At 39.5% G+C, this 144,179-nt stretch overlaps 2 protein-coding genes across 5 annotated transcripts in view; both read right to left on the bottom strand.

The window, feature by feature from the left end:
- Nucleotides 1-18,634, bottom strand: part of LOC146369272 (hepatocyte growth factor-like) — a 23,837-nt gene extending 5,203 nt beyond the window's left edge. Inside the window, exons 1-11 of one of the 3 annotated variants that reach the window (XM_084910420.1) lie at nt 18,359-18,634; nt 14,285-14,444; nt 14,016-14,128; nt 13,325-13,439; nt 8,082-8,224; nt 7,796-7,916; nt 7,539-7,657; nt 4,274-4,445; nt 3,997-4,148; nt 2,974-3,067; nt 1,732-1,871 (exon numbers count right to left, since the gene is read on the bottom strand). In XM_084910420.1, the coding sequence (XP_084766546.1) occupies nt 1,732-1,871; nt 2,974-3,067; nt 3,997-4,148; nt 4,274-4,445; nt 7,539-7,657; nt 7,796-7,916; nt 8,082-8,224; nt 13,325-13,439; nt 14,016-14,128; nt 14,285-14,444; nt 18,359-18,422 (1,393 nt within the window). In that variant the 5' untranslated portion in view covers nt 18,423-18,634. Of the gene's footprint in view, nt 1-1,731; nt 1,872-2,973; nt 3,068-3,996; nt 4,149-4,273; nt 4,446-7,538; nt 7,658-7,795; nt 7,917-8,081; nt 8,225-13,324; nt 13,440-14,015; nt 14,129-14,284; nt 15,007-18,358 lie in introns of those variants that run through there. The other 2 variants (XM_084910418.1, XM_084910419.1) reach the window with 2 other exon arrangements.
- Nucleotides 18,635-37,000: 18,366 nt separating this feature from the next.
- Nucleotides 37,001-143,717, bottom strand: cacna2d1a (calcium channel, voltage-dependent, alpha 2/delta subunit 1a). Of its 2 annotated transcripts, XM_084909529.1 has the most exons (39): nt 143,231-143,717; nt 120,222-120,303; nt 118,187-118,303; nt 97,342-97,401; nt 93,558-93,593; nt 92,581-92,746; nt 84,162-84,293; nt 82,349-82,418; nt 81,569-81,619; nt 79,114-79,213; nt 73,530-73,688; nt 72,819-72,923; nt 72,615-72,693; nt 71,198-71,247; nt 70,947-71,036; nt 69,841-69,903; nt 69,052-69,135; nt 68,853-68,927; nt 68,191-68,262; nt 67,922-67,993; nt 67,770-67,831; nt 67,345-67,421; nt 62,219-62,279; nt 62,034-62,131; nt 60,155-60,239; nt 59,942-60,004; nt 57,884-57,993; nt 56,369-56,443; nt 55,914-55,981; nt 55,773-55,811; nt 55,616-55,687; nt 52,204-52,356; nt 51,104-51,156; nt 49,631-49,686; nt 48,412-48,529; nt 47,669-47,778; nt 46,921-47,003; nt 44,481-44,569; nt 37,001-42,021 (listed from the first exon to the last, which is right to left on the bottom strand). In XM_084909529.1, the coding sequence occupies exons 1-39, from the start codon at nt 143,308-143,310 to the stop codon at nt 41,985-41,987; spliced, it is 3,252 nt and encodes a 1,083-aa protein (XP_084765655.1). In that variant the 5' UTR covers nt 143,311-143,717; the 3' UTR covers nt 37,001-41,984. The 2 variants fall into 2 exon arrangements, with proteins under 2 accessions (XP_084765655.1, XP_084765657.1); XM_084909531.1 differs by lacking the exon at nt 44,481-44,569 and having other exon boundaries at nt 143,231-143,716.
- Between the last annotated feature and the right edge of the window lie 462 nt (nt 143,718-144,179).

The raw sequence follows: 144,179 nt of genomic DNA, 5'->3' as shown, positions 1-144,179 counted from the left end.
ACAGCCTTTTATACTTTATAAAGGCTTATCTCTGGATCGAAATAATTGCTGGAGGCTATATTAGTCAGCAACCGCAACAAATAGATTTGCTCGAGACCTTAAAACTTCACGGAAGACGTGTTTTACATTATGGAAAATATTCAATGCAGCTTTACTGAAACCAGCCAAAGAACATGCAGGGTCCAGTGGCCCAAGTGTGTGTTTCCTCAAATGAAATGGCAACAGACTTTCGCATCTGTTTGCTGTTTGAGCATTGTGTATTCTCTGCCAATTGGACTAAACCACAGCGAACAGATTACGTAAGCCGCCCAGAAAGCTGTGCAAGAAAACAATTATGATATTTTGGTTGAAGTCAGTAAAGGCTACGAAGCTAAATCACTTGTGTTATTTCAATGTACTACACCCACACATCAGCACTTCTTCTGTTCTAAATGTCATTACATGTTCTTTCAGATGTCCCATTTAAACAGTCCCAAAGGCTCTGAAAACGTCTTCTTTGTTTGATAAAAAGGAAGCACATTTAGTACCCCTCAGTTTCATAACAAGCTTCTCTGCCTTTAAAGACAGCCATGTTTTTGATTTGCGAGCAATGCTTCTCTCCTGGGTGTTACAGACTACCTAACACAGCCTTGCTGGTTAGCTTAGCACAAAATTAAATAGGGACATATATTCCTAAGCAGCCTTTAAAGCTTTTAAAAGAAGGTAATGCCCAAGTGCCAAAAACTGCAGTTGCTCTAATGGACACTTAAGACAGGTTCAGAAAGCCAATCGATCCGCAAAGGCCAAAGAGGGTACAAAACATGGATGTAGCTTCTGGGTATGAAAAATGAACCCAGTACAGAAAGTCATTAGCTAAAGATTTTTAGCCAATAAGCTTGTGGTTTAAGTCAGACCCACCCTTTATAATCACATCTTTTTTCATAACCAAGATGGTGATCATTCATCTTGAGGTTTCAAAAGTGATCCATCTATTACACTGTGCATGCATACACTCCCATGTTAAATGCCCAACTTTGAAGCAAAAATAAACACGTTTACAGCAAAGAATGAAAATGATTTGATGGCTAATAGCTAACATTTACACTGACTGTATGGCGGTGTTTCTTTTTATATATTACCTAAGTTATAAACATCGAATTTATGACTTAAATGTAAGCATTAGGAAGGAGTTGGCTGCCAGAAATGATGCTGTTTTGCTTTGTTTGGGTTTGGCTGCAGTTAAAGTCACTCGGGTACATAGTTTTTACTTTAAGCTTTTTGTCATTAGCCAAATAATAGCATCTCATTTAATATAGTGAATTACAGAACCAATTACAAACCAAGCTAGTGTTAGCTGGCAGCTCTGCAGGTTTGCCTTCTCTCAAATATCATCACATCCAACATCAAAAAGCCCAAAATGACTATGGCAAAATTAAATATTTGTGGCTTCAAAGCTGTGGCCTCCAAACCACCGGATGATATAATAAACATCCATCTGTTCTGGAAAGTCAACAGTTATATCACACTTGTTTAGTATGTGTGGGTATTTAGTATTAGTATGGATGAGTTGTGGTCCTGTTGGTCTTTGGCTCTTAAGCATGCATAATCAAAGCTTATCAGATATTGGCACTGACTACACATTTACATACACACATACACAGATATATTTCATTCTCATTCTACTTGGGTAAACACAGATATTATCTACTTACCGAAACTTACATAGGGTAAATGTTTATTTAAGGAACTCACAGTGTTTTAGTTTACAGTAATCCCAGGCCAGGCGGTTATTTGGACTGGTGTAACACCAGGGGCCGTGTCTGTCGCGATCTGGGTTCCTGCAGTAGTTCTTCTCCAGCCCTACATGGGACACCGTAGAGTGAGAATCCCCACTGTAAAACACACAAATACAGATTATCATATCCCATGTGTTATTTTGCAGAAAGACAAAAACTAATACTGGGTCATATCTCATAAAGGTGGGCACATGTGTACACGGAGTTGCACAAACGCTGTCAGGCACATATATTACATACACACGAAAGTAACCGTGGAATGCCTAGAAAATTCTGACTCTGGCTCTCCTATAATGCAATGAATCCTCAACATTTGCTGCTTAGCCTGTAGAAGGAAACGCAGAGTTTTGCGAAGAGTGCTCATGGGAGTTCAAAAGTATGCAGTCTAAGCGTTCAGCAGGGTTCAGACCAGCAGGAGCCACATCCTCTATGGAATGATGCAGTTTTGCTTCTGATTTGTAGGAATTTATATCTAATTGTGTGTCATCTAAGCCATCCACAAGACCCGTAAAAAAACAGTTACTTGGTAAGAGTTCAGACACGCGCACACAAAAATGATTCTAATCAACTGATAATTTGTAAGGGGGTGAAGACAATTCTACTTCCCAGGAGAATGTTAAACAAGTTGTAGCTCTGAGCATGTTTCGTGGTATGACCCTGAGCCTTGAACAGAGTAGACTCGCTGGCTGCATTCTACGGGAGGGAGCTGATTGGCTTTGATCTACTTTCCTAAGAAAGCACTTCCTGGGGTCAAGGGTCGGCTCTGGAACATGTCCATCTGTCTGTGCCATTTTGGCTTTTAAAATTCCTGTAAATTAAGTAATTCCAACAGGCTGACTTCAGCGTGAAGTAACGGCCTTGGAGCGGGCAGTCTTTCCCCCAGTATGGGTCACTTTGAGAGCACCCTCGGGTTTCCTCTCGTCAGCTAGATGAATAATAATTGGACCTGGTATTGACCCCTGTGGAACCCCTGATTTCCTCTTGCTGTTTGTTTTCAGTGCTTAGCCTCATTCATTTGAAAGGGATTTTCACAAGGCAATGGGAGCTAAGTTGTCAACAAACACTCATCAAGTGAGCTGAAAAGAATGTCAATCTCTCTAGGAAACAGTTGCAGGGTTGCTCGGTACAGCTGGAGTTGCACTGGGAGCCAACAACAGAAATGCAACAAAAGTCTTTGCAGAACAAATTATTTCATTACCTGTTTATGTGATGTGACCAGTCTGCACAGGGAATCCCCGATCGAGTTATGGATAAAGTGCCCCGATAAGTCTCTCCATTCTCTTCATAACACTCTGAGATAGAACAGGATAAAATTATTCAGATGACTTTGTTAAAGCGCTAAAGCTTAGTGAGCCCAACAGCTGGTTAAACACCTCTTCATGTTGTTGGAATACTCACAAACACAAATTCATGTACTTGCAGAGACAGAGAAAGAATTTGGGTCTATGCTTGTCTTTGTGGTTTGGACCATTTAATATTATGGGCCTCTGTGTAAACGGTGTCTCCCAAATCTCATTATTTCTGGTCTTAAATAGAATCAGAGAAGGGTCTTTAGTTGCAAACTGACTGGCTGCTTTGAGACGTGTGTGTTCTACAAAATGCAAAGCAGAGAAACATGGGAAATGACAACGAGCAGCTATTGCCAAAGTCTGGTGTTGTTATTCTTGCATGAAATGGAATTCGTTGGGCAGCCCGTTGCCAAGTGGCTCAGTCTTATGAGAGCAGTATTCTTCTACTTTACAAAAGCATGACATCTCTTTTAAAACATCTGTAGTTTGGAATTCAACATGGAAATTTCCTAGTAATTGATTGAATGTACTTTGTTATTTACTTTTAAAATATTCTAGTAATTTTAGAAGAAAAGATTGACACTTTTGCAAATATATATTCTCAAAATTAAAGACTGAAGAAAGCAATCTGGCCCTGTCTGAAAGCAACAACATTTAACACTTTAGAATGTGTTTCTTTAAACTGATATAACAAAAAAAAAAGATTTAACAAAGCCGATTTTGGCTTTATGTCAAATGAACCTGGCTTTGAGCCATAACCTTTACTCAAAAGTGATGACAAGACTCTAAGTTGTTTTTACAATACATTTTTTTAAAAACTAGATAAACATGATTGGCTATGCTTGCTGTTACTCCCTTTTTTATACAAAGCAAACAACTGCATTCCCAAAAACATTGAGCAATTCTCAGAAATTAATTTTCATAGAATTTACCTGCTTTTTGTGTAGCCTCTGCACCACATCTGGGGATGTGGGTGCAATTGGCTATCCTCTGATTAGGGTTTGTAGTGAAGCACCATGGGTAATCTGCACCATCAGGATTGCGACAGTAATTCTCTCTGAGGTCTCTATAACACACACACAAACTACAATTTAAATGATGATGCCGATGATGGTGTTAAATGCACAAAATACTCTCGCGTACTCTTCTTGACATTCCTGTTAGAAGTGAATCCATGCTGTCAGCAGCTATGAAGCAGCCGTTACTCACTTGCATTTGTAGTTCTGCGGAAGAAATGAGTGGCTATGTGGGAACTGGGAATCCCAGCGCTGACATGTCACACCTTCCGGGGTGACATTCATTGTGCCTTGGTAGTCTGTGCCCTTTCCCTGGACACAGGAAGTTGTTACTTCAACATCGGAGTCCTCGGTAGGGTCTGAACCTGAAACAGATAAATGTCATTGTAAGGTGGAAGCATGCAAAAAAAGAGAAAGTCACTGAAAAAGCAAACTGTAGTCAGGAATGAGGGAGGAAGAGAAGGAGGGGAATATTAATCCCTACAAGAATGTGTCATGTTTAACCTAGAGGCAGATGATCAAAAACAGTAGCCCTTTCCCCTGCTTGTATAGTAATAGAAACTTACTGTGTGTTCATACCAGTGGTGCCTGACATTCTTTCACGTATGGTCATCCACAACAATGAGAAGTTGGTTAACTTGCTGACAGAACAAGTCGCAGAGCTCGAAGCCTGATCTTATTTATACCTTTGCTTCAAAATTAAACACTGACATTATGATTCTTGTGAATTTCTCTATTGCAGGCCAACTAAAGAAAATGGCAACAAACCCAGTCTGATTTGGTCGATATTATCCACTGGCAGACTATTCCAAACATCTTTAGATGGAATTCTGGTGTTCCGCATAGCAGCGCAGGGGTAGCACTACACAGTGAGCAATTTCCAGATTTCTGTCTTTGTTTCTTTAGCCTTTGACAAATGGGATGGGAGAAGATGGAGGAGGCGAGGGAATGTTTTGAGGTTGAAACGAGAAGGCGGGTGGAAAAGGATTCTTTGGCTTGATGTAATGCATGCCAGTATCTGTGTGCACAGTGTAGCACAGGTCAGTGGTTTTTATCTTTCTAAGGGCAGGCATTGAGGGATACACACATCTGGACAAATGCAGATGCTCGCTGTAAATCATAACCTGTACAGTAAAGTCAATGCGTGTATGTGTCTGACAGAGACAAAGAGATATGCTCTGTGAGGTTGTGGGTGTGCATATGGGAATATTTCAATGCAAATTCTCCAATTTCGCAACATCTTTTCTAATTTCCATTGATTTCCTTTTCCCTCTGTCTTTTCAATTATATATAAAGGCAACATGTTATATATATATATAAACTAAAAAAAAAAAAAAAAGTTTAACTAACATCCAGAATACAACAGTGTATAACAGACACATACTTTAATTACTGAATTTTATATATATATATTTATAGGGAGAGAGAGTGGGTGGAACAACATGCAATAAAGGGCCCAGCGTGGACTATAACCCAGGCCCCTGGAGAAGACTTTGGGCAAATGGTTCATCTGCACAACCCAGTTAGCTATACCTGTCTGTGATAAAATGCACATTCATACCTAGTATCACTCAGATTTCCACCTTCTCCATCTTCAAGGACAGTCATTTTTGATCAGTGAATGACCCTTTAACAGAAGGGTTTCCTTAGTGCAAAACCTGGAATCAGTAGGAACTGTCAAAGCAAATATCTCTACTAGCACCTCTTAAGCTCACTGTTTAACATTTTAGATCCAAGAGCCAACTTCTGGAGGCAACGCAAAGATGCCAAAAACTGCAATTCCTGGGTCCAAAAATGAATCAGTCAAAGGCACACATGTTAAAATGCTTAACTTCATGTTTACTGCCTGGTGTAAAAAAACAAAAACAAATTTTATATATATCATTTTCCCCTTTGTGACATATATATGGGTCTTTTTAAAAAAAATATAACTCCATTCATCCATCCATTCTCTTTGGCTCGCCGGGGGGATGGGGGGGAGCCTGTCCCACCTGTCTTAGGGCGAGAGGCAGTGTACACCCTGGACAGGTCGCCAGTGCTGCAGGGCTAACACATAGAGACAGACAACCATTTGCACTCACATTCACACCTATGGGCTATTTAGAGTTACTAATTAACCTAACCCCACTAACTGCATGTCGTTGGACTGAGGCAGGAAGCCAGAGTACCCGGAGAGAAGACCATGCAAACATGAGAAAAACATGCAAACTCCACACAGAAAGACCCCGGGCTGACGGTGGAAGGACCTTCTTGCTGTGAGGCAACGATTCCACCTCATTCCTCATCTGTTTAAATTGTATAAAGGCTCAAGGTTATGCATTACAAGGGGCTTGGCCGATGTGAGCCACAAACAGGTGCCAAGTACACTTCTATCTGTCTGCTAGAGTTTGGGAAGACCTTTTTTTTTTTTTAACATAATCTTTATGCAAATATCTGACAACAAATATGTTTCGGAGTGTGCTTACTTGTACTAAAAGACTGTACAAGAAGTCTGTTCTAAGTATATTGTATTTACCACCAAGAACAAAGATACTACTGTGTCTGTTAGATGCACTCATACGAATGTGCTTTGCTAGCGTAAAACTACGATCTCTTGTCTAATCTTGGTTAGCTGTGGGAAATCATGGCAGATGGCAACAGCCATAATGTGAAAGTTAAGGCATCAAAACAAGAGCCCACCAAAAAAGTGTTACTTTTATGGCCACACAATATAATTCACATCCATCATTCTCCTGTTCAACAAATCATCCCTTTACCCAACATGCCCTGTAAGGAAGCATATGCAACTGTTTTGCTCTTTGTGCATTATTTCAGGTCTTTTCTCTAATTTCTCTATAAAATTGCATCATTTTGCAATCAATGTTCACACCACTGAAACAACTTTTAGACTTTCCGATTGCAATGTGCGGTATTTTGGCATAACAGCCTCTATTGTAGTCCTCCACTTTATAGCCCCAAATGGCTTCAGTAAAACACTTCAAGCTTTGTGAAGTTATAACTGCCCTCTTGCAAACAGCCTATTTAATGTCCCTTGCTGAGGTAGAATGACTTGGAGCAAACGCCCACATGAAAAAACCATCCGGATAAACAAAAGTCTTCTGAGACTTTGCTGGGGAGAAGGGGACCTTTTTTTTTTCTTTTAGCTCAGTTGACCACAACTGCTCCAAAGACACCAAAACTTGTATGTATCGATTCCCTGTTGAACATTTAAACAACTTGCTTGTGGTAAAAACCAAATCCAAAAACCAAAGCTTGCTCAATCATATGTTCACTTCTGAATCCTGTATTACATTCTTACATGTGTGACACATAAATGCTGCAAGGGTAATGCATTTTGAACCAATATAAAGTCATAAATCTGAGTAAAACAATAATTTGTTGCTCTCAGTTTGTTTGAAGACTTTGTCCTCAAAGCCCTAGCCTCAGATTTGGAGTATATACAGTGCACAGTCTCTTACCACACACAGTGATGTTACAGTACTCCCATGGAGTTTTGGGATCCATGGTGTAACACCAAGGACGGAGGCGGTTATTCGGGTTCCTACAGTAGTTGTCCTTTAAATCTTTGTCCCGATACCTGAAAAGAGGGACAGAGAATGTTAAAAAAAGAAGGTGGATTTAAATAAGCCATAACAAATCATGAGATCTACCTCTGTGTCATGGATGTTTGCTGTTGTTATCTGTGAGAAAGATTACTATGTGATCTGCAGCTTACTTCTTGGGCTGGAAGGGGTGTTTGTGAGGCCTTGCCGAGTCCCATCTCTGGCACTCTTTGCCACTCTCTGTATGGTCCATTTTGCCCCGGTAATCCTCCCCGTTACATGTCATGCAGACATCTGTCAACAAAGAAGCAACAGTTATCAAAATGTTCTTTTGCCTATGAAGGAAATCGAAAAAGAATCGTGTCTTTTAGAAAAAAATGAACCACGCAACGGATGAATCGCCTTTGGTTTTATTTGTCTAAATCTTATTTTCTAGTGCTAATACTTCATGGGTCTCACCTTCTGAACACTGTGGTATGCCACACTCCTCAGCTCGTACATTGGGATCTGTGGTGTAGCACCACGGACCACCGGGATCGTTGTTAGGATTCCGACAGAAGTTGTGCCTCAGGTCTTGCGTCGGGTACCTATCTGGATAAAACCTACAGGGGTGTAGACACACATAACTGAAAGTGTTACCTGATACTGTAAGCTGTATAAATACATTTCTGGGAGTACTTGCACACTTGACTGCTCTGGTTTTGTTTACGGTACCACACCTGCACGCTAGTGCTCTCAGTAACAACCCAAATAAATTCAAAAGGCATTTACATTACGACGTATGCCTCCGCTCTGTGAAATACGATAGCAAGACCGGGTTACATTTTACATCCTCTCGCAGCAATCTTATGCAAATAAGGCATCAATATGCTTCCTTTAGCCAGATTTGCACCTCCTGCACAATCGCCTTAGTGACTCCAACCACATCTCCCCTCCTTCAAGTATGAAGCAGCGAGACTGTCACAGCACAGCAATCTCCAATAGCACAGAACACCGTTATGCACCACTTGGAGCATCCCATGCAGGTCTTTTGCTGGCTGCCCTGTGAACATGTTTAAACCTAATCCCCAATGGCTCCACGTAGTGAACAAGACTTTAAGAAACAGAACCTGGACCGTCCAAGCAAGTCTGTACAGTCCGGGGATTCCCATACTGAATGGACAGTGTGGGAAATTTGTCTTCTTTCGTGGCAAGACGACCAAAAGCCGGTATGTCAGCAACTCCCTGATACATGCCGACCACTATCCCCCCTCCCACCCAGGGAGACATTGAAACAAGGCAGAAGAAAAAGTGAAAAGAAACAAGTGAAGAGACTGATTCCAGTACACACAAAAATCTTAATGGAGTGAGCAAAAGGGATTAAGTTCATTGTTTAACTAATGACGTAAGAAACAACTTGCAGGAACAATTAAAAAAAGTAAAAGAGGTAGAGGCCACCCTCCCTTTAGCAGCTTGTCTAAAAACTACCTCAGGCAATGACTCTTAAGGGAGTCTGCTCTGCTTTCCCCTTTATGCCCAGAGGCTTATGCAAGATTTCTCTAATAATGTACAACATCAGTCAGCCCAGAGGTGGGAGAAATCACAGGCATCTGACTTGGTCAAGAGAAGCAGAGTGCAAACAAGAACGAAAGGGAGGACCATTAAAACGCATAGTTTTACCTACATGTGTCAAAATATAACAGGCCATACACCAAGTTCTCACTTATGCATGTAGCCCAAACTAAAACAAAAACACTTGTTCCCCTCCAAAGCAGCAGTTTCCACGGGCCAAAACTCACATCTGCTGAGTGTAAATCAAAAGCTCAATAGACTGTATCTCGATCATAATACAGTATCCTTAATTTATAAATGGAATTACAAGGTTACTCACTTTGCAAAAAGAAAGAAAAGTCTGCATGTGCTAAAGCTCCGTAAAAAGGACCCGGCATGGGAGCAAGTTAGTCATAATGATGTTGTGCTAACAGATGTTGACCAGCTATTCATCTCCTTGCCAAAATCTGTTCCCAGCGGAGCACAGGCAGACACTATGTGCACATGCTTCATTCTCGGGGACGACTAAACATATTGGCTGGATTTGGGATAACACTCAAGATGAAATCTAGACCTGAAGTAACTGCTGCAAAATGTCTATCAATACCCACACCTGGTGGAACAATGCTGTGATTTAGTACTAGAGCATCCGAAGAATAAAGCAGTCGGAGATTAAAGCAAGCAGACCAAGACACAATTTATCTTTGTGCATAAATAATTACTTCTGGAAGCAAGGTGCAACGGGAAACTCTGTGCCGAAAGGAAATGATATAAAATTAAAGAAATTTGCTACTTCAGAGAGGGTATGAGAACTCAGTCTCATCTTTTAAATATGGCTACAGCTTAGTCTGGCTTGGCCTGACGCTATCCAAATGTGACAACATCTGTGAACCAGCACATCTACGCCTACAGCATTGCTCATTAATTAATAATTAAATCAACCATGCACAGCTGTATTTTTCTGTTTCCAATTTTTATGGTAAGCAAACTTACTGGTTTCATTTTTTCTTTTTATGGAAGCGCTGTAGAAACTTTTCACTGGCTCTGCCTCCATGTAGTCACAAGAATCTATGCAGTCTTGTGAAAAACTAACTACACTCCACCATTAAGTAGCTTGCAGAACCACCTTTAGCAACAACAACTCTGTATAACTTTATCAGTCTCTCACATTGTTGTGGAGGAATTCTGGCTCACCCTTCTTTACAGTGTTGCTTCACTTCATTGAGGTTTGCGGTTTAAGTACAGCTCTCTTAAGGACTCGCCACAGCATTTCAATCAGGTTGAGATCTGGACTTTGACTGGGCCATGGTAACACCTTGATTTTTTTTTTTCTTTTTCAGCTTTTCTGTTGTAGATTTGCTGCTATGCTTCAGATTGTTGCAGTTTCAGACAAGCATTGGCTCATATTTGACTCTTGAATTCTTTGATATACTGAGAAGTTCATAGTTGAGTCGCAGCCTTCAAGGTGCCTAGGTGCTGTGGCTTCAAGAGCCCCCATCATCACCACCATTTTGCTTGACAATCGGTATGAGGTTTTGTTGCTAGTTTCTTGCTAGTTTGCCAAATGTGGCACTGGGCATTTTGGACAAAGTCTCCTCTTTGGTCTCATCTGTTCAACAGATGCCTTTTAAGAAGCCTTGTTGTTTGTTCAGATGCCCCTTTGCAAAACCACAGTGGTTTCCATATGATTAGCTAACAATTTTAGCTGCTAGCCCTACTTGTTCACTCTTTCTGTAATAGCACTATCATGAAATGTATCATTTAACATTCTAACTGAGACCTATTAATTTTTACTTTGTGGATAGGTCTACTGTTAGACAACTGCTAATGCATACTTGTATCCATTTCAACCAAAGACTATTTTGTACTCTCACTGGTTTAATTGGTTTCTATATTATTAGCTAACAATTTTAGCTGCTAGCCATACTTGTTCAGTCTTTCTATAATAGCACTATCATGACATTTATCATTTAGCATTCTAACTGAGGCCTATTAATTTTTACTTTGTGGATAGGTCTACTGTTAGCCAACTACTAATGCATACTTTTATCTATTTCAGCCAAAGACTATTTTTTACACTCACTGGTTTTATCAGTTTCCATATGATTAGCTAACAATTTTAGCTGCCAAATGATTAGCTAACAATTTTAGCTACCGCACTGTTAACCTCCTAAGACCTGAACTCTTCCATGGCATGCATTTTTAATTTGTCTTTGATATTTGGACATATTGGGACCCAATGAATGTAAAAACAAAGAATTACCAGATTTTTTTTTCTTTTTACCCGATTTTTGTTTCTGAGAAAAATGAGATCCACATATGAGGATATTTGTTTAAAATTTCAGTAGAACAGTGGCAGTATAATGTCCTCGTAAGTGGCTATGAGGCCCTTGTAGAGCAAAATTTTGTATTTTGGTCTAGACAACCCAAAATGTGATGTCCACATATATGGACGCCAGATCCTAGGAGGTTAAATAAATGTTTTCGAAAACAGAAAAATAGTTCCCTGTTTTTTAGAATAATTTATCTCTGTGCAGTTCTAAGCGTGTTGCTAATCTCTTTTTCCCTATGTTTTGAAAGGTTAAACTTTCAAAGGTTAAACTACTAAGATGCTAAATATTTTCCATTCAAGAAAATCATAAATCAAAGCTGTAACTGTGCATGTGCCTGTAGCTGAGAGCATTCACTGACATCCCATTGGAAAAATTGGTAGAAAAACAAAAGAAAGTCCCTAGGGGTACAGATAAATGATTGCAATGTTATCTATTATTATTAATACGAAGAAAAATATTCCATTCTCCACGCTTGGCTGGACATCAGTGCACATTTCTTTCGGAGCCTTGGTTCAAACACTAAATATAGATAACAGGTGGAAGTCCCTTTCTGGGAAGGGAACCTCCTGAGAAATCACCCCTGCCCCACACTGATCAGTCAAGCGTGAAAATAATAGTTACCTGAAACTCAAATGGTGCGTGGTTCATTATGGTGGTAATTCTCACACAGCGGGATAGTCCCATGTTAGGTAACCCACTAAATCTTCCTTAAGTAAGCTCCCTGTGACCCTCCGAAAGTCAAAACGGTAGAAGTCCCCTTCTAACTGAGAAGGAGACTGGGACCATGTGCCAAATAAACAATGACAAAGGATTCAGAATGTGAATAACTGCTTCTTGAAATGAAAATAGGACTTAAGGGGAATGTGGAAGAAGGGGGGTAAAAATGGATCAACATTTAATTCTCTTGATTGTATTACTGACCTTGTATTTTCTCTCAGTAATATTGTGGCTTTGTGAGCTCAGCTGGACATCAGACAGAACATGACTTCAGTCTTTAAGTCTTTGCACCTTTTTTCTTTCATTTTTACCTCCATTCTACTTTTTTTCACACTGCACTTCTTCAAACGGTTATTATTACCCCCACCCCGCCGCCTTAGCTGCAGTTAAAATATCTTATAACTAACGAGCACCACTAATGAGGCCCTGGCACAGAACCATCTTTGCAAATTCACTGATTTTGCCTTGCTGTGCCTGGGAGAAAACATCTTCGGGGATACACCTGATGGTCTGGAGTGCTCCAAAAAAAATAAACAGCCCCACCGGGGAGGAGGTGGCTACATGTGTTGAAAGAAATCTGACTTAACTCTGGATAAACGTTCAACTGTCTCTGAGCCTCCGCCTTCCCTTAACCCCAGAGGTGCAAGGGGATGAACTGAACATCAATAAATCAGCTGCCGAGGCCTGTTCAGTGTCAGACACAGAGAAGGAGCATCCAGGAAGGTGGTGGAAGCATGGAGATTAGAGACGCAAGCTTTGAAGCCTGTTGTTTCAAATCTACAAGAATCTGGTAAGGGGAAGTGAATGATTAACATGTTCTCTTCCTTAAAAAAAAACCCCTCTGGGGTACAGCTGAGTAAGGCATCACAAGTAACTCTTCTTCCTCGAACACGATCTGAATGGAAAAATGCACTTGCTATTGACTTTCCTGTGTAAAAGACGGGACTCGGAGCATCCCAATTATAGCGTAAATCACATCAGCCGAAATGGCGCTTATAGCGAGTTACCAGGTAGGTTCCAGATGGGGCTGCGCTGCTCCCTTTCCCTTGCATTTCCTTCTCTGTATCTGTGATTGCTCACCAATAAAGGCATAAATTTTTAAAAAAGAGAGAGATGACTTACGTGTGCTCATTGATGTTATTATCTGACCAAGCTTGGCAAGTGATATTTGACTTTGTCCATGACCTCCTTCCTCTGTAGTTGTCCATGGTGCCAGTGATACACTCCCTTATGTAATCTAAATAACAGCAAAGGCATAAAAAAGTATATGTGTTAATTCAGATATAATTCCTGCAATTAAAAGTTAATTTGCCTTTACAGCCTTGACCTCCTGGAATTTATTTTCCCATATATGGTACATTTTGTATTTTTGTTTTTTCACAGCCAGCATTTAGTAGGTCCCAGCTTGTGTGTTATTCCCTAAACAGACGACTCCCTAAAGTTCATTAAATGTCACCGGGGGGAGCTTTTGTAAATTCTGTAGCACAGTCTAAAGTGCTAGATTCCATAGCTGACTCTTGAGAGAGCTTTGCGCTCTGACTGTAAGCAATGATTTTTTGTTGTTTATATTCCACTTAAGTCTTCGACGTGCTTTTGCATGCGACTTTCCCCGCTGGGGTGATTAAACAGCGGGGGGTGAGGTGGCTCGGTTCTTTTTATTGCATCAACAGAGAAACCAAAGACTTAAAAAACTGAGGAGCAATCAGCAATTACATATTTTGCCCGTGTAAATACCTCCCCGCACCTGAATGTTCTCATGAGAAAAAAACAAAAGCGAATTACATCGAGTTATTTTTGGGGCTTTGCCATTTACCTTTTTTTTCGTATAAAGTAAAGTTGATGTTGGCCTGCTTCTGCACATTGTTGGTGAAACGGTCAAAAGGAAGCAAGTGGCATTTCTTGCTGTGCCGCTGAAAGTTAAAGGCTCTGAAAAACACCCAGGAAGTAGTTGAGAGATAAACAACTGATAAAACAAGAAAAATGTGTAAATACCAGTAGGACAACAAGAGGACTGAGGAAACCTGGTTATAAAGAAACCATGTGCGGGAAATCAGATAAACACAGGAACTAAATATAATTCACCTGCAGTTGAAGTTTTTCTTCACTTTGCATTTCCGGGCACAGCGTTCCTCTGAGTTGCTGGTTCGTATCAATGGGAGCTGAGGACAGTCTGTGCAAACCAGCATGTGGCTTTCAGTCTTTTCATACCTCTGTAATAACTGACGAGACTTTCTGCAGCAACCTGCAAAACACAAGGACACAACATGAGATCTGCACATGTTAAAACATCCATTAGATCGGATAATAAGCCTGTTTACGCCAAGGATCACCTCATATGGGAGTTGTTCTCTGGTTTTTAACGTCTTTTTAACCTGTTTGAAGCATCCTCGTTTAAAAGCCAAGGCTTTTAATTTACAATGACAACATTTCATAGTTTAGCATCTGGCTGAAACCTTATCCTTAACCCTAGATGAAATCACTGCTTATCTTTTGGATTTTAAGAGGTTAAATATCATTAATATCGCCATAAAAGTTGCATATCTAACTTGTAAACCAATTTTGTTTTATTGTTGGACTTTGATAATATATAGCTGGCAACTACTTTTGCCCCAGAGATTTTTTTCAGGGTCTTCTGATATGACTGCACGTAAGCCTTAAACATTGCCGTCCTTGTGAACACTGTATAAGTGCTGGCTGGCGAGGACTGATTTAATCAGTGGTCAGTCTGGGAACCCATCAGCCCATCATCAGGAGTGATCAGTCCGATGACCCCTGGGGACAATACTATTTTAGGGCTCGCAGTATAGTCATTGTATAAGACTTGTTATTGTGTGTGTGTGTGTGTGTGTGTGTGTGTGTGTGTGTGTGTGTGTGTGTGTGTGTGTGTGTGTGTGTGTGTGTTTTGTGAAGGTAAATTATAAATAAATAAATATCTAGTTTGTGATTCTGGCAAATGTAATCCCTCTTTTGTTGTCTACATTGAATATTTACCTGCCTGTAACCAAGGTCCACTTAAAGGTGATGCTCAGTACTGCTTGGACTACAAGCAGAAAACACAAAGCTTCTAGCACCACATATTTTGTTCTGCACCTGAAGACTGGTCACAGATATCTTCGTATGAGAATGCACAATGTTCAGCTCTGTGAAGGCTGCTTATAAGACATTGAGGTGGCATTGCTCTTTGAAGCCATTAGCATTTAAAGCCTCACTCCACTCAGGGGTATTAATAGCATTTGGGCCGTCCTGGTAATCGGATAGATCACAAATTGTGCATGCCAATTTGTAACCACTGTTTTTGATGTGGGCCAGGGATCTTGGTTTCTATACTGCATCTTCATTAACAAAGTATAAAACCTTAGTCATGCACTGCTCTAATATTAGTGCTGTTATTAAGGAGCTACTGCCAAGAACTAAAGTTTTCTCATGGTGTCACCATTGAGGTTATCAGGCAGCGTGACTGCTGGTTTCAGCGAGTTGGCATCAAACAGGGAGAAAAGATGAAATTATTTCCCCATCATCCAGTAAACTGGGTGGCCAGCTGATGATGAAAACATCCTTCAAATATAGTTTGCTTCAAGCCTTGTGTTTGCTGGCACGTCAGCATCCACACACTGAAGTGTTTTGTGCAAATCTGGAGCTGTTCCAAGCTCAGCTGTTCTGCAATTCTTTAGATACAATGCGCAGCCTCAGCTGAAGTAACAGGTAAAGCAGGTTATGTTTCAGGATAAAAAATCAGTACGAAAAGTGGCCGGAAGCAAAGCCCTGCATCAGTCTGAGGTGCTTTAAATGAGCAGATTGGGCAGCCAAAAAAACAAAACCAACGGGGGGTGGGGCAGATCTTGTTTCATAGGAAAACTTTAACATCACTCATAATTTCTACAATATAGTAAAATTTTATGTATCAAATTTTATGCATAGTCTCTCAGCTATTGGCAATTGGCTGGATGCTCATGTGGAAAAATGGAAACGTTTCAAATACATAATTCATTCTTGCTTTATTTATAGGCATTTGTTGAGAGCTTTTTCCTAGAAAGAAGTACATCAAAAGGAAATTCTACCATCGGAACAATGTGGCATGATGCATATGAGCTCCAACTGGGTTCAAAAGCAGGACAAAACCATATTTTAAAGCCTAAATCCCCCTAGTGATGCAAATCATTCATTTTTACGGACTGGAAAAAGTTAAGATCCCGTCTTTCAGCAGTATGAAACCTTTCGGTAAAAGACGCTTCTGAACATCTTTAGATGGGTTGTGTGTCTGCTCACAATAGTTTCGAGTTTACAATTAAGAGCAAGTGCAACATAAATCACACCGGAAGATCTTATGCTACTGAATTACAGCTACACGCTCCTGTGCCAAGATCCGACACATGACGCTGTGTGTGTACTTAGGATATTGTAAACTGTGGAGCGTTTAGAGGCTCCTCGTGGTTGAAAATGGTTTTCGGGGAGGATGTGTTATTAATGTTTTTGGGCTCCACTGGACCACATCTGGCACGCATCACAGTGTTGTTTCAGCCCTGATGTCTGGCCAAGCTGCTCAATTAGATTTCACTTAGTCTCTTCCTCTCCTTGCACTCAGCTTTCTGCTATCTCCAAATCCTAAACATTTGCTGAGGTTGAAGATTATAATAAAAGGTGCTCAGTGAGTGAAAGACATCAGGTTTAATAAGAAGAGGCAGCCACAGGTTAGAGGAACAGCTCGGAGTATCTAGCTGAGCTTGAAAAATGCAGATAGCTAAGGTGAAATGCCAACACTCTGACCTCAGAAACTTCCACTTAGGTGCCCTTGAGCAAAGAATTTAACTCTCAGCTGGATAAGCGTTTTAGTCACGCTTTCCTATGTAACAATACCTCACTTTGTAATAATAATAATCATTATAAAGAACATAAATGTTAGGACAGTGCAGACGAAAATCTGTATTACATGAACAACAGGAAAGTAACAGGTTAAAGGTGCGCCTCTGTCTGGGAATTACGCAGACATTACATCTGCTTCAGAGAGCGCAAAATGTGGTAGTGGGCTCAGCAGCCAGATGTTAAACCCTCCACACACACACACACACACACACACACACACACACACACACACACACACACACACACACACACACACACCTCCCCTCCCTCACACGTATACGCACACACACCTTTTCCATCTCTCTATCGGGAGAAACGCACGAAAGGGCCAGCCAAAGTCCGGGCCGCGCATTACTTTCCCCTCACCTCCGGGCCGGTCAGATGTCAGGGTCGGCACCCCTGGAGGTGGTAACTACGGATTCAGTGGTCAGATGTCAGCGGGGCGGATGTGACTCTGGACAGCCACCAGATAATCAGCGCTTGGTGAATATAGGAGCAGCCCGCACGGTGCTCGTTTACAAGACCGGTTGTCGTGTGTGAACCCCAGGCTGTCTGGCATCCTCTCTATAGCTGGCATAAGCCCAACAGACACAGGAGTGTCTATTACTAAAAGGACCACGACCCATGAAAGATTTTCATGACAAAGAAGCAGATTCATTCCAAAAAAGTGCGCTGGAACGGGTTTGGAGCTGGAATTTAGAACCGTGCACGTCCTCAATGTGGAGGCAGAAACTTGTAGATCCCGTCTTAATTACAGAAACTTTAATCACACCAGTGTGAACTCTTGAGCTATTTGCTGTTAGAGCAGCAGGTAAAGTGAAAAGAGTGATGATTTCATTCAAAGTCTTAAAGAGCGCAAAGGTTATAAAAAGTTGATTCCTTCTAAAAAACAACAACAACAAATAAACAAACCAAAAAACAACAACGTAAGACATTATTATTTTCTCAGGAACTTTTCTGAAGGAGGTCTGTGATCAAGGTCATTCAATAGCACGAAGTATCATGGTGTGCAATTAAAAACTGATTATTTGTACAAAACGAAGTGCAGCTACAAACTTCAAGCAAAAATCACGACTGTCAGAATCCCCCTTAAAAAAAAATTAACATAGAATTTCTCCACCTTTCCCATTTCCAACTTTTCATTTTTCCCTGCAAGTTTCTTCACTCTCTCTAATTAATTCTCAATTTCTCTATTTATTTCTCACTTGAAAGCATGAAAAGCAGAGACGGAAAACAATCAGATTTCGGACAGTTCGTGCAGATATTTATCATCCACTGGAACCGTTCAAGTCCTACCTGTATCCACAATAGTGAGCAGAACACAGAGCAAAGCCTGATAAATCCAAACGTATGTCCTCATGGTTAAAGATTTGGGTGCAGGTTAGAATCCGGATTAAGAGAGCGACGCACTCGGAGCTTGTTTGAAGTTCTGAATGGCTGATGGTGAGCAGAAGACTTATCTTCCTCACACAGATGTCACCTTCCCAAAAACCCACACGTCCTCGGGTCAACCCCCTTTTTCTCAAGTTTGTACTATCAGCGTCTCTCTGCTGTCAAGCGCAGCAGGGCAAATAGCACGACTTCCGGTTAATCATTTCAAATTAAAACCAGATGCCGTTCTTTTTTTTTTTTTTTTTCAATTTTAAACGGAAGCAATGGATTACATTCATTCTACTGTTAACCAATAAATAAGGAAAAGAAAAACAAATTCATGTTACATATAATCCGTTTTTGGCAACTCATTTGGTGGTTGCTGTGTAGAATTTAACTTTTAACTTTAAAAAGAAGTTTATAAATTGTAAAGAAATAACTTAATATTGATTTATAGATTTGCTGTTAATCTGCCATCGACATGCAGGATGCAGTCTATTTTTATTTATTTCTAAGTTCATATAAACTACTTATTACTCGACTACATTAAACTCATTTATTAACATTTTTTTAGTAGTTACATTTAAAAATACTTTATGCATCATTTCCAAAAACAGACAGCTCACTAACTTTTGCACGTGGACCATCTGCTGCTGAGAAATCCGTGACTGCAACTAATTATGATCTAGCACTACTCTGCATAGCCAAGGTGAGGACCTTTATTCATGACCTATGGCCAAAATTGTTGTGATTAAGGTAAAAGATAAAATGATACTTGGCAGAAGCTGTTCACCCTTTTACATCAGTGGAGCACTGAGGCTGAAGTGGCCATAGTGTGTTGTCTTGAGGCCATGCAAAATAATTAAAGGACCTTTATTGGTCTGGTGATCGTGAGGCAAGAGCTTTTTCTTGAAAGATCCCCTTTTCTGTCCCTCCTCACTTGCCTCAGTGTGGCTCAGCCAAAAAGGCAGATGGGATTCTTTACATGTTGCGCCAAAGAGATCTTGGCACAAGGTATTGATTGCATCCTCTGTGGATTAGCCAGTTGCAAAATACCTAATGTAGTACCAGACACAGTGCACAGACATAAAAGAATACATAAAACAAGGAAGAAATAGTTCACTTAAATTCCCTGAAGCAAGACACTGAAACTGCAGCAAATACTTTTTCTCTGAACTCCAGCCAATTGATACAAAAACACTGAGTTTCTTCAGTCATTCAGCGTGTCAGTGCATGTCCGTATCATAACTGTCTCTATGATGAATGTGCTCCTCACAGTGACAAACATGCCACCAAATTTGCATGGACTCGCCATCACGGGAGAGCATCTTCTTTCAAAGGCACACAGGGTCAATTGTTCTCAGGGAAGTCAAATGACAAAAATGAAAAAATATCTGTCAGGGACTGAGCGAATCAGACGGGATAAAAATATATATGAGGTGAAAACAGTTCCAAGAGTCATGGCGTATGGTAATGGCACATTGTAAAGTGACCTTACACAGTCCTAACAACTATATTATTTGCTTTATAAAGGGATACGATTGGCTGGAGCACAATGCAGCATAGAACTTTCTAATGTTCTCTATCTTTATTATTGTTGCACTGATCACTGGAGTTTAAAAGTGCCATAAAGGTACAATAAGGTCACTATAAAGACAACACTGAGCACCACAGGAACAGTATAAATCCCTATAGGGACGTTATAAGACATGAAATGTGTGTGTTTAGGTGGGGCAGCTGGAAGTGATCCTATTTAGGTACTAGAGTACAGAACTTTTGTTGGGCTCTAACCCTTATTTGACAGGAAATCCACACTTCAGCCGTTAACAGGCGGCAGACTTAAAGCCCTCCAGAGAGAGCAGGAGGGGGAAGAAATGGTTTGAGGTAAATGCCAGACGCCCAGCCCTCCCTCATTAAGACGCGTGCAGGTCATTTTATTTCTCTTTGGTCCCTTTGCTTGCCTTTCGTATGCGTATGTGGTACAAAAGTGTACCAGCAGGTGTAGAGGTGTGTGTATGCGTGTGCTCAGGGGGCTGCAAACTGGAACTCTGTAGGCCCTGGCAGCAGGCGTGTAGGTGCGCTGTTCAGCATGCACACAACCTGTCAATCAGTGGTAGAGCAAAGAAGAAATCCAGACACTCAAAATCTGTCTTGGAGGAAATTTCTGTGGATTGGTACCTTTTGAATTACAGCGCGCCCTGTCCCATGTGCTTCACAAGCCTTGCGTAAATAAGTTAGGTTTGACAGCTGATTATGCATCGAGGGAGGAGATGTTGGAAGTTGGAGTGCGCTTTCATAACAGACCAAAGCAATGGGAGTATTGCCTTCCACAATTTATTTTTTTCACTCCAGGCCTGGTGCTGAGGAATCCAAGATGTCAGTCATTCTGCAGCACTGTTAATGAGAGCAGGAGATGTTATGTATGATGTATATGATCGTTTTATTTAAATACAAGCTTAAGACGCAATCAGTGTAACTGACATAAACTTCACAACTGCCAGAAACTACATGGCCCAGTTCATGACAGCGCGTTCACAAGCTACTTTTTTTTATCTGATAGCAAGATAATTCTCAGATGACTTCAAGCTGATGTGCGATCACCCTTAAATTCCAGCAGGCCAATGTCATCCAGGGGAGATAACGATAATAATTGCAACCTTGATCTTTCTCGGGTCCTTTGGTTCTGCCACATTAAGAAAATACTCTTCCAGGCAGAAAAGAAACAAATGTGATTATTGATTGAAACAATTTTCTTCTTCCTGTTAGATCTCAATCTCTACTTTTGTTTAAAAAAAAACCAAACACCAAATGGGCTTATTTTCCTGATCAAACGCTGAGGTTGAAATGGTAAAATTTTAATTTTATTTTCCTATATGGAGGATTGAAAGTGTCAAATCAAAAAAGGGGGGAAAGTTAGAAAATTACTTAATAAATAAAATCATCTTTCATTAAACTGAGCGTAATTGAAATTAACATTTATTTAGGCACAGATGCCTTTATATAATGTGACAGAAATTGATTCATTTTTGTCTTTTCATTTGTTAATTCTAATTTTTGCAGAGTTAGACAACGCCATACACATAGATGCATATAGTGAAAATTATACCACTTAGGTATCAAAGACGTAGTTTTCTTACATGTTACATATTATTTACATATCATGTATGAGTATATACGCTGTCTTTTTTGTTTTTTACTCTTGCTCTCTCCATTTATGCCTACATAAACACACATCCATTTAATGGCCTGCTGAGTCAAGTAAAGAGGTGTGGACAGGGGAAGCGCAGAGCAGAGAGACCTTCAGAGATTGGTAGCGTTGCTCATCAAGTGGATTCAGGGAGGAAAGGTGCTTTTTTAAATTGTCTGCTCACACTGCATTTGTTAAAAGGAGACTCATTCGACTGCTTACAGCAGGATGCCAGCACACTGGTGTCTAAGATAAATGCTTTTTAAACACAGCTAATTTGCTTATCCAGCTGGAAGCTCTAGGTCTCTGATTACTGATATTCTGAGCATTTGGGAGGAAGTAGTTCAAAGGGCTACAATAGCAATATTAATAACCCTTTTTCAGTGAACTGCTACATGAAATCTCACAGTGTTAAAGTTTTTAGTGGGAATAAAGTGCTCAGTGATGCACACTTTGATCATATGTGTACATATGCATGCAAATATTTGGTGTTCATAGTTTGGCTTGGATTATTCTTGCTTTTATCTGTACCTGGACTCACCTTATCAGCGTTGAGCCTCATCAGCCATCACCTCTGTTATTTACAACCCCGTGCCCTGAACCAGGGCGGTATCATTTGCTGCACTGGCCATGCTTAATGCAGGGCTTTACCCATTTCTCTCTAATTACTTTACACCCCAGCTGCTCAACAAACACTCCCCCTGTCCATGCTTCCCTCCATTCCTGCACATGAAGGAGGCTAATCACCGGTGTGATCACCCCCTTTTCACCTCTGACCCCGCCAACACTAGAATAACAACCTCCATACCAGCCCCACAACCCCTCAACGCTTTTCCCCAATTAGGAGGGTGCTTTTCCCCTTGCAGATGACAGATGAGGGGTCAGGGGGCTGTCAGACCCCCTTGCTAGTTTCTCCTCATGCCCACCATGGGATTAAACAGAAGGACGTCCTTGCCCTGGGGAGAGACAAGAAGAAAGAGATGGAAGTCATGTCGACATAGATAAATAGCTATCGAAAAACTAGACACTGAAGCTCACAGAGTTGGGAAGCGGGTGTGGGAAATAAGAGCTGTTTGATGAAAATAGAAAGACAATATAGGTGTGAAAAGTTGATGGTTGAGACTCGCAAAATGGGTAGACTCTCAAAGAGGATTGGCTGCACCTGAGGAGAAAAGACTGGTGCAGGAACTCTAATTTCAAGATAAAGAGAGCAAGATGTTGATCATGGGAATAGCAAATAGATAGAAAGATTAAATGTCCAAAATAAAAATGAATAAATAAATGAACAAAAAAACAGATGAAATAGAGAACTGCGGAGGAAGAAATAGAGATGGGTAATGCAGCATTTGTTGTGTTGCAGCGAGCCTTTTTTTTTCTCTGCTGCAATAAAAGTCGGGCTGCGGTCCAATGAATCAATGGGTTGGGGGCTTTCCTCTCTCTGTTGTGTGTTATGTCCACCGCTAATGGGCAGCAGATGTGGAGGTATTTCACAAGTGTGGCTTTGGAAAACATTCCCGCACATAAACCCAATTAGGTCGGACCCTGAACACAAGCTAGCTGGTGAGCAGGCGAGCGTGCTCACGACCGCCCAAACACTCCACAGACTCAGTTGACTTAAATAATCAGATAAATAGCTTTAAGCGCTCGCAATATAAATGATGAATACCTTGCTTGTTTGCATGCTGCAGGCATTATTTCAAACTGTCACTCAGACATCAGCACAAGTATTTCCCACTGACTCAGTGTTCCCTCGAGTTCATTCTTTCCATTCCAGCACAAGACAGTGAAATTCAAACTGAAAATAGTTGCAAATTTACCAGTGAATATCTATCTAATGAACTACATGCTTATTGTATATATCATGCTACCTATGTAGAGATTTCCCAAAGAAGAAGAGGCAGTAACAGGTGCCCTTGAGCAAAAAATCAAAAGTGCCTCACAGCAAGAGGATCCTGTGTTCCTTTGAAATGTTGTGTTTTAACATAAAGGGATTCTCATTCAGATGAGGTCTAATCAGGGTTAGGGCTGTGTTTGTAAGGATACCTAGTTTTGCCTGTGGACTACCAACATCGTCCCAGCAGCTTCAGCAGGACACATTATCTGATCTGGAGTCAGCATTTAGCAACAGAGAAAGAAGATTTACGAGGAAAATATCAGCAATTGCATTTAACAAAAACATTTTGAAAGCACACCCAAACTGTAAGGCCCATTGTCACAAGTTGTATCAGCAGTTGGAAACACCACCCAGATTACTTGCCCCAGGATAAAATGCACAATTATAATGGGATCTCTATGCCAAAATATCTTAAGGCAGAAAAATCTTTTTCATTTTACCCTCATCTGAGGCTTCATCTTAGAAAAAGTTATGAGCCATGTGAGTACAAAGTGACAAACACATACCTTCGTGATTACAATAAGTGAAACAGTTTTGAGTGACTGGCATTCGGTATAACTGAAAAGATAACTTTAATTGGTGTTAACTCACAAATGCCTTGTTTATGTATTTAAGCGAGGTGTGCTTGCTTATTGGCTTGTTGCAGGTGCAAAGTCTGACTCAGACACGAGCACAAACATTTCCCAATGGATGACTCAGCCTTCCCTAGTTTTCAAGCATTCCATTTTAACACGTGACAATGCAGTTCATACTGAAAACAGTTGAAAATTTACTAGTGAAAATGTATTTAATGAACCGTGCACTCATTATTTACACTATGTGATGTATGTTGAGTGTTTCCCCCCCAAAAGAAATTGATTTTCAGGTAATGAAGGGTCCGGAGTGCCTTTCTGTGTGGAGTGTGCATGTTCTGCCCAACATGCATGTTAAGTTAAATGGTGCCTGGGTACTCTGACTTCCTCCCACAGTCCAGAGAAATAAATAAAAAGTGCGAACGGGTATTTGTCTCTGGAGTGGATCGTGAAATGGATGGAAATGCGTTGCATGGCTCTGATCATTAGGATGAGGTCTAACCAATGGGTTTGTAAGAATATCTAACAAGTTCTGTTGGAGTTGCTTGAGTGCAGAAGAAGATTTGGCATGAGTATCATAAATATTTCCATATTTTCTCATCTAAATGTTTAATGTGAAATCCAGTTATTATGAAAAAACAGTGTGACATTTTTTTCTCCTCCTTTGAGCATCTAGCTGTAGATTTGTGGTGAAGCTGACCATAATTCTCTTTCCCCGGACACTACGAACATCGTCCCACCAGGTTTAGCAGGACATCTTATCTGACCTAGACTCAGCATTCAGCAGTGACAGCAACCTACTGTGCCTGCATCATGAGCTATTGTTTCTCATGTGGCAGCTGCTGCATGCTTGTCTGGCACCTCATTCCCTGCTAACTGGCTCCACGTGTGTAAAAAAGACAGGTCCAGATACATTACATGCTCTTTCTGAGGTCCACATATTACAGGCATTAAATGCATGCTTTGCCACACGCCACAGACAGACACATGTGCACAAGCACACACTCACTAATCCCCTGGCTTTAGTGGCACAGCAGGAGTGTGGTGGTCTTGTGTGGCTTTATTAACTAGGGTGGAGAGTGGAGAGGTGAGGCGGCAGAGTAAGGGATAGAAGGAGGTACGGAGGGGGAGCGGGGATGGAGTAGGGTGTGTGGAGAGTCCCACCAGGTGCTAATAGATTTCCTGCAGCTTTGAAACGTTTACTTGCACTCGTCCCCTGGACTGGAATCGAGTTTCATCTGTGGCAAATTACCCGGACCGAGGTTTGACCTCCCTTCAACACAGATCCCCAGACGCATGCCTGTGATACACACTTACCAAGAGGGGACAGACATGTGTGCACACACCCACTGTTACATCTGCTAACATACATCCTCAGTGTTGACGTGGCCTTACAAATTCATATTTATGTTCATTTATAAAGTCAAAATAGTTCAAAAGCTTTGAGAAATGCACTCATTTGGTATTGTTCCAAACGTTAGACACGAGAATTAATGTCACTGTCGTGTCTGCAGCTGGAATCGCAGCTAGCTTGTAATTAACATGAGATGCAGGGAGGAACAGCATGTCCTCACTATGTCCAGAGTTAAAAAATGCTCCTAATCTTGTTGCACTAACTTTTGGAAGATGGAAGCAGAGTAACAGTTGCGTGTTTGATACTTCTATGCTTATAAATGCCTAAGCTAAACAAAAATAGGGAAAAGTAAGAGAACAGATTAGCTGTTGTTACGATACACAAGAGAACATAAGAGCCAGATGAAGAACAGGTAGAGCTACGCTACGTCAAAGAGCTGGGAAGGTTAGCTAAAAACAAAAGAATAGAAAAGGGGATAAGGTCCAAGGGATTTTACTCAGTGGATCTGGTCCATACTAAATCCGTTGAATAAAATAAAACAGTTTTTGGTATTTATTTAATGTGACAATACAGCCACATGGACAGTGATGAATAATACTGAGATGGACTCAGAAGATAGAATCTTTTGTCTTTAACATCGTGTTTGTCCTGGTAATAATCCCGGTTAACAGAAGGCAGTTACTTACTCACCGTAGTCTTTGACTGTTAGATTCTATCACCTTTGTTTTAACAGTATAAATCCTTGATATTGTCAATTTGTTGTTGTATGCTATATATTTTGTCTCTATTTGACACCTACATGAAAAGCATGTCTCAACTTTAAATGCCAAAAATGTCAAATGTCTTTTCAATGGTTCAATGTCATTCATTCGCCTTAGATGAAAAAGAACCCGGTTCAAGGCCGGGTGGAGTCACAATTCAAGCCTCAGGGGAGTCACAAGCTAGTGTACTCCTAGTGCCACTCCCAGTCCTGGCTAAAAGGAAGGGTTGTTCCAAGAAGGGCATCCACCCTAATATCTGTACCAAATCAAACGTGCAAGCCACTGTGGCAATCTCTTTAGGAACAAAGGGAACAGCCAAAAGTACACAGGGTTCCCTTGCTTTTCAAGGCCCCCAGGGAGTGGGCCTGTAAGAAGAATACATGCATGTCACCGCAGCAAACCCTGAGAAACGGGACTCATTTCGTCAACACTAGTGAGCTAGATGTTAAACTACTAATTTCTTCAGCACAATAGTGCTGCAGAAACATAAACAACACCCAAGACTAAGAGTAATTACATTAAATACATAAATAAATTCTAAAATATATCAGAATGCTAAAACTAATGCAAAATAATCAGGATAACATAAAACATCAAAACATGAGGCGGCTTGGTTGGTCTGCTGCATATCATGTCACAGTTTTAGTTTAAGGCTCCTAAGACACCTGAATAATTATTCAGTATCTGTAAAGTTAATCAGAAGCAGTTTAAACATGTGCATAAGACAAGCTTTCTGGGAGGTGACACAAATTCCTTGAAGTTGCATCAGGAAAAGCATTTGATCTGCCAAAATCAACATGTGAAGCTACCTTTGAGAACAAGGGAGCAGCCCAAAGTAGTTATCTGTAAAGTTCATCGGGACCTGACACCTGACTCTTTCCAATCAAACAAAGTTAAGGTTTAGAAGTATAATCTACAGGCATGAGAAAGAAAGTTCATTTATATCGTGTTAAAGCTGATAAAAACAGCAAACGACAATGTTGTAGTTCTTAAAGAGGTGGGATGACAACAACAGCCATGCATTACATGAAGTTTTAAAACAGGTAAAAGGGGGGAACACGGTAGCAGAGAGGTAGCAATCCTCTTTTGAAGAGGTGAAAGTGTGTGTAAAATAGTTGACCTGGATGACTGGGAAAAGTTTGTCATCCAGGAGACATTTGGGAGCTTCCTTTTCCCACTTTGTTTGCTCTGTTTTCTCCTTTTGGTTTAGGAAAAAAATTGCTGTTTACTTTAAATATGCCTCCTCGCAACATAAACCCTGGACGAGTCTGTTTAAATGTCAAGACAAGTGGACCTTTGCGATTTTCCGCATTTGAGAGACCCACTTCACAATTGCCATACATCTGGTGAGTCATGACACAGATGTCAAAGGACAACTTGTGTGGAATTCTGATATGCCAAAAGACATGTATGACACCCTGGCTGAGCTGGTTGCAACAGTACGCTGGACCGCTTCATGCTTTGCACAGACAGATGCGATGCAACAAGAAATTCAAGGAAAGAATAGTAGTTCATCTATCCTCACTCCATATCAACAATATTAGCTTATATCTATTTCTCAAAAGAAAAAAGAAAACAATAACACTTACACTGCCCTGACCTGCTCACTCACGTTCATTGCACTAATTATTTATTAACGCCATTTTTTCACTTACTCAGCATCTAATGGACTTCCCTGCCTGCAAGTTCCCACATGCGAGCCCTTTAATATTTGTGGCAGGGAGGCTTTCCACCTTCTCGTCTTGAATGCTTCTAATTTTTTCTTCGAACTATGAATGTGGGTGGCATGGGTGTTTGCGTGAGTGCTCCACGGCGGTTTGCAAATGAGTAAGGAGTCACCTGCGCTTTGGAAAGTCGTGTGTTTTGTTTTTGCTTTCAAGTATGTGTAAAGACGGAGAAGGTTTATCTTTTGCACAGCTTTTGTGTATTAATGTGTCTGTGTGTGCTTGTGTGTATGCCTGGAGAAATGGGAGCATCTGCATATAGTTCCAGCTGTGAGATGCAGCTGTAGGTTAATTTAGCCACAGTAGTTGGGGGGCTTGGCGTGTCAGAAGATCTTTAAGAGAGTCGACTTTCTGTGTGTGCCAGACTCTGGCGGTTAATTACGCTGTGTTATGACACACAGTTGATATGCTGACTCGCTATTGTGATCAGACACCTGGGGCCCGCACACTGGAGGAAATAACTCACGGTCTAACAACAAAAATGTCTGGTCTGACTATATGTCTGGGTTATGTAACTGAGATGCATCTGATGTATCTGATATGTGCCTTAGTAAGGAGAAAACCTATAGGTCATCAGAAGTGCTAGCTTAGTAGAGTGACTCATTGTTTGTGACTCTGAGGAATTTGTCCGTTTGGACTGTCAGTCACTAAGGCAGTTAGACAACCAGTTGAACAACAGTTATAGCAAGACAAATCCGGATAGTCACACAATCATAAACAATCTGATTTACTTTCACAATTTTCTCAGAACGCACAACTGACTTACACTGCATTACCAGTTTGCCAGGAAATTGCTCTTATCTTTAAATAAACAATCTTCTGGTGAGCTGGTTCACACTAAAACTGGTTGCTCACTTACCTTTATTCCTGTTAAGGTAGATACATTTGTGATCAGACAATTACACACAGTTATCATAGGGATTCATATCAAGGTAATTTAGGGCTGTCAATTATTTCTTTGAAGCGTTATTCTTCTAGGGTGGCTTGATTGTTCGGCATATATCTTTAATGACTTCAGAGGTTCAGAAATATGCATGCATTCACTTTCTACAATGTATTTTAACCATATTAACTATTGTTAGTGATCATGATTAAGTACGACTGGTATTTTCTCTTTGACAGGATAAAAAAAGATTTATTTGACTGGACTCATTGGATTGATCGATACTCAGAACAATGGGAAAGTCCAAAGAACTCAGTGATAAGCCAAGGAGAATTATAGATTTGCATGAGTTGGGGAGGCCTTTTGGAGCCATTTCTAAACAACTAATTGCAGATTCAAAGATCATTTCAAACAACTGTAAATAAGTACAAGTTATTTGGCTGTGTCAGCACTTTTGCTGTGGTCTAGTAGAAGGCTCAAACTATCACCTTTATATGAGAGGAAATTAGTTAGGATGTTTAGGAACAACCCAGGAACCACCAAGAATCAAGCCTGCCATGAACTGGAAACTGTCACGGTCCTGGGTTGTGTGACCCAGTGTTTTGAGTTTCTTGTATTTTGACATTGATTGTTTATGCTCAAGTCATGTAGTTATTTAAAGCTCTTTCTCTTTTGCCTAGTTTGCCATGTTAGCTCCTTTTTGATTTGGTTCCCCTTGTGTTTTCACCCTGTGTTCCTCACTTAGTTATGTTCATATCTCCAGTTCCTTTCTCCCTCTGTATGTTTCTACAATGTTCACGCTCCTTGTCACTCCACCATGTTAAGTCCACATCTTAGGCTACGTTCACACTGCAGGTCTTAATGCTTAATTCCGTTTTTTTGATCGAATCCGATTTTTTTTGTCTGGTTGTTCACACTACAAATAAAATGTGACACCAAACACGCTCAAGAGTGAACGGTTCATGGCCTTCAAAGCGACCCGCATGTGCAAAAGACGACATCACACACAACGCTCTTGGTTTACGGAAGTAAAAATGACGGCTACAGAGCTAGTAGGTGTTGTTGCAGCAGTCTATCAATTTCTGCACAGTCGTAACCGACAGAATTTTGACAAATTAATTAGAGAAAGAAGGACACTGAGAAAAAAGAGAGCCGTGCTTTAACAATGGCTTTGTTTGGAGCAGTGACTGCTACCTCCGTGTAGAGGTTTGTCTTCTCCGGCGCTGATAATTGGCGTCTGTCTTGTGTCAGTGACGTAAAAGACGGATTTAATGCAACATAACCATTCAAACAGCAGTCGCTTTCTAAAACATCAGATATTTATTGGATTCAGTACCACATACGAAAGTGACCTAGGTCGGATTTGAAAATATCGGATTTGTGCTTTTCAAACTGTCATACCATGATCGGATATGGGTCGCGTAGGGTCAAAAAAGTCGGATTTGATGTGCTTTCGCCTGCAGTGTGAACGTAGCCACAGTCAGAGTCAGGTGTCTCCATGTTCACTGTGTTTAGTTTCACTTTCCCTGTGTATTTAAGTCCTCTGTCTTTCTCTGTTTGGTGTCAGTCTGTCTATCCACCCTTGCTTTTCCCAGCTAATTTCTGCTTAGCTCATGTCATGTCACAGTAAGTTTCAGGATTGTTTCCATGTGTTAGGTCCCTGTTCATGTTTCAAGCCAACAGTTTTCACCTGTTCATATTCATGTCACGTTCATGTTAAAGTTTTCATGTTGCGTTGAGTTTATCCCAATTCAGGTTTTTGTATACTCTCGCCCTGTTACATCTTGCTTTGATTTTATGTTTTGGATTCCAGCTAATAAACGGCTCGCTTTTGGTCAACTTCAGTTTGTCTCTCTAGTATCTGCTTTTGGGTCCATTACACAAACACACTGGCGTACCCCGCCATGACAGAAAACTGCTTTGACACTTACTTCACCATCCACAGTAAAGTGAGATTTACATCACCATCCAACCTAGAAAGTAGCCATTGTTTTAAAATTGATTCCTTTAAGGTTGACTGAAATTAAAGTTACACATGGACAAGCCAAATGGCTGCTGGAGACCTGACAGAGATCAAGCTATTTGGCCACAATGACATGAGGTATGTTTGGAGGAGTAAAGGTCAAACCCAAGAACACTATCCGGTCGTTAAGTGATGACGTGACGAATCCTACTTCCGGGCCTAAAGTAGTCTGCGTTTAATATGGCTTTTGTGTTGTTAACATGTTTAATGTTATGTATTTTCTTCTATTTAATCTCAAAAAGCTCCTAAAACAGTCAGTGATCACTGTTGACCTCCCTCGGCTTTTATTACCGCTAATCATTTATTTAAGCTCAGTTTTTAAAACCTTAGGATGTAACTACAGCCCAGCCCATGCAGCAGTATATGAATGACTAACCTCGTATTGTGGATGGATTATCTCAGTTGTTCTCCTGGCTGAAGTTTGGTCCTTTTACAGCATCCTGCCATGCGATTGCATTTGTTCCTGACCACCGAGAACACTCACGTTAACTTTTATCGAGTGGAAAAAAAGTTAGCTTGTTTATATTATGCTAACATAGCTGTGTCGCTAGCGGTCACGTAGCACATCGTTATATACCAGCTAGCCAAACTTCAGTAACCCTACAAACGTCACTGCTGTTCAATTTTCTGTCTTCATTTATGTTGGAAGTGATAACAGAGCTGTACATTTTAATTTGTTTCCAAAACCCAGCAGTCAGGACATGCTATATTGTATTTAGATAGAAGCTAGCGAGCTAACTTCCTGCTAACTTCTAACTCCGTTAAATGTCATAAATTCTGTTTTCATGGATGCCTGGATGTTAAACTCAATTGTTACACCTGGTAGAGCAGAACGCTGATCATTTTATTAAAGATGAAAGACTTTAGACAGTTTTTCAACTCTCAGTAATGCCATACTGATCGTTTGATATATGGACCTGCAGCGGAGTTTAGGCCCAGACACGGCTAGTGACGTCAGACTTAACGACCGGATACCAGCCATTAGGCACGGTGGTAGTAACATTATGCTCTGGAGCTGTTCTGCTGCTAATGATACTGGAATAATGAAGAAGGACGACTACCTCCAGATTCTTCAACTTTACCTCAAATCAACAGCTAAATGCTTGAAACAGGAATTATATCAAAAGCACAACACCTGGTTTTGGAATGGATAAAGCAGGCTAACGTCAAGTTTTTTGCTCTCCCAATGCCCCTATTGAAATTTTGTGGACTATGTTTAAAAGCTACACCAGGAAACCAAACAATTATGCATAGAAGAATTATGCCAGAAGCTTGCTGAGGGATAGCAAAAACACCTGGTTGAGGTGTTACACACATATACGCTTGTACAATCATTCCACCTTAGAAAACACTTCAAAGAAATGATTAAAACTGCGATATTCATGCCCATTATAAATGTATGTAACCATCTGACAGCCGTATATTTTATTTAATTTAATTTGTCTTTGTGAATGATAGTAATAATTTATAAAACTTTCTATCCTAATGATTTTGACCAGAACAGGCTAGCCCACACAAGTTTCTATCTGCAAAATCTGTAATACATAAATGAAATATTTTTTACGACTCCTGATGGCCGGGAATGTGCAATTTATTTTCCGTCTTCAAGAGCAGCTGAACATTTATTTGTCTTATCCCTGGCACCATCATTTAAAGGCAACGTTTTGACAGCTTGTTTCTTTTTCACCTCCAAGCTGTGCGCAAATCTTTGTAAGTGCTCTTCTGTTTTCTCCCCTGAGATAAACACCACTCATATTTCCAGTCAAAGACAGCTGATACAAAACTGTGGGTGTTGCTGGTGATTCAAAAACCACATCAGACCTCTGGTATTGGTCACTGCATAGCCCGCTGAGGAAGAGCATCCCACATCTGCACTCGTTATGTTTCTGGTTTCCTGATACAGCTGGGGCCTCTGCTTTAGCCTCACTTTCTCTGTGGCCAAAAAACACATGAAAGGAACATGAAAAGCCAAATGTTACCAGACAGCATTTACAACAAAGTGAGTACTTTGATAACCAGCAGATGAGTCACAAAGTAACAGAACTCCCAACGTGGATCCGAGGCAGTGCAGAGACAACGAAGCAGGTGGAGGATATTTGGAATTTAAGCTGTTTTGGATATGCCGGGGTAAGGCTAGAACATTGCCAAGCCAATTATGTAAACCTCTGTTTTTATTTAGGAACCTCATTTGGTTCAAGCTTTGAATGACTATGTATCTGGTTTGTATGATTGCTGAAAGTAATGTTAAGCCTATAACTGTGGCTTCTGATATCTGTAATGACTGTAATTTAAATTTTAATTGTTTTATTTTTTGAATGGGAGTCTATAGGATTTATGTGTACTGCCAAAAGTATATATTCTTTTCTCTACCAGGTTAAGATTTGGTTGGTTGATTTAACTAGAAACCCCTCAGTTAATGCTTAATGCTAAAGAGAGGGTGATTATTATTATTATTTTATTGATTTTTATTTATTCTGATAATTTCTTTGCTCATTTGGCTGCTTTAGATCTTCAACCAACCTGGTACATGTCAGCCACCTCCTCCAGGTCTTCAAGAGGGATACTGAGATGTTTGCACGTGTGTTGAAAGATATGATCCCTCCGGGAGGCCTCAGGTCCACCCCAAGGCCTTAAAACACTTCACCTAGGAGGCACCCAGGAAGCATCATAGACAGAAGCCCAAACCACCTCAGCGGTCTACTTTCAACATGGGGGAGCAACTCTAGTCTCTAATCTCAAATCATCAATCACCAATCTCGATCCTAATTCAAAGACTGAGCCCCAACACCCTTCAGAAGAAAGCTCATTTACACTGCTTATATTTGTGACCTTATCGGGTTCGATTCTCAAGTTATTCAGCAGCGTTCACATTTACTGCAAACGGTGAACCAATCCACCTGTCAATCTTCTACTCCACTCTCCTCCACCACGAAAACGCAAGAAACTTGAACCCCTCCACTTACAGCAGCGGCTCCTCCTCCGCAAATAACATTTAAATGTCATCCGTCTGAGAACATCAGTCTCGGATTTCAAGGTGCTAATTTTCATCTCCTGTTTCATCCTCAGCTGCAAACTGCCTTGGCATGAGCTGAAAGTCAATGCTCAGCGAAGCAAGAAGAACCACACATTTGCAAGAAGCCACTGAACCAGAAAGCTTCCACCCTTTTGCTACACCAAGGACTTCTGTTCATTAAAGTTATAAACAGAATTAGTGACACAGGTGACAAATGCCTGAGAGTAGAAATAGGACTCCTTATTTTCATGCATTCAGGCCACAGGAGCACGTAAGTGCATGAATAAATAGTTAAAACTGAAAAATTAAAACTATTCATAATTGTTTAAACTTTTATGATGTTCTCCAGTGTGCTTACAGCTTCATCAGCTTCTAGAAATCACACCCGAAGTCAATTGTGCAAAACATTTTTGATTCCATGGAAATGATGAGAAATGACCATTTATGGCGTAATATCGTCTGTATTCCAGATTTCAAGTCACCTTCCTACCTACTGTAATTCTTACGCAACACATTCTCGCGAAGGACAGTCACCCCATAGAGAGAAGTTGTGCAGTCATCTGGAAAACGCAGCGCGACTTGAAGTGAACCACAGACCACCATTTTGTGCTGGGCCATAGATCATGTAAAGTTGGCTGCTGTTAGGCCACACCTGGATTTCAAAGCAAACATTACACACGAAATCTAACAAATTTCAGCTAAAACATTTAGAAAAAATCTGTTACCAACACAAACGGGACCTTCGGAAGCTTAAAGGGAAAGGATTTTTCTGGAATCCATATAGTAATGACTGTGATGAGAAATCAGAACTGTTAATTAAAAGCAGATCATGTCAGTGTTTACAATGATTTGTTATTTAATAAAAGCCATCTTTTTGTCCATATATTTAAACCGTGAGCCATGAGAAGCTACTTAAACACCATGAAAGAAAGCCATACTTTTACTCTAATCTCGTTCATCGCAATCTAATATCTTTAAAAAGAAAAAGAAAGCACACGAATGTAGCCAGTTGCATGCAGTTGACTACTGACCCTCAGGGTATAGCCTTTATGAATAAAAAATGCAGCGGTTAAGAAAAAAAACAACAGAAATTCTGTAGGAAAGAACAAGATATGCTAAACATATCAATTTCAGCTTCTCCCAAATGAGATCCCCTGGTGCCTTGTAAGTATCACAAGATATTTATGGCAGCAGTTGTGATTGGGTTTTGAGCTCTTGCCAAACAAATGCCTTTATGAGGTGTTTGAAATTTAAATGAAAGGGTAGGAAGTTCATTTGGGACTGGGGTGGTTACAGATGTCTCTCTTGAGCCCCCGAGTCAAAGTAACAACCTTTAAAATGACACAAAGGAGCTAAAAAGCAGGAGACGTGGAAATAAAACAAAACCTCAACAATTTCTTGGTGGTCTTATTCTTGTTCTTTGTTGCCAGATGAAGAAACAAAATGCAGTTTCTTCCAACCCCAACCCACAGAGCTGTTCTTCCTTCCCAATAAGTGTGTGCCTGTTGGATTGTTTGAAACATCTGTGCAAAAAGCAAACAAACAACAACAAAAAGACTTTCTCAGTGGTGGAGGGCGTATTTGTCCATGGGCACAAAGCGGCATCCATGTGGAGAATGTATTCTTTGGTAATCTAAAACTGGCAGTACTTTAAAGAGTACTTCCATGAAACTATATCTTCTTCATCTGGTGTGGTGAGGAATGCGAGGGTAAGCATTAGATGAGAAGAGGGACAGTAGGGGTTTGAAGAGTGGACATGCATGTAAATGAAGGAGAAAAAGCACTTAAAAGGTACACTTTGGTGCACAAATACGATTCCATCTCTATAATCTTTGGAAAGCCCATTTTAGGAAAATAAATATCTTGTAATGAGAGGACTGTTAATACTTACAAATTTAATTACCGACATAATAAACTCTTCATATTTACATTAGAAGCCTTTTACTTTTGGGACTAAAGGCCAGATATCAATCAGTGACAGAGGGACGCAAGCCCGGGGACTTAGGATAACAATCAAAAGCACAACAGGAGTGACCTCTTAGTGTAAACCAACAGGGTCATCTTGTTGCCAGACGCGAAATCCAGAACCCTTGGCAGGAAATCCACCGTGTGCTCTTGACATCGCAAGTCATCCGTGACAGACAAGGAATAATACTTTCGGAGAGGAAGAGTTTGGAGGGGGAAAACAATGGAGTCCAACATAGACACTGTGCTGTCACTGGAAAATACAGCTTTCAGGCATGATACTAAATCTTTTGTACATTAAGGAAAGGGAAAGCACTAAAAACAGATGAAAAATATGCACCAGTTATAAAATATAAACTTATGAGCTAGCAATTTCTCTGTCTTAATATGATAATAAATTATATTTTAAATTTGCATGCCTCTTATTTGCTTCAGAGACATACAAATTATACTTGCCTAAAATGTCACTTTTGATTGACACCATAATCAATTTATTTCACAGGATCTGTAAAATATAGAATTTAATCATATTAGTCTCTTTATAGTCATTCACCAGCCATGCTACCAACAATATAGGGCATTATAAAGAAGAAAGTCATTGTAATTGGTCTCATTAAAAATGCCCCAAAGCATCCCTTTATTCTTTATGTTTCAGCAGCACACCGTGCAGGATTACGGTTAGTTTTAACGTCCATAATAAAGCGTAAAATGAGCCTGTAGTTTGCCTTTGGGGGGCAGTGAGGAATAGTAGCTCTGAAACTGTGTGCACAGCTGGTTTCAGGTTTTAAGTGTAAATCGGACCATCTTAATGAGAAACTCACTTACCATTTGATCAGCGTGCAACAGGGAAATCAGGAATCGCTAAATTTATGACCATTATGGGCCTTTGTTAATGGATGTGTAGCAGAGTCAAATTCAGTGTTCAGCGAGGAGAGATGTGGATGGACCTAAGAATCTTTCATTTCTTTTCTTGGACAATGTTGATTTTGGCTGGATGCAAGTTTCTGATGTTGGCTAGACACTGGGAGAGCAGACTCAGGGTGCTTCCTTCGCATTCTCACACACATTTGGATGGGAAATGTGTGTTGGCAAAGTGACAGAAGTTACTAACAGAAATCTGATCCACTGTGGAAAAAAAAACAGTCATTCTGTAAGAAAAGGTCATCAGCCAGAAGTCTTAACGCAATGGAATATCTAGTAATGATAAAGTTTTATTCTGTATATACCTTATTTGCACATGAACAAAAACTTTTTTCTTTCCCAGGATTATAAACATTGTTCTTTTTTTCTATTGTACATTTTTTGTTTTAACATGACCCACTCTGGAAAATCAAGTGTAACATACTAAACCACAATCAAGGGAGACTGACAGAGAGGCCCACTTAGACCCATCTGAAGCTGAGACTGTCGAAGTACTTGGTGGCCTGCCGTAAAAAACAAAGGCAGAGAAAGACTGACCGACAGGCCCATCAATCATCTGCCAGACTGGCAGGAAGGTAATAGACACGCATACACACAAAAGGTTCCAGAAATAAAAAGGCCAACCCACACGATCCACACCAAGAGCACCAACAGAATCAAAAACACTTCATATCACATCTAGAGTACATTATTCCTGAGGTGACAGCATCTGATTTTAGCACTTAAGAGTAGAATGAAACATCTGGATGGCTGTGGAGGTTATGTTCTTTCTCCATTGTTTTCCATGCATCTCCAAAGGGATTCTGTTGAAGCGTTTCATCAGATCAAATTACTTCTTTGAGCAAAGCGACTGAATCACCATGCCAGCATTTTTAGCTAAATAACTACATTTCATGTATACTTCAGAACATTTAGTACTAGAGTTACCACACTACCAACTGTTTTGCAGTTTTGTTAACACTTGCATGGACATTGGTTTACATTCATTAAAGATCATTACATTAAGTATCAAGTTTCTTCTATTTTATATTCATACAAACGCATGGAAACTAACTGCTGTCTGTAATGTAGGGGTAAGACAAGACAAATAACTACAGCAATACTAGCTGCTTTAAGATAATATACTGCAGAGCGATATCTTAAGCTAACTGCTAACACTAATATGCAGCATGCTCACAGTCACCATTGTATCATGCTAATGTTGGCAGGTATTGTGTTTACCATGTTCCTTTGTGATTTCCTGTGTTATCACTGTAACATTTCCAAATTACTAATAAAAACAAAGTACAGCCATATACGGTCTATAAATGACTGATTAGCCAACACTGTATGACCCATTGGTTTATAAGGTCCTGCTTCAAATCAGTGACAGAGGGACACATCATGTCCATCAGAAATAAATAAATAAAAATAGTTTTTTTAAGCCAAATATTACCATATTTGGACAAGGACGTAAATGGCTAACCATAGGTGCATGCACGGACAGTGCAGAAGTATCATGCATACATGCAATAAATATACAAATACAATAGAGTGAATTTCACTCACTGACTGGAGCACAGATATCTGCTAGCACAATTAACTGCATTATTTGTCAGGCAGTTGCAATAAAAATGCCTCTATAGGGCCCAACACTGCAAAGATGTTTGATGGTCCCAGGCTGACTCCAGTTAAGATGAGGTGAGGCCTTAGTGGATAGTTTGTCAGTGACAAATTATCACATAAAGCGCCATGCCTCCAAATAACAAACTGAGACAGGGTTTCAAAGGTTTTGCCAAAAGAAAAGTCAAAAGGCATTTTAGGGGACAAGCACACCAATGTCCATGTCTACCCATCCAGTGGCTAAAGCCCATTAATGAATGGTGCAAAAGGAAGTGAATAGTAAAGACTATGCCCATGATGCTTCAGAGTCCAGTTCAATCTAATCAGTGTGGATATTTATTGGTGAAATATTTACTTGAGCTCTTAAAGTCAATAGACCAACAAAGCCAGAAGGCTTAATCCTCTGAGTGCCATCAGTTTGCGTTTGGAAAACTACTGGCAATTGGATAAAGTACTCATGAATTGTAGTAAATGAGCTAAATTACTGGCATGCTCCTTAAATAATTGTAAACAACATGGTCTGAATCGATCAGAAAGACTGAATAGTGATTTCAAAAATCATGTTTACCTTTCTGGTTCTCTTTTGTTCCTCAGCAGAGCCAAATGCTGTCCCCTCAAGAGACGGCAGTATTAGCTGGTCATACCTTAACATATCACGAACTAATGCCGGACACTCAGTATATTATGCTTTCTATCATTACATAGTAAAGCAGGAATATCATGCAGCACACTGAAACAACTTGAAATGTATCTTGCCTTGGTAACATTGCATAAATGTTATAGTAATAGGCTTCTCCACAAGAGAATACAAGACCTACTGGATATGGCACTTGATATTCGTAAGGGTTAATAAATGCGGAGCATAAATGCCATTGTTATTTTCACCACATTTTTTTTTTGGAAGATTATAGTTAAAGATAGAGGAAAACATTGGAAATAAAAAGTTCCTTTGCGAAACTTCCTGACAATGATGGTTTTGATTTATTGGCGGTGGTGCCGGTGGAGCTTTGCCACAAAAGAAGTCAGAAGAGCTAGTATGTCTTGACGGGACTTGCAGAAATGCGTCACACAAAAAACTGACATAAGTCACTGTGAGGTAATTGTTTAGCCAACAAAAGGATTCTGAAGAGGGTGAATGTTAGTGGTAATGTGATACGTGTAGATTAAATTGTGTGGTTTTCAACTTCCCCACAGAATTAAGTAGTTCTCTGGAAACATCCGCCAGTGTTTATGGAGTATACACAAAAAGACGCACTCCTCGGTCTCGCTTCCTAGCGTCCACAATTTCCTACACTGTTGACATTTCGAGTGCCATAAACAAATAATTGTTGATTTGTTTTAATGTTCAAATCTAACATTTGGTGTGAATGCTCAGCATGAAAGCATTTTTCACATTTAACCACAGAGTACACATCCCGAACTATCTCATGTTACTAAACAAGGAACAAAAAAAAAAAAAAAAAAAAAAAAAAAAAAAAAAAAAAAAAATTGTCTCAACCCTGGGATATGACCAACTTCTAAATGAAAGGCATCACACACGTCCTATTTTATTTAAAATGATGTGATTGGTTCCTGTTAAAGTCCTAAATATTAATCATCGACAAAACAAACAGTCAAGTCAGCTGGTTTATGTAAAAATGGCAGTTTTATCTTAAAGATTTAAAACTTGTTTCAAACAATCACATCCAAGTTTAAAGTCTGGCTATTATTTCCTGCCAATAAAGACTGTATAAGTACGCAAATGAGCTGTATAATTGCAGCAAGTGGTTTTCCACATACTGCATATTCAAAATATTTTCCTCCCAAAATTCATGAAGTGTTTTTCATTCGTTGACATTGATATTTGGCTTTGATAGGAATCCAGTTTGGCCCTGTGAAATTTGTTATTGTTTTTACAGCAGATATATTTGCTTTAAAGCAGTGGTTCGACTGATTAGCGCTTTTTTTCCTTCATAAAGAAATGTACTTTACTGTTCTCTCTTTGGCAATTACAATCACAAAAATTTAATAAAACCATGTACAGTAGTATCAGCACATCACATGGATTATGTAGGTACTTTTAATATATGTAATAAATATGAGAAGAAGGCACACAAAATGAAAAAGGATGAACTTTTTTTTGTTGAGAAACTGATATATCAGCCAGAGTGATAGTATGAAGCTCTTGTATAGTAGCTGATATCACAGTATAATAAATATGACAGAGGCAACTTCACCACTACACAGATATAAAGGCTGTTCACCTCTTCAGCAAGGAGATCAAACCGTGAAGAGAAACAGCAGCTGCACTTTGAATTGCAGTGCCGACAGTAGTCATTTAATTTAAAAAGTGACAGTAGTGAATACAAATATACCCTTTTTCCCTTCATTTTGACCAAATTTTGACATAAATGTTGAATACAAATTTCCTGTAACTCTTTTTTTTTTTTTTTTTTTTTTAAATTGTGGCTATAATAAAAAAAAAAAGCAGAATGATATCCTGACTCTTCGGTCAAATAACCTTTAAATAATTAAATACTATTATTACCATTTCCCATTCAGCAGCCACAGTCTAAAAAGGGGTTTGTATGAGTCAGAGTCCACATGGCACTAGAGATTTTGTCCACTGAGTAGGTACAGGACACCAGCCAAGCTTGTCCTGACTGGTTTATGCGTGCTATGGCAGCAAAGTTTTTACCGGGGCAATCCAAAACCAAGGCAGAAAATCCATATGATCAGCTACAATGTCAAAATCTGTACACTCAAAAACAAGCACTCTGTGGCAGTAGGAGGTTCCGCTTTTGTGCAAAAACATAACAATGAACATGACTTTCACACTGCAAAAAACAGCATCTACATTAAAGAACAGCATAGTGAAGTGAAGACAATGTCCTCAGAGACACTGTGTAAATGCTCTGGGTAATGTTACCTAAAAATCAGACTGAGACAATATTATTACGAGCAACCCAGATGAGGCAAACGAAGGGCAAGAGCTCGTGATGATGTGATGATTTGGCATCTCTTGCTCTGATCTTGGCCAATTCCTTAACCAAAAAAAACAATAAATACCTAATAACTAACCACTGCAAATCGATTCAAAATATACTCTTGCAAAGGGCCACGCTGTTTCTGGCAGTGGTGAATATAACTGCCCAACATATTCAATAAACAGCAAGTCCACCCATTGTGATTCAAATCTCTCTGATACTGTAAGGCAGTTGAGTCTCTTTGTAAGAAACCAAGTCAGACAAAAACTCGCCAATCAAAACGAATCTTTGGATTCCTCTAATCTCAGCTGGCGGGCACCACTTAAGGATGACGGACAGATAGGTTGAGGTCTTTCCTAGCTTTCATATCATTATATTGTGATATGCATATCTTTTGTCACTTGTGCCCTGGTGAAATCCTTAAGAGAAACCGCTGATAATACAAAAGAAACTGGCAGAACGCGGGGCTCACGTTTTTTTTGTCTGTTTAAAGCGCTTTTCATCGGGCGCTCATCATTTTGGTGGCAGCGCTGCATGCTGGTTGCCATGTTGGAGATATGAAGGGGTGGAGATACAGGGTTGGATTATGTTATTCGGAGGTCATGATGGGATGGCATGGTGTCTGGTGTCAGTCACAACCCAGACCAGTAGCAGTTGAAGGGACAGCACTAGCCACAGCGACGGAGTCAGGCCGGACACTCCGCCACAGTCAGCGTTATCTTCCTAGTGGCAAGCAGGGAAAAAAGAAACTAAAGTTAGTATTTGCTACAGAGAATACATTTATTTATCTATATATATAGATTATATCTATCCATCCATCCATCCATATATATATCTATCAGCAGTCCACCAACAACTTTTCCATTGCTTTTGCTCTTTTTGTAACAGGAAAAAAGTCACTAAAACATTTACATATATTACAAGTACATACTCTTATAATACTTTATTTTTCTGAATGCACTGAATCTGATATATATACCAATAGGAATTCTGTAACTTAAGCTTAAAAGGAGAAATGATGTTTATAGACAGTTATATGCTGAGTCAACCAGATGAAGAAAAATAAACACTGTATTTCTCTTAAAAATATTATTTCACTACCCTGCTGCTTGTGCCTTTAGTTATATAAAACTCTAAGATAGGTTTATCAGAATGTCTTTTTACATATTTATGGCTTCCCTTGAAAAGGACCTAAAGACTGCCTTGAGTGCAGTTGCTTTGAAAAATAACTGCTGTGTGACCAGTACAGTAGTAGTAACTGAGCTTTACTTCCTAATGTTGTGTTTGGGAATAAAGAAAAGAAATACATAAGCTAAACAGACAGCTGAGCATATCTACATCTGTTTTTCTATTTTTCGTAGCATTTTTTTTTATAAAAAAAAAAAAAAAAAATGTGTGAGCTTCATTATCTAACAGGTTGAATCTGATGATGTCACTTCTTTTTTCAGTACTATGAAAAGGTTTTGAGCCAGCCCTATTTTAATTTATCTTTTGCTGAGAGCAGCTAGGCTTTCCTGTAATTTTTGTAAGTGGTCTCAAGCAATAGTTAATGAGCTTTTCTGAAGGTCTTTGAACGTTGGCTGATTTTTCTAACACAGACCTATGAGTTATTCAAGCTTCAAAAAGGGACCCAACGCAAGGGATGAGGCAGCATTGTGTCTACACAAAACACCACTTAGCAAAGAACCATTTTGAAATTGTATCTTTAGGCTGTTTGTTGCGGCATGTTGTACCAACAAGTTGGTTCCCAAAGAGCTACTAACTAAAAATATCTTAAAGTTATCTTCTTAAGAAATAGAAAAAAATGCGAACATTCAGTTGATCCAGGTAAGGTATTGTAAAGTACACAAGAACTGGACTGAAAAAGGTCTTAAGGAGTGCCAAATCCATTTGTTGTTCAAAGTGTCGTCAATACATTCAGAGGTCAGGAGAGGGTATAACAGTGAGTGTTGACAGACATGCGTAAAACACGTTGGAGTTGGTCTGTCATGGTTTAGAGTTGCACTTTAGCCAGTAGTCTTAGGAATCGTATCAAAACTGATGGAATCAGAAATGCTTCATACAACGTCATATATAAAGTGCCTCATTGGGAACAGCTTCATTTGTCTGCGGGACAATGATCCTGAACTCATCGCCAGTACAGTAAAAGCATACCTGACTAGAAAAACATGCAATGGAACACTATCAGTCAGGAACTGACCTCCCCAGAGTCCGGAGCTCTGCAGGGTAGGATCATCTTGACTTCTTGAACAAAAGGCAGGCACGATCCAAAGAAGATCTTTGAAAGTTCCTCAAGAAGTCTGGAGAAGTGTTTCTGAAGACTACTTCAAGAAATTCCAAGAAGCTGCCTCAGAGGGTTCAGGCTAAGAATAACGGCGGCAATAATGACTTTCAAGAATTGCCATACTCTATTTCCATTTATGTTTGCACCTGTGTCAATAAATCACTGTACCCATTTTCCTTGTCCTTGCAAAATATAAATGAGGGGTGGCTCATGACTTTTGCACAGCACTGTGGCTGGTCACATTTCCTTTTGCAGACTAAATCCTGTATTTTTCTACCCCTGGCTTCACTTAAATGTATGTGCAATGTGACAGTGGGAAGCTTGACAGTCGCAGGTTTCTTACAACTGTACAACAGAAGTAACAAAGGACAATGAAGCGTAGAAAGCGCCTAAATGAGCTATGCAGGTATCAAACATGTGGTCACAAAATATGAAACGGTAATCAGGAGGTTTTTTCATACTTGACTGGAAAACTTTGGATAAATGAATTCCCCTGATATTTTTTGGCGAAAGAAAATAAAATCTAGATGTAGATGATAGGTGAGCGGTCTGTTTTTGCTAGCATCCGGATACATCAGTAACCAGTAGACATTTGAAGACAGATAATGATTGATGGGGAATAATACAAAGAGAATGGTTTGAAGTTCAAAGTCAGTTAAGGACAGGGGATGGTGAAGTCAGATGGTGATATAAAATAAGAAGGAGAAGCAGGTGAGAAAATGTGTGGAAAAGCAATGGAAAAAGATAAAATAGTGGAACAAAGCAGGGACATGAAAATGGGGGAGGAGACAAGACTTGAAACATCAAGGGAAAAAGAAGCAAGAGTTACGAACAAGATCGAGCATTCGAAAATAATGACAAAGTGTTAACGAGAGAGAGTGAGCGTTATGGGACTGACCCGAGACAGCACATGAACAGTGGCAGCAGTAACATGAGCAGAGAAGAAGCCAATGGGGAGCCTGCGCTCCTTCGGCACATGACCTCATCCTAACCATCAACAGCCAATCATAAGGCGGGAAACAGAGAAAACAGAGAGAAAGAGAATCATGCAGCAAAGGGTCCATATAGTTAGCAGGTTAGAAAGGAAATATGAGCAGAAAAGGAAGAAATAATTAGGTTACATACACAAACAGTAGTACAAGGCAGATGCATTCCCTTCAGAGACAAGTGTGAGAGAAAGTTAGTGTGTGGGTGGATGGGTGGGTGTTTGCATATGCATGTGTAAGTGAGCAACAGTGCAGGCAGAAGAGTTCATTTTTAAAACTTTGACGCTGGAAAAAGACTATAGAGTGAAAACAAACAAAGCACTCAAGCACAGCGGTTTCACACGCAAAGATTCTGTGCTGCTCATAAAAATGTTTGTTTAGCTTAGTTATTCATAAATCAAGAAACAACCGACTGTTTATCTTTGCATGGGAAACCTACGCACATACAGCTTTTGAGGGATTTCACAAAAGACAAAAGAATCCAAAAGAGAAGTGGCATGCACGATGTAAAGATATTAGTTATGGAAAGGTGCCATGGGTTCAGCACTGATACATTGTTCCCATACTGGGAGAGAGTCTTAAGGACTTTGAGGAAGTGACTTGTGCTTTGACCAAAATGACTCTGGTCTCTCCTTAATTGGCCTCTATTATGTTGGTGTTGGTACTTCTTACTCTAATAATAAAAAACGCTAAGATGTTTTTCGCACAGTAAAAAAGGCATTTTGAGAACAGGCTTTAATCATGAAAACTTAAAATTACACTCCTTGGACACTTTATTAGGTACACCTTACTAATGTAGTACCGGCTTGGAACCCTTTTTGCCTTCATGACTATTTCTTATTTCTTCATGCCAAAGATTCAATAGAGTGCTGGAGAAATTTCTCACAGATTTTGGAGGATATAGACATGATAGTATTGCACATTTCCTGCATATCCACAATGCCAATATCCTGTTCCACCTCATTCCAAAGGAGTTCGTTGAATTGAGATCTGGTGACTGTAGAGGCCATTTGAGTACAATGAACTCATTGTCATGTTCATGAAACCAATCTGAGGTGATTTGAACCTTGTATCATGGTGCGTTATCAATAATCAGAGGATGGGTACACTGTAGTCATAAAGTGAATAAACAACGCAACATTTTCTTAAAGGTTGAACAAGGCAGGATCAGTGCCTCAGTGTTGTTTATACCGAATTCTGAGCCAGCCATCTGAATGTCACAGGAGGAATCACGACTCATCAGACCAAGCAACATTTTTCTAATCTGTTATTGTCCAATTTTGGTGAGGCAATGTAAATTGCAGCGTCAGTTTCCTGTTATTAGCTGACATGATTGCAGTCTTCTGCAGCTGTAGCCCAAGTGCTTCAAGGTTCAATGTGTTAGGATGCTCTTCTGCATACCATGGTTGTAACGAGTTACCGTTGTCTTAAAATCAGCTCAAAGCAGTCTGGCCAATCTCTTCTCACCTCATGCATCAACACAAGCATCTTAATCTAAACAACTGTTAATCACTGGGTATTTTAGACTGTTTTTGGACCATTTTCTGCAAACCTAGTTTGTGGGAAAATCCTCAGCAGTTCCGAAATACTCTGAAATACTAGAATGAACAACTGTCACGTTGAAAGACACATTCAAAGACAAACTCAAGTTTCTTGTCCTTTCTGATGCTCAGTTTGAACTTCGGCAGGTCATCTTTATCATGTCTACGTGACTCGATGCATTGAGTTGCTGCTTCGCTTTTGCATTATTGAGCAGAGGTGTACCTATTAAAGTGCCTGGTGAGTGCATGGTACAAAAAGCTTTGCAATGGTCTTTCTTTCCAATATAACTACACTCAGTAAAGGCTTGTTGGTTGTATATCTAGTTAAATGTCATTGAGTGTTGCAGATCTTCTCTGAAAAAGTCTGCTGTTATCAGTCCATCCATTTATCTATTCTCTTCTGCTCATCTTTATCAGGGTCACGGGGATCTGGAGCCTATCCCAGTTATGATAGGGCGAGAACCGGATTACACCCTGGATAGGTTGCCAGTCTGTCGCAGGGCTAACATAGAGAGGCAGACAATCATTCAAACCCAGAGTCATACCTATGGGCAATTTTAATCACCAATTAATCTAACCCCACTAAGTGCATGTCTGAGGCTAAGGAAGAAAGCCAGAGTACCCCAGAGAGAACCCAACAAAGAATCCAAATATCTTCCTTAGAAGATAAACAGAGAGAAAATATTTGTCTCCCATTCACCGGAAAGACAGACAAAAGGTCTTTGCAGACTGGAGATGATAAACTAGCACAGAACAACCAATTTTTTAAAAAAGGGGAAAACATCATCCAAGTCTGATTAAAGGCACTTACATGACTATTGTTATCAAAACAAGCTGCAGGTCCCTTCCTGTACCGCGGCTCGGAAGCCAATTGACAAGGATCAGGCCCTTGTGCTGGATTACTGAAGTCAGGAACATGACAACTTCTGATTGATTCTGCATTAGTAATAGCAGCAACAAATAGTGCTTTGTTCACAAGACACAGTTTTTACATATAGCTGGAATAATGTTAAATCATACATCTTGATTACTAAACAAAGACACTAGTTGGAATACGTTGCTTAATACTGCAATGACGCAGCCATCATGTTCTACAATGGTGTTTTCCAAGAGGCTTTACCTCTAATTGATCACAGCTCTGTGTATTTGCGAGAACATCATTGATTTGTTTGTAAGCTATTCAGACTTATCCCACAAAACCATCTGCCATACAGACTTAGAAACCCAAGCATTAGAAGTCTCTCATTCTGGGCCAATTTGTAAATGTCAAATATGGCGGAGATGATCATTTTTGTGGGTGTGGGATTCTAAAGGACACAAAGGAGGGAAATACTCCACGGTAACTGCTGTCGATAATGGAAAACAACCCTTTTACAGAAGCTTGGAGAATGAACATTCAGTTGTTTACCACAAGTCCTCTTTAAATGGCGAGTGGTGAAAAATATCAGTCATAATCAGCGCCTATGTTCTCCAAAGCACAAACTTTATGAACATCTGTTCCCTGAGTCAAGTGTACACACTGTCTACCAGATTATAGCTGGTGTTTAGTAAAAGGATACACTCCTGTTCTTCTTGCTTTAATATCTTTTCCTGACATTCACAGCCATGTTCTGTTTCTGCAACGATGAAGACGAGGTTCGTCTTGGGCAGCCTTTCGGCGTGATAGAGCCTGGAGAAGGGAAGACACACAAGAGACACAAAAGCAGTTGTTGACACGTGGGCTTGAGTCCAGGAAAGATATGATTTCATTCAAACATGCTCACAAGAGATACAGGAAGTTGAATGTTTAACCAGAAAGCAGTGAAGTGAAGATGCAGTAATTCTCATCTCTTTTCCACAAAAGTAGTCAGCTATTGGTCTGCACACACAGTGGACCACTCAGTCAAGTTTGTCAACTATGTTCATAAGGACACACAAACCTGCCTTACCATGCCGCTGTCCTCCGAGAACTTTACTGAGACCCACATGTCGCTGGTGCTCAAATGATTTGCTCCGCTTTTTTATTTTATTTTATTTTTATAGTGGTCGTTAAAAAGAAACGTGTGTGCAGCTAAAGTGCAGGAATTCCACGCGGCACGCAGGCAGGCACTCCATTAGCCGGCAACAGGGGACCTTAAAACACCACACATGCCCATGCACAAATCACACATGAAAATGCCAAGTGACTTTACTTCACTTTTATGGCATGCAAATGTTTTGAAATGTTTTAGGCCCACGTCAGGTATTTTACAGATATTATTCTCTGTCAGTGTCTACACAGCAAGTGCCTATTGTGTAGCTGGGACGGGTTTTTAAGGTTTACCTTGAGCACTTCTCTGTGTCGATTACGCCTCTAAAAGACAGGCTGTCATTCTCAAAGTAGTATTGATATTCCTCCTTGATGCAGACCTCCTTCTCCACATCCGGTGCATCATCAGTAGCTGTAGAAGCACATTCAGGTATATTTTTAGTTAACACACAATTAAAACAATAGCTCTGATATATTTTCACCTATTATACCTACGGCAAACATTAGCATTCGTTTAGTTGTGTTTTGAATTATTTTTATTTAGAGATCACTTGTGTGAACCCAAAGCGCTTCACACAACGAAACAACGTCATAACGAGTAGATTGTAAATTTTAAGTAGTGTAACATTCATAGTTTGCCTGTGAGCTTTTGAAAGTTTACAAGGATATCTGCTTATGAGCACAAGTTCTGGCACATTCCTCAATTGACACTTCTGTCAATCTGTTGATATTTTCGTGAACAGTGGGCATTTGTGTCGTTTTGAATCGACAGCATCATCTCCTTTCCCTTCATAAGGATTTTTCCAGCGTTTCATATGCTACAGGAAAAGAGAGGAATCATTGGAGTGCTTTTTCCTGAGTATTTAAAGGGAATTTTGCGAGACTTTTGCTATCCTCTGTAAAGCTGATTAAGCTACATTTTACCAGTTTCTACATTTTGCTATGACACTGAGCTTTAAAGAAAACCTAACAAAGACAATCATTCTCTGTAGGTTCAACATGAAGGGAGTGCTGTACAAATAGTACATTTATCCTTTGTTCATATGTGACAATTAAAGCAGCTTAAGAGATAAAGTTTATTGCCCTCCTCCCAGGAGAAATCAGCCATGTAAATAGTAATATTTAAATTTAGAAAAAAAAAAAGAAGGAACATTTCTGGGCATTAACACCAGTTCTCGTATTTTCGTGGGGATGACAGCATAAAACTAATTCCAAAGCTTTAATAAACTAAAACTTCTATTTTGCCAAAGTCATATGAAAAGAAGTGTCTTTAACAAAGAAAGAGGGAGGCCTGGTATTCTGTTTTTCCTAATACATACAAACCTAAGCCTGCTAAGTTCCTCTAAGGATGAGGTTGTAACTATTTGTAAAAATGACACTGACTTCAAAGTAAAAAGAACATCCATCATAATTAATTCTCCATAAGGAGGCAATCCAGGCTGTACAGATCTGCAGACATTTCTTAGAAACAATTCAACCCCCTTGTTCTCATGTGAAATTCATAGGAACCAACCTGCTTCCCCGAAGTTAGGTAATGTGATGCTGACCACTAGCTGTTGCATTACTGACCTAAGAGCAAAAAAAGCAATCCCAGACACAAACAAATAGTTAAATTCATTTGATTTTATATACATTAAAACAAAAATCTATTTAAGTACTCATGCAAGCTAAAACCAAACTGCTAAACTAACTAAATTCCATCCAATTTTCATATTTTCATTACTGTGCAAACGTCTTGAGCCGTCACTCGTTTTTTTATATTTTGCTAGGAAAATGGGAAATGGGAACACCGACTTCTTGAAATGTGAAAACGTAGGTGGAAATACAACATGTAAGTCAAAAATAGTGTTCGTATCATTCAAACCAGCTTGAAAGTTATTACTTGGTATGATCACCTTTAGGCAAGCTCTGATGATAAAAATCACTCGGACACACGTGGACCGAAGCAGGCTTGTGGAAAGCAGACATTATAGTCGAGACTTTAGGACAACTGTCTTGTAATTTCTTTAAATAGTCTTAAAGATTAGTTCTTTAAGCTTCTTGGTAGACATGCGAAGCTCTTCTTTGGATGCCTTTTGTTTCATTCTCTGTTAAGATGATCCCAAACTACCTCAATAATACTAAGGTTCGGGCTCTGGGGAGGCCAATCTATGACTAATAGCGTTCCATTGTTTGCTTTTCTGTACATTTCTCTACATTATGCTTTTATTGCACTGGCAGTGTGTCTGGGATCATTGTTATGCTAAAGAATGAAGCCACTGCAATCAGGTCTGATTGGCAACCTCCTCCATATATTTTTAACCACATATATTGATGATGATTTGATATATGATATATTTCTTTCTCTTCCCTAAGATCGGCTTCTTGACAGCGACTCTTCCATAGATTGTTTTCCAGGCATGCAGGTTTCTTTTTCTTGAGTTAAAAAACAACCAACAAAACACTCATCTGAAAATGGTTGAGAAATTGGACTGAAAATGTAGCGAAAAAGCAGCCAATGTCCAAAGAACAAGATTGAGAGACTTTCGTAACGCCTGGACATCTAAAGCTAGAGAGTACTTTAAAAAGCAGTCTCGCTCCTTGACACAAAATATAAAGAAATAAGGTTTAGCTCAAGCAATTTGCATACTGTAGTTGAAAATTCCTAATATTTGCTTTAAGGGCGTGAATATGGGTACATTTTGAGTGGCCTTAAAATAAATTTTTATTAAACATGTTGTAATGACATCAAGACAGTGACACAGCACATAAATCAAGAGATGATTTCCTGGAATGTAGACTGTCTAGGGAAAAACAAAATCAGCTATTAAACAGATGCTATACGTCCATGTGGAGGAACAAATCCTGCTTTCCATGTATTTTGAGGTTAAGGACTTAAAATTCCTGCTTCTATAGAGAATATTTCAGCTAATAATGGAATGACACCATTGCAGACCATATTATTAAAAAATATTTAAAAATCAAACAAATAACAAAAAGAACTCACCAGGCAGCAGCAGTTGCCCACCATCCCAAATTTAATATATCTGCTATTGTGGGCTTAAAGGGAGAAAATGAGAAAAGAATATTAGATGAACACCAAATAAAACCTATAATGAATAGTTTAGCATTCATTTTAAGCTGGTTGAGCCTGTCTGAATATCCTGTTTGTGTTTACAGTAGCTGTCTAGTTTTGCACAGCACAAAGACCGAAAGTTCCAGCCAGAGGTTTTATTTTCCTCCTGTGTGGGGAAATTAGAGCACAGTCCTCGTCAACAGATGTGAGGATAACTATGTAAACAAAGAACCAGTGAGAAAACAAAGTAGCACACGGTTTAAATAAAAGCCCCAACATGTTGCTTTGATTATAGTTAGCATGCGAGGGCCTTGTTTCGGTGAATCAGTGATGTACTCTTTCCTTTTAGTGGACGGTGTCCTCAGTCATCAAGGAGGCTTTACTAACCGTGTTACACTGGCTGCTGACAGAGTCTTTGATCAGAAGATATCTGCATCTTTCATCTCACCTTGGTCACTAGACCATGTACGAATATGTGGTAACAGCTGGGAAATGACAGTTTTGTTTGTCTAGTAAATGATTTGAAATTTTTACAAATACAAATACCTCTATTAAGTTTCGGCTTATTGCCTCTTCCTATGATGGAAACATTTTAACATCAAGGGAAAGCATCAGTGTTACTGTAAAATCGGCAGATAATTTGCATCATTCCACTGGAAGTTGCATTTTTTGTAAGTGACAAAAAAAGTGCCAGCTTGTACATTGCTTGGCTAACACATCAAGCAATCTTTTACTCTGAAACATCCACTTTAGCCATGCTTTCACCATTCCCTCTGCTTTCCTTACTGTCTGCACTATCCAGATTTATGGCTCCCTTTAGAGTGACGTCTGTATATGTGTATGTGTGCATACATGTCATCAAGCAGGTATGAGTACAAATTGCATCATGTTTACTTGCGTCTAGCCTTCTGTTCACGCAGGGAAATTAATTCGCGTATGGATATCAGAACATGTAGGTGTGCAGTAATGCGTGGCTCAGTTTGTGTGATAGGTTTTGCGTGTGTTTATAGTCTCTGGCGTATGTAACTTACCACGTAGACTGATCGCATCCCGGCAGATGTTTTGTCCTCTTTCTTGGGATCACAGAGCGACTGGTAGTTATACGTACTCTTATTGGTGTACAGAGACGAGTTGATCAAGCTTCTCATAATACAAGGGTCGATCTCACCGAAGAATTTCCCAATCTAGTTTTGCAGCAGGGATCAGGTATTCAGGGCACAGAATAATAATTATAATTAAAAAAATAAATAAATAAGAACTTGCACAAAGAAATCATATAATTTACATGACTAATGCATGAGTAGTAAACATGCCTCAAGGTCCACAAACTACCTACAGCCCACAGATAAATGGTTGAACACAGCAAAAACTACTAAACTTTTAAAATTGATATTGTAGTTGGGATTGTTCATTTACAGAGAGCCTAAGCTTCTTGATAATTTGAATGTATCATTATACTTTTGCCTAACTATTTATTATAGGTACACTAGACACTCTTTGCCTGCAAAACCACCTATATTTTTGTAGAACAGATACAAAGATGTGTGGGAACTGTTCCTCAGATATGTTGGTCCATACTGACATGACAGAAATATATAATTGCTGCAGATTTGTCGGCTACACATCCATGATGCAAATCCTCCATTTCACCACTGACAACAGTTATCTGGTGAATGTGGAAGACATTTGAGTCCACTAAAGAAACCATTATGGAAGATCTGAGCTGTGTGACATGGTGCGTTATCCTGTTGGAACCAGCAATCAAAAGATAATGTTATCAAGCCATCATGTAATTATGGCCAGCAACAATGCCAAGGTAGGCTATGGCATTAACATAATACTTAAGGGGGGGGGGGGGGGGGGGGCGTGATATGTGCCCACACTATTACACTACCAGCCGCCGCCTACAAGGCAGCATGCTTTCGTGTTGTTCATGCCAAATTCTGAACTGCTATCCAAATGGTTGCAGGAGAAATCAAGACTCATCTGAATAGGCAATGTCTTCTACTGTCCAATTTTAGTGAGTGAGTGAATTGTAGCCTCACTTTCTTGTTCTCAGCTGACAGAAGCCTGATGTTTGCTTTGAACCTGGCCATCATGACCATGTCTACATACCTAAATGTGTTAAGTTAGTGCCATGCAATTGGCTGATTGAGCAGTTAAACAGGTGTACCTAATAAAGTGGTCAGTGATTGTAAATTTGCTGGGGAAAAAAAAAAAACCCACACAAAGTAAAACACATGCAACAAAAAGTCGTGAAACTGTAGACATGTGCAAAAAAAGTTCACAGAGAATTTAAAGACAAACAGACAGCAAATCACTCTCAAACCAGGATGACTGACTTCGGTATAATCTGATTAACACAGTCCATCGGGCAGCCATAAATTTTTACTTGGGGGGAAGTAGTTTGCCTCAGTATATCAGAGGTATCACATGACTGTGTGCATGGAAGTGTTTAAGTAACAGTGTTTCCAGGAGGGTGTGTGTACAGTAAGTAGTGCTCTGTGTGTTTTTACTTTATGAATGCAGTCAATCGCTCAGGTCACTGTTAACAAGCTGTCCTCCATATATTCATTCCTCTTTATCTTAACATTCGCAGGGTATATAAATCTTTTAATCTATAAGGTAAAGTGAGCCTTCTTTTCTTTCCACGTGCAATAACGCAAATAATGAATTAACAGTCCCGGCACTGTTAGCTTGCAGACTCCCGGAGGGCGTTTTGGAGAAAGCAAAGGAATAAGCTGGGGAGAGAAGGACATAGTCATATTTCCTACAGCAATGTTTCTCTCTCTGTGAGCTTCCCCTTTTCTCTCCCTCTTACTGAGGGCACACTGCCTTTTATAAACAAGGCCACTGGGTTTTTAGTACTGCTGAGGCAACTGATTTACCCACCATACACCCAACTCTGATTAGGGAAGGAGTTGAGGTAGCATGAAAACATTTACTCAGATGACAACAGAGGCCCAGTGTCAGCCTTTAGAATAGGACAATAACATCTATTTTCTGTATTTGGGCTTTGTGAATTAGCTAATAATAGGAAGCCCTGGGAAAACTTTATTAGGCTCCCTTGTTATGTTTTTTTTTTAGTAATAAAAAAGCAAATTTAGGCTTACTGAAGATTCACAAAAGATTTGTTGTGATATTCAAACTTTTATGGGCTTTGTATTAGAAAGCTGGCAAGTTAAAGACAAACTGCATTAGGCGAGTCCAGGAAAAGGTCAGTCTGTGTGTAAAATGACTGGTTGTTGAATTCAATTCAACTTTGAGCATGTAAGTCCTTTGGCAGTAAAAAAAAGAATTTCTTTCAAGGTCAAGAAAAATGAAAGAAATATTGTTTTGACACAAAATATTTCAACTTAAATCCATCTTACCTTGAATGCTCCAATTTCATTTCATGAACAGAATTTGATCAGTTGTTACATTATCTATACACTCATGTGAAAAGTTACGTTTTTATAGGGTTCTATGTCCTGTGGAAAACTAAACACACCCTTACTGTTCCCAAGGTAGGTAGTAGCCAGGTACTGCTAATTAGATACAAAGTTGCGGCAGTTTCCAGATGAGGAGAATTCAAATGTCTTTTAACATAATTCCACAATCATCTGAGCAGTGGACGTCCGAGCAAATTCACCCTAATATGAGAGTCAAATATGAGGCCATCTGTCCAACAGCTAAACCTCGGCTGACACTTGGTCATTCAACAGGACAATGATCCCAAGCATAGTAGCAAATCTACAACCGAATGACAAAGAAAAGAATCACGATGTTGCCATGGCCCAGTCAAAGTGCAAATTCTCCAAACGACCTAATTGAAATGCTGTTGCGTGACCTTAAGAAAGTAGTGCACAAACAAATGCATGCAAACCTTAATGAACTGAACAATGTTAGGAAGAAGAGGGAGCTAAAATTCCTCTGCAATGATGTGAGACACTGATAAAGTTATACAGGAAATGATTACATCAAGTTCATGCTTCCAAAGGTGGTTCTATAAACTACTAAATGATGGGGTGTTAAGCTTTCGCAGGACTGCAGAATTCTGGTCACATTAAATGGTTAATGGTAAATGGCCTGTATTTGTAGAGCGCTTTTACTAGTCCCTATGGACCCCAAAGCGCTTTACACAATCAGTCATCCACCCATTCACACACTGGTAATGGCAAGCTACATTGTAGCCACAGCCACCCTGGGGCGCACTGACAGAGGCGAGGCTGCCGGACACTGGCGCCACCGGGCCCTCTGACCACCACCAGTAGGCAATGGGTGAAGTGTCTCGCCCAAGGACACAACGACCGGGACTGTCCAAGCCGGGGCTCGAACCGGCAACCTTCCGATTACAAGGCGAACTCCCAACTCTTGAGCCACAATCGCCCCAATCAGGCACTCAGAATCACTATATTTTCAACTGCTGTGTGAATGAAAAAAAAAGAAAATCCAGAGGCCCACCTCATTAAAATGGTCAATCTGATTGGTCATCACCAAGAAGCCTCCATCATCCAGAATATAACAGTTTAAATTCTGGAATTAAACAGATGATTAAATCAGCGCTGATTTTCATCCAAAACTAACAGCAAAACATTTTCTACATACCCAAACCTCTTACCTTATCGCCTATCGTACAGCCACACAGCTCATCCTTGCACTTGAAAACATAGAGGGGCAAAATGATGAAAACTGATAGGAACAACAAAATGTATCTAATTGCGCACATGCTGAATATATCATCAAGATAGGATCTACTCACACTTTTTCTCTGTGAGGTGTTGGAGAAGATCTCTCTCCACATATCTATGTCCAAATGTACACCGACCACTGGGTTAAAACACAAAAGCCAGACATCCTAGATCATACTGGACCTCTGTGTCAACTTTCCACTCTGAACTCAGAAAATGGAACTTGGCTAAAGATCACAGACAACTAGACAACTTGATGTGTGGTTTGTGTATGTGTGTTTGTGTATCTATGGCAGAGGGAAGAAGAAATAGACAAACGTAGTGGCTATTAAATTAGAAGCAGCAAGTGTTCTTGGAGGAAAAGAAGTTCACACTATAGGGTGTGGATCTATAAATAAGATGCATTGCTTTAAGCGTAAGTGTGTTTATGTGTAGGCGGTTTAATAAAAGAGAGCATGAGAAATGGGGCTTAAACATGTAAACACTTTTTGGGTTGTGATTTGTATTTGTGCACGTGTGTTCTTACCAGCTGGTTTGAGTGTGGTATCGTCAATCTTGAGGTTTACTGCTTTACTCACTAGAACTGAACCCTCATATTGAGCTACAAGAAAAACCAAGGAAACGCTGCATTGAAAATGGTATGTGCACATTTTCATTTTATGGCTACTAACAATTTACTGGCTTTATTGTTAAAAGTTAGGAAACTAAACAAATTAACAATTCACAAAACTGTCTAAGGAGCTTGGAAAGAAAAGCGTCTGGACTTCTTTAAGTTGCTTGAAGACGTTTCACTTCTCATCCGAGAAGCTTCTTCATTTCTAGGATCAAATGGTGGAGAGTCCCAGATTTGTGGGAGTGTCCCCACAAGAGGGACATGGACCCCCTAATGATCCTCTACCTAATCACACGAGCTAAGGTGTGAAAACGGGTGTGGGTCACAATCAGCCAAGCTTTCGGTGAACTCATTGTGAGACCTTGCCCCACCCAATCATGTGATTTCCTGAAGTCAAAAGGCCCAGGATGTGAGTGGGCGTTAAAGCGTCTGGGAAGGGATCTCAGAACTGGATTATAGATGGCAGACAGTTGGTGTCGTAAACCACCACCTCTGTTCAAAGAGAGCCGTTCACAGTGGACATAGATGGCTTTGTTCACTCCTCTTTCAAACCATCTGTCTTCTCTGTCCAAAATGTCAACATTGGTGTCCTTGAAAGAGTGACCTTTGTCCTTTAGATGGAGATGGACTGCCGAGTCTTGTCCCGTCGAGGTGGCTCTTCTATGTTGTACCTTCTCAGATGAGAGGTGAAATGTCTTCAAGCAACTTAAAGAAGTTCAGACGCTTTTCTTTCCAAGCTCCTTGGACTATCATGACCTAGATGACAGAGAACCTTCACAGACAATTCACAAAATTGTTACTGTTGTCCCCTCACCCACTACACTCAACTTTCTTTTAAACTGTCCATTTGATGCTCCTTTAGTGACTCATTCATACAACTGTATGCTTTACTGTATAAAAACACTGTATACTACTGAAGCACTTTTGACTTCAGAAAAAATAAGTTAGTTACTGAGTGTGACTCTAAGTTAGAATCACAATCTGAGCACAAGAGAACCAGATCTGATCACAATACATTGTAACCATTGTAACCATTTAGTCATCTGTGAAGGTGAAAGTCAAGACAAAGGTGAGAACTGAGGTCAAGGCTCAAGCCTTGTTGTGGGTTTATTTCCCACAAGCCCCCGATAGAGAGATTTAACAGCTAATTATTTAGAGCTCAGACAGTGCCTGCCTCTTTATAGCTTGACACTGATATGTTTGTGAACACTGAACTGTGTTGAACCCCCTGGTGACTGCGTTGTAGCCAGTCATTCTTTAGCTTACTTTGCAGGTTGTACGGCATTGCACAAATATGTTACACAGTGACGTGGAGTATTCACGGAAGAGCTGGATCTTCAAAGGAGGCTTTCTGGGTATTTTAGCCAAAGTTGTCTTTGGGAGAGAATAACTCTTAGGTGATGACACAACCGAGTAGCTGTTACTCACAAATATTTTCGAATACAGTTGGAGTGAAGATGTACAGATCGTTGTCCAAACTTCGCTTGTAGAAGCTTAAATCATACGTCTCCGCTTGTCCAGTCCAGTCCAGGCCATTACTGTAAAAATAAAGATGAGTGCATTCAAATATTACCAATAGAATACTACCACGACTATATTTTTGACTCTAATATCTATAGAGCTAATTCTAACTGCAGTTCTTTGTTTATCACACTCACATTTAATAAAAGTAATAATAAAATGTGTTTATAGAGCACCTTTCAAAAATCAAAAACAAGATAGGAAACAAATAGCAATAAAATATTTAAAGAAGAGATAAAGATGAAACAGTATTAGGGGAATGCTGGTAGCAGGAGAAGATTGAAAATTAAAAACAAACAAACAGGTAAATTAAAAACAAATTTTAAACATTTGCTAAGAAGAGACGATAGCGATTATTTCTGTCTTATCCATGTTTAACTGCAGGAAGTTCTGTGCCATCTAGCATTCAATATATTGGATATAAAATTAGTTAATTAACTTGATGACTGCCTTTAGTGTTAAAGAGATGTAAAGCTTTGTGTCATCTGCATAGCAGTGAAAACACTGTGCCTACAGATAACCTGTCCCATGGGTAATATGCATAAAGAAATCAGAAGTGGTCCAAGGACAGAGCCTTGCGGTACCCCACAGACCAGAGTTGCCAATGACTTACCCTATCCTGTAAGTAAGAATAAAACTTCCTTAAAACTGAACCTGAAATGATTCAGTAAAATACAGGTTTTACCAGAATGGGAAGCAACCCATCAATCACTCATCACTCTGAAGGGTGCCAAATGAAAGCAAATAATTTTTCAGCAACAATCCTTGAGAAAAAATAGATCGGACTCTCTCTCTCTAGTACACCTTTTGTCCTGTCTCTCTCTGTTCTGTTTCCCCTCATCCCCAACTGAAGAAGAGTTTTTTTCTTCCTACTGTCACCATCTGTTTGATTATTAGGATTTTCTAAAAGCTCTTTACCCTACAATGAAGTATCTTGAAGCAACTGTTGTTGAGAATTGGCACTATAGAAATTAAATCGAGTAGATTCAAATAAACTGGAATTAATTTAAAATTAGAGTTTGTAGATGAATCTAACGTTATCCAAGGAGAGAGAAGAAACAGAAAAGGTCTTTTTAAAGGTTGCACAAAAACTTTTTAAAAATGATACATGGACAAAACTTGTACAAGTGATGCATTAATTACAAATACCATGTGTGGCATGACAAATAATATTTATTTATTATTATTATTATTATTGTTGTGTGCTTATTTTAATAATCACGTAAGTAAGTCTTTTTAAAAGTGAACAGCAGTTTCATGATCTCCATCGTATCCTGAGCAACAGACGGGATGTTGAGTTCTAGTCACATGACTTATACAGTAAGATGCCACTTTTTTGACTCCACTATCGTTGATAGGAGCGATATAGGGATGGAGACAAAGTTCTAAATTTATTTGTCAAGCTATTGCTCGACCCTTACTTAAGGTGTATGAACTAACTGGATATTGACTTTTCTGTGGGATCACTCTAGAAGTTTAGGTAGATAGAGGAGGGGCAGAATACTGTAGCTGGACTTTCTCACAGAAAAGGACCAGTTAAGATGGCTGGAATGCTTCTATGTAGAGGTATTCTAGACATGTTTTGCTGGTAGGATCCCCAGGGAAACCCCAGAACTTGCTGGAGGAACTAAATATCCAATCTGGCCTGGGAAAGCCTTGGCAATCCCCAGGAGAAGCTGGGTCAAGCACCTAGGGACCAAAGTATAAGGTCCAATGGGCCACTTTCCTCAGCTTATACCACCATCACCCACTGACATACAGCAGTAAATGGATATACATTTATATCCAAACATACATAACAAATCTGACTTTATGCCATAACCACTAAAAATCAAGCACTACATTGGTAAGTTGGTGCTCTATAAGCAGACCACATCATAATACTTTATCAGATAATCCTAAACATACTACATGTTTCTTCCCATGATCCTAAATCAACCCTGCCCTTGATCATCTAAGAAATACCTTGTGGGGTAGACTCGTGTGATCCCTCCTTCAGTCGCAACATATCTGGACATGACACCGTTTCTGACAAGCAGAGTAAAACAAAGCTGTAAAGCATACCGTTACAAAAACTGGAATGTGCTTTATCTTTGACATTAACTGAAATACTTGAACCACCTGTGTTAAATTTTTTCCACCTGGTCATTCTTTACCAAATACCGGTGCTTCACTTACATCGGATCGTTTTCTTTCCATATCTTGATTAGATCGGAGGTGATGCCAGCATCGAGGAGCAATCGGTTCACCAAATCCACATTGCCTAAACAGCAAAACAGAATTTTGAGCCTCAGTATTTTACCTTTGGAATAATATGCGAGTGAGTCGGTAGACTTCTGTTAGGCATCAGTCTTAAAATGTCTCATCTCAATAAGCTGATGTTGCACTTTAGAAAATTATGTGGAATAAAAACAAAAGAAAACTGTGGAGCATCAATAGAGAGTAACCACAAACTCTGCTGTGAGAAAAACAGAAATACTGTCAGAAACAAAAACATGCTTGGAAATATTTTAACATTTGAATCACATTTTATGTATCCAGAACCAAATCACAAACTGAGAGAAGGGAACAAGATTAAACTGAGATATTACCAAAATCACAAACACCTAAAAAGATCCAAATGGAAACAAAGCTGAAAGAATAAAGCTGAAGCAATGTCACAAATGAAAATTTTCAGAACAAATATTACTCTTTGAAGAAAAGAGCGTCTTAAAATCAGAAACAGATAAAGTATTAAAGCACTGTAGGAATGAAACACGCATTTTCATGCACACGCCTCATTCTCTAGGGTAGGTGGTAGGGTAGCACAGGTGTTACAAAAAAAAAAAAAAAAAAAAAAAACATTTTGCGGTCTTCTGTGAAAAACCACATGACAAAGGTAACATATGATACAAGCTGCTCGTCCATTTCTTTTTTGTTGCTATGCCCGCCTCTTTGAACCCACAGGCGACCCTCTTCAGTCCATTAACATCGAGGCTCGTCGGTGCACCCCCTCCACCTCCTCCAACCTTTATGACACACCACACACACATCAGAGAAAACAGCTGGTGTAACACTTTATTTCCCTCCTACTCCACCTTCCCTCTCTGTGCAGTGTTTTTCATTAGAGATTCTTTATTGGAGGCAGCCCAGGAATTCCTAATGTACTTCAACTTCTTCGCCACTGCAGTGGCTTAACCAAGTAAAGCGTGTAACGATGCTCGAACCCCCAACAGTCCACATGGGCCTCCTCTCTCTCTCCTTCTCTACTCTCTATGGACTCCATTAAACTGGCAGCTAATAATGGTGAAAGTAATATTTCAATTGGGTGAAAAGTTTTATTGGATTGATCCTGTTGAGATGTTTGAAGTAAGTTATTAAATGCACACCATCAAATTATACCAAGGAACACAATATAGGAGCTCTTTTATAAATATCAGGGGACCTTTTGGTTTACTCAACCCCCCCCTTCCCAAAAAAAGAGTGATCCATATCAATGAGCGCATGTAAGAAATGGCAAGGATGTTAATGCATTGGTCAGATGTTAGGGAAAAGGTCCACTGGTCCCTGATTTGTGTTTTATTGCTCCGCTCACGCTCTCGGCTTGACGTGTCCTGCTATTTCTCACAAACACAGAGTAATTGGATGAGGTCGAGCGGCTATAGGTGGGGTGTGGAAGGCATATTGCTATCGAATACTGTGTGTGTGTGTGTGTGTGTGTGTGTGTGTGTGTGTGTCACATCTAAGCCGACGTGCCTCACACATGTGCAGTCAGGCGTGTGATGGTCAGACTTTTAGAGTTAGCATCAAATGGGTAACACGAACAGAGGGGTTCAACATTACAAAGCTTTGCCTAGTCATGCACAGCAAACCATCCAGCCAGACCTGTACTTCACTGGGAAGAGAGACTTCTGGGAGTATGTTTGGTTGGCACTCTTCCAGTAAAAAAAAAAAAAATATATATTTTTTCATGTAAACCTACTATAACAAATAGTGCTCACATCATAACCATAGGCACCAAGAACACGCAAAATGGACAAAAATTGTGGTAAATATTTCTCCATTTTTTGATACTTACACATGGGGTTGTTTGGAGTCTTCCTGTCAATGTAATCGTTAAACCTCTTGAGGAACTCGGTGTTGTTGGCGTCAGGCTTTAAGTCCTTGCAGTAATCTCTGTTGGCAATGGAACAATTCTCCAGTCATACTGAGTAAAAGTTATGTTAGAAGTAACTTTATAAAAAGTTGTCTGTGCCTTCTTACCTCGGTGCAATCAGTGTGTAGCCATATTCATCAAACTTGTCAGCCATGAGGCTTTCAGAAACTGCGATAAGTATAAAGTAATATGAGTTTTCCCCAATAAAGGTTCAAAATTAGGTTCAGAATAGACAAGTTAATAAGAGTCACTATATTGAGATGAGATGTTCCATCTGAGCGAGACTGATACCTCAAAAAGGTGAAAAAGTTATTATAACCTTCGTCCTTATTTCGTATGTTTTGGATATTTTTCACATTTACATGTTTCAGGTCATAATACAAATTTTAGACTAAAATAAATAACCAGAGAAATTACAAAATGCAGTTTTTAAATGATGACTTCCATTACGAAGGGGTAAAAGCTATCCAAATCTACCTGGCTATATGTGAAAAAGGAATTGCCCCTCTTATTAAACATGAATTAACTGTGATTGACTAAATTTACCAAAATTTTTAAAAAAAAAAGTATCTTGATGATCCTCACGAGTTTTGATAAATTATTATTTGAAATGAAGAGATTACGTGCAGCAAAACTAACACAGCATTTCAAGGGGTTCTAGGAGTGCTTTGCTGTTCAGGACCTGCACAGGCTGCAGTAATGGAATGATGAATTCTGCTCTCTACCAGAAAATCATGAAGGAGGCATTTTTTCCCATGAAACTCAGGCAGACTTGAGTCATGCAACACAGCAATGACCCAAAGCACACCAGCAAGTCCACCTCTGAATGACTAAAAAGAAATTAATTTTAAAAAATGAAGGTTTGGGAGTGGCCTAGTCAAAGTTCAGACTTGTAGCAGAAGCACTTCATTATAGTTCTCGTTGTCAAAGGTGGCACAACCAGTTTAGGTGGCGGCTACTTTTTCCACTTTTTTTAGGTTTGCTTTTTTCCCTTAAAAACTGCATTTTGTATTTATTTATCAGGTTATCTTATTTTAAATGTATTAGACGATCTAAAACACTGTATGTCTTGGCAATGAGAGATAACAGGTCTCTTAAAAAAGTCCCCACAATGAGAAGGTTGTGGGTATGTCAATGAAGACAGTCACAAGTTTGATCATCTGCAGTTTGTTTTCTCTTTGGTAGCTTTCCATTTTCCTTATTCCCCCCTGACTTTGTTTACATTTGGTATTTTAATTTATTTTAAGTTTGGTAAATAAAAACTCCTTGGTTAGGTTTAAGGTAAATGTTGTAATTTGTGTTGAAATATGTCCCTTCAAAACACTGCATGCTGAAACACATTTAGACTTTCTTTAAATACGAGAAATTGCTGCGAAGCGTCACAATTGAGAAAGTAGTCTGATTATCGTCTATGTTGAGTCACAGCTCAGTTTCCAAGGAACATACTTTTTGCATCTGTCAGGACACCAGCAGCATCGACAAACACACCATTTGGTGTTCTGGTAATGATAAGGGGCTGCGATAACTCGTACAGCTAGACTAACGGAGGCAAAAGTTGTGTTTACAGACCGCAAAGATTCAAATCTTGCACAAACAGGTGAAAATCGGGTATAAAGGCAAAAACAAAAATGCACCAGAACAGACTTGGCCAGATGTGCCGTATAAAAGACCGCTAAGACTCGGAACCAGAAGGAGAGAGATGAAAGTAAAGGAAAAAATACTTGCCATTTTTCCCTGGAGTGGAAAAAAATCCCAGCAGAGACAAAGTGAATGAACAAGCGAATCATCCCCCAGGGAGGTAAAGACGAGAGGGAAAAGAAAGGGGAAAGAAAAGACAGGGTAAAACCACAGGGGTCAAAGGTGACAATATTTTATTCACAGAACGAGTCCTGAATAGAAATATTGCATTTCGAACTAAAGGTTTTTAGCCCTTTGGATGCAAATGGAGACAGCGCTGATGGACAACACAAAGAGAGGCTTAAAATGTGGTTTCTAAAGTTAGGTTTGATATGTGTTTTTAGCGTTAGGATTAGCATTCTTCTGGCGATAGCATAAATCTGTGGAGTTAAAATACTTCTGTGATGCATTTGCATTAAAAATACGGTGCATTGAAATGAAGCGGGAAATATATGCCGCAGATCGTAACCTTAATGTTTAACCTTAACATTTTTCTCTGTTGATTATATGATGCAGCAGAATTTCTCACGGCGACACGGCTGCTGCTTGTCCTCTTTGGTGGTCATGGTTGGGGAATAGCTGCACCCATGTGGTTTTTCTTTTATATTCAGTCACTGCTTACTAATCCCACAAAGTATCCAGTAATGATGGATAGCAGAGAGATTTGGGAAATGAGAAATTAATTTACTTTTTGGGCTTTTAAATAAAAAATGTAATAAAAACCCTTGGCTTGTTTTGTGAGCTTCTTTAAAATGCTAAATTCATTCATAGTAACTCTGGATTTCAGCATAAATCGATCTCTCATACACAAACAAGAAATAAAAATCTGCACCGACTTAACAAATGCGTGATAAATAGATGAGGGAATTGGGAGATTATGGTTTGGACTTGAACTGTGTTTTTAAACTGACATTTACAGTGCTCTGACTCTCTGAAAAGGATTAAAGCAGACAAGCCAGGCTTCAGTTTCAGAGATTAACGATGTTCTGCTGAGACTTTTGGATTCGATGCCTGCAAACAAGACAAAACCGATGACAAAGCACACAGAAGGGCAGACAGAAGAGGCGAGGCTTAGTGTGTTCAGAAGTATCCTGTCTTTCATTAGGAGTTATTTAGCAAGGTTGTAAAAATCAAAGTGAGTCAAAAAGGAGAAAAGTGAGGAAAACAAAGACTCACACTAACTCATGTTTGGGGTACAGACTCACAGCTTTCTCCTTTATGGTTTCACCTTTAAATAATGCAAACATCCTGTCCTCTGTTTTTCCTGCTACAGTAGGTTAGTGCCAAAACCACATCTGAGGGCCATTGGAACAGGTGGGGGGTTAAATACACACTTGCACACACAGACCCGCACACACTGTCTGCGCCACACTGTGGGTCCACATTGCATGCGAAGCACTGCTTCTCAGAGCAAATAGCAGCTTGATTCAGTGTCACAGAACTGTCATTATTAATCAGAAACCAGCATACGAAGGAAAACAGATCATTAGAACAAAATGCTTCTGTCTTTGTGAGTCCGCCGCATCAGACAGAGTGAACCAAAGGAAAAGACGTTACATCCAAAGTCTGCCGGTGATAAGAGAATACAAAGAATACAGGGGCTGTGAGGCAAAAAACAGGAGGAGAATACTTGCCCAAAAACGCTGCAGGGGTCCAACACACCAGGAATGGTCAAGAGTTGAAGAAGGCAGGAGAACGTAAGAAGGGAGGACAGTGAAAAGATGAGGAGAGGAAAGAGGGAATTGGGAAAAGAGAGCCGGAAAGGAAGTAAGCCAACAGGGTTTACACAATATTTTATTCAAAGGGAAATTGAATAAGAATATTGTTCTACGAAAGTGCCCAACAGTTTAAGTAATCAGTTTGTGGAAAGCACAAAGGGGCAGTTTAACAAATGTTATGATATGTGGCAAAAATCTGTTCATTCAGTCATCTTATAAAAGCTTCATTTGATTTGTCTTGAGGAACAAAATGGTTTTTACATTTACATCTAAAGTGGAGCTCTTATTGTCATTACCATATTTCTATTATTTGACTCTATTGAAGAAGCTTTGCATGAATTACAACTGAAAGAATTCTTATTTATGGTCCTTTTACCTCACACTTAGACTTGGTGGAGTTCCTCAGTTAATCGATTCCCTTTCCTTCTCTGTAACTTAATCTGATTGGCTGCTGCTTAAAAAACAGAAGGTTTAAACAGCAGGTGGGTGGGGCTTCAATGCTCAGTTACAGTTGCAGTGCACCTGTGACCATTTTTAATATGACCATTCTCTTTTATAGATCCTGAGGCTTGTAGGGATTAACCTTCACACACTGACTTGATCATTAAACTGATCATGGGCAGGTTCTTCTTTCATGGATAAACACATTAAAAAAATTTTTAAGAAAAACCCCCACATTTTTAAGTGTGTGTGCACACTAATTTCAAACTGAATTTTCACACTAACAGCATCACACTTTAGCACAAAAGCAACTCTGCATTATTAATTTAATTTGTTAGAATCAAGCTAAATATTGTTCTATTCTGAACTATTTAATGTTGCTAGTGTGTGCAAGGTTACTCTGCAATCAAAAACTAATCACTGTAATGAAAAAGAAATCAACTGTTATAACTTTAGAACTTTCAGCCAATACCAAAATCTCAGATGTTACAAAAAGCCCTTCCAAGAGACATTTTCAAACTGTCCACATGTATGATTATTGAAAGGTGATGAAATATAACAGACTGCCAGAATCAAGCAGGCTTTGTGTCTTTCCTGAAATAAGAAGTGTGCTGTGGTGGCCTAGAAGTCTTAAAATGTGTTTTGACCAGTATGACTGTAAGGTTTATGTAATATATGCAAAATCAAAAGTAATATTGCATTTACAAGATCCACAAATGTCCACTGAATGCAGACTCTAACCAGGCATGGCTCCAACCTAGCTGCAATGAATATAGACACACAATAAAAATGTCCTTTGAGTAACACTATAAGTCAATGACATCTTTTACTAGTGGGAACAGACAGATCTTAAAAGGGACATGACGACAATGCCACACATATGGACGCTCTGATCTGGTGTATATCATCTCACGACTGAGCACAAATGTATAAATACCCTCTTGGTGACACACGGGCAGGCTCACACACGCTGAGGTATTTGGCTTTAAATGAAGTGATGAGTACTATATGTGCGAAATGGGACACTGGAGCCTCTCGTCCCGCTTGTCTGGTGACAAAAACTTTGAACACCACCACAACTGAACATGGGTTTTGCAATAGATACACAAGTGACAAGTGCAGGAAAGGAGAGCGCATGTAAATGAATTATCTGTATATATATATTATCTCTGCGTGAGCAAATATGGGGTGTGCTATAAGTGATGAATAGGAACTATAACGAGACACAAGTGTTTTTTAGCCCTTACATGGAGAGCATTGATGTCACTGGAGAATATTAACAGTCATTTTCCACCCACTGCCATGTATTTACTGTCTGTATATATAGAAAGTAAATATAACTGAGTGGAAAACCTTGAATAGCAAAAGAGACTGAACTGATTTAGTGTGGCACTTACATTTAGCCTGGGTGATTGTGTCGCCAATTGTTGCACGGATGTAATGCATGCTGTACTCGGGCAGGACTAGGGCCAGGCTGTGAGAGGACAAATGATAAAAACATGACATTTTGCTTTGGAAAAAAATCCTCAGTCTTCCACCACAAATCTTTCAGCAAGGCTTGCAAAGTATTTTTAGCAGGAACCATAATTTACCAGTTCACATGCAGTAAGCTGCGCAGACACTAGCCACTCTGGTTTTCCAAAAGTTTATTCCAAATTGTGTCTGGATATTGCCCTTACCACGGATCATTTTTAATGAGCACAAAACAGAATTATGACTATGTAAAGTAGGAATGCAAAACATGCACGAGGTTTAAAAAGCCTACCATCTGCATGCACCAAATCTACCGTCGCCAAAATCATATTCAAAATATTTTGCGTACCTGTAGTCTGTCCCCTTCACCGGCGCAAAGGTGTACATCCTCTGACCTCGATCGATGTAACGCTTTAGGCAAGAATATTATGACTATATATATGTGTATAAGCTGACGAAATGACCAAATTATCATGATCACGCATCATCAAATAAAATTACCTTATCTGTTGATTTCAGCAGTGTAGATATAGTCGTACTTCCTGTTTCACCCTCAATCATTTGTTTTCTTATCTGTTGACCAAACATTACAAATAAATGATACTATAGTGACACGTCACTTATTAGGATTAATTTGATAGATGTCCAGGGGGCCAGATTGGAGTCTTTTTGGATCCAGGCCATATATTTGGCAACCTTGTATTACAGTTTATCTGATTTTGATGTGACCTCCTGCAATTATAGGAGTCAGAGAAATGTGTTTTTCAAACCTGCACTTTGATGTCATCCTCGATCTCTGCATCTAGGAAATCCAGTGTTACAGGTTCATGAAACTTGGCGGTCTGCGCAGAAATGCGAGCAATTAGTGTTGTGTACCAAAAATGTTGGCAGGGGGAAAAGAAAAAAAAAAAAAAAGAGAGACTAGTAATCATCTCTTACTGATGTATTGCCAAGAAACTATTTTGATATTTTGCAGTCTTATTATGAAATAATTTGCTGTAATCATCTGTAATCAATTTGTGCATACAACATTTACAAGAAAATGCATATCTCAATGACGCCCGTGTTGCCTCGCTTCAACAAACACTTGTGTATAATAAACAAAGAAAGTCAGCCAAATAACACAGTCAGTGTAGAAATCCAAGCAAACATCCTATTGGCAACAGAAATGACTATAGCAGACTGGTAAGCAAAGAAAAAAAAAAAAAAAATCTCACATCTGATACACAGAAACACAACCTTTCTGCAAAGGTTCATCCTGCAACATGATTGCTAAAACTCAACATAAGTGATCCATAACAATAAGCCTGTTGATAATCAGGAATGCCATTTTTCATGACTGTTTGACTGGCGTTAACGACCATCTAATGGTTTTTAACGTAAGAAGCAAATCTTTGGAGAAACAAATCAATTTTTCACAAGTTCTGCCTACCTGTGGGTTCAGATTAGGATGAAGCAACACGTATCCATTTGGATCGATGGCAAAGTAGTAGCCATTTGGACCAAACTAGAAGAACAAAAGAACAGAGGAGCAAATGTCTGTGTGAAAGAGGACTGCAACTAATAATCAAATGTAATATCTACCCTATTAATACACAGGATCTGTGTGTCTTTATTTGTGTTGCCCTTACAGTGTACTGAGGAGTCAGTCTCCTGATATCATCCAGGGACACATCTATCGCCATAACCCCCAAGATAAGCTGGTTTTGAGGTTTCTAAGCGAAAGCCATAAGAAAGAACAGTTTAAAAAAAAAAAAAAAACACTGCAAGAACTCCTACTTTAAATCCTGCTGCTCTTTTGGATGAGTCAAGTCCCTTTGCGCATTCTGAACGATTTCAAGGAAATGGGGTGCAACAGAAATCTGGACAGTTTAATTCCCAATAGTGTCACGTGTTGCAATGAGTCACTGACAAGGCATTTCCAGGCTTGTTTTCAGTCACAGTGGAGGTAAGCCCGAGTCCTACGAGGTAGACATGTGACCTCATCTTGAAGCACTTAGCTACCGGATCATTTCTCACTCTGATCTGCAGTTTTGATCTCATTTTGATTTCTGTTTTACGACATGCTAGATTCTCTTCTTGTGGCGAGCTTCGGGGGACCACCGCATCAACAGAGGATGTAAGTTAGAGCCACAAGAGAGCAGAGGATAAAAGTAAAGGATGAGACTGTAATTGTATGTTTACTTTTTGGTCTGGTAAACTTTATGGAGTATCCCAAAACCACAGACTTAAATCCTCTCATGGGGTCAAAGTGTCAGGCATACAGTACATTTATTTTGTGAGTCAAATGCAACAAAGAAGGATGTAAAAGAACACAGAATGAATAAGTTAAGGCACAAAACAAAAGCAGGCGAGAATGATTTAAGTGATTTTTTAAAAAAAAAATGGTAACATAGGAGTCCAACAGTGGTTCTGGATACCTTTGAGCCTGTGCCGGTTTTGTTGAAGACGGGCAGCGTTCCAGTGATCACCAGGCCAAGCTCCTGCAAGGTTAAACAGACACAGCTTAAACACAAGTCACTTCTAGGTGTAAACAAAAGCAATCTCATAATTCTAATCTCAGGTTCACACCATGATATGCTTTACATACAGGAAATTTATTGGTGCTAGTGGTTAACACATAAGCCTAAGAAGTAAACAGGAAGAGCAGCCAGCATAAAAAATAAAATCTGTCAAATCAAACATGTGGAAGTACCCACTGTGGTGACCCCTTTTGATTAAAGGAGTAGGTCAAGGTAGACTTTAATCATACTAAACGGCCTGTCCCACCAATCTCACCGATGTTTGCTGTATGTCTGGGGGCTTACCTTTACAACCACATTAACTGCTGTGTCAGGTGTTCAAATGAAACCCAGCTTATTTGATTTTAGATTAAGGTAATTTGGAATTGTATTTACACCTACACAAAAATCAGACACAATATGAGAGACAGAAACAGATGCTCTCAGAAGATTAATGCTTAGCGGTGTCTAACGCAGTCTTAGCATATGATATCAATGCCTTACTGCACGTCATTTTCTGTTTTTGTGCAATTTTGTATCTCGTATGTCAATTTTGTATGCATTTTATATGATCCCTTTTTTTATACTGCTTTAATGACTAGATGTCAGATAAAATCCAGGATGTCTCCAGTAATAAAAGACAGATATTTCCAGCGCTGACATGAGGTCAATACTGTTCCAAACACTGACAGTATCCAAACCAGTTGGCTCACTTTATCAGTATTCTTATCTGAATTTCAACTGGGAAGTAAATCTTAATGACTTAACGACCATGATCTTCTTTATTTTATTATATTTTCTTTTTTATCAAATAATGTTTCGCAAACACTACTTCAGCAGAGTTCGGCTGAGCAGGATGACACCACCGTGTTTAGTATAACTAAATAAAACGTAGTTATCTGAAATTCTTCAGAAGACATAAAACAGATTTCTTCTAATTCCAGAGCTCTACACAAGCACAGAGTCTCTGCTTCCACACTCTTTCAATGTAATGCAATGCATTTTGGTTACAACACTTAACATACCAAAGCATCCAGGTAGACGTTAGTCCACTGAACCTGCTTGGCCTTTTGTTTAGCTTTAACCATAGGCCTGCCCAGAACATCCAGGTACTCCTGCCAAGAGGATGAAGGGAAGAATATTACTTTTGAACCTGCACATGAGGCATTCTACCACAAGAGGGCACAGCACACAAGTGGTTAAGTAAGCGAGGTGGGACTTTGACATGAAAGACAGTGCAGAAATACTGCATGAGCGTGACTGAATGTGTATTTACCTGAGTATTTAGCCGAATGGCACCTATAGATGGGATCTCATAGTAATAACCTAAGGAAGAAAAATATTTTTTAAATTTTATAAACAAAAAACACCCCCCCCCCAAGAAAAGGAAAACATATTGATATTGAACAGCAAAAAAACATGTTAATAATCATCCCCACTCCAGATTCTGTGTAAACGCTAAAATTTACCACTTTATCATCTAGTCTCCACCTGGTCGCAATTACCTACAATTAGCCTCACTGACTAGTACTGGGTTGCACTTTTCCTTCATAACTGCCTTAAATGTTTGTGGCATGGATTGAAGAAGGAACTGGAAAATGTTTTAAGGCAGACTGACATGATAGCATCGCACAGATGCTGCAGATTTGTCAGCTGCAAAACCATGATGTGACTCATCCATTCCACCTTCCCAATCCCAAAAGTCCTTTTATTTGAATGATCTGTGGTGATTCTGGAGGCTATCTGAGCTCGCTGTCATGTTCAAGAAACCAGTTTGAGATTATATGAGCTGCTGGAAGCACCCGTCAGAAGATGGGTACACTGGTTACTAGTAATTGATATGATCAACATCAATATTCAGGTAAGTTATGACATTTAAACAATGATCAGCTGATACTAAGGGGCACAAAGTGTGCCGAGAAATGATCCCCCACACCATTAGCAGACTGTACGCTGATACAAGTTAAGGTGGATCCATGCTTATATGTTACTTTGATTAAATTCTGACTCTATCATTTGAATAGCGCAGCAGAAACTGAGACTGATAAAACTCGGCAGCGTTTTTCAAGTGTTCTATTGTCATATTTTGTTCGTCCCATGTGAACTATCACATCAGTTCTGTGTTTTTAAACCACAGAACTGCTGCTCTCGGAATATTTTCTCTTTTTCAGATTGTTGTCTGTAAACCGCAGAGATGGCTGCCATAGGTGAGAAGTTTCTGCTGCTCTGTATTTGTATGCACACTTGTGTCCCTCTGCCTGCCTTCTTCCTGCGATCATCATCATGGAACCTTCAGTCACTCACATACCAGGCTGATCAGAAGGTTGGTAGTTAAATTCCTGGCTGCTCCATGCTGCATACCAAATATCCTTGGGCAAGAAAATAACCCAGAGTTGTTCTCCAGCTCATTCATCAGATTATGAATGTAGCGATTGGTAGATAGGTATGTCAAGTACGTTGATTTTCCTGCCATGTGATTTGCTGATTAGATATTTACGTTAAACAGGTGTAGCTAATAAAGGGGGCAGTGAGAGTATGCATTTAAAACCTTGTTGTTACAATAAAAATATGTTATTTACAAAGGTGTCACAATGGTACCTATAGAATATATTTTATACTACAGAGGAAAATTCAGGTGAATGAAACAAACGTGTCACAAGCTCTCTAAACCTCCAATGGACCCTGTAATGTACCTTTATTGTTGCAGGCCATCGACTGTATCGGCGCCTTGTCGTAGTTGTGTTTACCTACTGAAAACGTAAAGACACGCACCTACGAGGAAAAGAGGAAGCAATCAAATCAAATATTCTAAAAGGCTCATTCTGGTATTTCACTCTGAACATTGTAAAAGATTTTTTTTTTTTTTTTTTTTTTTTTTTTTTTAAAAACAGGCTTACGTTTTTTTGTGGGTTTTCAAGTTGAAAGATCTTCTCTGCTCTATCCTCTCCGCCATCAGTGAAAAGCATAATAATCTTGTTACAGTTCGCCCTTGAGTAATTCATCTAATGGAAACAAGGAGATGGAAATAAAACTAACCACTATTTAACCAAGGATAAATAAAAACAGCCAAAAGAAGACGATGAAAAAAGAATTCAACTTGCTGCTACTGTTAAAAAAGATGAAGAGGAATTAAACGGCAGCTCTGATACTAATAAAATCAAACCTGCAATATCTGAAACGACCAGAGGAGGTTGACACATACCCAGTATTCAGGAGAAGCCCACTGGGATTGAGTTGTTAGTGTGTCCTACAGTGTTTGCTGTCATTATTCTTACAATTATTATTGAGCACTGTTTAAGGAACAATAGTGTATAATGCAATTTAACACAAAAAGCTCAATGCATCAACCAAGTATAACCCTAGACCAGGGGTGTCCAACTCCAGGCCTTGAGTGCCAGTGTCCTGCAGGTTTAAGCTGTGTCCTTGATCCAACACAGCTGATTCAAATCGCTAAATGACCTCCTCAACATGTCTTGAAGTTCTCCAGAGGCCTGGTAATGAACTAATCATTGGATTCAGGTGTGTTGACCCAAGGTGATATCTAAAACCTGCAGGACACCGGCACTCGAGGCCTGGAGTTGCCTACCCCTGCCCTAGACACACGTTACCTGTTTAAGCTGTTCAAAGGCCGTCTCAAAGCCAGCTGTGTAATTGGTGCTGAGATTTGCAGTGATGTTCTCCACAGCGTTTTTCAGTATCTTCTTGTTCCTTACATTAGCCTGCACAAGGTTCCCAAAGCACGACACATTCTTGGCGACATTTTGGAACTGGAGGGAAAAGGTAAGGAGGGATGACGGGAAGTGCAGGGAAGACACTTACACATATTTTCTATTAAATATGTGGCTCCCCCCCCTTCATTGCAGAACCATGTAAAGACAATTCAACATTCAGGATAAAAAGATTAAAGTGATTCCATTTGAAACAATATACAGTAATTACTGACATATGTCACTTGTGTGAAATGAAATCAGTTTTAATCAAATCTGGACTGACCGAAGGGAGCTATAGGAAAAGAAGAATTGAAAGGAGAGCAGGTAAGGGCATGAAAAGAGTGGCATAAGGAGGTAAAAACAAAACAACAACAAAAGCTTTATTATGAAAGAATTATTTGCTTGAAGCAGAAATCACATTAAAAGGTTAAATTACATTTCCACAGATTCACATGTGAAGTATCTTCATGTTAATATTGGTGAATAGTTAATGTGGAGGAACAGATGGAACTCAGTCAATTAATGCACACACCTACCCGCCACGTGCACACGCACACATATAATCACACATACACAGAGCACGGACTTTGGTACATGGCTCATTAATGCCAAACATCTGTTTTGGACTTGAGTGCACCCCTCCAATCATGATCAAGTTCAACACTGGCACAAAAACAAACACTGAAACTTGCGCAAATACGAAAGAGGTGCAAAATAAATTCTGCTTTTTCTGTCATTTCAGCACTTTTATGGAAATCTATAAGTAGAATAGTATGAAAAAGTGTTTGTCCCCTTCCTGATCACCTAGTGTTTTGCATATGTTTCAGATCATCAAACAACTTTTAATATTAGACAAAGATAACCCGAGTAATATAATATAAAATGCAGCTTTTTAAATGATGATTTCATTGATTAGGAAAAAAGGTTCTCCAAACCTACCCTGTCCTCTGTGAAAAAGTAATTGGCCCTCTTGTTAAATCATGAATTAACTGTGATTAACCACATTTTTTGGAAAGCTGAGTTCAGTTTCACTAAATAATCAAGAAATCACTTGAATAGAACCTGTCTGAAAAAGTGAAGCAGGCTCAAAAAGCAACAAATCCCGCAACGATCTAAAGAAACGCCTGAGAAACAAAGTCACTGACATCTGTCAGTCTGGAAAGGGTTGCAAAAGGTTACAAATTTCTAAGGCAGATTTCTAAGGCAGTAAACCACGCTGAGAGCCATTATACACAAATGGAGACAACTTGGAACAGTGGTGAACCTTCCCAGGATTGGTCGGCCTACCAAAATTACTCCAAAAGGAAAAATATTCTGTGGACTAACGAGACAAAAGTTGAACTTTTAGGAAGGTCTGAGTCCTGTTATATCTGGCATAAAACTAACACAGCATTTCAGAAAAGGAACTTCATAACAACAGTAAAATATGGTTGTGGTAGTGTGATGGTTTGGGGTCGTTTTGCCTCAGGACCTGGAAGACCTGCTGTCGTCATTGGAACCATGAATTCTGCTGTGTACCAAAACTACTGCAGTCTACTAATGTGGCAGTGATGAGTGGGACAAAATTCCTTCACAGCGCTGCAAAAGACTGCCAGTCATTGCGAATGCTTGATTGCAGTTGTTGCTGCTAAGGGTTGTCCAACCAGTTATTAGGTTCAGGGGGCAATCACTTTTTCACACAGGGCCATGTAGGTTTGGATTTTCTTCACCCTTAATAATAAATTAAGAAACGGCACTTTGTGTTTACTTATGCTATCTTTGTCTAATATTTAAATTTGTCTGATGATCTGAAACATTTAAGATTGACAAACATACAAAAAAACAGTAAATCAGCAAGGGGGCAAACACTTTTTCTCACCACTGTAGTTAAGGATTCTCTCTCTAGCAGAAAACAGGCTTGAACAACATGGAAATAATAGAAATGGCACATAAACTGTGAACAAACTACAGAAATAAGGCAGATGGCCACCCCTCCCTGAGCCTGGTTCTGCTGGAGGTTTCTTCCAGTTAAAAAGGAGTTTTTCCTTCATATGATGGTCGTATGATTGTTGACGTTTTCTCTGTTGTATTATTATAGGGTCTACCTTACAATATAAAGTGACTGAGGCTGTTGTTGTTGTGATTTGGTTTTATATAAATAAAACTGAATCAAACTGAAAGTTGTCAGAACACCATTAAGTATAACAGAGGTAAAGTACCCTGACTATTCTAGGCACAGCATTTACAAAATAATATTAGGCTATTTACGTAGAAACATTTCAATCTGAGACAAAACGGAACAAAAACCAGGCAAATGACAAATTCTGTTATGCTTTTAGAACACTCGAGGCTCGCAGCTTGCAGTATCTGTTTCCAAATATTCAACATGTTGGCAGAAGTTTCAGGGCATATGCTGCCAAGACATTCATCCTCAAAGACACATGCCTACACACATGCACATGTACAAACTTCCTTCATCTAACTAATAATAAAGATCTGAAAATATCATAGAAACAGCAATAAAAAGCCACCAGCCTTGATACCTTGAAAATAAAGAAATAAACTTGTAATTGAACATAAGAAAATTTGAACTTTTTTACAATCTTGTTTCAGTTGACAGAGGTTTGATGGCATTAGGTTATGTACAGCTCTCCTAAGGCCCCACCACAGCACTTCAGTCAGGTTGAGGTCTGGGCTTTGATTGGGGCATTGGAACAGCTTGACTCATATTGACTTGATTCATAATTTTTTTGTGCTGCTGTGGAAAGAATTATTATCCTGTTGCATGATCCAGCTTTGAATACTTTGGTATACAAGGGAGGTCATGGTTGAGTCCTAGACATTAAGATGTCCAAGTCCTGTGGCTGCAAACGAATCCCAAATCATCACCCCTCCATCACCATGCTTGCTTGTTTTTTGCCATACATTATAGCCAAACAGCTCCACTTAATTCTTATCTGTCCAAAAGACAAACTGCTGAAAGATCTGCTTTTATTGAGGTGGTTACACTTGCAGACCAATTATTCAAGAGCATTTGATTAGTGGCTCATGGCTGCTACTTAACCTCTTAATGCCTAAGGAAGCAGTAAGGGTATATCTAGTTTGTCACAAGACTCCTTTGTAAACTCTCCTTTTTACATGGCATTAAGTCGAAACAACAAATTAAATATATACAGAATAAAGACAATGTTAAACTAGTGACTGACAGATAAAGCACATACAGCATACCAAACAGATGGATGCATTTTAAGATTGTTACTTATTGAATTAACAGGAATTTTCAACTCTAAAATAACTGAGAAGCCTTTGGTTTGCTGGTTTGGTTCCACTTTCCTTACAGTTAGTTAAAAAAATACTTTCTCCCTTCGAGAAAGCTTTCCGTTAATCTACTAGAAAATTAGGAACTATATGAAATAAGAGAGTCCAAGTATAAGGCATACATGTTCCATTATAAATGGTTAGATGGCAACTAGCTGTCAGCCATATAGAATTTGGTCAGAAAGGTGTGTGATGTGAGAGTGAGGCAACACCCTTGGTCGCCATGGCAACATTCTGGGAAAGCCAACTTGAAATATCGATTAGACTTGCACATATCAAATTTTTAAGCTTCAAAATGCAGTCTACAGTTTACAAACTTCGCTGGATTTGATCAATATACCTATTACACTTGAGCCTTATTTCATTAACTTCAAGGGCCTGTCTACTTAGCTGATATGACAGCCCCAAACCAAACGTTCAGCTGAAACCGCTGCTTTATTAGGGGAAGTGGAAGAAAATGTAATTAATGTTTAATATGGAAAGAAAACTGAAACATAATGGGTATTTCCTACTGTTAGAAGAATGTGAAGGAAGGGCAAAGATAACAATACGGATAAAGGAGATTTTAGACAGGACCAGAAGACTTCTGTGCCTAAGCAAGTGGAGCAATTCATTCGACTGCAGCAGAGATGTTTGAGCCCAGGCAACCAATCTGTAGTATAAATGCTACTCTTATAAACCCGGGTGATTTATGTCCACGCTGAACATAGAACACATTCAAACTTAAGTATGTGATGTGAAACTAAGTACTTGTGTACCTCTTAATGCATGGACTTGTAAGGAAGAAGCTTACATTACATCCAGTCTCTGGTTTGCTTAGTCCAGCTGAAAGCTATCTGGGCCCTATCAGGACAAAATCTTGCCAAAGCTAAACACAAGCTGTGTTTTAGCTGTCCCCACACAGGCATAGAAATGGGTTATCGATCACTCAGAGTTAAATAAAGAAATTCTCTGGTCAAGCTCTGTTATCTTTAATGAATCATCATCATAAACAGCACAGGTAGGTCCCACCTTTGACCCCTACAGTAATCACTTCTATCTGAATAACAAACTGTTACAGTCGGAGTTACAATAAGCCAGGCTCAGATACTGAGACACAGTCTGACACTTCACAACTTATATACTTACTTTATAATTCTGCATCTGGATTTATGCCATTTATACAACAACAGACTAATAGAGTTCCACTGTTCATGTGAAAGACCGATGCTTGAGAAAAACATGGCTCAAATGCTTTCTGGCACATTTGAGGCTGAAACAATCTTTTGCAATTTTCTAGTTACTTTCTTTGGATTTGATTTTGGATATTTTCTCCTTCACACAAAAAGATCTACAGAGAGATGTCTCTAGAGTGCATTCCTCTACATCACAAAAGATATTAGTGCCAAGGGACAGACAAAAACTGAGTTTGAGGGTTCCCTTTAAGCAGCCCTGCCACAAAGGATCCAAATGAAGTTAGGGTGTTTGCATTTAAGCCCTTATCACAGCTAATATAATTGTCTCCAATATCTCTTTGGGACTACTCAAATTCTTTCAGCTGGGGGACATTACTAGTATAACCCTTTTCAACTGTGTTATTTTTCTTTCCACAAGTAATATCTGTAGGAGGAAGAAAAGCTTTAACTGACCAGGCGATGGAGCTCTAAATGATGATGGATGAATATTTCCCCTATCCCCATGGCAGTAAAGCTTTGATGCCTGACAGTCCTACCGTATTTCAATTGGGCAGTCGGGCAATTTCCACTACATGCCTCTGACTCAAAGTGAAATAAAAAAGAAAAGAAAAAAAAAAGCATACTTTGATTCATCAAACTTATCCTGTGGCCTTTTGTGGCTCACCCAAGCTGTGTTTTGTGTTGTCACATATAAAATACTAAATAAATATACACACATACACACACCGTATGTGTCAGATAAATGAGCTTACAAGCATGCATGCATCCACGCAGGAATGCAGCCACAATGAAGATCTATCCATGTGTCGTCCATGAAATTACTAGAAAGGCCGCTGCCATGTTTAGACCAATGACTCGATCCAGGCCAAGGCTGCTTAAACAGCCAAGCCACCGCATTAACAAGAAGTCCGCATTAAGATTCATCACTGCGCGTGCCTGGAAATTCATTCATTCATTCATTCTGAACAGACAGATGATGAGATCAAAGCATTAGCTGTGTGAGTACTCACAGAAACCACGTTCACAAAGTCATCATCCGAGAGGGTCTCCAGCATCTTGCTGACAGATATTTTGATGAGTTTGAGTGTGAGCCCCGACACGCTGCCGCTCCTGAAGATCAAAAACAGAAACAAACTTTGTCTTAGTTACGATATCTATCAGAATAATCAAGTATTAGAAATTCATCTTCTATTTTGTAAAAGGGGCAGTAAAATGTTCTTTTAACATAACTTCATGTTTCTAGACAGTGGAAAAATGTCAGTCTTAGTTTTGCTGGATCTCAGTGCAGCATTTGATACAGTTGACCACAACATATTACTCAAACGACTGGAGAACTGGGCAGGTCTTTCAGGAACTGTACTAAACTGGTTCAAAACATACTTAGAAAACAGGAAATACTTTGTATCAATAGGTAACTTCACATCTGAGCCGACAAGTATCACACGTGGAGTTCCCCAAGGTTCCATCTTGGGACCCCTTCTGTTTAACATTTACATGCTCCCACTTTCACAGATTATAAAGAACAACAAAATAAACTATCATAGCTATGCAGATGACACACAAATATATATCACAATGTCACCAGGAGACCGAGGCCCTGTACAGGCTCTTGGTGAATGCATTGAGGAAATTAATGACTGGTTGTGCCACAATTTTCTCCAGCTAAACAAAAACAAAACTGAAGTAATAGTCTTTGGTGCCAAAGAAAAACGATTACAGGTCACCAGAGAACTTCAATCTATACACCTAAAAACCACCAACCAGGCGAGAAATTTGGGTGTAGTGATGGATCCAGACCTAAACTTAGAAAAACACATTAAGACAGTAACAAAACCAGCTTACTATCACCTCAAGAATATTTCAAGGATAAAAGATCTGATGTCTCAACAGGACCATCTTTAGTAGGCTTGATTACTGTAACAGCATCTTTACAGGTCTACCTAAAAAATCAGTCAGACATCTACAGCTCATTCAGAACTCTGCTGCTCGAGTCCTCACTAAGACCAAAAAAGTGGACCACATCAGTCCAGCTCTGAGGTCTTTACACTGGCTGCCTGTCCGTCAGAGGATAGACTTTAAAGTTCCGATGCTGGTCTATAAAGCTCTGAATGGTTTAGGACCGAAATACATCAGTGACCTCCTGACCCAGTATGAACCTTCCAGATCCCTCAGGTCATCTGGATCCGGTTTTTTATCAGTTCCCAGAGTCAGAACCAGACACGGAGAAGCTGCATTCAGCTTTTATGCTCCGTATATCTGGAACAAACTCCCAGAAAGCCTCAGATCAGCTGAAACACTCAGTTTATTTAAATCCAGGTTGAAGACTCACCTGTTCTCAGCTGCATTTGAATAAAGCACCAAATCCACACTTTTAAGCTTAAATTTCAAAACTTATATTTTAACTACTGATTTTATCTAGTGTTCTGATTTTTTCTACTGTTTTTTTAATCAATTTTAAATCATGCTTTTTATTGTTTTTGTTTTTTAATGTCTTTGTAAAGCACTTTGAATCACCTTGTTGTTGAATTGTGCTATATAAATAAACTTGCCTTGAGTCATAACTACATCACAATAAATAATTTTCGCACCGTTTAAGTCAACAGAACTTAAATAACTTACACTTTGTTTACGTTTTTAATTGCTGTGAACATTAGGATAAAATGAATAACAAAATATCTGTGTCAGCAATGTCCAACATCTCTTCCCAAAACAAAAATGGAGCCTATAATGTATGAGCAAATAATAAAACTGCTTCTTCTAAGCAACAGACTAAAGGAGGACAGAACTGGAAAAATCAAGGTGACGTTCATTTAATGTGGTTTTCAATAAAGCATATTGATGACAGCTTTTAATAAGCCTCATTAATCTTATATGTGCCAATTACCAGAGCTGTGTTAAGAGTTGCAAGTGTACAAATTTAGTTCAGTTCTTCATTCATCATATTTTGCAGTTATTTAGCCCTAGAGCAGGATTATGACCGTCTCTAATAATGAACATTCACCTGAGTGGATAATATCACTTTGGCATCAGAAGCAGTTACACAATTACACGATCTTGATAGTGCTACGCATTTGTTTTAAGGTAATGAAAATGGAGAATCGATAATCATACAGAAAAAAACAATAACAATAATAACAATAATATATATATTTTTTAAAGTTACACAATAGAGGATTAGCTTGAATTGGGAAATCAAAAACATAACGTGTGTGTTCTTGGAAAATCCTATGTAGTTCTGTAATATGGAAACTTTAAAGCATAAATCTCAGGAGAAAATAACTGGACTGTGAACATCGAGGTTGCTCAGTTCACTGGCTGCTCTTTCTTTGTCATTGTCACATGCGAGTACATCGCAGCAGCGCCCAGCGGGATGAGGCCAGTCAGAGGGTTAGCATCAGGGCCTTCTGGCACACCAAAGAAAATAAAAGCTGACTGTAATGGATGAATCATAAGGTCGTCACTCACGCATCCACCAGGATCAGCATGTCCTTGGGTGAGGCCGCCCCCTGGATGTACCTGGTGAGTAATAGCAGACACACATACATAGGTTGTGGCTACTAAGCACATACAGATATATATGTGCACAAAGAAGTGGAAAAACACACATGTACAAAGGAACAGTCAGTAACTGTAATGCAGAAAGGCTATTTTTAAAATGCAAAGCACAAAGACAGAGGCACATATTAGTTTTGAGGCTGTATATTTGTAATCTTCTCACCTTTTGTGAGCAAGAAAGCAAAAACTTACTAACTTACATCAATTGCTTTGCATTTCAAATCAATCTGAACTTTGTAATAGTTAATTACATGTCTGCTCTAATTTCTTTAATAAGCAAACAGTTGGTTGTCTTTGTTAGAGTGCTCAGATGCTAACAGGCTGTCTGAAGCTAATGAAATTTAATAACATGTTTAAAAGTGTACTGGTGGCTTCCAGCCAGATTTTAATAATTTTCAGGCAACTAATTAAGCTTTTGTATTGCTACCCTTTGATCTGCAGTGGCTTAATCATCATAGTCCTCTGATGTGTTTGTTTAAATTAGTTTTGCTTTTGGCAACAGATGTGAATGTGATTGTTTTAAACTATGCGTGCATGCAGATGCTCTTATGAGAAACCGTGTAATGAAACATGCAAATACAGTTATTATAATAAATGTTTCACATGACAATTGCTCAAAAACACCAGATAAATGTGGCAGCTCGATGACAGTAAGGCACAAAAACCTCACCACACAGTAGATGCACCTACCATGGTCGTCTGCGCACATCGTAGAGGTCAATCTTATTCTGTGATTTGCTTAGGTCCATCCATGGGGATGCTGAAATTTTGGCAAAAGGAAAACACATGGTTATTTAGATTTAGACCTTAAAAAAAGGACATTTACACCGATAACAGTTTTGCTTAATGGGACTTTCTTACCTATAAAATTAAGACAGTAACAAAATTTTTAAACTTTGCCTCAAGGGGCACACTTTAAAACACATGTCTTCAGAGCCTTTAGCAGACAACTTGTCTGTCACTCTTAAAAACTTCAAAACCGCTTTAGCTAAACCTGTAAAACGGAGTACTAAAACATATATACACTATATGGACAAAATCACTGAGTCACATTACACCTGCAGGACCTGACGCCTATGGACACTCATACCATTAAGCTTGTGGTGCACAGTTTTTGGGCTGATGCTAATGCCAGAGTAGATTTGAAAATGCATTTACTGAGTAAGCAGAGCATACACCTGTGGCCATGGATGTACCTGGAAAATTTAATAATGTTGATGGGTGAATGTAAAGGGTTAGGGTGAAAACACCTGAATTCAACAATCAAAAGGTGTTGCCCATTACTTTTGTCTTTACAGTGTATCTTCTTTTTATTATTGTACACAATTGAAAATGTAAGACTTTCTCAAGTCTTGTCACTGTGACATTGCCAGAGGAGTCTCACTGTGATAAAACAGCAAAGTCTTATAATATTGGTATGTTTTATGGTCCTGGTCCTTGTGTGACTCTGTCTTTTGCTATGGATTCCCTAATGATAAACTCTTCCTTAGACTACGAAAGAGGATTTGAATGATTCAAAATCAATCTGCTTTAAAAAAAAACTGTGAACTTACTAACATTACCAGAATTTCTGAATTGAGAATATGGACTGATATTAATTGAAGTCACAATTATGACTAAACTACATGTAATTTTGAAAAATTAAGATATATTGCATTTTTTCTGTTTGGTTAGCAGTGGTTTCCTTCATGTTGTTTTTCTATTAATACCTTTTTGTTGTTTTTCTTACAGTGGAGGCATGAACAAACATTTTAGCAAGTTGTAGAGATTTCAAAAGCTGTTACCCCTGAGTTTTTTTTATCACTTCTTTCAGTATTGCAGGTTGTGTTTGTGGTGTGATCTTAGCATGATGTCTACTTCAACTGAGAAAAGCATCAGTCCAGTCTGCCATTAGTGGATAATTTGTCCTGTTTCCTACTGATTAAAACCACGGTCTTTTCTAGTCTGTCAACTTATGCAAATGCCTAATTCGTCCTGTAAGATCTCTGTTGAGATAGCACACCGATCTGTTACAGCAGGCTCTGTCAAAACTAAACAGCCTTTGTGTTCCTTTATTTACAGGAAGGGGCATTAATTGTAACCCATGACTCCTAGTAGTTTCAAGAGAAATGGCGACAACAACACTTCCTATACTCAAGTATTGTATATAAATGCCCAGTGTACATAAAATAAAGACATAACAGGTTGTGCTTTTATACATTTTTTGCAATTATTGTTTGCAACTGTTAATTTGACATTTAAGATGCCACTATTTATTTTTACAGGAACCAGGAATTTCCTATGTAAAGTATAAAAAAAGAGAAGAAACACTTGCAAGTGTGTATGTTTTACAACAATTATTTAATGACTACTTTGCCTATTTCCCATCCCGAGTTGTGCCAGGTTTGCATGCATTTGACTGTAAGATGATTTCCCTTTAGTGGAAATTTTGTGTTCCTTTGACTCACCACCAAATAGTCACATAGTCACAGGTCTAAGCCCCATTGCATGCTGGGCTGCTTACCTGGGAAGTAACGAGCCAGTCCTGTGGCAGAGCCAAACACTTGCCAGAGGAGAGAGGGATCTTCCTCTTTGTTCTTCCGGAAAACATCCTCCAAGGCTTCTGTCCAGTTTAACTCATTCAGAATGATGGTAGCTGAAAAACACACACACATGCACACACACATACAGAACCACATGCACACACAGAAATAAAGATGAAATGAGTCATACTTGTGCAAAAGCATAAAATCATAAAAATCACACAAGCACAAAATGTCAAGACGTTTCAGAAAGTATTTACTCCCAAAAAAAGCAATTCTGGAAAAAAAACCTCACTTGAAAGTCAGATATACACACACACACACATGCTTGGATTTGGCAGTATTAGTCTACTGACACTGATGGCAAAGAGGAAGCTTCCTCACTGATATTCAAAGTGATGTCTGGCTTCTTCAGTGAGATTTATATTTTAGTTTTTTGCTCTAAAAACATTTTCTATAGCAGGGGAGCAAAAAAAGAGGTAAACAAAGACAGGAGAGTCATGAAGGTAAAAAAAAAAGGAAAGTATGATTCAATTTGGTATTTCTGGAATAAGAAAAAATCTTCCAGGTACTCACTGACTGGACATGCATTGTTTTGTTTACCTGTTGGTCTACAGAAGCTCACGCTGGCTTAAATCCCAGACAATGTTTTTAGATACAAAAAAATCACAGTCTTCCTGGAAGCGTAGGCTACTTGTTGAAATGACTCATACTTGTGTGGCCTATGCAGATACCTCCAACAAAGTGAGATTGTTCTAAGAGCAACTGAATTAAAAGAGGAAAAAAACATCAACATAAAAAAGGGGGCAGCCAGGAGATAAAGACTTTGCTCAGGCAGTCGTGTTAACAGCTGACACCAGGCTGTCTGCTAAAATGTACGAAAAGTTAGAGTGATGTACCTGTAACTCTGAAACTTAATTCTAAACTAAATGAGCATTTTCAGCTTTTATGGAGTCAAATCAGGACATACACAAACTCACATAAAGACACATAATAATGTCAGTTGAAGCAGGCAAAGACAAACTCGGAGGATCTTATAGCAAATCTTATATGAGGTGCTCTATTTGATCCTCTTCAATCTGCCTGCAGTTGCTGGCAGTCTATGAGCCACTTTCCAATTACATATATTTCTATATGTATAAAAAAAAATCTAGAACTCCTTGCCTTCCTCACAAAAGCCTGTTTTACCCAGCCCTGTAATTCTTTGTACCACAAAGAGGGAGTTTGGGGCACTTTGGTGCTATAGTGAAATGTGTGTGTCCCAGTGATAAGTGGCCCTTAATGGATTACTCCTGCTGGTTTCTCCACTACGACTAACAAGAAGTCTCAGGATAAGACGCACTGTTATGCCCTCACGCTGCTCATACTGTACGCTGAAATAACAGGGAAAGAGCATCTTGATTATTTCATTCAATTCACTGCCACAGGATACATGATCTGTGCGAATGTCAATACATAATGACAAAATGAATCCCTCACAAAGAGAGCAGCTCCTCGCTCACTACGCATGTTTTTTTCCCTAGCTGCATCTTATACAATTGACAAACTCATTATAGTCTCCTCTAGGAATATGGATGCAGACACACTTTATATCGCAAACAATTGAGCTCACACAACCCACATGGGCAGATTAGGCACCACTGACAAGCCCTTAGCAACAACACTGGTATTGCAGGTCTGTGTCCTTTAATCTCAGCTATAGACTGGAACAAATTGCAGTAAACAGATCCATCTCTGTGCTGACGTGTCAATAGAAGGTTTGAGGTCAAAAGGGTCAGAGGAAGAAATGAGAAGCATCACAGCAAAAATGCAAACTCTGGAAAGCTCTATTAGTCAGGTGGAGATACTGAGATTTGTTATCCTGTGGTGTGTTTGCATCCACTGCCATTCACAAGAACTGTATTATGATATAAACTCCTCTCTCCCGTTTAGCTCTCTTGATTATATACAATTTGATCCAGTGAAAACTTTATAAAATGCATAATAAAAGCGCTCTGAGCTCAGAAATTGGTATGGGACTTGTTTGTATGCCACCAGACTTTTGCTACACTGGAAAAAACTACCAGTCCTTGTTGTAGATAATTAATTACTGACCGATCAGATAATAATTAATTCAGAAAGGATGCTTTGACAACAACCATGGCAGCCTCATAAATCACACGATTCAAATTCAAACATGGGAGATAAAAAGTGGGAGAAAGTGGGAGATAAAAAAAATTAATGATTCTTGGTCCAGAGAAGTTATGGGAACTGATTATGGAAAAGATAATTGAAAGTATTCACTTTGTGGTGGGTAGATGCCTCCAATAACTTCACATCAAGCAGGATTCTGGCATAGACTGATGAGGGTGTTGGCTTCAGGAGGAACGGAGAAAGCGACAAGATGCAATGCCAAGCGATGCCCTGCAGTGTTCCTCTGTCATCAGCTAGCTGGTGGCTCAAACTGCCTATGTGTTTCAAAGTAATTACACGTTGGGGACTGATGTGGTGAGAACCTGCAATCATCATATCAGAAGGGGGCCCTCCAGTCCCTGCCACTCACAACTGATTGTGACATAAGCACAAACGCATCCCTCTTGCAGCAATTCACACATCATTGGCATCATCGCTGTGTGAGACAAAGCAGGATTGGACCCGAAATGCAGGACTCGGGAGCAGGACTAAGCTAGAAAGCAGCTTCACTGCTGAGTTTACAGGTCATCAGATAAACAAATGCAGCTACTCAGGATTACTTAAACAGAAAGCAGACAGACTCCAAACAGACGGCTCACCCAGCTAGAGGGGATAAGAGAACGACGTGACAAGGAACAGAGGGAGATAGAGGACTTAAATGCACACATGAGCTGGGGGACAGGTGCAAGTGAACAGATTCAATTAACGACCAAGAGGGGAAGCAAAACTGAGCACAGCACACAAGACAAGCGGTTGTCAAAATAAAACAAGAAACTGACACTGAGACTAAAACACATGAACCAGAGTACACAGACCAAGGATGAAACTGGACAAACACGGAAAACATAACAGAAACACAGACGAGGCAAGGGGAACCTAGGAGGATAGGAAAAACTTGTGGATAACTAACAAAGAAAACTATGAATACCAAATCAAAATGAAAACACAACCTAACCAAAGCAAAGGTAATACTTAGACTGAAAACTACAAAGTTAAATAGGAAATATCAAACACAAAACTGTATTCAAAACACAAAACTCTGGGTACAAAACCCAGGATGTATTTTTCTTGATAATATAACAATATTGAAGAAGAAACTACACAGAACAACTGAACAATGTACATTTAATATTAAAGAAGCACACACTGGCCCTGACTTTTCTGACTTCACTGATTGGAGAGGTACAATGACCAGTCCTGCTAATCAGTGGCTCCACCCTGTTGCTACCTCAATTAAATGGAGCATGGATGTCATGCTCCATTAGTCTAATGTGAGCAGTATTCTCCTCCTATGCTTCTTGTCATTAAGAACTCTCTACTACTAAGAGAAATGTTTGTAAACCATAATCTGATTTGTTTTCCACTCTGCCATTATCTCTGATTTAGTTTCATGTAGCCTTACCGGCCACACACTACACAGGCTCACACTTAGTTGTTAAACCAAACTAGAAATAGAGGTGTTCCTACTCTGTAGTCTGATTTGGGCAAGAAGTTTAACTGTTTTGGTTTACTGGTGTTTTTTTGTAATTTATGTAGTAAGCTGGTTTTATTCTCTTGGTTTGGCATGTAAAGAAGAAAGTTTTCACAAGGCTCTTTCAGCCCTGTGAAAAATTAAGAACACCCCATGATTTAATAGCTTGTAGAACCCCTTCAAGCACCAATAACTTTCAAGCAATCATTTTCTGTATGGCTTCCATCCATCTCTCACATTGATGTTGAGGAATTTTGTCCCACTCTTTTTAAACACTGACATTTGCAGACATTAATTTATGCACAACTATCTTTAGGTCCCACCACAACATTTCAATCAGGTTGTGCATACTTTGTAACCAGACTGCACACGTTTGTCACACGACTGTTTCCAATGATTTTTGTTATCCTGTTTTGTCACAGTGCTTTACTTTAGCAGTAAGTAACCCTACTTTAACAACTGGTTTTACTGGTTATTTGCTCTTATGTACCATCTCTGAGCTGCGACGCCACAACCACTCCATATGATTTGTAAAGACCCTGCTGATTGTGTTGATAAACTTACTCCATTCTAATCTATTTAGCTGTGATGTTTGAATCAAAGAACTGGCCAGACTATCTCCATCTTGTCCTTGCCATTGCAATCAGATGACGTGATCAAAGAAAGAGACAAAAAAAGAAAATGACTGTGCATGAGTCTCACTTTGAATCCAGTGGATGAGTTTTGAAAAAGATGGTGGTTTGTGGACCAGATGGATAACACACTTGAGTAAATACTAAGTAAAATTACTCTCTGTACACATTACATTTATGTATAAGCATAACCTGACCTGGGACCACAGATACAAGAAAGATGGAATCTGCAGGAAAAACATTTTGAGGTTGTGAAGAAAGAAACCCCCACACACCAATGGCTGTCTCCTTGTTTTCAAGAAAAGGTGAAATGGGATTAAAAGAAAGAAACTTTCTCGGTTTGGCTACTCATTTGGGGGAGAATCCAAAAGGTATGCTCCTATCAGCTGATTTAAAAAAAATCACGGGAAGGCATCCAACTTGTCGCAAGGACACAATTTAAAGCTGCACTAATGTAATGACTGTGAGATGAGAAGAAAGATGAAGGAAGGATACGCACACAGAGATAGACAGAGATGAAAATGAAGATACCTCAAAGTTTGGCTGCCAGCATCGTAAATAAATTAGGACGTGCATCAAGTGGCACAAGAGTGCAAAAAGAAAAGAAAATCAGTTCATGTGCTGTGAGCTTTGCCAAAGGGGCTGTAACTATAACACACACACACGCAAACACGGTGTCACAGTATCCCAGCATGTCAGCGAGTTTGTGTGTCTGGGGCTGACAGGTGCCACACAGCGTTGATGCAAACGGGCATCAGATGAGCCTCGGATCTCCTGCCAAGGCCGCAATGCTCTCTTCTCATCTCTTCTCATCGCATTCATGCCAGTCTGCTTAATGAGAGAGGAGACATGCATACACATGATCCATATACAGTAGAGTAGGTGCATATGATGTGACACACACACGTACGCACACAGCCCTCACACCCAAAGTGTTTCTTCCTCTCTTTCTCCTTACGACACACACACACACACACACACACACACACACACACACACATACAAACCTAGCCTTTTCTGGTAAGCATGCACACACACACACATAAACATGATAATGAATCCCAGTCTGACCACCCACATTGGAGCAGTGGGTGGAATGGATACCAATCAGTAAGACTAATGCAGAGGAGAAAGACGGTAGCGCATTTGTCTCCTCACAGCACACTATTAATATGCCTAATATAATAGAGCGAGGGATGGGGAAGAGAGGATAGAGTGATAGAGGGTGGGGTGAAGGGAATGAGAGCAAAGTACTGAGGAAGACAGAAAAAACAGAGAGCTAAGAAGGTACACACAAAGGCATGAAAAAGGAACTAAAGCATAAAGTAAAGAGAAAGGAAAAAGAAAAAGAGGAAGTGATGGGAAGATGTAGCGGTTGTGGAGAAAGTCTACTGCAATTAAAGGGTCGGATGATGCATCGCTCCTTTAGCATCAGTAAAAGCCACAAGGACGCCAGCCTTGTCTAGACAAAGTCCCCTAATCAAGTTACCAATCCTTCCTCCATACAACGAGATAGAACATCGGGGCGTGGCTAAGTGTGTGTGTGTGTGTCTCCTCCTACACACACACGCACACCCAAAGACACACAGATATTGCCATAGCAACGCTGACAGTACTACCCAGAAGGAGAGGCAGCAATGTGGCAGCCTGTCCTTGGAGATAGAAAGCAACAGCACTAGCACAGCTTTATTACTGCGCTAACAGGGACTCTGCCCAGACCCCACCCTCCATCACCTGCTCCTATAATGGTAAAAGTTATTTTTTTAGCTGTATTTTACTGAAAATTGCTGAAAATATTACCGTAAATGTAATCGATAATGCAGTCTATTATGTCAGATTTTTAATTTAGAAGCAAAAATTCACAGATTTGTACTTTTCCTCACCAGTTCTGGTGTTAGTACCAACAACAGTGTGGAGTCAGTTCTATCTCAATTGAGAACCAGCCCACAATTCAACAGGTTTAAGGGCCATTGATTATGTAATACAATAAGCAGAGTTAGCAGAGTAGCTTTCAAGTCACACTAACATTAACATGAAAGTAATTTAGGGTTTTATGGTCCCGCTAGAAATAGACAGAAGGACAGACACCCATAAATACTGTAATGAAGCAAAAAACAGTTGAACGAATCACACTAAGAACAATCCCCTCCTACCACGCAGGCCCCCTACCCTTCTCTGTCCTTTCATCATCATAACTGCGGCTTGTAAAAATAACTGAGTGCATTTGGCCATTTGGCTATGACAAAAAATGTCTGCACAGTCAGAGGCCCGTCACTGTGCACATTTATAGTCCAATATGTTGACTGACTTGCTGTATAAGGGCATTAAAGTCATGTGACTAAGTCCACCGAATTTAGCCACGGGCCCACAGAGAAGATCATTACTGGAATTGATAATGAATGTTTAAATCTGCACCAACGCCTGGATTAGAAAAAGTTATTTAAATGTTCTGATAAATGTTACTATCATGTGTAGTTTAATGTAGTTTGTAATGAAGTTGTGACACATTACTGTAACGTGATATGTTAAGCTGCAGTCAGTGATGAAGTGTGACTATGAAAAGCTTTTCTAAAGCTTGGACTGAAATAGTAGAGTTCATTCAGATTATTATGGTGAGGCAATTATGACCTTTAATTCACTGTTAGTTTCTCAAATTACAAGCTTCCCTTTATGTTGTCTGTCCTCTTGATTCTAAATGTCCTAATATAGTATATAGTTTCTATATCGCATATAATCTATATGCATGCATATCTACCAGCAAGGACATTTAATGCAAGTGTGTGGCGTGGGTGTGGTCTCTGGCCAGCTGCAGAGGAGGGGTGACGCAGTGAGCTCCCAGGGCAGCGCAGGGGCGGGGTGAACAGGTGTGCTGGGATCTGACAGTGATTGTGTCTCTTTATATGTTGGCAGTGACAGTCGGAGGAGAAGGGCGGACGTGACAGCAGAGAGAGAGCTGGAGTGTCTGTGTCCCAGTAAACCACAGTGTTAAATAAAAGTTCTGCTGTCGTCAAATTCGCTCCGGCTTATGTTTCTTGGGTCCAACGTTACAAAGTATTTCTATGCACATGTATGTACAGGCATGCTTATAGCTATATATTTGTGTGCACCAGTGTCCAGTCATTATACTCACCAGTGTCTAATAGTGTACTTTGTATTAATGTAGTCTTTTTGTTGTTACTTTGAAATCTCATTCAAAGGATCATGTCAATGTTTTTTAAGGAAATATCAATCAACACACCTTGATTAAACACAAACCTCTACACTCTATATTAATCTATCACAAAGATTAAACATATCGTAGTTTGCAGATGCACACAAAAGTGATTTCCTTGATGCTGGCATTAATTAAACGGTAGATGCCCATTTTGTATTTGACACTGTAAGGCCCTAGTAGATCAAACGTCAGTTATATAGCTCTGAAATAGTTTATAGCTAAAGTTGTTACATTTAATTACAGCAAGCTCAAATTGGCCTGGGTTGGTGCACTTTCGAAGAAAGAATTCAAGTGTTTTGCAAATTTCGCAAAAATAGTGCCATGATTCGTCATGTAGAACGGCCACAATAAAATGACATACAAGCAGAGTGCAACGGCCAGCGCAACACAAAATTTGGGGCCTTCGCTCTAGGCAGCGCATGCCGCGTCCTATGGGAAAGGGCCTTTAATCCGACGAATGATAAGAAGTGGGCTTTTGCATAGGCACACTTAATAATTCTATGGTGTGAACATTAGAGTAAATAAAGACCCTTGGACAAAGATACGGAAAGATTACTGATAAACATGGTCAAATAGCTGTGAACAGCTTCAGGCAAATACAAAGCATCCTGCCAAAGGCCAATCTACAGACCTTCTGTGCAACTGTTGAGAGGTCAGTGGGGCCATCGTGGACATGAGGGAAAGGAGCAGCTGGTGACCAGGGTAAAGTGGGAGCTACAGACTGCTGACCACTGGGAGGATGGCATTTGGGTTATATATAGACTGGAATGGTTTAGCCTTAGCGTGGAACTGTCTACACAGTGCAGACAGCACTGAAAGGCTGAGGTCACATCCTGAGTACTGTAGGTAGTACATATTGTGACGAAAGGTAAAGAGAGAGAGAGAAAGCGTGTGTGTTTTTTTTAACTTACACCCTTCATATATATCCGTTGGGATGTGGACGGCAGTTGTGTTGTAGGAGACGTCTCGTTTGAAGTCTGGGTCAAAACTGAAATCCTCGGGAATGTATGGGATCCTCTTCTTCTCCTTTCCTTCTTTCTTCCCTTCTGTATCTGACTCGCTTTCTATCCCACTAAGCTACACATGAAAATAAAGCAGAATAGCAGAATTTGATGTTTTAAAATCGCATGGAAAACATTTTTGGCTTTATGTGTGTACAATGTAAAATTACTGCTTAGTACGTGTAGTATCTTCATGTAATGGATAATGTATGCTAAATGTTATGCAGTGATAGATAAATGCCAGTATCTAGATAGAAGCAGATAGAAAGGGGAGATTCAAACAGAGAGTGACATTAGTGTGCAGTGGGTGTGTGGTTGTTTCCCACTGGGGCTGTGGAGAGTACGGTGGCCCCTAGAGACAAAGCACGTACAAACTCCAAAACACATGCAAACTCCAAAACACTTGCAAACCCCAAAACACTTGCAAACTCCAAAACACTTGCAAACTCCAAAACACATGCAAACTCCAAAACACATGCAAACTCCAAAACACTTGCTTTGTCTCTAGGGGCCACCGTAGGGAGAGGAATTAGATGTCGAAATCTGTTTATCAAAGCAGACAAATGATGTCCAAGGCCAGGAGAGGCATTAAATGCATGATGCACTAAACATGAACTGGCCCTAATCCATAAAAAAAAACCTGTCTCATAAACACGAGTCAAATATTAGTATAAGCACAAAAACAGCTTTTGTGGCATGCACAAATTTGTACTAACAGAGATTTATTTGCATAAATTTTAAAGTGTTACAGTTCTTCAAGGCTACAATGAAAACTCAAATCAGTTTTTTCCCCATTGTAACAATGCAACAATGCTGCTTGATGTGGATGGCTTGTAGGATTTTACTGGAGAATTGGCATCACATCAAATTGCTCAAGTTGTACTTACACCGTCTTTGGCATTGTAGTAATTGATTTTCTCGACCTGCAAAAACACCAAAACAGGAAAATATCAATAAAGCATGACAAGAAATACACAAACGCTTAGTCTAATCTAGTATCTTAATACTAGATTGAAACAAAGCATCTAATGCTGGTCCAAATCTTAAAGGTGTTTTACCAAGATTGCCCTCACAGATGGCCATGCTTAAAAGGGTGTGGTGTTTCCTTATTGCTCCCAGTCTTGCTACATTGTGCACTACCTGGAGTACACACTGGTATATGTCAGTGCAGTGTAAAACTAAGTGTACAAGCAGCTAACAAATTGACCTGTTACTGACAGCAGCAGAAAGTGTGTATTTCAGTGTCCAAAACAGAAAAGGTTTATCATCAGGAGAGCATGAATGTCCTAATTCTACACGTAGTACGAAGAGCGAAAGATTTCAATTAAAAAATTAAGGTTCCTTCCTATCCTAATTCCTGTTACCACTGGGATTCCACTCTGCAACAATGGGTCACTGGAGGCTAATCACCAAATAACTTAATAAAATTCTGTATCTCAATAAATCATGTTCAACCTCAAAAAAAAAAAAAAAGAAACAGAAAGCAGATGAACAAAACTTAAAAAAAAATGCTAAAGCTAGTCTCAAAAACCATAACAGGGCATCAGAATCTCTCAGTTTAACGTGCACCTGCTACTTTTCCCTGCAGTCCAAGTCAGTTTGCGTCTGATACTGAGCAGCAGTGAAGTAAGTGGTGTTGTTTTGCTCTTACACTGCTGGGCTTGCTGTCGGTACATGGGCTAGCAGGGTGATAACGAGCTAGCCTAGCTGTTGACGTAAGAATGCCCCGGAGCCACAGAGATGGTTCACTGATTCCAACCACCTGCATACCACCTCTGAAGTGGCACGCCAACAGGACAGCAACTGCTCCTGCCACTAACACTGCTGTGTTAGCTTAAAGAGTTTGTAATTATCTCACACACAAGTGATTTAGCAGGGCAAACTGTGCCAAACGCAAACATCTGCTCTCCATTTTTCTGCTTTGACTGCTCCAATATACCAGAAGACTTATGAGATCAACTATATCTGCAAAGTGTGCCACAACACACCCATGTTAATAACAGCAGACTGTCTCATGATGATTTGTGTCAGGTGACGTTAGTGCAGACAATTTGCACATTAAGGTCACACCATCATACCTCCCAAAGGAGAAAACTGTGTGCAAGAACACTTAATGTGTGAGACAGGCAAAGGAGATGAAGGGAGTGTAAGGACCAAAAAGTGAATACATACATAACAAACGTGTATGTTGTGTGTATGATCTAAATCTTATCTGAATATGCATATGCTTATTAATGTATTGCATCTCATTTCACACAGGTACACCTGCAGTTCATTTTTACATTTTTAAACACCAAATGACTCATTTAATGTGCTATCCACTTAGAAAAAACTTGAACATCATCTGTTCCCACCAGTTATGGTGCTTACCATCACTACTTTCTGTCAACAGTCATAAAAGGCAACCTTTGTTTTCTCAGGTAGGTCGTAAAGCATTATATTTACATTTTAAGCAGCATAAAATTTGGGACTTTAATCCTACTCTTACATGAAGTATATCAATGCGATAAGTGAATACCAAATGCAAACACAAACAACAGCAAAAGGATTAAAATGATTATGATGCACTGACACATGCAAATGTGCTGTTCTTACTGCAGCTGGCACTGGCTTTCAAGTGTCAGCAGGAAGAGGTGTCCAGCATTACTGACCCAGTTATCAAAGGTGACAGACAGAGAAGACACAGGCACATACACACACAAACACACACCACACACAATGCTCCACTTGCTATTTCAATAAATGTACTATTATCACATTAAAATGATATTTTTCATGTCTTAGTATGGTGGCAACAGTCATGGTAAAAGTACACTCTCTGTCAATTCTTTGCGCATCAGGACATATCGCACCATGTCATCATTTATTTAACAAAAATTAAGTAAAAAAGACGAAATGCAGAAGCAGTGTGTAAAAAGAATACACCTGGTCTGGAACATTTAGGTGTGTTACTGTAACAAAATGCCAAGAAGAAGCCATGAAGACATTTGCTTATAATGCACAGCACCTTGTTTGGTGAGAACCAAAGCTCATCAGCACAAACAGCTCATACCGACTGCCAAGCACAGGTGATGATTTGGGCAGTCACTAAGTCAACCATGAACTCCTCAGCATACCAAACTATTTCAGAGTCAAATGGCAATCTGTCCAGTGGCTTAAAGCTCGGCAGGACAATGATCCCAAGCAAAAGAATGGCTGAAAAACAAAAGAATCAAGGTGTTGCAATAGCCCAGTCAAAGCACAGACCTCATCTCATTTTAAAATGTTGGGACCTTAACAGAGTTGTGAATACATCTATGCCCACAAACCTCAATGAACTGAAGCAAACTTGTGATGAAGAGTAGACCAAAACTCCTCCACACAAAGTCATACAAAAAAAACGATTAATTTATAGCTTTAGCAACTTTAGCTGCTAATGCTAAAACTGCTAAAGTAGCTCTTAGCATCTATTGTGTATTTGGTTTTTCCACACGCTTCCTCTGCATTTTGGCTTCGTTTTTGTTAAATAGATAACAGCATGGTGTATTATGTGTTTTTGTTATGTTTCTGGACTTGGTATAGACAAGATCATTTTTATTATGTCCTGAAAGGCACAAATCATAGAATTGACAGACAACTGACTGATTATACAATATGAAAACACACATCCTATGTTATACTTTATAGTAATATTACAAATAATAGTCTTACTGAGTCCAAAGGGAAGACATGAATGATATACACAGAATCTGGACAGAGTATTATATTAACCTCTTGTTAATGCTAAAGAATGCTAAACACAGACAAGTACACTAAAGAGCCACAGGTTCACATAGGGATAAGCTGTTTCACTTGAATTGGGCTGAGGTGTATGAAGCTATCACCTTTTGTTTACCGCATAACAATTGCAATGTATGATGTTTGTACAGTGAATACATTTAGATGCAATAAACTCTGCATGACTCTTAGCTTAATAATATTTTATATTGCTTTGGTTAATTTGTTCAAGAATCCCTGTCACATTATCTCCAGACTAATTACATTTGCTAGCCAAACATAAAGGGCCAAAAGGATATCGAACTCAGTGAGTAATATAATAAATAAATCAAAACCCAGAGATCCATATCTCGCTGTCTATTTTCAAAGCACAAGAAAGTATGCACGGCATTGAATAATCTTTAAATATAATGTTGAATAATGTTTAAGCTGATTTTTCCCCCAAATCTCCCCACTATAAAACGTACAAAGAACGTCATTTTTCATGTGTAAATCGGCTGGAGGAGATAAAATTGATCATTTCCGTTTATTATGAAAAAGTTAGATCTAAAACACTGGGCTTGCTTTCAGGCAAAGCAATTCAATGAGTAAACACTGTCTTCTTATTATATGCTGTAAGTAATACTAAGATTACTGGAGAGCAATCGCTGTGTGCGTGTGAGTGTGCACCTATTCATCATAACTACCTTGGTAGTTTCCGCCTGTTATGTAAAATGATAAAATTCAATCAATATAGTCATTATAGCCCTATTGTGATTGTAATTAGATTTTCCTTCCAATTATTATGATAAGGATTATGAATCACATGTCCCTGCACCTCCCCTACATATGGAGCTCATCGAACCACTTGATCTGTATGTAGACAGCCTTGTTAATGAACATATTAGATAGATCATGCCCTGGCTGCTCACTCACGTCGCTGTCGTCCTGCCACACGTGTTGCATCTGAAGCTTTTCTGCTTCTGTTGCCAGCCTCTAAAAGAAGACAGACAGAAGGAGAGTAGAAGAGAAAAACACATTATGTAAGACCATTTTAATATTATAAAAACCTCTGAATTCTTTTGACTCTAAGGCGGCAACGAAAAAACTACAAGTAAGTCAGCTAGAGAAATGGTGATCATAAAAATTAAATGCAGCAGATTTCATATGATTCTTAGCCAGAGTGTATTCAAGGGAAAATACCACATTTCCCTCGAATACCTTCAGGTATGAATTAGAACCATTGACACCGAGTTGTGCTAAAATTAGACACCCACCTTCCATCTTCTCCCGAGATCTGATCATAATGACTGGGTTAATGGGTTTATAATGGTCCCAGTTTTTAATCTGTACATGGTCCAGAAATTCACTGTATTATTAACTGCCCTTGGGAAATATGAAATCCAGCTCTTTCTGCTTTTGTGTATGTCGCTATGAGTTTCGTGTCACACCCACACACACACACAAAATAGGCAAGTAATCTGATGGGGGCAAAGGAGTAAATTAATTCACTGTATCAACCCACTCCTCTTCTCATTCCATAATATAATTTTGCAGTAAGATTAAACACGACAGTCGCAAGAATCAGCGAAGCAGCACAAAGTCTGACTGTGAATCCCAGGATGGGATATTAGTCACAGTGTTTGTGATGCAAAATCAAGCTTCAAACACGATTTAGGCAGTAAGAGGGACAATTTTGGAATCACTTAAACAAAATTACTGAATATAACACCAGATAGCTAATATTCTTGTAGCCATACAATAAGATATATTACACAGAGCTGATCTTTTTATGCAAGGGACAAAAGTCTAACGTAAATCACAGATAATGAGACAAACTTTAAAGTCGCAACACATCATTTTAGCTATTTGGGAGAGTTGCCATTAGTTACCAAGTAAAACAAAAGCACTTGTTCTGTTATCGTTGAACAATTGGCCCCACATTTTCCTGGTGGTAGACAGAACTTCATATCAAAACACAAGTAAGAAGCATGAACATGCACCAAATATTGCACGTTACTGGAAAGCTAGAAAAAAAAAGCCTCTGCTGATTTAAAATATCAATGTCCATAAAAAGAAAGAAAGAAAGAAATTAGATAAAACAAGCAGAAAGAGTAGCAGCTGCTCACATATTTGACTTCACATTACTAGTTATGCTTGTGCTCCGTACCCCATTATGCTTTCTGGAGGCTGAAAGCATTGCAAACCACGCTCTGGTTGTGTCTCATTAGGGGGAAATTTAGCAGCAGCTTTAAGAGATGGCGGGAGCAAAGGTGAAAACGCGCTACCGCTATGTCTGTGCAGTTATGGTAGGAAAAAAGGCTTTGGTATAGCTTTAATACACGGCATGTGGGCTACTTATAGGGAAAATATGTATACAACGTTCCTGGTAGCCACCTGCTCTGTCATTGCTCTGTTAGACAAGTTTATGTTTATGACTCTCCATGTATCCACATGCACACAACCCCCCCCCCCCCCCCCCCTTTTTTTTTGAGGTATATGAGTCTTGGCAGTGGGGTCATTCTGGTCTTTTTATTTGCACATGCACAAACACACAGTGCCTTTGTAGATTTTGTTTCTAGTTGCCAGTGGCAACCAGGCTGCATGGACTTAATGGGAATATCCTGTCAGTTTCCAGTCAGGTCACTAATGGTGCAAAGACAAATCAGTTTGTGTGTCGTTTCTGTGGTCACAAACCCACAGATGGCCATTTACTGTGGAAGCACTCCCATTTCAGCTCCAATCATTATCGAAAGAATGAAACATGATAAGAAGACAGGGGCTTTGTGTGCATTTCTGTTGTCCACGCAAAAGCAATTTGCAAAGCATTTTCATCACATTCACATCATGTAAGTCTGGATATCAGTCACAGCAGGTGAATGAAACTCATTCCAGCATACCTGCTCACACGTTACTAAGAAAACATAGTGTTCAGTACTTAAACACATACAGCATGCAGCTGCTCAACGTAACCATACACAGATGTCCACGTAACAACACAACAATAATGTGGTTGCATACAGTAAGTTTGCACACGCTCATAAGTGGGGATATGACAGCATACAAAATTAACCAATCACGTAGATATTTCCTCACATTTATGGATTTGCATGTCACAGCATAACTATGGCATGCAAAGAGCTTACAAAATCATTAAAGGGATCTTATTCCTGAAAGGTATGAGCCAGTCATCAACAATTGAAGAATTACTACATTTCCAAGTATGAACATTTCTCCAAAACTGAATTGAAACCAACAATACTGGTCAGGAAGCCAGACAACTACATGCATGACGTCATGCACGATCACAAGTTAGAGCTGAGGCTTTAATCAAAGTAGATGGAATTATAAACAGTTCCAAATACCACTCGGTTTTTATACAAAACCTTCAGGCATCTGCTAGAAAGCAGGCGATTATGATGAATTTTATCTTTCAGTAGAACAATGACACACAGCATATATCTGAATCAACATCCAAATCTGGCCTCACCAGAAAGAAGATTAAAGTTTTGGAATGGCCCAGCCAGAGCCCAGACCTGAATCCCACTGAAAATCTGTGAAATGAGCTGGATAGGGCTGTGCACAGGAGAAGCCCTCACACTCTGACAGATTTGGAGCAATACTGCAAAGAAGAGTGGCCAAATTTTTGCCAAGTTAAGATGCGGCATGCTAATTCCTACCCAAAAAGACTGACTGCTATATCACAATCAAAATATGTTCCAACAAAATAAAAAGGGTATGCATACTGATCTTATTCCTTCCACTGAAATATTTCTTTGTTTTTTAATTAAAAGCTATGGATTACAGAGAGATACCTGCTCACATGCATTTGTATTTACTATCATTTTACTTGGTAATTCCCTGCAGGTGAGGCCTGCTGACCTACCTTTGACTCCTTTCACCCAGTAGTTAAAGGTGCCAGGTTGAATTTCAAGCAGCTGTACACACACACAAACACATGGGCACAGGAAAAGGCATTTATAAGGATCTCAGCAGCAGATCAGGAGGTGAAGGGGTCAAAAGTGCCCAGCTGTTTCTTCCACCTTGTAGCTTCTCTTTTATGTTGAATCCAGAGCCTCGCAGTGCCTTTCTACGCCTTTAAGCAGTTAAAGGTTTTTTAGAATTTACTGCTCAAAGTGCAACATAAACACATGTCAAACAGTACATAAAAGAAAAATGCAACACCAGTTATCTTACAATACATAATGAGAAGATGTTGAAATAAGGATTTGCTAACAAGCTGGCATAGAAATATACAATATGAGCAAATTTCTTTTAGCAAGACTAATGAGAACATTGTTGCATTAGTGAGAAGATAATGAAAATGTAGCTTCATGCCTTAGAACCAAGTTACTTCAAGTTAGGGACCATCCACTTTTGTGGGACAGTCAAATACCGGTGAATTCGTTAGGACAGACATGCTACTGAATATGAGTTTTACTGATATATGTGCCAAAATGCTAAATTCAAATTGGCGCTACATTGCTGACATTTAGCAAATAAGAAAGAAAAAAATGTTTAACAAGCTTCAAGTGACCACTTCAGAACAGATCTTTCATAAATCCACTGAATACTTGGACACAGCCTGTGTGCGCTTGCACGTGTTTTTCTTCTGCTCGAAGAAAATGAGTCATGTCTTCTGTAATTCCTTTAATCTCCTTCTGATGTCACTCGACGATGAGGCAAACTGAATGTGTTATGCTACAAAAATGTCATTTCTGAGGACCCAGAGCAATAAACACCCATGAACTATGTGAGCTATAAACATTATGCCATGTATAAACTGAGCTGGCCTCAAAAGAATGACAAATAATGTGTAACTTTGCCCAAAAACAACAACAACTAACTCCAAACAAGAACTCTGTGGATTTATAGCGTATATTTTCTATTTGTTTTAGTCAGGGTTGCTATCTTTAGCACACTGTTGGAGGATAAATGTGGAAGAAGCTCTCTACTGATCAATAACACCTCACATTATGTTTTAATGCAAGGATGATTTGCCTGATGGAGATGAGTCTTTATATGTCGTAGTAAGGGTGGGGTATGGAAAGCAATGGAAAGAGTTTAAAGCAGAAGAAAATTGATAAAATGTAATGTACATACAGTTAATGTATGTAAACTCTTATAATCACTGAGTCACTCACACATGCTCTCTCTTTTTTATCGTTTGTCTGTGATCTAAGAACACTGGATTAAATATTGTGCTCTGAAACTCCTGTGATTTTGTAAGCACCACACAGAGATGTACTGTGTAGACATGCTTGCTTTACTGACACACGCTCCTGGCAGCCTGATTAGAGCATCTAGTACTGCCAGGACAGCACACACACACACACACCTGCCATCTCACTGATGTGTAGGGAGGCACGGGAGAGCAGAGGAAACATGAGCATCTGCTGTTGTGACTGGCAGCACTTTAGTCAGATCTATCCTGCTCAGCCTGTAGGGAGCCAGGAGGAGAGTGGTGAGAAAAAAGTGGTGAGAGAGGAGATACATTTGCACACATTGCACACACACACACACACACACACACACACACACACACACACACACACACACACACACACACACACTTACACTGGCACCAGAAGGAAAACAACTGTACAGTGAGTGCATGCAAGTTGACAAATTAACCCTATCTACACAACTCTGGTCTTTTAGAGAAGACATCACTCTCACCAACATACTAACTTAGCATGAAGTGACTTGTTAGAGACTGGTGCTGATGCACTGCTGTGCTCTGGTTTGACAGCTCATCTCTCCTGCAGCAAACTCTTCCAGCCGACCATGCTATCTGTGTGCCAGCTGGCTGCAAACAACTCCCAATTACAGCTGTACCCAGCTGGAAAGTTGATGTGACGGTTCTGCACATGGACACACCTACAGCCACTCACTGATTCGCTGCATGTTTCAAAAGAAAGGTTACCATTTTGATCGTCAGCGATTTGGCTTTACATATAACTATTTACGGATCACAACAATAACTAGTTGAATGGTGCTTACTTTAGCTCTTTCCTGAAGCGCGACGGAGCAGAGGCAGTGTTTTTGACCAAAACACTCACACACTGTGATAGCTACTGTTGCTGATTCAATTAAAAAGCAGAATTTGACCAATGTAAAGCAATTTTTTTTAAAAAAACAACAACAAAAACAATGAAAACGGTCTTTTTCTGAGGCACTGCTATTGTTGTCTATATCTGAATGGGACTAAATGTGACAGACAGAGGGAGATAGAGTTATAATGAGCAAGAAATCAAATGTGCACTCCCCTCTGTATACATATACTGTATATCTGATAAGTTTCATGTAGGAAAACAGAGATGACAAACACAAAGCCAGAGCACTGCGACAGCTGGGCTGACAAAAGCAGCTAGACACACAAATACACACACAAGCACACACAGTCCAGGAAGTGATGAATAATGAGTCACTAGTGGCCAAAATCTCTCTCTCTCACACACACACAAACACACACACACACAAAAACACACGTGCACTCTTCATCTCATTGAGTCAATATTTCAAATATTAATGCTTGTTAAGAAAGACAGGATTAGGTTTGCACAATATTGCATCATGTCATTTAAAGCCTCTTAAAATCCCTACTGTGTGAAATCCATACTGAAGCTGTAACATCAAATGAAATCTATTAAACTGCAATATGTTTTGCAAAGGTTCTGGAGCCAAACTATCTGTTTTGGATACTCTTTGCATATGTGTGTATGTTGTTGTTCACTTTATATGTTTTAGAGTCCTTGGGCATACATAGCATTACTCAGTGACTAAGGGCACAGTGTCCTGAGATTTACAGCAAGTATAGGAACTACAGTTGGGAATTGTCTGGCATTTTCCATTCATAATCATTCAGTGATTAAATGAAATGCTGTAATGACTGCAGATAATTAATCATATATTTCTAGAAGCTAATTGACATGTGATGATTTTTTGGAGGATTACTTTGTTACAACCAAACAAGCAACTTATGATCCAGAACAGAATTAGCAGACAAACTGAAGACAATACACCTATGATGTGATGAAGTGCATCCCAAAATTGGATTTGTTAAGTATTTGGGCAAGAAACCCCTTTTATAGAGTCATTAAATTGACAGTGAAAACACATGAAAATTGCGTTGAATTATTATCCTTTTGAATGATTTGCTCAACATAGTTTACAAGATCTTTACATTTTCTTCAGCTATGTTTTATATGGTTTCTGAATTCATATCAACTGTGAGCTGCCTGACCCCTGAGGCAGTGAAGCGGCTATAAAAACACGAATTCAAGTCAGTGGATTCAGTAGTGTTTAATTTAAAAGTTCCTTTCTAAAATATTTTCTTGTTTTTCCTGACAGGTGGTCTAATGCCTTTGCGAAATGCTGTAATTTGACACCAATATTTGCAGTTATCACCTGTACGATATCAGCCAAATATCACGCCACTTTGCTCGTTTCAATTGTACAATTTCTAGAAGACTGTTTTGAAGTGTGATGATTTTTTTAAAATAATTTGATTTAAAATATTTTCTCAGTTCACACAAATTCACAGTTTAAAAAGGGCTTACAAAGACTTTTTTTTATATCATAGCATGATGACAATATACATTTTCATATTCAGAAGAGATTCTGAATCCACATCTCAGTTTTAGTGCACCTAAGGTGTGAAAAACACACTCAAAAATTATTCAAGTTAGTCAATCTATTTTTATTTTATTTCTGAAAATGCCAATAAAATATTATTTTTAAGTTTTGTTTATGTAGGTTACGTTTTATGTATATAAAGTGTTTGCTTGTATAATTATGGTTCAAAAATATGCAAAACTGTTACACACAAAACACCAAAAACATTCAAATAAATCTACATAGGTCCCCATGATAGTAGTGGGAATTCTTGAGGTTCTCGGTCTCTACATCTATTAGCATAAGATTTGAAAAAATCGGAGATTTCCCATAACTTTATTTTCAGGTGTGTTCTCTGAGTACTGTCCAATGCCATGTTTGATTGTTTATTTTTGCCTTTCTTGCCTTGCTTCTCACAAGAGGCAATATTCTAACACAGGGGTGTCAAACTCCAGGCCTCGAGGGCTGGTGTCCTGCAGATTTTAGATAACACCCTGGGTCAACACACCTTAATTGAATGATTAGTTCCTAACCAGACCTCCTTAGAAATTCAAGACATGTGGAGGAGGTAATTTAGCCATTTGAATAAGCTGTGTTGGATCAAGGACACATCTAAAACCTGCAGGAAACCGGCTCTTGAGGCCTGGGGTTCCCAACCCATTCACTATACAGGGAGTGCAGAATTATTAAGCAAGTTGTATTTTTGAGGAATAATTTTATTATTGAACAACAACCATGTTCTCAATGAACCCAAAAAACTCATTAATATCAAAGCTGAATGTTTTTGGAAGTAGTTTTTAGTTTGTTTTTAGTTTTAGCTATTTTAGGGGGATATCTGTGTGTGCAGGTGACTATTACTGTGCATAATTATTAGGCAACTTAACAAAAAACAAATATATACCCATTTCAATTATTTATTTTTACCAGTGAAACCAATATAACATCTCCACATTCACAAATATACATTTCTGACATTCAAAAACAAAACAAAAACAAATCAGGGACCAATATAGCCACCTTTCTTTGCAAGGACACTCAAAAGCCTGCCATCCATGGATTCTGTCAGTGTTTTGATCTGTTCACCATCAACATTGCGTGCAGCAGCAACCACAGCCTCCCAGACACTGTTCAGAGAGGTGTACTGTTTTCCCTCCTTGTAAATCTCACATTTGATGATGGACCACAGGTTCTCAATGGGGTTCAGATCAGGTGAACAAGGTGGCCATGTCATTAGTTTTTCTTCTTTTATACCCTTTCTTGCCAGCCACGCTGTGGAGTACTTGGACGCGTGTGATGGAGCATTGTCCTGCATGAAAATCATGTTTTTCTTGAAGGATGTAGACTTCTTCCTGTACCACTGCTTGAAGAAGGTGTCTTCCAGAAACTGGCAGTAGGACTGGGAGTTGAGCTTGACTCCATCCTCAACCCGAAAAGGCCCCACAAGCTCATCTTTGATGATACCAGCCCAAACCAGTACTCCACCTCCACCTTGCTGGCGTCTGAGTCGGACTGGAGCTCTCTGCCCTTTACCAATCCAGCCACGGGCCCATCCATCTGGCCCATCAAGACTCACTCTCATTTCATCAGTCCATAAAACCTTAGAAAAATCAGTCTTGAGATGTTTCTTGGCCCAGTCTTGACGTTTCAGCTTGTGTGTCTTGTTCAGTGGTGGTCGTCTTTCAGCCTTTCTTACCTTGGCCATGTCTCTGAGTATTGCACACCTTGTGCTTTTGGGCACTCCAGTGATGTTGCAGCTCTGAAATATGGCCAAACTGGTGGCAAGTGGCATGTTGGCAGCTGCACGCTTGACTTTTCTCAGTTCATGGGCAGTTATTTTGCGCCTTGGTTTTTCCACACGCTTCTTGCGACCCTGTTGACTATTTTGAATGAAACGCTTGATTGTTCGATGATCACGCTTCAGAAGCTTTGCAATTTTGAGACTGCTGCATCCCTCAGAAGCATCTGCATTGTCAGTTCCTACGCCAGCTCGGCCTGTCGTTTTAGAAAGCTTTTTACCCGTCTCACTATCAGAGCTGGAAAAAATAATTAATGCAACAAAAGCATCCTCCTGTTCACTCGACATTTTACCCGCATCGTTATTCAAAAATGTCTTCCACTCTATTGGTCCCTGTGTGCTCACCATAATTAACACCTCACTGGGATCTGGTAAAGTCCCTGCTTATTTTAAAACTGCTGCTATACACCCCCTGTTAAAAAAGCCTATGCTGGACCCATCTCTCACTAGCAATTACAGACCAATCTCAAAAATACCGTTAATTGCTAAGATATTAGAGAAGGTTGTGGCTAAGCAGCTTACAGCAGTTTTAGACAAACATAATATCTTTGACAAATTTCAGTCTGGCTTTCGTAGAGCTCATTCTACTGAAACAGCCCTTCTTAGAGTTTCCAATGACATTCTGATGCAAAACGATGCAGGAAAGTGTTCTGTACTCCTAATGTTGGACCTTACGTCAGCCTTTGACACCGTTGACCATTATATTTTGCTTGAAAGGCTGATATACTGGGTTGGTGTATCTGGGTCTGCCTTAGAGTGGTTCTCCTCGTATCTCTATGAACGATACTTTTCTGTGGCGGTTTCTAAGTACAGGTCATCTTCCACGTCCCTGTCCTATGGTGTGCCACAAGGTTCTGTGCTGGGGCCCTTATTGTTTTTAATATATCTACTTCCTCTCCAGCATATCTTGAGCCCCTTTGAGGACATTTGCTACCACTGCTACGCAGACGACATCCAGCTATATATATCTTTTAAACCTGAAGATGTTTCTAAGCTGCAGATTCTGATTGTGTGCTTAGAAACCATCAAAGGTTGGATGGCTGACAACTTCCTCCAACTTAATGAAGAAAAGACTGAAGTCCTTCTATGTGCTCCAGACAGACATGTACCTAACATAATGAATGCTCTTGGTCCTCTTTCAACATTTGTGAAATCGTCTATCAGGAACCTAGGGGTAACCTTTGATTCTGCTCTTACCCTGGATGTCCACGTCAAATCTCTGGTTCGGTCCTGTTTCTATCATTTAAGAAACATTTCTAAATTGAGTCCCATAGTATCTCATACTGAACTGGAGATTGTTATTCATGCATTCATTTCATCACGATTGGACTACTGTAATTCACTGTTTACATGTCTAAACAAAAACTCCTTGGAGCGTCTGCAGATTGTCCAAAATGCCGCAGCAAGTCTTCTGACAAAAACATCGAAATACTCTCCTGTAACACCATTGCTTATACAGCTGCACTGGCTCCCCATTGAATTCAGAGTCCACTTTAAGATTCTGGTTCTGACATTTAAGGCTCTTCAAGAACAAGCACCAGCGTACATCATTGAACTTTTACAGCCCTATGCCCCTAGTAGGTCCCTGAGGTCTTGTGATCAGGGCCTACTTGTTATTCAGTATACAAGACTGAAAACCAAGGGTGATAGAGCTTTTGCTACTGTGGCCGCCAGACTGTGGAATTCTCTTCCTCAGAACTTAAGATCTGCAGACTCAGTGATTACTTTTAAAAAACAGCTAAAAACACATCTTTTTAAAATTGCATTTTGTTAACTTTTGACTGTTTTTGTTTTATACTTTGTGAAGCACTTTGTGATCTTTTATCTAGAAATGTTCTATATAAATAAAATTTTACTTACTTACTTACTTACTTACTCTGCAAGATATCTCACTATTTTTGACTTTTCTGAGCCTGTCAAGTCCTTCTTTTGACCCATTTTGCCAAAGGAAAGGACGTTGCCTAATAATTATGCACACCTGATATAGGGTGTTGATGTCATTAGACCACACCCCTTCTCATTACAGAGATGCACATCACCTAATATGCTTAATTGGTAGTAGGCTTTCGAGCCTATACAGCTTGGAGTAAGACAACATGCATGAAGAGGATGATGTGGACAAAATACTCATTTGCCTAATAATTCTGCACTCCCTGTATGAATCAAAACCTTTAATATCCTACTGCAATAAGCTTATTACTCAAAAAGGCCCACTCTTGTGTAAGATAAAATTAGCATAATTAACCTGCCAATAATACATCAACAGCATGCGACATTCAGAAAATTTGTGTTTATTCAGCAATTTTGGGCTTTCACCAGCACTCAAGTGAAAGACAGCTGTTAGAAAATCAGTCATTATGCGATGTATCCTTTCTTCTCAGAAATGAATGTAACTCAATACTTGAGCACAAATGGATAAACACTCATGTGAAACTGTACAAGCAAAACTGTTCTTATTTTATTGGACAACATCATTTAAAAAGAAACGTGTGAATGAGGAGTGCAATGAGTGTCGTGTGTGTGTGTGTGTGTGTGTGTGCGCGCCTACCCTATGATTAGGACTCTAACAGCAGAGTTTAATGACTCACAGCATGTCATCCAGTGGAGGTTTAATAACGCACTTGCAGACACTAGAGATCAGTGACTCCTCTGTAATTACGCACCGCTACATAACGCAACACTTAAAAGAGCTCTGTTTAAGTGCTCGCACTCATGCTCTCATCCTTCTTGGACAATTTAATGAACATGAAAGCTCCTAGACAGCCAATTTTGTGTTTAATACATGCATGTGGCATGCAATCTGTGGCAGATTAGGAGAGATGAGGGTACTTGAATGGCAGTTTTCTCATTTTGTTTGACCAGTGTGGAATGTTAACCGGGGTAACAAAAAGAAAGCAAGAGAGAAGTGATTCACTTAGGGAGTGAGGAATCTGTTTATGATGCCCATGTTGCTTAGCAACCAGGGTGTCATGGTTACCTGCCGCATCCATGGTCCAGGCACAGTGGAGAGCAAAAGCTCCCATGCGAGGGCAACCAAGAGACTAGAAACATTTTGTTCATTATCTTCCCACTAAAGCGTGAGCCGTCTTTCTCCTCTACAATTAAAAGTCAACTCAAACCTGCCTGACTGAAGGTAATGCCAACAGCCCACTCACAATTAAGGAAATGGGGTTTCTTATCGATGGAAAACCACTCTGAGAGTGATTTAAACCAACGCAAGTGGCCAGGGTTGGAGAACAACTGTTGTTTTTGTTTCCAAAATGGCCACCAATTGTGGCTCAGACTTTGGTGGGAAGCCAACGCCTTATGAATCTGCTGCCAAAGAGCTAATGCAATCCCAGGCCTGAAATAACCCTCACCAATCAATATTCAAATAGCCCAGGCCTGTCTGCGCTGTACCTTTGCACAGCCTTTTCCCCTCATAGTCTTACTTTCTCTTTTGGATGGTGAAATGTTTTGTTGTTGTTTTTGTCTTTTTCCTTTACTTTCCTTGAGAAATATTTGCAGTCCAACAAAGACCATCCCTGAGCAATGTTCCTCAATCTTTTTTTCATTCTCTTATTCCTTCACAACAACTTCTCTGCAAGCCAGTTTGCTCTCTCTCAGCAGTCTGTCTGTGGGAGATGGCAGGCTGCCATATCACCATAAGCAGGTGTTTTTGTCAACAAGCATCCCTCAAGGTGGGCACAAAGCAACAAGAAGAGTTCCTCGAGGGCACTCACAGAGAATAACCTTCCACTTATCCCAACAAGTCAGTCATCCCTGTTAAGTCTTAGGTCATCTTGAGACCATCCATCAGTTAAAACTAATAATGGCAGCTACTCTAATACTTCTTGCTTTTTATCTCTGCTTTTGAAGTTGTGTAACCTTAAGTGCAGCTAAAGTTTTTATATGTCAAATAAATGAATTTGTCCGTGGTTATCATCAGTGATGGGTCATGGGTCATCTTCGACCAAGGGATTTTTTTTTTTTGGCAGTGAATTCATATAGGAAAAAATATTTATCCATGGTTTCTACTGTGTAATAAAACAGAATACATCAGTTAGTTATTCACGATCACAAAAACATCTGCATGTCCAGATGTCACATTGCACACAGTATGAAAAATATTCAAATAAAACAATGTATTAAGCATTTAGTCTTAATATTGTGTTTAGATGGCAAGTTTCAACTATGTTTTCAGCATTCCTCAAAGTTTCAAACAAAATAGATAAATAAATATTCTGATACTAACACCTGCTTCCTGAACACATTTTAATGGGAAAACAGTGACAATAGCAAAAGCTATCATCTGAGCTTTTTTCTCATTAGAATAAGCTTTAAAAACGGCTTTTCAGCATATTTCGCTAATTGCTAATAGTTCAGCCTCAGTAACTCTGGCATTCTCGTTTGTAGCCACTTGTAAAATTCCTTCTTTTAATGAGAAATGAACATATCGAGAAAATTCTGCTGGTGTCACTGTGGGGAGTGAAATGATCTATTCCACTGGGAGAAGTTAACCAATACTCTTTGATGGAGCCAGTGGTTAAGAGGAAAGCTTCAATAATTGATGAAAACAGAGTCATAGGTGGCCTGAATATCAGAGGGAGGCTATCTGCTGTCAAGGTAGGTAAAAAAAGAAGTAATGAACAAAGGTGTGCATGCACAAAAAGTGTGTGATGTGTAGATAAATTCATAATAAACCATGTGCATGATAGATGTTCAATAGGGAAATTACCTTAGTCTCGGGTCTTAGTTTGCTTTACACCCACCCAACCATTTCTATTCTCCACATTCATGTTTCAACTATAGACTTCTTATAAAACATGACATACTCTGAAAAGTAAATCCTATGGAGAAGAGTTTGAAACTTTTACTCTTGATGAGATTATAGTCTCACTTAACAACTTACTTAATGTAGCATGATGTTTATTTTGTCATTACGGTCCTATTGGGAGTAAAACAGACATAAACGCATGTATGATTTATGATTTATAAAGTAAGATGGGCCTGCTTTGTGACAGACTATTCATCACTGTGTCTAAGATGGTGTGTAAGGTCAGGTCCACCCCTTGTTCGTCACGGTCAATTTAAAAAAAAAAAAAAAATGATGGCAAATGCTTCACATCCAAAATGTGATGTCTCAGTGGCTACATCCATTTTTTAGATACAGTCTATGACTGCAATGACACTCTTCTTCTCAGAAAAGGTGAAAATACGCGGTCTTATTTAACATAGGGCAAATGTCGTATTTCAAAACATGTATTTCAAGTTGTAAAGCTACTCATGAAGATGATTACAGACTGTTACAGTGTTGGTTAATAGATGCTACAGTAAAGACTTGTGCTATTAAAAAGTAGGCTGTTATCTTACCGCAGCAGTGGGCAACTAATTTTTCCAAGGGGCCACATGAGTAACTGGGATTGTTGTGGAGGGTCAGACCAATAAGCTTATAAAGAGACTAAATTAATATTGAGCAGATTATTACAACAGTCTCAGTTTCTCATGTGGCTCCTTGGGAAGATCAGTTGTCCACCTGTGAGTTATAACCTTGCCTACGGAGAAAAATAACTTGTTAGAGTATGTGTGCATTACCAAATACCATAAAAGTTTCTTTGCATTTAGCTTGTGCATATTGGTTACAGAATCTTCAGAGGCTGTGAAGCCAACTGTACATTTATCTCTAAGTGTATTGACTTTATCTCATTGAAGCAAGCTGATATTGACCACCTAACCAACATCAAGCTTATTAATTTCCCTTGGAGCAACATCTTTAGCTGAAATAAAAGCTAGCCATTGTGGTTTGAGACCACTTCACTATCCAGAGCTCACCCGATACGTCATGAGCAGGCAGATCTATCTGCCAATATCTGCATTTTTAAACAGCCAACATATGAAAAGTTCAAATGTAAAAAAGAGACTAATAAGAATAAGAGAAAAACACTAAAAACACTAAAAACCAGCTGGCGTGACCAGAGTCTGGCAAAGCGTAAATGAATAAATTGTTTTGAAATAAAACTAGACTCATTTTAAAATGCAACATATAATCAAAGAAAGATAACACAAATAAGCACAGATAACACGTTTTGTGCATTAAGGGGGAAAAAATGAATAAGTCTTAAAAATCCTATATTGGTGAGGCTCTGCCACTTTCTTCCTCAACAGACCTTCTTAACATGGATGAGGTACTTATTTTAGCAGCTGATGGACACTTGCAGCATCACCCTGGAAGAAATGAATGTGAACATCCACAATGTAAAACCTCAACTTCTGCTAAAACACTGGCTCACATGACTGACACAACCAGATGATTGGATACCTTCTACTTATATGCCAGTTAATCAGAAGAGAAAACATGGCAAATGTGGATTACCAAATCAAATAATGTTACTCAACTAGAAAAATGTTTAGTTTCAGGTAGTTATATTTTTGTAATTTAACATAAATTCAACAGGGAAACTATTTTTGCTAGTTCTTTTTAACACACTGTAATGAGGAAGGATACCACATACTTCTATATTCAACAGGAAGATATATAAAAGGACAGATAGGGCTAACAGAGGAGCAGAGGGCAAGGCTAAAATGGGAAACTGGGAATGAAAAGTGACACAGAATCAGGATGAAGTGATGGCAAAAGAATTTAGCAGGGTTTGAGGCGGAAGAAAGAACAGGGCTGGCATGAAAGATAAAATGTGTGATAACAGTGGAGAGTAAGGAAGAGGAAAAAGTCAAGAGAAAGCTGATTTTGGATAAGAAAAAGGTAAGGATGGCGATGCACTCATGCATGTGAGAGCACGCAGATGGTCACAAGTTGAGCTTAGCCTGTGTGTGAAGCAGTGAAGCTAAGCCACAACAGCAGCTGCCTAAAGAATCTGAGTCATATAGAGATCAGGAAGAAAACCCTCTCATCTCAGCCATACACGCGTGCACACACACACACAGCTAAACATATCAATACCTTCCTCAAAAATAACAAAAAAAACAAAAAACTAGCTACCGTACAGTTGCTGTCGATGACAACTTTTCAGGATTTCTCTGTCAGTACCGTGGTGGTTTCTTTCCTGCTGGGAATTTCAGTTTCACTTTACATCCTTTTAAGAACGACACATACTGAATACAAAATACTGTGGCATGACATAAAAGAGGCAAATTCTTTGATCACCCACGAGCTGTAAAGAGACAAAATCATTTCCCCAGTCAGATCATCAGCACTTTGGAAACATTAACTTGGGACGATTGAAACAGATGAGCAAAAAGTGATGTTTAAAAGAGGCAAATGTATATAGTCTATACAATAAAAGAAAAAGATTGGAGCAAGATTGACTGTGTTCACTGACAATTGATATCAGTCACATATAAACCGAGGGACACGTATACAAAAGTAATTGGACATTTGCAAAGCACAGCCCAGGAGAGCAGTTTGGTCAGTGTAAAGAGAAATGCCACTGCTTAGTTCAGGCGCAGCATTGCCTAAACTTTACAATATACATGATTTTGGTTGGTTTTAAAAATTTACAGTTTAATACTGTCTCAGCCTTCAAATTTAAAAATCACGTGAATTACTCTAAGAAGTGGAAATATTCTTACTGCACCGTTTTGATCTTAAAGGGTCTGAATACCTGAATCTGATCACAAAATACCTGAAATTAAATCAGAATAACTCCCGTGGAGTTGAAACCCTACTTTTACATATCTGTGTGTGTTTCCTCATTTATTCCTGCATGTGTGTGGTTGTTTATAGTAGGGCTGTGTGTCAGTTTAATAGCCTTGAAGGTTCAAACTGTGCTGTGTGAACAAAGAAAGAGTGCTGCCTGTTGCTGAGATGCCAAGATCCATTAGGCTTCTAGTCTCTTGTTTAGGGCCTCAAAGGAAGTGTAGCATATAGAGCACTCATGGACTTCCTACCACTTCCTAATCATCTGTGTTTCTCAAAGATCAGACAATTCAGTTCTTTCCTTTCTCCCAGACAAAAAAAGCTCTGCTCCTTCACATGTTCAGTTATGATGTGCGCAATCAGCCTTTCAACAGAACAAAGACAGAGAAAAAGTGAGGACTTAAAGATAAAAACAAAAAGATATGAGGGATGATGATATGGGAAAAACGACAGAGGATAGTAAAGGAGTGTAAAGTCAGAGAGGAGTGCTTTTTACCTCATAGAGAGCTATTATATTAGCGTAGGCCAGGTCAAAACATTACAGATGCTTGACTTCCATTTCCATTCATTATTTAGCTAAGTAGTCCCTGTAACAATTTATGGTCCTTTAGATAAATTGACTGCCATAAAGTTGACTCCGTTCAACTTCATTACACAAAATACATCACCACCACAACCTATACTCTTCAATGCTAATGCACTGACATTAAAACAGGAGCATATGTATGGGCTCAAAATGTGGTCATAAATATTTTGTACTTGTAAAAAAGATTTGTATGTGTAAAAAAGATTTGTATGTGTAAAAAAGAATTTGTGTGTGTGTAAAAAAGATTTGTATGCGTAAAAAAGATTTGTATGTGTAAAAAGAATTTGTGTGTGTGTAAAAAAGATTTGTGTGTGCGTAAAAAAGATTTGTATGTGTAAAAAGAATTTGTGTGTGTGTAAAAAAGATTTGTATGCGTAAAAAAGATTTGTGTGTGGACTTAGCCCAAAAAAACCCCTGCAAGTTACAAGTACGAATTTTGACCCGATTTTTCTTCCTTTCATCTGATTGGTCAATGTCATGTCAATCACAAATGTAACAATCCAATCAGAGAACAGATGGGCTTGGCTGTCGGAGGAGCGCTTTTTTTGAACTGCAGGTCTTTGAAGGGTAATACAGTTTGAAGCTGGAGGATCTCTATATAAATATCCGATAGCAGCTAGGTCCCCTAACTTTCAGCAGCTGTTGAAAGGATAAAGTTGTGCTATATCAGTGGTTAGAAATACCAGTATTACTTTAGGATTAGTTTAACACAAAGTCAGGGCTGACCCGGGACCATTGCTGTGAGTCACAGTGCCCAGCATAAAAGTCCTTTCACATCGGACGCAGGATGTGCTGCTAATGCTAACTGCTAACTAAAAGCAAAGGATCCAGAATTTGTTGCGCTGGCTGCTGGGCTCTGTGGGTTTTTGCAGCAGCTCTACCTGTACTAGATGCACCTGCTCCTTGTCTTTTCTATCTCTGACTTTATGTCCTCTACAAGAGTTTCTGTTTTTTTTGCTGGTTCTTCAAATGTTCAATAAAAACATGTATGCTAATTCGTAATGAAGACTGTCATTTCCAAAACACTGCGCCCCCACCCCGCGGTCCACAGCGCTGTTGAAAAGGCTGTGGAAGTCCCTATATTAAACACGTAGACCTGTGACACAAAAATCACCAAACTCGGACGACCACAGACTGTTTTCCTTCGTGGTGATGAAGGAAAACGCTGGGTTGGCATGTAAAAGGGCATTTATTCCCTTCAAAGACCTGCAGTTCAAAAAAAGCGCCCCTCCGACAGCCAAACCCATCTGTTCTCTGATTGGATTGTTACATTTGTGATTGACATGACATTGACCAATCAGATGAAAGGAAGAAAAATCGGGTCAAAATTCGTACTTGTAACTTGCAGGGGTGTTTTTGGGCTAAGTCCACACACAAATCTTTTTTACGCACACACAAATCTTTTTTACGCACACAAATCTTTTTTATGCACACACAAATCTTTTTTACGCACACACAAATTCTTTTTACACATACAAATCTTTTTTACGCACACACAAATCTTTTTTACACATACAAATCTTTTTTACAAGTACAAAATATTTATGACCACATTTTGAGCCCATACATATGGTGGGGGGTTTTTTTTTTTACACTTATATCATCTCTCTTTCATTTTTTGCTTCCAGCAAAGACTAAACAACTGGCACTAACTTCCACAGGTGAAACACACAGCAGATGGTGCTGATAAAATGTTAGAACACAGTCTGTAGTGTAACATCTATATTCCACTGTCATCAACTCACAGAGAAGTCGTATTTAGTCTCCCCAGGTGTGAAGCAACAACACAGCTAATTGTCCCTAATCCCTTGACAATTATGAAGATGTAAGAAAAACAAAATGCCTGGCAGATATGATGGGTTAATCAATTAGATTGTAGCTATGGCAACAAGCTGTCAGCCTTAATTGGATATTCCGGGCCCTTTGAGTCAGATTGATCGAGGCTGGGAGCATCCCAAGGTCCTAATTTAGTTGGTGAACTACTGTTAAATGTAATTTAAAGGTACAGGGAAAGGTTGGATCAATTTCACATGCTGTCCTTTGAAAATAAAAAAAAAACCAAGTGTGTCCAAGAGAAAATAATAATACTGGTCAAGACCTCAGTTAAGTGAGCACTATCATTTTTTTATACAGTACAAAATACAAAGCACAGCAAAGGCTATACAAATTTTGATCCAGGACAAATGCAGATGATAGAGGAATCAATAATGCATATCTATTGAGCATTGAGCTGCTTATGAAGCATTTCAAAACCACAGACTTCCAGAGAGTATCACAGCAGTGGTAGAGGAGCAATCAGAACCATATTAGAAAGCATTATGGCTGTTATCATCTTTTTTTTCCCCAAAATCCGAGAGTTGAAAAAAAAAAAAAAAAAGACGTTATAGAAGTGACAGAAGTTGCAGTTCCTCTAGATGCCGCTTGAGTCAATCCCAACAGACTCCTGCATTGAAGTACTTAACTTTAGAGTGAGTTTCACATTCTAATAACTCATCTCAGTTAGGGCGTGCCGGCTCTGACTGGCAGGAGACCAGATATAGTGAGGCCGATCAGGCCTTACTTCCACTACCCTGAATCATTAAACTGAACTTCAAGTTACCGTGAGTGCTCTTGGAGCCTTTTAGAGCGTTTTTAATGGATTATCTTACTAACAATATAGTTTGTTGTCTGGTAAAGGCCATCCAAGACGTTTGTGCTTCACTTTTATTCAATGATATTCTAGTATTTAGTCATCCAGGTCATGATAGTCTAAGAAGCTTGGAAAGTTTGGAAAGCTCTGCTGCCAGTGCAGTTTTGAGATCCCTTCCCAGATGCCTCAACCCCGACTCACATCGTGTGTCAGGTGACCTTAATAGATCACATGATAAGGCGAGGCAAGGTCTCACAATGGTTTCACCTGAAACCATTTTTACACCTTGGCTCCTGTGATGAATCAGATAATTAAATCCCTGTTAAGGGATAATCCAGACTAGGGTTTAAACACCTGGGACTCTCCACCATTTGGTTTTACTTCTCGAACGAGAGTAAAACATCTCCAAGAAACTTAAAGAAGTCCAGTTGCCTTCTTTCCAAACTCCTTAGACATTCTAGTATTTTACTAGTCTCCTACAAAGTAGATAATGTATGTGTATTTGTATTGGAACTGTTTTGTTTAAGAATGTAGCATGCTAACTAAGATAGCAAGTACTAGCCGATGATGTAGCACGCCACCCTTTCATCCATGTAACATAACTCTCAAAAGTCCAGCATAACTTCTGTCATGCTTGGGAATAGAGTCCAAGAATATTGGGTAAGGTCATGGCAGCTATGTTCATCTTTTATACTGTCTATGTTTTTTTGTTTGTTTGTTTTATTGTGTTTTTCCTGAGCCACAATTGACCATATTTAGACAAGAAAGTAAAGTTTTCAACTATTTCTTGCTAGTCTGGTTAGTATGTGGATATAAATTGTATAGATGCATCTGAGATCACTCCACTAATATAGCAACCTGTAAAAACACTTTAACATGCTGCAGAATTGACACAGTCAAACATTATATATGAGATAAGTGAATTTTAAATGCTTCACAAGACAAAGATACAATGAAAAGGTCCACTTCAGTAACTGGCAAAGGAACCCTGGCAACAGTTAGGTCTAAGATGTGTAACAGTTTAAATAGATGAGTTTTATAACCTGCGTGAGGTGAACACGGTTCAGGAACACTTCCGTCTGTTGGGCTCAGACAAACGAGCCATAAAACCAGCCAGTATAGGTTAGGTATGAGGGCAGAACAGGCATCAGAAGTCAGAAAGAAAGCTTTTCTCCAAGTTGAAACTAAACAGGGTCATTCGTGACCGTGTACCAACACAGACTGCTAACTCTGAATCAAGTATTCTGGGTGGAGGATGTTTGATTATAATAGATCAGCTGTGATGTTGTTCCAGAGTCTGTCCCAAAGAGAAATGCAGATAAACAGACTGTTTCTGTGTGTTTTCCTGGGCCGCTGTGCAAGAAGTCAAGCTGTAACTAATTTTGCAAACAGTGTTCATTTTGCATTTTATGATTCCATCTCAAGAATTATGTCACCACGACAAAAGACGCAAGGGAAAACCTTCTCTTCCACTTAACTGATTTCCTATAAATTGCCACAAGATCATGAGATTACACTTACCTTTAGGGCTTCAGAGCGGTTAGCCAGCAGTCTCTCTATGTTCCCAGCAGCCGTTGCCACCAGCTCCTGCGCATTGTTGGACTCCACTCTGAAGTGCTTTCTGTGTTTATGATATATCTAAGACAATCACAATAAAAATTCTGGATCAGAAACAACGTAACATCTGTCTATTTTCTATTCACAGACAGATGTAGTGTAACTAAAATTAAGAACGTTACTCTGCATTAGTGCCCATCTTCTATATTTCATCAGCCTCACTGACCAAAGCACAGTGATTTAGAAAAAAAAAAGCATTATGTAACTGTACCATTTACTCTGCTATGGAATATGTCCCAGCAAGAGTAATAAAAAAGCACAAATGCCAAACAGCCAATTATTTAGAAGCCTAAAGAGATTTCACTGTCCAACATTCACAACACAGAGCTGAGGCATGTTCATGTAGGCACTCAGTGAAAGACTGGTATTAAAAATGATACTATTAAATGTTTGATTTGGATTGTACTAATACATTGTTTTATATTTGGAATTTGTGTAGGTATAAATACATTTGAACTGAACATATTAATGCTAGTGATTACTATAGCTTTGGGGTGTTTTGAAAGCTGAAAATGAAATTTCCGCACTCGTGTGCATAAGCTGATACCAGCATTTGAGGTTGTAATTTACACGAGTCAGCATAACTGTTCAGGCAGCATTGTAACACCCCTTTTCAACTCCCCCTGTTTTGCACATTAATCTCATTCAGCTGCCCATAAGACTTCCAAATACATTTAATTCTTGTTTGGAGTGATACGCCATCCCAGAACATCAAATGAAAATAGATTTTGTAATGATTTTTGCCATGTTTTAAGGCTGAATGCTTTTATTCTCAAATGGATCCAAAGTAGCACATGCATTATATCAATCAATGTGGATCTAAAAAGCTTCTTCTCCTTCTCATGTGTTTGTGTTTTTGAGTGTTTAAGTGTCTGCGTGTGTGTAGGAGCTGTAGCTATCACAGAAGAGAAGTGAAGTTGATCTCATGTGAGTGTGTACAGTGTGCTGGTGAAATGAAATGATGCAGATGCAGCGTTATGTCTAATGAGAGACTACTATATGAAGACTGGTGATGTGTTGTGACACCTGAGGTCGTGCAGAGAGAGCTAATAAGACTAAGAGTATTAAGTGACAGAAATTACACATAATATTTTGTTCTTGTCCTGTAAATATGGATTTGAATAGATATAAATGTATTTATAGAAATCTGTTTCTTTGGTGTTTGGTGGTGTTTGTGCACAGTTGGTGCAAACTGTAAAAACAATGACGATTTATTAAGCACAGTGTCAGTACTGGTATTTGGGCTGTATGATAGGTATATGATACCTATGTGTGAGACATGAAAAACTTTGTTATACAAACTTCAGTTTTGTTAGACATTTATTAGTCTGGGTTAACCCCCATTCAATCTATAATATGGGATAAACAGTAGCTAGGGCACAAGATTTTCAGAAAATTTGGCCTTGACTTTGAGGTTGAGATCACTGAGATTTGAACTCATCTGAGATGTCTGTGAAGGTTCTCAGTCATCCAGGTCATCGTAGTCAAAGGAGCTTGCAAAGAAAAGCGTCTGGACTTCTTTAAGTTACTTGAAGACGTTTCACCTCTCATCCGAGAAGCTTCTTCAGTTCTGAACTGAAGAAGCTTCTCGGATGAGAGGTGAAACGTCTTCAAGTAACTTAAAGAAGTCCAGACACTCATCTGAGATGTTTAGTAGATACAAGTATTGTATGAATTTGAAAATGTATTTGTCACTTTGTTCTTGAGTTACTGCATTCACAAACGTATGTGTCGCCTCCATCACCCATCAAAAAAAAGCAGGCAGAGAATTAGTAGGACTCTTTATGTTGGCTGTGTGGATGCTCTTAAATCTTTGCTCTGATCAAAAACATCAACCAAGAGCGTTGCACCCCTTTATCCACAAAATAGGAGAACTCACTCATATTTCAGTTCACATTTGAAATCTTACTTAGCGTATATGCATGACAGGCAGTCTTACCTCTATTAGGTCCTGCATGCTGGTGGCTGTGTCTGTTAAAGCGATCAAATCTTTTTGCATTTGGTCCACCCATTCCTTTATCCTGTGAACAGAAAAAGAAGTAGCTGATCATTCCTTGGCTAATAGAAAGTCTAAAAAAATTTTTTATTCATTTTGAATGCAGCCATTGCAATCGTATGACCTAAGCTAGCCTTTAGTGTTTACTATATCAATAGCTATGCTAGATTATCTATATAGATCCACTGGAGGGGAAGCGTGATATAATAAGTGTTAGACAAGATAATGCATTACTCTACTCCACAAGAGCTGTGCATTAAGGCAAGACCTATTCAAAGTTGACAGCATGGGAGTATCACATCCTCAGGGGTGAGATGCTGGTTAATGTATTCTTCTGATGTGAAAGAGGACAGAAAGAGAAGAAAGACATAAAAGAGCAAGACAGAGACAGATGAGCATTTATTAAGCTTTAGATTTATGTAACTTCAAAACACATCAGAACACATCTGAGATTTCGTTGTTCAATTCGAAAATAAATTATTCATTTTATTATTTACTTATTTATCAGCCTTGTTGCATTTTAACACATCAGTACAGTCAGTAATATGCTATGAGATCTACTTTAAGTGATGCCTTCTGTGTCCATGAACTCAGTATGTCTAAACAGTTGGAAGGAAAATGAATGCCCTCCAAGTTAGCTATCACCATTTTAAAGTTACTGGTTTCTTGGTTTCCATTAGAGCAACAGCTGCTAGTCGCTGATAGCAGATAATGATAGAGGGTCAGCACACATGACTAGAATAGAATAGAATAGTCCTTTATTGTCATTGTACATGTACATGTTCACACATCCTAATTAATTAATTTAAAAATAAGACAATATGCTATAATCACCTGGAAGCAGCCTTCAACATGATTTAGATTTTACTTGTAGGATTTATGACTGCATGAACTCAATGCTTCGGTCAAAGCAAGGTTCACTGAGCACATTAAGCAGAGCCCAGCTGTCCATAAGGAAGAAGGGGTGGGGCATAACAACAGGTGACTAATGGGGAAACCGTGAGCATGTGTGGATGTGTGTACTGTAGCTGTGCTCTATGAAAGTAGACTTATTGGTCCATTTTTTTCAACAAGAGTTAAACTTGGTCTTGAACAGCTACACAAAATGTCAACTTCAAAGCATGATTTCACTCATAATTATTTATCCTTTGGAAAAATTATCACTTTTTTTAGTGAACAGTATATTTGAATTAAATCTAAGTGTGAAGCATTGAAAGTTGCAGGGTGAGTTTAGAGCTTTTTTGTGTAAGGGCAATAAACAATAAAATATGGCCCTGAGAAATGATCTAACTACAGTAGCTGGGTAGCTGACCATTTCCCTTGTGTGTCTGCTGCTCCTTAGACCCTTTTTATGATAGATTGTAGCATCATGTAATAAAACGAACTGCTAATGTCTCATTCTGCTTTTTTTGTAAGCAGTCTGATTTTTATTTAAAAATCACCAGAGTAACTGCTAAAAGTAAAAATAGTGTTCTGATTAGTTACATCCATAAACAAACATTCTCCTCTTATCAGGTTTTTTCTGATCCCATTGCTATAATAAAAGAAATGGTGAAAACGGTTGTGAAAACAAAAGGGAGAAACCATCCAAAAAGGGTCAGTGAGCTGTGCAAGGCCACGCAGCCTGTTGCCTGCAAGGCCACGAGAAGGAGGAACCACATGCAACTAAGCTAAGTGTGAGACCTGCTGGGACTGCAAGACTTCTGGCTCTTAAACTTGTCTCACTGGGCCACCCGCTTATGAAGCAGACTGGTTTTATGACAGGCAGTTATTGAAGCCCTTTTTTTCTGCCCAATTTCAAGTCTGAGTAGTTTGAGTACTACTGATCTGTTTTAGCAATGTCGCCAGACAAGTTTGTGAGTTATGGGAAATGCAGAACCCCACATTGCTCTTGGGTATATGACATTTAGCCTGCTTCACCGTACTTAAAGCCACAGCAGAGTACAGTGAAGTTTTTGTGCAACACATGTCTTCAATATGCAGAAGAGGGGTAATGGATATATTGGAAAAAATGGTAAATGGCCTGCATTTGTATAGTGCTTTACTTGGTCCCTAAGGACCTCAAAGCGCTTTACACGTTCAGTCATCCACCCATTCACACACACATTCACACACTGGTGACGGAAAGCTACATTGTAGCCACAGGAACAAAGGATGTTAAAGTAAAGCTGCATGGCAGAACAAAAACAGGAAAACCTCAGAGGAGATTGATTGATATAGTGAAGGAGGACATGCAAAGATTTGGTGTGACAGAAGAGGACGCTAGTGATAGACTGAGATGGAGGCAGATAACCCACTTCTTCTATAGTAACCCTAGAAGAAGAAGAAGGAAAAAGAAGACGAAGGAAAAGTACCTGAAATGGAAAAGAAAGTCTGATGAAACAGTTAATTTAAAAAAAAAACTTTTTTCTTGTGTCACAGGTAAAAAAAACACCTCTATGATACACCTACGCTTCCTCAATTATAGCTTTTCCAGCAAGCGTCCTCGCTCCTCTGTCCTTTAGATGCAACTTTGACATGATGCTAAGATTGATTTACGGCTCAGAGGCAAGATGACAAAGGACAGAATAGATGAGGAGGCAATGAAGTCAATGTTCCTTCCCAGTGAAGAGAGAAAAGAAAATGGAGAAACTGATAGAAAACCTAAACTAGAGCAGAAAAAAACTGGATTCCAGTGGAAGAAAACAAAAATTAACAGGAGGGTTACTGATTAGATGATTGATCACAAGTAATCCAATTTGTGCATGTAAATGGAGAGTCCTCTTCACACACTGAGGTTAATTATGGAGTTCCACAGGGTTCAGTGCTAGGACCAATTCTGTTTACATTATACATGCTTCCCTTAGGCAGCATCATTAGAAGACATAGCATACATTTTCACTGCTATGCAGATGACACCCAGCTCTATCTGTCCATGAAGCCAGATAACACACACCAATTAGTTAAACTGCAGGAATGTCTTAAAGACATAAAGACCTGGATGGCCGCTAACTTTCTGCTTCTTAATTCAGATAAAACTGAGGTTATTGTACTCGGCCCTGAAAATCTTAGAAATATGGTATCTAACCAGATTCATACTCTGGATGGCATTACCTTGGCCTCCAGTAACGCTGTGAGGAACCTTGGAGTCATTTTTGACCAGGACATGTCCTTCAACGCACATATTAAACAAATATGTAAGACTGCGTTCTTCCATTTGCGCAACATCTCTAAAATTAGAAATATCCTGTCTCAGAGTGACGCTGAAAAACTAGTTCATGCATTTATTACTTCCAGGCTGGACTACTGTAATTCATTATTATTAGGATGTCCAAAAAACTCGCTGAAAAGCTTTCAGCTAATCCAAAATGCTGCAGCAAGAGTCCTGACAGGGACTAGAAGGAGAGAGCATATTTCTCCTGTTTTGGCTTCCCTTCATTGGCTTCCTGTTAAATCCAGAATTGAATTCAAAATCCTGCTCCTCACATACAAGGTCTTAAATAATCAGGCCCCATCTTATCTTAATGACCTTGTAGTACCATATCACCCTATTAGAGCACTTTGCTCTCGCTCTGCAGGCCTACTTGTTGTTCCTAGAGTATTTAAAAGTAGAATGGGAGGCAGAGCCTTCAGTTTTCAGGCCCCTCTTCTGTGGAACCAGCTTCCAGTTTGGATTCGGGAGACAGAAACTATCTCTACTTTTAAGATTAGGCTTAAAACTTTCCTATTTGCTAAAGCATATAGTTAGGGCTGGACCAGGTGACCCTGAATCCTCCCTTAGTTATGCTGCAATAGACGTAGGCTGCCGGGGGATTCCCAAGATGCATTGAGTTTTTCCTTTCCAGTCACCTTTCTCACTCACTATGTATTAATAGACCTCTCTGCATTGAATCATATCTGTTATTAACCTCTGTCTCTCTTCCACAGCATGTCTTTTATCCTGTCTTCCTTCTCTCACCCCAACCGGTCGCAGCAGATGGCCGCCCCTCCCTGAGCCTGGTTCTGCCGGAGGTTTCTTCCTGTTAAAAGGGAGTTTTTCCTTCCCACTGTCGCCAAAGTGCTTGCTCATAGGGGGTCATATGATTGTTGGGTTTTTCTCTGTATCTATGAAGCGCCTTGAGGCGACTTTTGTTGTGATTTGGCGCTATATAAATAAAATTGAATTGAATTGAATTGAATTAATCACAAAGGCAGATAAAGACAAGTAGTAAAGAAAGAAAAAAAAGAGGGGACTAGTGAAGCACTGACAGTGATGCTTGCCCTCACGATGACTCCGACCTCTGTTCAGCGTCAGAACCAGCTGTCTGTCAGCAGCACAAATGAGCTCAGGGGGCAGCAGCTGGACAAACGGACTTCAACAGGCAAACTGACAGTAAAAGTTTACTAGATAAAAGTTGGCTTCATGTCAGCTTATACTGACTTCCTTGGACTTTAAACATGCTCACACTTTGAGCCTGGAACAGTTTTATACTCGTTAGACACGAAATGAGAAGCTCTCGAACCATCTCACCCACGCATCTTGTTTATGATAGTGAAATGTGACTCAGTGCACATACGGTACAGATCATCCCAGGTTCACTGAATTTAGACAGTTGGGGACACACTTGGTTGGAGTTTAGACAAACAGGTCATCTGAGGGCTCCCGCTCCAACTCTGAAAGGATGACATTAAAATTTCATCACGTTTTTTCCACGTCCTCAGCTGTATGCATAAGTGTGCCAATGAGTTAAACGGTGTGAAATTAAATGAGGTGCTAGCCAGCGGTGTCAATATTGCTACAACAGAAGGATAGCGCAGCAGAAACTATAGTGTGTATGTCACAAAGCATGACACTTCCTCACTACTAAATGAGCTGCTCCCTTGACGAAAATGATGTGTCTTAATTCGTGCTTGACCCCTGTGACCGTGAGGAAAGTGGTAGCCTCACAGCCACAGGGGAAAGTAGCCCATCCCCCCTTTTCTTTTAGCCTCCATTGCTCTAATGACTGCCTCTCTTAGGCCATTTGTCATGTATACGTGTGTCTATGCGTGCGTATGTCCTTGTGTGTGTGTCCAGGTTCATTTGAAACCAGAGAGAAGTGGGTTGTACAGAGGTTAGATGGGAGTTGCCAGGGTCAAAGGTCAGCAGGAAAAGCATAGACCATTTCAAGAAGCTTTTAATGTAATGAAATTGAGGAAATTGACACATTTAAGCCTGCGCATTTTGAGTGATGGACCAAACCCTTACTAGTGAAATTGATTAAAAAATAAACTACAATAAAGTTTTGTTTTTTTTTTGTTTTAAAAAAAGGTAAAAAAAAAGAAAAAGAAAGGGGAGGTGAAAAAACATCATTTTCAACATCCTGACTCACCATAACAACCTTAATGAAGGCCAAGTAGCCTCGCTGAGCCAGTTAAGAGTAGACTGTCATATTCAAGGGTTGAACGCTGGGAAGTGGACACAATCCCAGAATAGAGAACATGACTCAGCATGAAAGCACAGCTGCCTTACTTCTGACCACTTTATCCCCTCTGGCTTACCTATGTGTGACTGCTGAGGAAATTTGTGCTCTTCTCTCTCCCATTTGTACACTTCAAAACCACAACCTCAAGCTGTTAGGTGCTGTGCAGCAATCAGCTTGAGGATTCATACCCTTTTATAACCGATAATGAGGTTTCATACACAAGTGTAGTAGGGTTCATACATTTAGAGAAGATAAATGTGATTCTATGCTAAAAAATAGTAAATATAATGCAGCAAGGATTATTGTTCTTCAGTAAGTTAGCATTGTTCAGCTTCCATTGACAAAATTTTAATGGGATTTCTTTTTACAGGTGTTTTTATGTTTTACTGCAGAAAATAAGGTATGATTAGCAAATCTTCTTGGGAATAATAGCTTCAAAATTCACATCTGGGGTATTTATATACATACGTCATGTCGAGACCATAAACACATCTAAAGCTTTTATTAACTACAGGCTTTACAACCATCAAAAGTTTTTATTTCTGAGGTTTAAGACTTATGTCTGTAATCCTCTGTTAAAGCCACTTGTCATGAAATAAGTAGAGCAGTTACTAATTAATTAAAAGTGCAACTGTCAACTAAAATTGACATTTTAATGATAATTTCACTCTGGAACTTGGATTTTAATGTCAGGCTTTTGGCCATCATTCCGTTAAGAAGTGAATGCGGGCAGTGAGACATGCCAAGAAAAAGTTGGAGGAGGAAATGCAAAAGTCAAACTTTTATAATTAAAACGTCTTTAGTAACCCTGTAAACAGAAGTTGTTTTTTTAGACTTTTGACTTTCAACTTCTTAGCAAATCCATAATTCCAAATCAAACGCACAGACTCCAGCAGTGACTGCATTACTTCTTCATGGCATAAATTTAAGTGTAGATTCAACAAGGTGCTGGAAACATTGCTCCAAGATTTTTCTCCGTAGAAAAATAAAAGCTTCACATAAAAGCTTCACACATTCACTGTTGATTTAACTGCACATACATGTAATGCAAATCTCTTGTTCCACCACATCCCAAAGGTGCTTTGTTGGATTGAAATCTGGTGACTGTGAAGGCCATTTGAGTAAAGTGAACTGATCGTCATGTTCTGGAAAGTAGTTTGAGATGATTTGTGACACGGCACGTTACCCTTCTGGAAGCAGCTATCAGAAGATTGGTAGACTGTGGTCATAAAGGGATGGACATGCACGGGTAGGGCCCAAAGTGTGCCAAGAAAATATCCCCTACACCATTACATGATTAGCAGTCTGACCTGCTGATAGAATGAAAGATGGATCCATGCTTTCCTGTTGCCTAGATTGAATTCTGACTGCCATCTGAAGGAGGCCACAGAAATCAAAGACTCGGCAGTGTTTTTCCAGTCTTTCATTGCCACATTTCACTGAACCCATGTCACGTGCTGCCTCAGTTTCCTGTTCTTAGCAGACAGGAGTGGAAACTGGTGTGTTTTCTACTGCTATATATTTAATTAGGTTACTGTTGTCTTCCTATTAGCTATAAGCAGTCTAGCCACTCTCGTCTGACCTCTGGCATCAACAAGGCATTTTTAACCCAGAGAACTGCCAGGCACTGGATATTTTCTCTTTTTCAGACCATTCTCTATAAACCACAGAGACGGTTGTGTGGACAGAAATCGCTGTAGGTGAGGAGTTTCTGAAATACTTAGACAAAGACCATTCTGAAAGACCCTACAATGGCAAATAAATTACCCCGGGGAGAGATATTGAGGAGACTGTTGTCTTCAAAGGTAGTTTACTTAGAAAGATCGTTACTGGGCCAAGAGAAACTGGAAATCAACATAAATAAATATCGGATATAAGCGGACTCCTGTCCCCTAGACAGGAAGTAGTATTTTCAATATGCTTTAATAACATGAACACATTTTTTAGATAAATGTCTCAAACTGTCCTTGAATACGACTTTGTTTCTACTTTTCAAATAGTGAAGCCCCTTCATTCAGAGTTTACATGAAAAGCACACAGAATTTTTCAACGGGTGTGGAGTTTGTAATCCAGCATTAAAAGACGGTTCCCAGATGGAGTTCAGTAGAAGGACTTCCTCCCAGTATTTTTCTCCTATCTGTACTTTTATACCAAATGTATTTCTACATCTTTATGAGGAAGCAGCAAGGGATTTTTAAATAAATACCCCACAGACTGTATTCTTATGTTTTTTGCTGTCAAAGCGTTTGAAGAGTTTGTCATAAAACACTTTTTTCCCACATCTCACTGGTTAGCAGGCACTAGCAGTTCGATGGCAGCCAAGTCTTCTCATCTCACTTGAAATTTATTGTATTAATAGTCTAATTTCATGCAGCATGAAGTAAATCTAGGAAAAAGCACATCCGTTTCTTTGTTTTCAAACATGACCTTACATTGTCATTCAGCAGTAGGGGTTTTCAAGTACGCCCGAATCATTTCCAAGCCTTATTGCTAGACTTTTTGTTTTCTTTCCTTCTGTTTTACTCACAGAGAAAAAAAGCAAACAAATCTAACACCCAGAGCCGAGTGAAAATCTAGAATATTGATTAAGCATTGTTGGACGTCATCCTTACTGAAAAATCAGCCTCACACCACCTCAGAGGCCCAGCATGCTCGTGTGCAAGCAGCGCACGAGAATCCAGGGCTCAATATCCAATCTCAGAATTTCCACTCCAGCGCCCTCTTGCCTTGTAAACATCCTCATGTTTTTATACTCTGAAGCCAGTCTGCAGATCCACATCTGATCTCTTAATTCCATCAAAACTGTCACGGAAAAAGCATCCAAAAGCAAACCCCCTCCCTCCTTAAGTCCCATCAAGTTGAGTTATGGTTTCCAAGAGTGGGTGACAGTTTGAAAGCTAAAATCCTCCTCTAATAGTAGTAATTTGGGCTTCTAATCTGTTCTTAGAGAAGAACAAGCCTGATACTATTACTGGAAGCTGAGAACATGCACAAAAAGGATAGGGATGTTTGAGGATGCCAGAATGGATGTAATTGAGCCACTGGGGGATAGTGCATCTAATAAGCAGCAAGCTTGACAGAGCATTGGAGAAGACAAACACTCACTTTCTGCCCCTCTTCCTGTCTTTTTCCTCGTGCCTTTCCCTCCTTTCTTACATGGGCTTTATCCCTCTGGTGTAAAGCTACTACTAATGGCTTAGTATACTATTTCTGCTTGGGTCTTTCCTCTTAATTCACTTTATTTTGTCTTTCTCCAGTGACACTGCTGTCTGTCTGTTTGTTGTGTCTAATTTTGCAAATTAGGACTTCATATAGTGAAAGCTTACATTTCCATCACATAACCTACCGATTGCTTCCTTACCAAGTTTAAATGAAATCGAAGTGCTAGAACTTTCCTTCCTCTGCCCCTCCCCCGGCTGGTTTTCCTCCTCCCACATGTATCACAACAAAGTACAAAGGAGACAAGTGATGATATCTTCTCCTTTATTGAGGTCAATAACACCATAATTGCAGGCTTTGTAAATGTCTCTCGGCCTCATTATCCTCTATGGTAGGACGTTATTGATGCCTCAGCCTCTCCTCTATATTTTCCTCTTAGCGAGTCATGCAGAGCGTTTTAGCCTAGCCCCCTGCCTAGCTCTGAAGAGCTCTGTTTAAGTGAAGCCTTGACAGTATTTATTTTTTGTGCTCTATCAAGCACTTACGTGAGGGTAATTACAGTTGCGGAAGAGCTGACTTGACATTGCATGAGATAACTTTGAAATGATGGGGCAATGCTGGTGGGCAGTCGTGCATGGAGAGACAAGGTGTAGGCTACAGGAAGTTGATTCCACTGGGACTGGTTTTACAGGTGAACTTGAATATTGAATTATATTGTTATGCTAAACTGAACTTCTGAGCAACACTTCAGGTGTTTACTTAGCTTTGAATGGCAGGATTTGTGGGATGTTGCTTCATGTTTTAACTGTGTGGGGCTTCCTGGTCAAAGACAATTACATAATAATCAGATAATTTGAGCACCAAAAGTACCACAAGGTATATTTACAGAAATCTTTCAAGTTCTTTTTCAGTTATTCATTTCTTTAGCACAGCTTAATTTTAATGCCTTGTGTAACACTTTTGGATGTCACAGAAAAAATAAATTAATGATGCTCAAAGTAAGATGATAGTGTCTTTCGAGTTTCTGTGAAATTAACTAGAGAAAAAAACCATAAGATGTCCAAGAATTACGGCTGTCACAGAAGATGAGCTCAAAGTAACAGCCTGAGAAAAAAGGACAATTTCACAGGAGAGAGCATACATTCGTTATAGTTTTTTGGGGGGCGTTGGTTTCTTTGTTTGTGTTTTTTTTTTTGAGGCTGTGGCTTTTCTAAATGTTTTGACTGGAAGATCACATATCAATGTAAACTGATATACTGTATATCAATAGATAGATAATGATCCAAAGACATTATTCCAGATTCTCAAACCTAAGGACTGACTCTTGACATAACTGTGACTGTCAATCAAATTAATCAAAATATTTAAATATGTTATATAGGCTCAGGTTTGACATTTTATTAGAAATAAATATATAGAACATTGTAGCTGGTCCCTTATTTCCCAAGTGGTGGCACAGGAAATGGATGAGAATGTCAAGAATTTCAGCAAAGAAGCATTTCCTGGCGCAACCCTCAATATATCCAGGCTTGGGACTGGCACACTTCTTTTAGTTAAAAAAGATCACCCTAGTAGCTGGACATTACTGTAGAGCAGGGGAAAAAAACATTAAAAAGTTATGTACATGTAAATCGCAGCTATTTGACTAGACTACATCCTCTGCTAATGCCTTTGCCCAACCTCCACCTCTCAACTACTTTTTTTAAAAAAAATCCTTTTAGTTTTTATATAACCTTAAAGGCAAACAGCAAATACAGATTGCCTTCATGGCTTTCTGCTAGACAGGCACTCGAAAATGACAGTAATCAGTATATTTTAACCAATGCACGATCTTTCCCCCAATCCTTACCAAATAGTTTTGTTGCCTAAACTGCAGGCAAACTTCTCCCGCTAGCTCAGATACCTCCACCTGTTGGCAGAGAAATCTTTCTTCTTCTTCTTTTGTCCCTAGCTGGCGGTTGGCAGGGGAGGTTGTCCACAAAGCCAATACGTCGCTGTGGGTGCCGTAGGGTTTCCATCTTGGCCAACGATGCACTTCCAGGCCTTGTGGTCTCCTGCCTTCACCTTTGCTTGCTCGAGGGTTAGACGTCCTTGTTTAAGATTGTCTTCAATTTGCTTGCTCCAAGTCTTCTTGGGCGCGTCACGCTTGATTCTCCAGTGGGCGGGTTGCTGCTGCATCAAAAGGCGATGATTTCTCATGCGGCAGATGTGGCCAAACCATTGCAGTCATCGCTTCCTAATCAGCTCTTCCACTGGGGGCTGCTGGTGACATTGACTACGTATCACGCTGCTGATGATCACAGAGGGATCGCAGCGCATTTGGAAGACCTCAAGCTTGTTGAGGTCATGTTTGAGGATCTCCGACCCATAGGGAAGAATGGGCAATACCGGTGTACGGTACAGGCGAATTTTGGTGGTAAGGGTGACGTTTGTCTTTTTCCAGATGTACCATAGGAGGGAGGTGAAAGCTGCCGCTGCTTGACCAATTCTTGAATGTATTTTCGCTGTTGATGCCCAGTAGCGTTTTTTGATATGGGTGACATGGGCGGTTGCTCAGGGCGGCATCGTGGTGGGGGCGGCATCACGGGCATCGGCAAAAAAGTTGCTCGTACTCATACTCTCCCGACATCATGCCAGCACATTTTGGGGATGTCATAGGCATCGGTTTTCTATCGCACATTTGCTGGGAGTAAGGGCGGGGGATTCTTTGGCTGGCTGGAGCAGCATCTAATAACCTACCCGCAAAATAAAACAAAATAAAAACAAACCAACAAACACGAAAATACCACACATTATGATACAGGCTTATAATTTGCATCGATGTTTTTTCGAAACTCTATACGTGAAAAATGAGCGTGAGAGCCCTCGGTGACGAGACAACGAGGCTCCAGTTACAGCAGTGCAAGTAAACAAACAATAAATATAAGAAGAGTAAGAATATAAATATACACTTTAGGACCAGGGGTAAAGGGATCAATAACAATGTATAATTTACAGTTTAATGATTTAAAGTCTCACACAACCTGTCGAAAGGGCAGGGGGGCCGGCTGCTTCCAAATAGAGCACATTTCATTCATTGGGTTGTGCAAAATCCCAGAAATAAATCCGAGACAAAGTGAATCTGTGAACCAAGGTGTAGGTCTATTAGGTTATGTCGTGGTGATCCACGGGTTGGGGGATAGGTGTTCATACTGGAGTGCAAAATTAAAACCAATGGAAGATGGACAAGAAAAGTTCAAAGCCATCAGGTGCTCAGTTTAGAAAAAAGAGAAAAGAAGAGGAGGAGAAACGAGCAAAAGATACAGGTAAGCAGATGTGTCATTGGATAATGACAGGTCATCCTGAAACAATCAGAATCAGAATACTTTATAATCCCTAAGGAAATTATGTGGGTTACAGTTGCTCCAAGAAGAAACTGAAAAATAGTAACAGTAACAGACTACACTCCAAACAATAAATTATGTTACAGATTTTACACATTTAAGAAACTGCACTAATATATACAGAGTCCAGCTCCATCCCCAAGATGGAGTCTGTTGGCATCTGTGATCCTCAACCTGCTGCCCCAGCATGCAACAGCATAGAGCAGGGGTAGGCAACCTTTCTGATGATGAGTGGCATCTAAAATTTCCTCAGAAGTCAGTGTGCCATTTGATTGCATTAGCAATAAATTTAATAACACTCTATATTAACAGTTACACACTATATAGAACCACTTTATAGAATTATATTTGTTCACAGATGTTGGCAGCTATCAGCGAATAGTTATCAGCTATTTTGAAACAAAAAATAGACACTTTTTATCCATAACAGCAAATGAGCTGTACAACAGAAAATGCAAATGCTATTTATGGTCTCCTCACAACAATGATAAGAAAAATAAACTGAGCCAATATGGCATGTCTGTTAATGCACATGTTAATCTGATCTCTGGTCTCCCACTCAGAGACACAGGTCTCCGAGTGTCCAGCATTTAGACGGCTACCTGAGGACACTCTTCATGTGAGAGAAAATCTGCTCACACGGATATGTAGAGCCAAATACTGTCAATAAGGCCTCTGCAATGTTCTGAAGACAATTAAACTTGTCAGGTAGTGATGTCCAGCAGGTGAAAATGCAAGCTCCATGAACACGTACAGCTATGGATTCCAGCTGCTTTGACGTTGCATTAACTGGCATTAACTCAGCCAGTTAATGCAAGAGAAATCTAGCTGCTCATTAAAGCTTTCTGGTTTGATCAGAAAATAAAACATTGGTCCATACACCTGAAAGTCCCAAAAACGCATTGTGAATTCTGTCTCGAGTCTACGGATGTATCCGTGTATCTCCGTGGTGCTGATGCTGTGCTGAGCGGAAAGCTCCTGAAGCTTTTGAAGCGTCGAAATGTGGAAAGCTAACAACGTCCCTCTCACCAGTAGGCTAAGTTATTTTTAGCCAATTACAAGTTGAATCTGATAGTTGGGGTTGTTAGCTAAGATACCGTCATTAAGACGCGGCACAACTAATGTGTCTATGCGAGCTATTTGCGATGTGCACCGCCATTTATTTTTTAATGCACCTTCTCAGATTAATTCACTGCGTGTCGTGCCCAGGGCTGGACTGGGACAAAAAAATCGGCCCGGACATTTTGACTAAAGACCGGCCCACCAGGTATTAAAGCCATAAAGCCTTTGAATGAAAACTAACGCTGTTGTGACAGTGATGTACACTGTCTTGTTGGTATATGTATGATTTCTATACATTTTACGTCAGATAAAAACTTTGGTTCTAAGCTTCATATAATTATTTAATAACAGCTAGACATTTTAAATGAGAATAAGAAACTATTTCTTTGTGCCCCCCTTTCCCTGTTAATCCCCTACCTGGCCCCCTGGCAAAACTTTGCTAGACCCGCCCCTGCACAGTTACCAGCTGTCAGCTACATAGAAAAGGATCCTGGTGTTATTTGTCTCTCAGAAACAGTTCATAACTTCACTTCAACTCATTCATGTCATCTAAAAGGTAAACCTGTTTCTCCATCACCTGTTCAGCTCTGATGATTCAGTAAGTATCTCCTGGTTTCATCTTCATGTTTCCCTCTCACCAGACAACCAAACCGACATAATGACCAGCAGCTTTTACGGCTGTGGCTCCAGCAAACATCAGCTGATACTAGAAATTAATATTAAATAAATTCTAACAACAGCTGATCAAGCTTAAACGTGCTGCTGTTGTTTAGCGCGACATCCGCCTGTTTCCGCTTTCTGGCGCAAAGTTGGCGATAAACAAACAAGAGAGAAAAGCCGATCAGCTGATCATTGATTAGTTTCATGACTGAAGTAGCAACAGGAGAGGAAGGGGGAGAGAATGAGAGAAGAAGAGGCAGCTGTGCAGCGTAAAGACAGAATAAATCCAGCTTAGTGTCTTTTTCCATTCTAGCTGAAGTCCGGGACAAACTGCGTTCCTTTTCAGCTCAATACGAAACGCGTAATATTTTCTCTGAATACAAGATGATTCCGTTTTTTTACAGGACGGTTGGCAACTCTACTAACTAACCTTATGAATAAAATAAAGTTCACTATCAGTAACATCATAGCACCCACCCAGCTGTATAGAAACTCTGTCATGCTAGCTAGTACGCAGTACAAGTTATTGTAACTGACTGTAAAAAGTCAGCACAACGAAAATAAACTACAGCTAAACTTGGTTTATATCTGACCCAGATAGACTGCAGGTCATAACTTCTTACCTGAAGTTCAGTTCACCTGACACTCGGACTGGCGGCTGCCTCGGGTCTCTCCTCTTGCCTCCCCTTTCTCTCATCCGCCTGCTGGCCTCCACCACTTGCTAACGTGACTGAATCTGTGGAAGCTACGCCACAGCCACCACCAAACAACTGAGTTATTTTTACACACCGGCCAGCACCTGGCCAATCCACCACCTTTTATTATTTATACCGTTACAAAAAAATAATAATAATAATAATCGGCCCATAAAGACGTAAAATCACCATCAGCCCACTGGGCAAATGCCTGATATGCCCGATAGCCAGTCCAGCTACGGTCGTGCCATCAGTTAACCCTTCGCGTGCCAGCTGTGGCACGCGTGCCTAGGGTTGCCGACCCCTGGCATAGAGGATAGCACTGACCACTACAGAGATACAACAAGATAACATTAATTAGTAGGGATAGCAAAAACTTCTGTTTACGTTTGTTAGCCACTTGGCTATGATAGTAAACAGTACACACTGATGTAGCTTACTGAATCTTTTGAACGGTGTTCAGCACAATATTAATTAGTCTTTGGCAATTGTTGATTTGTCCTATTCTCATTGTATGACAAATTATAATGGCTGTTTGTTAGCTGTTTGCATACTATGCATACTCTCTCTCTCTTCATATGTGTGTGTGTGTGTGTGTGTGTGTGTGTGTGTGTGTGTGTGTGTGTGTGTGTGTGTGTGTGTGTGTGTGTTTATCTGGTTAAATTCAGTATGGTTCCGACAACAGTTTTTACAATAAAATATCTTAATGTACAATCCTTAATATGTTTTATGTGTGTGTGTGTGTGTGGGGGGAGCAGTGGGGGTGTTCGCCCAGGGCACCAAACAGACTAGGACCGCCACTGTTGATGCCACTTTATTTTCTTGCAGAGAAATAACTGAGTCTTGTGGAAGAAGGAATAAATAGGTAGTTAAGAGTAATATCCATTCGTTTGCTTAACCGCTTATCTAACTTAGGGCTTCCTGTCTAAAAAGCCATTATTGTGGTGTATTGAAGTGTTCTTATTTCTACATTTAGTTGTTTTAATTATTTTTCTCATCCATAAATCTACTGTGCTACAAAAAACCTTCCTCCCTTCACTCATCTATTTACAAGAAATGCAAGGTAACAAATTCAGACTGGGCCATTTGGTTATCTGAGCACTGCTCTGTTTGTCTCTGACAGCATGAGTCTGCCACAGGGGAACTGGGGTCAGACTTTTTTCCCTACCCTTGCCCACGTTTGACCTCACACTCTGAAGCACGACGAGCTGGGACTGACTCTCTGTCCTCTTAGCCAATAGTCAGCCTCCTCCCCACCCTCCATGTCAAACGCCGTGTATTTAACAGCTTCCATTGTATAACCTCTCCCTGCAGGTGTTTCAACACATTAAATCAGAGAAAGCAGAATTGTTGTGACACCTGAAAGTGTCTGTACTTGCTGCAGAGAAATTTCACCTACTGGTGAGATACCAGCACTGTGTAAAGAAAAACAGCAGTAACTCAATTAAGATTACGCTTCCTGTGTGCACTTTTCAAAAGGTTTGCCATTAGGCATACTTGTGTCTAAAAAAAAAAGACTTCTTTGGTGAATTTTCCAAGAGCACAACACTACATCCACATTCTGAATGTACAACCAGTTTGAATCACTGTCAACTCGGACATACTCTTACTGTATGTCCGAGTCAAAGCCACCGTCACAATATACCAACTTGACTCACATTGCCACCTTGATAAGCCTCTTGATCCATAAGACACAGCACCAAACGTAAAGATGAACTGGACTGGTAGAAATTGATTCACATCTCTTGTATCAATATCACAATGGTTTCTTTTATTATTGTACATTTTTGGCCACGGTAAGCATGTAGTGGAAATCTAATTTCATGACATTATGTACAATCTTTCATCCTTTAGTCTTTGAAAACAAAGCTATAACAAAAGTTTTTATTCTTTTGAACTATTTCAGTGCATTTACTCTTCCTCTTACTCATTCTCACCCCTCCAGCTGTCTTTCCCCATGCGACATGTCATTTTGAACTCTGCTCAGATGACTAAACCTCCACATCTCTGTCACCTTCACACTTTCTGAGCAAACTCCCTACCCAGCCATCCATACATCAGACCCTACCCTTCAGCCTCACTACACATACAGACTATCTTGGATGGACGATGTGTATAAATAGAGATTTGAAAGCCCCCTGTAGCCACAATGTCCAATTAACGTCATTCTAAACGCCTACACAAGCAGACTAGTGTTAGTGCTACACTGAGTACTAGTCTCCCCTGACGGCTACACACAGTGCCAGTGTTGGTGTCTGAGCACCGCTGCTCTTATGTCTCAATGCAGCTCCATTAAGGGGCTCAAGAGGCACCATCACAAGCCAACATGGACCTCGCTCAAAATATAACACATCAGATGGGCTTGCAGTGTGTTTTATCCACTTAAAGCTACTAGTGCGTTATTATAATAAGATGACTTACTGAGTCGTTAACCAGAGCTCTAAATATTTATAGGAAACACTTAATGAACTCTCACAAAATTAATATTCTCCATAAGGCAGTGATACTTTTTCTTTCTGTAAAATTGTTTAATTAAATGATTATGTTGTTCATGATCATGTTGCTTTTTTTGTGCCGTGTATCAAGCTTGATGACACATTTCTGGCTCATGCAAATACAGACAGAACAGACAAGAGAAGCCACAGGGTATGTTATTCAACTTTCAGTCACAAACAGCCTCTCTCTTCAAACATCTGCCGCTTTCATGTCACACTGCTCTTCTGTATCTTTGCCGCTATATTACTTGACTAACTTTTGATAGCTTCCCTGAAATATCCTAAATTTCTGCCTTGAACTGTAGTGCCCTTGCTTTCCGTTTCAACATACAGATGTGCTTCCTGTACCAAAGAGGGCTGCTATCCCAACAGCTGTTAACTATTCCCAGGGTTTCCCAGGCAACGGTGCAATGGAAAATTCTTGGGATTTTTCATGTGTTTTTTCCTCCCCACATTTCATCTTCACCTAAGTTGGAAGCGTTAATGTACCATATGTGTATGTATGTGTGTCTTTTTCATTACAAATCCAAGTCAGACCTTAAGGAAAACTCACGCAGAAGAACGCTCAAAACTTCCACCGAGGAGAGGGCGATTTATGGGAAGCCCCCTGCCACTCTACGCCTCTCTATCTTTACCTATACAGCTGTGTCAGGACACTTAACACCCCCGTCCCCAAAGACAGAGGTCCTGGATAAATATAGTCAGAGCTCAGACTGGCGCAAAGGAAATGAGTGAGTAGATGAGAAGAAAAAACACAAATGAGTGAGAAATTAAAGGGTGAGGTGTAAAAAAAAAAAAAGCAAAAGAAATGTGAAAGAATCAAAGGAAATAAAGTGAGTAAATAGCAAACGTTATTCGCGGTCAAAGATTTTGCACTGTTGCATGTTTATGTGTAACAGATATTACCCCGTCAGCTGCCTGATTCTGAGCGTGCCTCCTGAAATATACCTGCTAGCACTAACTCCCTTACAGCCAAGACGAAATCACAGCCAAGGAAACCCTAGACGGCCCCGAGCAGATCATTTCCATCTGCTGCTCATTACATTCGATTCATCCTTTTCAAACCTCTCCCGTATTATCAGTGTCATAATCCAAGTTAGATTTGACACTGGAATGAAATTTGAAGGGAAATCTAATTTAATGAATGCATTTGTCTTTGTTTTGTTTTGTTTTTTTCATTAGATGAGACATTCTTAATCGCCCAGTCTTTGCCAAAGCAAGAAAAAAGAAAGGCTCTACGGCTCTGTGACTCAATCAGCAAACAAAGCCCACAGCCTTTTGACTAAAATAAAGCAGAATTTATAAAAATAAAAATAATAAAGTAATAATGTTTTGGACACAGGGGCTATGGCTAGCATGATTCTCCAGGGTTACAAGCCTGCTCTTCAGCTCAGTGATGATGTAATGGAAATTTAAATGTAAAAGTATTAACACGTTTTCTTTGCTGCAAGGCAAAAACTCAACTAATTGTATTATTAGAGCAGATTAAAGCCATGATTATTGTCTTTATCAGCATATTAGACTTTGTTTTTACTCCTGCAACCTATTCCATTTTATAACTGAGCTGTTCAGCAGCAGTAACACCAAGCATCTGGGATCTAGAGGAAGTCTGGCAGTGAACTAAGGTGCATACGTCTGGTGTCTTCTAGAAACTGAGCCATCATTACAGGCCACTGTTGGTGCCAGCCTACTGGGATGATTGAGTGTCAAACCTCAAGGAAACTATGCCTGATTAATAAAGGGGGGAAACTTATAAAGATCCTGTTCTTGATGGCTTCTTTTCTCATTGCTGAAGAAAATTGTAAAAGATTAGTTGGACGTTAGAGAACATTTACATGTTAGCCTTCTTGTTAAGACTTAGTTGAGAAGTCTTTTATCTCTTTTGTAAGCAGCTGGACATAAAGCCTAAAAACTAGTAAAGGATAATCATAGCCTAACAAATTCAAACTAACAGCACTTTTAGAGAACTGACTAATATTTCAGATCCTATTAAATCTTATATATACATCCCACATCTGCTCATGTTAGAAGGCATCGTCTCCCTTACCACTCAGCTAATCGATGAACATGTTATTTGTTTAGTCTGTAGGCAGAAAGAGTACTGACTGTGTTAATTTGTCATTTAAATAGAAGTTTTGCGATTGTTACTGGTCAGACTGTGAGGTTTTCAGAGAAACAGACAAAACATGAAGTTACTGAGGCTAGATTATAAGTTAGCACTTTATACTGTGGCCTGCAACTAAGGGTCTAATTCCCCAAGAATTAAATGGAATTTCAGTGTATTTTATCTGCAATAACGATGTTCACCTACAAATACTTATCAATACACTTGTCGCCTGTTGATATACCAGAATAAGGGCGTAACAGTTCAAGTTTTTACACAGAAGATGAAATTAATAATAATTGAGTGTTTAATTTCCAAGTAATTAAGTGTAAAAACAAACAAAATTTCCCCAGCTTACACTGCAAATACATTGTACCTTTATGGATGTAGGCATTATTATTAAAGTCCTTTTCTGCAACTTTGATTTTAGCATTTCGGCCATTGTTGTCTTAAATAAACCAGATTTGAACAGGAGGGTTGAGTACAAAGTTATCAGCTAACACCATAAAACTAGGCTGGCACGGTGCAACCATAAACAAACAGCATGTGTCCAATGCACAGACACTTGCTAATGCAGTACACAGTAATAAATAATACACAAATCATCAAAATCTGAGCACAGATTTTCCTTTTTCTTTTTTTTGTGCAGGCTGTTAGTGCCAGACTGTATACACAAGATGGACATAGCCATTGGGACGCCACTCATTGCTTTGGCTGCATTTACAAACAGTATGGGTGTAAGAGAGAGAGAGACAGATTTCAGCTAATTAGTGCTAAGGAACAGACTAAAGAAGAAATGCTAAAATGTTGGTCCCAAAAACGAAACAAAATTATACAAAACACACAGGTATGTTAAAAATGCTCAGTTGAAACGGTTGAAAGGTGTGGTTCGTTGGCTTAAATCACTGGAAGTGACGCCTTTAGTGGCTACAGAAGCGCCTTTGTTGGCATCCGTCTGCCACTGAAAGAAAAGCAATGACCATAATAAGCAGTATCACTAGGTGAGTTCTATAAAATTTCATTGCTTTATTGTGAATTAGACAGATACCAAGGCACTTTTTGTACCAGCAAAGACAAAGATATGTTTGTTCCTCCTGATGCTCCTATGCTGGCTTGAAAAAATCCCCGAACCTAAAAACAAAAATTGTATCTTTACAATTTGTTTTCAATATGAACTGGTAATAAATGTTGAACTAGTCCTTTAAGTTCACAGAGGGCTCAATGTGAAGCTTGCTTTCACTTTAAGTGTGGTTTTATATACTTATATATATGTACATGATTTATATCTTGCTGCTTTCTTTTGATATCAAGCATCTCCTCACATTATGCCAACTAATTGCCAGAGATGAGGCCACAAACACAAGATGCATGGCGCTTTAGCTGGTTGAGCATGAAATCTAGTTAGCTTTAAAAAAAAAGAAAAGAAAAAAAAAACCAAGTGAGTGTGGGAGAAACAGAGCAGAGGGTGACAGAAAGTGTGGAAATTAGTAGGATGAAGATAAAACAAGCTATATGTGTCAGTGACCAGGGTGAAAGCCAGGAACAAGCATATGATCAAGCTTTAGATCAGAAGGGAACGTTAGCACAATGAAATGGCACATAGCAGCAAAACATTTGGACATTTTCTGTGTATTTGGCTGCAAGTGTGGTAACAGTCAGCTACACGTTGGCAGGATTTATGTAGCAAAATGTCCATATATTATGTTTGTAATCAATAAGGCCAAGTAGTCTGGATTTTCATCTTGTCTCCTTTTCTCTTTATCTCCATCATGTCTTTTTATCTTTCCTGATCTAAGAGTGTGTTTGAATGTTGCAGAGATCTCTGGGGCACAGTCTATGACATCAGACTTTGCATTTCAGATTTGATGATGTTAATCATCTGCCTTTTGGCAACAAAACAAGCCGAGAGGGGAGAGCTAAAGAGACACATAGGGAGAAGACGGACAGAGGAAGAACGAGATGGAAACAGAGCGATGAGAAACAGCGTGAGAAGGCGTGGAGGGGGGGCTGAGAGGAGGAGAGGGGACATGAAGATCTGAGAACAGACAGATGCTGGCATGTGAGGTTAGAGATGGAGCCCAGAGATACAGTCACACTTCGAGTCCATGAGATAGGGAGGGGAACGGAGGAGAAGGAAGGAGTGAAGGAAGCAAGGAATAAAGGGGAAAAAAGAAAGTAACACAGAAAGAAATAATAGTATAGAAAGTGTATGTAAATGTTTGGCTGTAGTCATAAATACTGAGCTACTTAAGAACCACATTTCTGAAATTCTTTAAGGGAAACGGGCTGGGCCGGTCTCTCCATCGTTGCCCTTCTACTTTCTCTGTTTTGCTCTGTGACTTTCACCTTGAGGAGTCGACGTGAAGCTTGTCACTCAAAATCACTGTCACTACAACAGTATACAAACACTGGCTGAAATTGCTCACAGTGAAACAGCAAGAATTAAAAGAAGCTGTGCACTGACTGATGTTTTTTTTTATTACTGGTGGCTAGGAATATGATTTTAAGAAGGCGCATTGCAACTGTGGGTTGATAGTTTGACTCTGGCGTGCTTTCTTCTGAAATAAATACTCATATTTGCAAAATAAAAGAGTGAACATGCACCAGCGAGTGAACGTCCACACCAACATGAATATCATGTACACAACCCACAGATCAATCCACTTAGTGTCCGTGAAATATAGGGAGTAGGCTGGCCACTCTGCGAGTCTGACATCACCATATTCAGCCATTAGGCTAAGTGCCATCATAGCTCATCATCTCTCTAGGACTGAACTTGGGCTGCATTTAAAACCAAAACCTGTAGTCCTGGCTCCTTTAGAACCATCTGGAATATCTTAAACCTGTTGATTAAGTGTGAGGTTCAGCATGTCAGCCGAACAGGCTTGCACTCCTACACTTTTGCTTAATTTGGGCTGCGGACAGATCATCTGTTACATCTATTAATGCTGCAGTGCAAATATGGAAGGTCAAATTTAGACAGAGCCAGAGATAGCTTGACTGTGCAAGCGATATCTCTACTTGATGGCATGGGTTTGTAAACCGAGTTAACGTCTTGCAGGGCAAACAGAGAGTTTTCCACACTGAGCTGAAGTACTGGTCTGCATGCTGGAAATCACAAGAAACTAAACTTTTAAGGAAGGTTTGAGACAACTTTATCACCAATTGCCTAATCAACGCAAGGTGATATTGAAATGTGTCCAGCAAAATAGGGAACTAATATTTTATTTGGAAAACCAATCATCATTTGTATTATCTACTAATCAAGTAACCGTCATGATGAATACATTTACCATTATTCATCAATATTATCAGCAGAAGACAAAAATATCAATATTCTGGATAAATAATGGATTAACTGTGTCATTTGACCCGTCAATAACCAACTGCTGTCAAAAAAGACAAACTGAGGAGTATGCTTTCTATATGCTTTCCTATTTACAGTTCAAACTTCATGCACTGTAAACAAATGTGATTCATTACAGTAATCTACACATATAGCCAAATGTCAGAACTATCTGTGGACATGGTTAAGAGAAAGTTCAGACCTTAGTCTCCCTTCTTGGGATGATTCATGTGACAGCCCGCCATATGTCACACTGCTGCAGGCTGGCAATAAATGAGAAGCAGCTTTTAATATCATATTTCACAAAGTTAAAGTAACGGACAAAGCCCATGTACAATCCTCATCATCAGTTGGCAAGAAGAAGGACTGTTCTGCTTCCGAGAGAATTTCCCACAAAGTGCGCGTTCACAAACTTAATGTAAGCTTTAGAAGCATATTTAGCACCACATTTCTCTTTAAGTGATTACCAGGCTGCTTTGCCTCTACCGTATATCTCCGAACATGCCATAAAATGATACAGGTTCAGAAAAAAGAGCCACGTAAAAAGGCAGTTTGTCATTTCTATGATACAACACCGTGTTACTTTAAAAAGCCAACAGGCTGTTTTCAGCTGTACAGTACTCACATCTGCGATGTTGGGAATTGCCCGCTCGACTCAGACGAAACGGTCGCCAAGAGTAGGAATAGACAAAGTGAGTAATCCATATCTTTGTTAATTTCCCTACAGCAGGATTCAGCAGATGAACAAAAGAATGGAGAAAAAAAGAAGAAGAATTGCCCACAAATCCAAAGCGCTGCTCGTACTTCTCAAACCAAACGCCTCACACCGCCATCGGTGCGCGTTTGGAAACAAATCTCATCCGATAGCTATGTTCTCCCCACCGATGGAGTTGAAGGAGTGTGTTCTTTTTTTGGAGGGGGGGTGTAGCGTGTGTATCTGTGTGTGTGTGTGAGAGAGAGACACTCTTAAGTGAGTGTTTCAAACTGGGATAGGCTGTTAGAGCAAATCTCAAGCGTGTGTCCAAAAGATTTATAAAATAAATAAATTTAAAAAAAAAACAGGAGAAAAGGGGAGGGCGCATTTACAGTAGAGCTCCAGCGCGGCCGGCAGAGCGGTGCCACTCCGCACACTGCAAAAAACATCGTGGGTTCGCGGGGATGAACACGTGGGGTGGAAGTGTGTTTGAGTGATTGTGATGATTTCACCCAAGTTCTGCATGGCTCGGGGAAAAAACCTCGCTGTTTATTTCGAAAGTCTTTTAGAACAAATGGGAAAAGTCAATCTATGCGTAGACATGTACACGTGACCTAATTTAAGATTTTAGGTAAATTTAAAAAATTTGAATACACAACCCTTAATGGCACTTTTTTCCCATGTTTTTTTTTGCAGTGTGTGTGGTCTCTTATGTTTGTGTTGCTGAGGCGCAAATGGGTTTCCGGGCGCCCTTCACGTCACCCAGCAACAGTTATTTACGGCACACTGGCCTTACCAAACATGGGAGATTCTAACAACACTGCAGCCCGTGTCTTTAAATTTAAGTTTTCCTCTGATAACCTTAAAAGCCCGATATGAC

Source organism: Perissodus microlepis, chromosome 17 (genome assembly GCF_051167445.1).
Source record: "Perissodus microlepis isolate ML-2025 ecotype Zambia chromosome 17, ASM5116744v1, whole genome shotgun sequence".
In the NCBI taxonomy this organism is placed as follows: domain Eukaryota; kingdom Metazoa; phylum Chordata; class Actinopteri; order Cichliformes; family Cichlidae; genus Perissodus; species Perissodus microlepis.
This window is presented reverse-complemented; position numbering and strand designations above follow the sequence as displayed.

Coding starts and splice junctions, on each gene's coding strand:
- cacna2d1a (XM_084909529.1), bottom strand. CDS start 143,310: ATGGATTACTCACTTTGTCTATTCCTACTCTTGGCGACCGTTTCGTCT. Junction 68,928..69,051: donor GACTGACTCCTCAGTACACT/GTAAGGGCAACA, acceptor TTGTTCTTCTAG/TTTGGTCCAAATGGCTACTA. Junction 62,132..62,218: donor TACACACTGATTGCACCGAG/GTAAGAAGGCAC, acceptor CATTGCCAACAG/AGATTACTGCAAGGACTTAA.